This window comes from Emys orbicularis, chromosome 5 (genome assembly GCF_028017835.1).
Source record: "Emys orbicularis isolate rEmyOrb1 chromosome 5, rEmyOrb1.hap1, whole genome shotgun sequence".
Lineage (NCBI taxonomy): Eukaryota > Metazoa > Chordata > Testudines > Emydidae > Emys > Emys orbicularis.
In genome coordinates, this window is record NC_088687.1 from 10,998,633 (window position 1) to 11,142,170 (window position 143,538).

Consider the following 143,538-nt stretch of genomic DNA (forward strand, 5'->3'; position numbering starts at 1 on the left):
ATATGGCCTACGTCTATCTCATAGCAAATAATCTGACCACCAACCGGCACACTAACAATTTAACTTTCAGTTTGTTTGCCCACCACTAGATCCCAACACTGCTAGCGCAGAATAGGGACCAGTATGAGTTACAGGAGCACAAAAAATCATCTGCAACGACCAACCTCTGTGCGGCTTCAGTCTCATAACTTACGTGGCCTGATTTCATTTGCAGTTTTGTAAATGCAGTCACCTGTGGGGCTGAGCCCTTGAATGCGTATAAGGCCAGCAGGGACCATTGTGATCATCTGGTCAGACCCCCAGAATAGCACAAACCCTATGACCCCACCCGGGATTCCTGCATCCAGCCCAGTTAGCGTGTGGTTAAACTGGAGTGGCTCTGTTAGAAAGATACACCCAATGAATGGAGAATCCACCACATGCCAGTGGTTAATTTTCCTGCATTCACCAAACGATGCAGACTCCCATTTCTACCTGAACCACCCAATGCTCCCTCTCATAACAAGCCTGGACTCGCACCGGGGTTGGAAAACACTACCTGCCACCTCCGTGTGGCTCCCTGCCCCAGCCAGGCTCAGAGAAGGGAAGTGTGAGGCCAGGTCTCAGACCTGGCCAGCCACATGACTTTTATACCCACAGCGTAGCCATTGGGTGCCGTCCTGCCACATGTACTCCCAATGAGCAGTGCCTTACTCTGCCGGCATGTCCATAGAAATCAGTGGGGCCGAGCCCGGAGACGGGATTGCTCCGTGTGAGTACGGGTGGCAGAACTGGGTAACTAGAGCTGTGCAGCTGAGATTTCGCTCCAAGGTTTCAGAGAAGCTCTGATCTGGGTTCTGATTCAAGCCCAAGGGGACGATGTGGCCCAGTTGCAAGGCCTGTGTTTGCATCCCTGCTGGTTTGCTCTGGTTTTGGTGAGCCCCAGCAGACTGATCACCCACAGGAGCCACTGGCCAGCTAAGCACATACATCCAAGGGACACTCCCCACCAACCAAATCACATCTCACCACCATGGTCCTTCCCCTGCACTAGTCCTTGGCTCAGTCCTCCCCCGGTTGAATCAGACTCACTCTTCTCACCCCATGCCATGCTGCACAGTGGGGACAAGAGAGGCGGGGGGACAGGGAAGGTTGTTGCTTGGGCGAGGAGGTTGACAAGGAGGCATGGCCTGCCTGCCTTCTCTCTGCCCCCCGCCCTGGCATGGACAGCCTTCCTTGGGCCCATTTCTCCTAGCAACGGGGCTGCCTGTGAATGAGCCCCTCCCACCAGCGCTAACTGGGCATTGCTTTCAGGAACGCCCTCAAGCGGACTGAGATGTTCGAGAGGCTCCGGCCGCGCCGCGCCGTTTGGGTGCAGCCAGGCGTGCTCAGCCTGCTGGCAGGCCAAGTCCACAGTGAGTTCTCGTCATCCATATTTAATTATTGCTTTTGCTCGTTAATTTTTAACTCCAGTACTCCTGCTATCAAGGGCCATTAGGGGTCCCAACTTCAGGGTTCAACAAGCAGAAAAGTGCTTGTGACAGAGCGTACATTACTTGGTGTTTCTGCCTTCCACGTTGCTGGGCTGCGTTAGCCAGCAGACTGCTCCACCGCTGGTTGTGAATAAAACATGGCCCTCCGTTTGGAGTTCATTTTCCTTTTCATCCCTGTCACAGTCACTTTGCCTCACGCTGAAGTGCGTGCGCTCACTTGAGTTCCTGCGTTTCCATGAACTATCTTAATTTCTGTAGGGAAATTTAGCCAGGGCCTGCTAAATTACTGAGTCAGCAAGCGGCTGGATCTGTCCTATGCCCCTGGATCCTGCCTGTTGGTCCAGTCCAGGCCCCTCTCTTGAGAATCTAGAGGCTAAGTTTAAGCCAGCCTTTCCAAAAGCAAACACTGGGAGCTGCTGGGTGTTGGGGTCTTTTGAAAAACTGGCCCATAATCAACTCATGTATTTAGAGCCTCCCTCCCCAGCTGCTACACGTTAAGCACTGACCCCTGCCCTTCCTGGGCAGGGGAAACAAGGAAAGGCCTTGGGTTTTACACCGAGCCTTGCACTGCTGCCCTACATGATAGCCTGGCATGGCTATTTGTCCATCAGTCCGGCCCTTTAACGCACAGCAAGGGAAAAGAACCTTTACAGACCAGAACAGAAACGCATGATCCTATTGGTCCCTTCAGGCCCTAAAATCTCTGAATCTAGCAGTGAGTTTTGTTCTCACTGTCTGGTGGCTTTTCATCCTGGACTGACACGAAACCCCCACTCAACACTTTCAGATCCGCAGCAGCAGCGTGACTGGGAATTCTCCCACGTTTACCCTTGATCTAGGTCACCCTTTCTACATTTTTCAGCCTCCCTCGCTAGTCGGTAACCCTTGGGCTCAGCTCCCGTGGAAATGCATTCAGCATAAATATTGGAAGGAGGACAATTACCCACAGACGGGGGAGCAGCTACAGCCAGGGGTGGATTTACTAGGCATTGCAGAAAGTAGTTCGAGAAGCGCTCTTCCCTCACATGCGTGGCTGACAGGGTACAGGGAACGGCCCTTTCCCGGAAGGGGCTGTGATATCACAGTTGAGTGTGACAGCTCTAAAGGCGAGAGGCTGGCTCTAAAATGGCCTCTCTCATTGTGCTCGTGCACTTTCCAAAGGTGGCCTAGTCTATGTCTAACTCCGGTGTCACCTGCTGATGGAGACGGAGGAACAAAGAATCTGCAGTGACCAGAGCTAGCGATGAAATCTCAAAACTGAACTCACCGCGGGCCCAAACTGAGCGGCAGCAAAGTGAATCCTGGCCTAGCTCAGAGGATCAACTTGCAGGTTGGCTTTGTAGTAGGGCACCTCAGTGGCCACAGCTTGCAGGCATGTAACACCCAGCCCTTTGGTTTTGGTAGCAGCACCAGGAAATGCCTACACATCTCTGACGGTCATCTTGGGAGGTGCTGTTCATGGGATCATATGGATGAACAGCTCTTCTTTGGCTGCCTGGTGCTGCCTCACGTGCTCTGCTCTCTGTGTTGTGTTGGGACATAGGGTGGAGGAGAAGGGAGTCACAAACAGCAGTAAGACTTGCCTCTCTCCTGTTGCTTATCTCAGTGTGAACGCTCCTGGGCTGCTGTCCATTCTGCCCCTTAGGAACCTACACTGCTCCATAACATGTTGGAATAGGGTTTCTGTCTGTCCCTCTATGGAATTCACACTGCTTGACTCTCTCTTGGGCTGTAGATTGCTCAAAGTGTAATGTCATGGAAATCACTAGCATCTCCTCCAGCTTAGCTACTCAGATACTCCATGCATGACTACATGCATTTGTATGCAAGATCAGAAGAGCATCAACATATGGCAGGGAGGAGGGATAGCTCAGTGGTTTAAGCATTGGCCTGCTAAACCTAGGGTTGTGGGCTCAATCCTTGAGGGGGCCATTTAGGGATCTGGGGCAAAAATCTGTCTGGGTCCTGCTTTGAGCAGGGGGTTGGACTAGATGACCTCCTGAGGTCCCTTCCAACCCTGATATTCTATGTGGATTGTTAATGCAGGAAAAGTCCCTCCAGAAGCCAGGCTACTGAGACACGTGCAGTTGCTATCAAGGAGTGATAAAACACGTCTCTGATGGAAGGAGCTCCCCAGCTTTGGTAACATCGTGCTGCACACTTGGCCCCTCAGGGGGGTGGAAACTCGATGTGCTTGGTGGTGGTTGCCACTTACGTGTAGCTGTCGTCACATGTGGCCAGCTCACAGCAGGGAATCACCTGGCCCCTGGCCCGCAGGAGTCAGCGTCGGAAGGTTTCAAGGACTAAGACTGCAGTCACTAAGGTTTCTGGTAAGTAATTTTTCAGGGCATGATCAAAAGTGAGTTCTTCTGTTCTCTCTTCCATCATATCATTTAAGAAGCTGGAACCCAACTTATTCAACCCACAGTGCCTGGGAGCCTTATTCAACCCTTGCCTGCACCGTGCCTGGAGTCTCACCTTTCATTCGGCTGGGATCACCTGAACCAAGAATGTTTCTGGGGCTGTTGCAAATCCTCATCTCCTTGCTCACATTGCCCTCCTTAGAGCAGAGCTGGGTAGCAGCTGCAAAAATGTACCCCAAGCAGACCCTGGGCACCTCAGACCTAAGCTGGGGGAGAAGGACCCATCCCCCCACACTTTTGTCCACAGCCTAGCAGACCTGCCAGGGATGGGACAGGCAAAGGGCCTGAACTCCTCTCAGCAGCGGCGGTGGCTACTGACCTGGAAACACCGGTGGGTGAGGTGGAGGGAGCACTATTAATCAGGCATCGTTCACCAGCGAACACCATCCCAGTAACCAATTGCAGCTACAGCACATTGGTCTGTCCACGAAGTGACAGCTGTCCCTGCAGCTCAGGAGTAGATCACCTGCCTTGGAGTCGGGAGCCCTGACATCTAGGCTACAGCACCAAACTCCTGACCTCACAGATGGCCAACTCCAAACACACCCAGCCACACAAACACACACCACACCGATTGCCTTCCAGAGAATTAGCCGCAAGAGCCAGTTTGGGCTGCACAGTACGTATATCCAGAGGTACATATGTCCAGGGTTCTTCAATACCCGGTAGATTCTAGAACTGCCTCCCGTGGCCTTTGTGTGAAGGAAAGTGAAAGGATTAAGGAAGAGAGAGGTGTCTGGGATACATCAGGCAGTGTGTGCTATCACCTCGGGAAGCCTGTCCCCACCCGTCCCCTGAGGATGTGTCAGCTTGATTGGGGTGAGATCATTAATCGTCTGGAGGAGTGTCTGTTAGCCGGACAGGGGTTAGTTGGACAGGGTGCGCTGGGGGACCAGCTTCGAAAGGACCGGTGGTACAGTGAGTGAAGTTGTGGCTGGTTGGTATAAATTACCTGGGCATGCAGTGAAGCGGGATAGGTGAAAGCAGGAGGAGGTAGAGCAGGTGCTAACTCCGCTGGGTACAGAGGGTACGGCGCCCACACTTCAGGGCTACTGGGATAAAGTGCAGGCACTGTGAGCTCATCTGCAAGAAAAGAATAAGGAGAGTTCATGGTTACAAAACAGCAATGTTCAAAACAACCGAACAAGAGAGCTCGCTTCACATCAATCAACTCCTCCGGCAACTGTTACCTAAGCACAGAGGGAAAAGCCAAAAGACCAGGGGGGGAAACACTGCTCTGGAGGAGGGTCTCGGAGCCCCAGGGATCAGAGCAGGACTGTGTGCTAACGTGACAGGGCAGCAGTGGGAGAGTAGGTGACTGGGATGACGGTATGACAGCTGGCAGAAGAAACTCCCCCTCGGACGGACTTGTACTGTGCGGGGACCGGGGTTCCCGCAACGGGACCGTTTACCTGCCAGAACACTGAGCCCTTTCACAACTGACGGGAGGTGTTTCGCTGTCAGTGTCACTCCGAGGGGGAGCATTTCCCCTGCGTGGAGACTGTTACCCATAGTTACAGGCTGAGCCATCGACCTGGTTTGCAGGGCCAGGCGGGACCCTGCACCGTTTGGTGATGCAAGGCAGCAAGCAGTAAGAGAGACACACAAACAGACTGAGTGCTGACTCTGCCCGGGGCGTGTGTGACAAAGGTACTACAGTGATTGGGATGCACCGTAGGCCAGCCGGGGCAGGGAGATAGGGCCTGGGTCGTGCCCCCCTGCTCAGAATCTGGGGCCACTGCACCCTCTGCCACAGGCTGGGACACCACTTTGGCCTGCCCTAGGGTGCATCCACACTGGCCTTGCCCTTTCCTGCCCCAGGGCATCCCTCCACTCCACCTTGGGGCTCCTGCGGAGGTGGCACAGAACTGGTTCTGTGCATGGTGCGCAGGCCCCTTGAGCCAGCCTGATAGGGGGAAAGGGGTGACAGAGCAATGATGGGTCTAGAAGAACTCAAACCATTACAAACACGGGCATTTGCAGAGGGGCCAAGCATGAGTTCTGCTGGCTAGTGGGAAAGGGAAGCTGATGGTGTCGTCGCTTTGGGAGTTAGGACCATCAGCCTGGCTGTGGACACTGAGTGCCCAAACTATGTCCTGATTGTCTGGTCGGAGCCATTTACCAGCTGCCAAAGGTGCACAGCTGGGGCCCAACCACCAAGAGAAATCCTCTGCCTATTATGCCATATGGGAAACAAGGAGAGGCACAGAAGAAGGCAGATGGGGGACAAGGAGGAGGATGGCTGGGGGGAAATGGCAGCTAGTGGCCATCTGGCCATCTCCCTGTCTCTTTCTAGTATCCTCAATCAATGGGGTCTCTACAGGCAACACTCTCAGTGGGAAGTGTCTACGGGGCACATGGTAGTGCAGCCAGGGACAAAGGGCAGCAGAGCAGACCCAGATGGTTGGTAGTGCCGCCGTGGCAGAGTTACAAAGGGATCTCACTAAACTGGGTGACTGGGCAACAGAATGGCAGATGAAATTCAGTGTTGATAAAGGCAAAGTAATGTGCATTGGAAAACATAATCCCACTGAACATGCAAAATGATGGGGTCTAAATTAGCTGTTACCGCTCAAGAAAGAGATCTGGGCGTCATTGTGGATAGTTCTCTGAAAACATCTGTTCCATGTGCAGTGACAGTCAAATGTTAGGAGCCATTAGCAAAGGGATACATAATAAAACAGAAAGTATAATAATGCGGCTTTATAAACCTATGGTATGCCCACACCTCAAATACTATGTACAGTCCTGGTCACCCTGTCTCAAAAAAGATATATTAGAATAGGAACAGCTACAGAGAAGGGCAACAAAAATGATTAAGGCTATGGAACAGCTTCCACATGAGAGATTAAAAAGACTGGGAACTCTTTAGTTTAGAAAAGGGGCAACTAAGGGGAGATATGATAGAGGTTTATAAAATCATGACTGGTGTGAAGAAAGTGATAAGGAAGTGTTATTTACTCCTGCTCATAACAGAAAAACCAGGAGTCACCCGCTGAACTTAACAGGCAGCAGGTTTAAAACAAACATAAGGAATGCACAGTCACACAATGCACACTCAACCTGTGGCACTCATTGCCAGGGGATGTTGTGAAGCCCAAGACTATAACAGGGTTCAAAAAAGAACTAGATAAGTTCATGGACTATAGATCCATTAATGGCTATTAACCAGGATGGGCAGAGATGCAACCCCATTCTCTGGATGGCCCTAAACCTCTGACTGCCAGAAGCTGGGACTAGACAACAGGAGACGGATCACTTGATAAGTGCCTTGGTCAGTTCCATTCCCTCTGGGGCACCTGGCACTGGCCAGTCAGAAGACAGGATACTGGGCTAGATAGACCATTGGTCTGACCCAGTATGGCCGTTCTTATGTTCCCGTGAGAACCCCACGGGTCTGGGTAAGGCATTTCAGTGTTTGTGGTCCCAGATTGGATTGCATTTATTTGTAAAAACACATTCATTTTTTCCCATATTTTTCCTTGTGGTTCTTCAGGTGCCCTCACTGCATTTCTTATCTTAACAAGTTCGGATTTCTTTTAAGTGTACTCTTAACTGTGAATTTTCTGGGTTTAACACACTTGGTTTGGGGGTATTTATAGAATCTTTGTAATTTTTTTACCCTTAAATTACTGATACATAATCTCAACATAACTCCATTTTAAGTTTTTTTTTTAATTTCCTTAGTTTGGTAAAAATTATTTAAAATGTCATATGTGAATACTTACATGAGAGACCCAAAGAGCATGCTGCCATGTGATATTTCTAATTATCTGAAGCTACATAGACGCCCTTAAACCATAGTTTAAATGTTAACTTCTAAGGACAGCTTCACCAGTACACCAGACCAGCACAAAGAAGCTGGAATGCACCAGTCACTTAGGCTGAGTTTATAGCTACTTTGCATCACTGAAGCAGACACGGCACACTAGTGAAGCCAGCCCTGATTTGCCACTGACCTATTGTTTTGAGGGCTGTGTTAGTGAGACGGCACCATGGGAAGGGGGGCAGGGGCAATCCAGTGCCTGAGTCCAATTGTCTGTGCTTTAAAGGCTCCCGCTTTGCTTGTGTCTCAGTGCACAGGGGAGCCGAGGCAGCAGTGCTATGAGAAACCTTTCAGGCGCTGACATCTGGGCCAGCAGGTAGCCACAGAAAAGCAGTTGAGCCAAATAATCTACCAATGAAGATTCTGGACGTACGTCCAGTCTCCATCCTATCCCTGAGGCATTACAGACAACCCAATGCTGAATGCAGATTAGCTGCAGAGGAAGAATGGTGACTGGTTGAGTCACCTGTGATGTCAAAATGGCCTCACATAAAAGTTACCTGAGCTATAGGGCCTGTCTGTAGCCTGTATAATAATAGCAATTAGAGACAACTACCACTGATGACTTAGCTCCATTTCTTCCAATATAGCCTCTGTGCAAGATCATCATTAACTTTCCCTATAGAGAGAGTTTGAAGAGTATATGTGCGTGTCTGTTGTTAGGATCATTTGGGACAAAGAAAAGTCTGACAGATGCTACATTTCTTTAAGGGCCCAGTTTTTAATTAATTTTAACTCACATTTGATCCTCCTTAGCTGCGTGAGTGTCGCCAGCCCTAGACCCTCCCGGACATGGGGGCCTTGACTTTCCCCGGCCACAGGGACCTTGCCAGGCTAAGAACCTCCCCAGCCACGGGGGTCTTACCAACCCTAGGCCTTCCCCAGTCACAGGGGCCTTGCCAGCCTCAGACCTTCCCCAGACGCGTGAGCCTTGCCAGCCCTAAACCCTCCCCAGCCACAGGAGCATCACCAGCCTTAAACCCACCCCAGCCATGGGGGCCTCGCCCCCCCCCCGACCTTCCCCAGCCATGTGGGTCTCCCCCGCCCAAGACTCTCCCCCCAGCCACACGAACCTTGCCAGCCCTAGCCCCTCCTCAGCTGCAAGGGCCTCGCCAGCCCTAGGGAGGTGATAGCTTAGGGTTTTTCTCAGCACTCACAGGGTATTTCAGCTGAGATGTGGCGAGCCTGGGTCCCAAGCCCTCATTGTCCAGTGTGTGCTGGCCTGGCCTGGCAGCTTCCATCACATTTTATGCTCTGTAGGAAGCAGGATCTCTCCAAGGAGTCACAGGAGCTGGCCTTCCTCTCGGTCCCAGTCCCAGACCATTTCCAACAGAGGCTCTCTTCGGGGAGAAGTCCTAGGGAACTGCTGGCATGCGGTATTCAGACACAGCAGGTCCTGTCAGGGATGGGAGGGCCAGATCCTCAGCTGGTGTAAATCGGACAGATCATTTGACATCAGTGGAGCTATGCTGATTTACGCCCGCTGAGGAGCATGCCAGGAAGGCTCAGTACAAGCCCCTTTAAGGCTGTTCTGCCCTATTGCATATCTGACAAGAACACCAGCCTTGCAAAACTGCTGCAATTGCTAGATAATTCCCTTGTTTTAGAACCTGCCTGTTTTAATTTACTGTTTTCCTCGGGTTAGTTGTGAGCCTTCAGTTTACTGATCTGTGTAGACTCCACAGGAACGACACAGCTGTGAATGATTTAACAGCATCATAAATTATTTGTGGGGTAACAACCATGGAAAAAGGTGCTTACCCAAAAAGATAAATAACAGTAGGGAAGCTGATACCAAGTTTAAGCTTCTGATTAAACTGTGGGATTTATTACTCCCAGGGCTTGCATTACTTACGCATACTGAACTTTATTGGAGGTTTATTTACAGCTAATGCTTAGGACCTGATTCATTCATGAGTTTTTTTTTTCCATAAAAAGAAGCATATTCAATTTTTCTGCCAGCGGCAGCTGATCAGAAACAGCAAGGGAGCGTGGTCCCACTCAGAACATGGTGCTGTTCACTTACTAGTAAATGCTCCCTGGTCAGAAACCACAATATTCTTTCAACATTAAAAAAAAAAAAAGCTTGAAAAAATGACGTCACTGTTAGCTGCTTTTTTGTGGTACCAGAGCAGTGTAACCTGGAGGAACGGATGCGCTGCTGTCCCAGGAGTAACATGGGATGCTGCTCATACTTTGCCTATTTCCTGGATGGACAGAGCACTTTCCTCTTCAGAACTTTTCATGGACACTAAGGGCATAGGTTCAAGTGCTTAGCACCCACACTGGGACCAGGTTTTCCAAAGAGCTCAGTACCCAGAAGCTCCACTGTGATAGATACGGACAAATTCTCAGCAGACCTCTGCATGTTGGGAGCCAAGCTCTTCGGCCAATCTGGCCCTGACTGTGTGTGCTGAATATTTCTGAAAATCTGGTCCTAAGTGCATCTAAAGACTTGACTGTCTCATTGTTTGCGTGTGCTCCCCCGTCTGCCTGTATCCACCTGCTGTCTCTGGTCTTATACTTTGATTGTAAACTCCTTGGGGCAGGGTCTGCCTTTCTGTTTTGTGGGGGGGACGGATAGCTCAGTGGGTTGAGCATTAGGCCTGCTAAACCCAGGGTTGTGAGTTCAATCCTTGAGAGGGCCATTTAGGGATCAGGGGGCAAAAATTGGGGCTTGGTCCTGCTTTGAGCAGAGGGTTGGACTAGATGACCTCCTGAGGTCCCTTCCAACCCTGATACTCTATGATTCTATGTATAGCCTGGTCTGCACCTGAAGCTTCTAGGCACAACCACTAAATAAGAAGTGAGATGACTGTATCATAGTGCCTACCTACAAGGAGGCAGAGTGGACATTGTGCAGGCAGCTTTAATGCTGGCATTTCCAGATTCTCAAGTGTTTCTTTTGCTAGCCTTGTGTAGGCTGCTCTACCAAACGTTTTATACACGCACACATGTATACGCACACGTAGACTGAATTACATCTAACGATACTGCTGGAGAGGGTTCCGAGACAGAGGGAGATGAACATCTCGTGTACATGGGCTGAGTCAGAAACAACAAATCTGAACCATCAAAGGCAGAAAGCAATGAGAAATTCCAGGCTCATTTCTTTTAAATTAAAAAAAAAAAAACCCCATCAAAAAGGACAAACAAACAAGTGTCTGAGTTCAGGGAGATGCCCAGACTCTTTGCAGCGAGCTGCCCGCTTCCCTGCGTTTACCACCAGCACAGCCGCAATGGGATGATGTTACAAACCCATCGCTTTTGGAAGCTCTCCCATTCAGCCAATGGGTGACGATACTCCCCTTGGTAGCACCTTCCCCTCGCATACCCAAAGCAGCCCCCGCACTCAGCTCTCAGAAGAGAACGTGCACAGCTTTGTTTGCATGTTACCCGTGGCCCCCGTCCTTGGGTATCAGCCTGGCAGTGAGGTCAGTGCAGCCCTCCGAGGTGGTTGCTGCAGGCAAAGCTGCAGGTGCACCGTGTGGCTGGTAACGGCTTTGGTTGGGCTTCACTTCTGGGTGAACCAAACATCCCTTTGAAAGACAAATCCTGAAGGGTCGTTGTCAGACTGATTGGCTTGACAATGGCCTTTTAGCAACCAACAAGGTTTGCAAACGCTGTAGAGAGAGACCCCCTTTGTTCAAAGCCTTCTAGCTTTCCCCACACTGCCCCCCTGCTCTCCAACTCACCCCTCCCACCAGCTTGTGCTATCTGAACAGTGGTGCGAACAAGCAGCTGTTCCATCCTCATTCTTCCACTAGAAATCATTGATACCCTGTGACCTTCATCATCACAATTGCCAAGCCTTGCACAGCTCCCTGTCTGACACTGTATGCAAATTAGTTGATGAGTTAATTTGCAAATACTTTGCATATTACACTAAACTTCAGCTTCACATTGTTTTGAAGAGATGTGGATTTACTGTTGGTGAAAGGTATTGCTTTGCCAGCTTGGGTCACTGCAGGTCTCTGTTCAACTAGAGGGCTGTTCCCCCACATGCTGCTCTGCCAACCTGCCCAACTCTGATCTGCTGGGGTCATCCTCCATGGCCCAGGCAGTTCTTGGCCTCTCTCATGAGCCTTCCTATGTTGAGCGCTGAGTTTGTGATGTGAGAGCTGGAATTGGGGCCCACCAAACTCAGCTCATCTAGGGGCCACCAGCCACCCATCATATAGGCATGACTTTTAATTACTGCTGAGCTGGGCTGGTTTCAGACTGGTGAGCCACAGGTGGAAGGGTGTATTATTTGAGTAATTCAGTATGAAGGGTGGGCAGGAAATAAGGTAAGGGACCACTGACTGACTGGTGCAGATAAAAAGTGAGCGCCATCCATCCTGTGCACCGAATGAGGCAGGGGAAAAACAGTGTGTGCTAATGTAATTACAGACAGTATCATAATGCATAAGTACCCGGGAGCCAGGCTGAGGTTGCCTGGGCTGCCTTGATTCTGGCTTTTCCTAGCTCTGGAGTGTCAACTTTGCAACCTTAATGGATGCAACATATAGACACTGAACAAGCACACATCTCCTGCTGCTTGGGTTCCATCATACCACATGGTAACTGCTATGAAGATGACATTGACAAGTGGATAGCTACTGCCAGCAAAATGTTTGCATGCCTCAGTAAAAATGGTTTGAACCGTACATCAGAGTACATGACAGCTAACCCCAGATTATACACAATGCTCATTGTACCCCCATTACCTTACAGTTGTGAAACATTGATACTGACAAAGCATGTGGAGCAAAAGCTGCAGACATTTGAACAGCACCATGTCCTGATGTTGACAAGTCTAGATAGACTAAGAAAGGACAACACCCCTAGAAGACTGAAAGTGCCGTGTGTGACTACAGTCACCAAAAGATACCAACTGCAATTGTTTGCCCATGTTGCTAGAATGACCCGCTACCAACTGCCTAAATTACTCTCTATGGAAGAATGAATGGAGAGTGAGGCTGTAGGGTATCCACAGAGACAGTGGATAACAGTATATAAAACCATCCAGGCAAGTCCCCAAAAGGCGCAAAAGGTGGTTCGCAACAGACGTGGATGGAATCTGCTCATAACCTTAACCCTACCCAAACCTGGCCTGGAGGCTGTTATCTTCTACGTGTGGACTGCCCCTGGAGAAAGGCACAATGTGGTCTAAGAGTCAGAGAAATCCCCCTTCCCGAGAGACGGGAGCTACATTGGTGGGCGAAGCTCTGCCATTGACATAGCACTGTCTACATGGGGGGTTAGGTCGGTGTAGTATGTCGCTCAGGGCTGTGGATTTGTCACACCTCTGAGTGACGTAGTTATATCAATATAAAAGTCTGTAGTGTAGATCTGTCCTTAGTTAATTCAATGGCAAAAAACGATATTAATGCCGAGTTCAGGTTGCTTGGTGGTAGGTCGTTCCCCTGCAGAACGCTGAGGTTATATTTAGTGTTCTGTAAAAATTCCACACCCGGGAGCGACCTAACCCTGAGTGCGGACAGTGCTGTGTCATAGACTCATAGACTTTAAGGTGAGAAGGGACCATTATGATCATCTAGTCTGACCTCCCGCATGATGCAGGCTACAAAAGCTGACCCACCCACTCCTGGAATAATTCTCTCCCTTGACTCAGCTGTTGAAGTCCCCAAATCATGATTTAAAGACTTCAAGTCGCAGAGAATCCTCCAGCCAGCGACCCCTGCCCCATGCTGCGGAGGAAGGCGAAAAACCTCCAGGGCCTCTGCCAATCTACCCTGGAGGAAAATTCCTTCCCGACCCCAAATATGGCGATCAGCTGAACCCCGAGCATGCAGGCAAGATTCTCCAGCCAGACCCTCCGGAAAATGTTCTCTGTAGTAACTTTTAATATCCCATCATTGACCATTGTTACTAATTACCAGCGATGGCACGTTATTGACCTATTGACTAAAATCACGTTATCCCATCAAACCATCCTCTCCATAAACTTATCAAGCGTAATCTTAAAGCCAGAGAGGTCTTTCGCCCCCACTGTTTCCCTCGGAAGGCTGTTCCAAAACTTCACCCCTCTGATGGTTAGAAACCGTCGTCTAATTTCAAGCCTAAACTTCCCGACGGCCAGTTTATATCCATTTGTTCTCGTGTCCACATTAGTACTGAGTTGAAATAATTCCTCTCCCTCCCTGGTATTTATCCCTCTGATATATTTAAAGAGAGCAATCATATCCCCCCTCAGCCTTCTTTTGGTTAGGGTAAACAAACCGAGCTCCTCGAGTCTCCTTTCATACGACAGGTTTTCCATTCCTCGGATCATCCTAGTGGCCCTTCTCTGTACCCGTTCCAGTTTGAGTTCATCCTTTTTAAACTGCACACAGTACTCCAAATGAGGTCTCACCAGTGCCTTGTATAACGGAACCAGCACCTCCTTATCCCTACTAGAAATACCTCGCCTAATGCATCCCAAGACCGCATTAGCTTTTTTTCACGGCCACGTCACATTGCCGACTCATAGTCATCCTGCGATCAACCAGGACTCCGAGGTCCTTCTCCTCTTCCGTTACTTCCAACCGATGCGTCCCCAGCTTATAACTAAAATTCTTGTTAGTCATCCCTAAATGCATAACCTTACACTTCTCACTATTAAATTTCATCCTATTACTATTACTCCAGTTTACAAGGTCATCCAAATCTCCCTGCAGGATATCCCGATCCTTCTCCGAATTGGCAATACCTCCCAACTTTGTGTCATCCGCAAACTTTATCAGCCCACTCCTACATTTGGTTCCGAGGTCAGTAATAAATAGATTAAATAAAATTGGACCCAAAACCGAACCTTGAGGAACTCCACTGGTAACCTCCCTCCAACCTGACAGTTCACCTTTCAGTACGACCCGCTGCAGTCTCCCCTTTAACCAGTTCTTTATCCACCTCTGGATTTTCATATCGATCCTCATCTTTTCCAATTTAACCAATAATTCCTCATGCGGTACCGTATCAAATGCTTTACTGAAATCGAGATATATTAGATCCACCGCATTTCCTTTATCTAAAAAATCTGTTACTTTCTCAAAGAAGGAGATCAGGTTGGTTTGGCACGATCTACCTTTCGTAAAACCGTGTTGTAATTTGTCCCAATTGCCATTGACCTCAAGGTCCTTAACCACTTTCTCCTTCAAAATTTTTTCCAAGACCTTGCATGTTACAGATGTTAAACTAACAGGCCTGTAGTTACCCGGGTCACTTTTTTCCCCCTTCTTGAAAATAGGAACCACATTAGCTATTCTCCAGTCCAACGGTACCACCCCCGAGTTTACAGATTCATTAAAAATTAACGCTAACGGGCTTGCAATTTCTCACGCCAGTTCCTTTAATATTCTCGGATGAAGATCATCCGGTCCGCCCAATTTAGTCCCGTTAAGCTGTTCGAGTTTGGCTTCTACCTCGGATACGGTAATGTCAACCCCCCCTCCTTTATTCCCATCTGTCACGCTGCCACTATTCCTAAATCCTTCATTAGCCTCATTAAAGACCGATGCAAAATATTCGTTTAGATATTGTGCCATGCCTAGATTATCCTTAATCTCCACTCCATCTACAGTCTTAAGCGGTCCCACTTCTTCTTTCTTTGTTTTCTTCCTATTTATATGGCTATAAAACCTCTTACTATTGGTTTTAATTCCCCTCGCAAGGTCCAACTCTACACGGCTTTTGGCCTTTCTCACTCCATCTCTACATGCTCTGACCTCAATAAGGTACGTTTCTTTGCTGATCCCTCCCATCTTCCACTCCTTGTACGCTTTCTGTTTTTTCTTAATCACCCGTCTGAGACGCTCGCTCATCCAGCTCGGTCTAAATCTCCTGCCTACGAACCGTTTTCCCTTTCTCGGGATACAGGCCTCCGACAGCTCCTGCAACTTCAATTTGAAATAATCCCAGGTGCCTTCCGCTTTTAGATCCATAAATATGTTAGTCCAATCTACTTCCCTAACTAGTCGCCTTAATTTATTAAAGTTAGCCCTTTTGAAATCGTAAACCTTAGTCTCCGATTTAATTTTGTTAATCGTTCCATTTAGTTTAAACCGAATTAGCTCATGATCACTCGAGCCTAGGTTGTCCCCTACAACCATTTCCTCAACGAGGTCCTCACTACTCACCAAAACCAAATCTAAAATGGCATCTCCCCTCGTCGGTTCAGCAACTACTTGATGAAGGAATTCATCAGCTATCACGTCTAGGAAAATCTGAGCCCTATTATTGTTACTAGCATTTGTTCCCCAATCTATATCTGGGAAGTTAAAGTCTCCCATGATTACACAGTTCCTATTAGTATTTACTTCCCTAAAAACATTAAAGAGTTCTCTGTCCATATCCAGGCTAGATCCCGGCGGTCTATAGCACACCCCAAGCACTATCCCAGGGTAGGCTCTAGTAGTTCTTTTACCCAGTGTGAGTATTGCCCAGACAGACTCTGTCTTATCCATTCCATCACTTATTATTTCTTTACAGTTTACCTCATTGTTGACATACAATGCTACTCCCCCACCTTTACCTTTGTTCCGGTCTTTCCTAAACAGCACATACCCTTCCATACCTGTACTCCAGTCATGACTACCATTCCACCACGTTTCGGTTATTCCTACGATATCCGATTTCATTTCTCGGACCAGGAGCTCCAATTCCTCCATTTTGTTACCTAGGCTTCTCGCATTGGTGTATAAACATCTTAATTTATGCCGTTTGGCCTCTCTCACATTTGTTATCCAATTTGGTACGGACACCGTCCCGCCAGTATGACCTATTAGTCTAGTATCCATCCCCCCCCCTCTTCCTTATGTCCAATCTCTTCCCCCCGGCTGTATCTGTTCTTATCTCATCGACCTCCCTCTCAATGTTATAATCTGGTGTGGAGATTAAGTGGACATCTCCCAACCGTCTCCCCCAAATTCCTAGTTTCTCCCACCGACACAGCTACTGCCTCTCGGGGAGGCGGATTAACTCCGCTGACAGGAGAGCTCTCTCCTGTCGGCGTAGAGCGTCTTCATTAAAGCGCTACAGCAGTGCAGCCTTGCCCTGAGCTGAGCAAAACACAAACTTCTGGACACCAGGAAATGCAGAGTTAAGGTTGCCCATCCAACCTTAACTCTGCCCTCTTTCCGCACTGCCCCGCTACGCCCCGTTGACACAAACATCTTTACTCTGCCAGCCCCACAGTTCAATGGCCAGTTAGCAACTCTGGCAGTGCACATATCACTTTTCCCTCAGCAGTCAACGTACCTGCGCTGTGAGTTCCAAACCTGCACGCTCTGTGTCTTTGGAAACACCACATCTGCCCAAAGATCAGGGAGTAGCCACTCTCCCCACCCCCGCCCCAACTTCCCCAGGGGCTAATAAAATACAAAAGGTCCCAAACAACCAATCCAAGGCTTGCCTACCACCCATCTGCATTGCCCACCCCTTTACAGCCACAGCATCTCTCCCTGTCTGCCCCATCCGTGTCTGCCCCCCACAAAGTCCTCTGTCTCCAAGAATGTTGGTTGGACAGGCTGCTGACTATTCTGCCATGTCCAGGGTCAATACAGTATATTGTTACAAAGACAACTTGTAGCAAGCAAACATGAATTATTACATGTTTATTGCGCAGGTGAACAACTGACACCATTTTGACCTATATCACAGTGACAGTTTAAGCTCTAGATCTCAGCAAAAAATCACTTAGAAACTTTTCTGAAAAGCAGCTATGTTTTCAGGGCTTAGCTATCTGGAGCCCTGGCTCAAATGCTTTCAAACGTGGCTTGCTAACCCTACTCTGCACTCCCACGAGGCATAGCAAATTCCAAGACAATCAGTGCAAGCGTGCACATTTTAGAGCATTGTCCTTTGAACAGGAAGGAGGGAAAGGGCTTCTCTCCACACCCATCGCAGCAGCTGAATGAGAACACCCCAGGCAGGCGGATACACCCTGAAACATGTGAACTGCTCCATTCATCTCAGTGGGGGTTCCCATCCCCCTCCTGAGTGTCTTAGAGCCTCTGCTATGCATGGGACATGCCGGTTCCGCACCCAAAGGGGCAGGATTTCCCCAGATCCTGGCTCATGTGGAGAGACAGGGAGGGGATCCAACTCCTGGCATGTGAGAGGGGTCAGACCCGCCCCCGCCAGGGGCATATCCCAGCTCATACGAGGGGGCATGGACACCCCAAGAAGAGCAAAAGTGTCCCCCCCCCAGATCTGGGCATCCACATGGGAGGGGAGATTGAGGGGCTAACAGTTGTTCCTGCCCCTAATCTTCCCCAGACTACTCACCCTCATGTTTCCCTTCCCACTGCCCCGCCCCCTCCACTTCCCCTAACCCCATAGCCTTCCTCACGTGAGCCCCAACCCCTCCCTCCCCTCCCACCCAGCCCCCTCCCCAGCCCCCGCCTCTTGCCGCAGCCCTGAACCCCTCTCCCTCTATTCCCCCCACTCGTCTGCCACCTAATCATGCCTCCCCTCCCAGGAACCATTCACACGTCTAATCTTCCCCCCCCCCAGTTTCTGATTACATTCCCTCAAAACAAAACTGCCACTCATGGCCCAGGTCCACACTACAGACCTATATCGGTAGCACTTATGTCGCTCCGGGGGAGTGGATTCTTCACCCCCCTGCGTGACGGAGTTATACTGACCTAACCCCCGTGTAGACAGCGCTATGTGAGCAGGGGAAGCGCTCCTGCCCCTTCCGGGGAGGTGGATTAATAACGCCGATGGGTGAGCGCTCTCCTGTCCGTGTAGAGCAGCTCCATTAAATGCGGTGTTGTAAGTGTAGACCTGCCCTCACAGGGCTGCACACTTAACACGCTGCAGCAGTTTCTGCCCCTCCCCCCCCCCCCCCGCCCCGGTAGTGCTGCGGGGTACACACTACATACGCTGGCGAGGCGTTCGCCCATCGGCCCAGGTAATCAACTTCCCAGCAAGGCGGTAGCTAGGTCAATGGAGCTATTCTTCCGGCCACTCAGCGCTGGCTACACGGGGACGTTTTCATACACCTGACCAACGCGGTTAAACTGACCTAATTTTCCAGTGTAGACCAGGACACAAATTGTAGCAATCTCCAGCCACTTAATCCCAAACTCTTTTGGTCTAAGGTGGAGGCTTATGATTAACATGTCCTTAGTTATGTTAACTGAAGGGTGAGTTCGCTGCCACCAAGGGGGAGTTCGCAGTCATCAAACGCAATACGGGCTGTGATTCATCCAGTCATTAGCACTGCCCAGTTTAACAGTGCCAGGCGGCAGAAGGAAACCTTTGGGGGGCCCTATAACTCAGGAACCCCCTAGGTCAAATGACCCCAAATTTGGATCACTAACACTACAACCTGCCCCCACAAGGCATAGTAAATTTCAAAGCAATACGAGTAACCATTTGGATTTTAGAGCACTTACAAAAGTTGAGTTTTAAAGCCTGTAAAATGGCAGGAATGGAAGACGCTCGCTGTTTTTCCGTATTGGCGCATGCACAGTGTAAAAATGTCCATTTGCTGACATATTGTTCGCCATTTGGGTCCCACAAAAATGTAGTGGATACCAGGCACTATTGTGGGTAAAACTCAACAGACTGAGACCATGTTTACCTGCATCACAGCAATAGTTTGACCGCTAGCTCTGGACAAGAAAAATCCCCACCTAGAAATGGGTTTTTAAAATGGGTATTATTTCTGGGCTTACATCTCTGGAACCCCTGGCTCAAATAACTCCAAATTTGGGTCACTAGCGCACCCCCATACACGTCTGAGTCACACCACATTTCAAAGGAATCCAACTAAGCAGGTCGATTTTAGATGGTATAGAAAGACCGAGCTTTAAACGGATGTTTTGATGCAACCTTAATTATAGTGGTGCTGGTGCACCACTAGAACGTTGTACGGTAGTGTCTCTTTCGCACTGTGTATCTGTAGCGTCCACAGCAGAGATGTTCACACTTGGCAGGGCTGCATCATGTCTATAGCTTTAAGAGCAGCCTGTGTTTTAATTGCCTAGTTTCAGGAAAGTGGACGTGTGAGAGCACTTTGGTCTGGTTCCCTTACGCCAGGTAATATGAAAACACACCAGCATTTCTAGCAGACAGTGAATACTGTGATTATTGCAAGTAGCATTATGCCATAATAGCAGCCCTGTCTATCTGGAATCCGAACCTCCATGTACAACTTTCTCCAATGAACAGTTTTGTTTATGCTTCGGCTCCACGTGACCGGCACTGAGCTACAATGCCTGTGCACTTGGCCTGTGGTTACCCTTCCGTACACATGCAGTGTGATAATCAAAGAGTGCCTGACTGCAACCTTCAGCCACTCCTCTAACGAGTAAAAAGCATGTGTGTGCGGGGGTGGATTGACGGGGCCAGGGCCTGACTGGTAGTTGGAAAAGAGACATGGGTGAGGTCACTAAAGCAGGATCCAGGAAGCAGCAGCGGTGTGGAGGAAGCAGGTGGGCCAGTGAGCAGAAAGTCAGCAGCCAGCTGCCACGGGGAAGCGAGAGCATACAGGGGAGGGGACACCTCTGGGGGATGTGGATCAGGAGCCGCCATTTGGGAAACACTGCACTACAGAACAAATGTTCCCTGGATCCTTTAGAGCTGCAATGTGTGAGCTGCTCTTTGGGCTTGGCAGGAAAGTGACGTCGTTTCAATCAGAGTGACCGCCACCTTCTCTCTTCACCTCTCCACTTCTGCTGCCCTTTCCCTCCTGGGGGCTCTTAGGCGCAGCTGCTCACCTGCATAAATATCTCACTCTGCTCAAAAGGAAGCAGCTGACAATTTATGTCTCGCCCCAAGGTGACTAGGTCCTCCGCAGACAGAGTGTAGCTGGTTCATGGCTGGAGGAACAGCCCCCCTCAGTTGGTGTACCGGAGAGTGCCTGCTTTAATGCATGTTTTAGCTCCTCCACGCTCCCCACCGGCAGGGTGACCTGATTTCATTTCCCCTACCATTTACAAGGCTGGTGTGTGCACTCACGGCCATTGCACTGGCATTTCTAAAATGTCTCTTGCATTTTTCATGCACACCCCACTTATAAGAACGCTCCAGTTCTGTGAACAACTCCCCAGAGTAGCAGCCTCGGACTGGAGTTTTCAGGAGGCGTTGTTTTCATGTATTTAATTAGGGCTGGATTGTCCCATGCCTGGCCACCCTGCAGCTCAGGAGAGCAGTCTGCTGTGGGCTCCATAACCCCACTGCCTGTGAGCAAGTGGGCAGGGAAATGCACGAGTGGGCGGATGCATAGCTCTGCATCCCCCCTCACCACGTGCTAGCCGGCAGAGCTTGCTGGGTGTGCCGGGGAAATAAAGTATACCCATGAAAGAATGAGGAATCTTTCTCCCTGCCCTCTGACCAGAGGGGCTCAGGGATAGAATTGTTCTATGACCCAGCTGCGGCTTGGAGCCCCCCCAGGGCAGCACAGCTGCACTGAAAGCTCAGTCCAGCCCTTTAAGAACATAGGCTCATAAAGAAGTGATGAAAATTGATGCTGTCCAAGATTTTAGGAGCCGCTTCTGAGTGCCCACAAACATCTTCCTCCTCGAGCCATGCCAGGGAGGAAGATCATGGAAAAGCGTCTCACCGGCATGACCCTAGTGAGCTCTGGGCACCGGCCCTTTGTTAGAATGTGGTTGCAGGGCTGTCGTTATTGTTGAGGAGAGTTTCCCAGGCACGCAGGGCAGCTAGGTGCTCGGCCGCCTTTGGATGTCACTAGGTGTTGGGTCCCATTGGTGCCTTTGATTAGCACAAGGCCTGGGGGAGAGCGTGAGGAGAAGTGCTGAGTGGGCCATCGAGCTGCCACTAGTGGTGGCGTAAAGGGCAGAGTCCACCTTGGGAGCAGGTTGGGTAGAACAGGGGCCAGCTGCGGAGGGCTTTGTCAGGCAGGGCAGGAAGTGGGGTTTGAGGTGGTGAAGGAGGGGAGCCAATGGAGGGACTCAAAGGGTGTGATGTAGTCAGAAGGCAGGTTAGGAGAGGGTGAGTGAGACGCCAGAGAGGAGTTTGACAGCGAGATTATCAGAGCTTGGACCAGAGTGTTGGCCAGGAGGGCAGGGAGGAATGTCTAATCTCAGAGGGGCTGTGCCGGGAGAAGCAGCAGGACCTAGCATGGCCTGGCTGTGCTGGTCAAAGGAGAGGGCTGAGTCAGAGATAACGCTATGGTTGTGGGTTATGTCTGGGTGCGGTTGATGCTACTGACAGGATCAGACAGGAGGTGTGATGGGAGGCTTCAAGGGAAGGATCCGGAGCTTGGTTTGGCCATGTTAAGTTTTGGTGACGACTGGACACCCAAGAGGAGATGTCAGAGTCAGAGAGAGAGGCCCAGGGTTTGGTTGGGATGGAGGGTCCCACACAGAGAGGTAGATCTGTGAGCTGTCGGCATAGAGCTGGTTGTGAGAGCCATGGCCGAGGCTGAGAACCCACAGAAAGGCATAGAGAGAAGAGGTGAGGGCTGAGGATGGGGGTCAGAGGGACCCCCGACAAGAGAGGAGAGGAGGAGGGCCCATCAAACCAGCCCCTGAATGAGCAACATGAGAGGCAGGAAGAGAACCAGAAAATTGCTTATTTCCCTAAAACTATTGTATAACTGGAGGGTTTTACTGTATTTGAGCGGGTTATTAGAGATGGTGGTAGTGGGGGAGGGGGGGGAGAGGGGGAGCGCGAAATCGGACCTGCCAGGTCTCACACCCACCAATGTCCTGTTACTTCACTTTGTCACAGAACACAAAACATCATTCACAGACAATATTAATAGGTGCACTCACAATGTTATATTCCTACATACACAGCAATCACTACAAGATTCATACCAGGCTGCCAAAGAGCAAGGCCAGGTAGAGCATACTACAACAACATACACTACTCTGGCTCACTACTAAAATGGTCTTTCAAACCCTTCCTGAGCTGCATAGCTCCACACGGAGCTCTTCTAATAGCTTTTGTATCTGCCTGTGCAAATTCAGCAGACAGCTACTCCACCTCCTTCCTCTACCCTTTGTTTCACAGATACTATGCAGGACACAGCAGGCAGCTATAACCACTGGCTTATTTTTCTCACTGAGATCCAATCTTGTAAGTAAACAGCACCAGCGGCCCTTCAAATGACCAAATGCACATTCAATGTCATTCTACACCTGCTGAGTCTATAGTTGAAGCTCTCCTTGGTGCTGTCAAGATGGCTGATGTATGGCTTCATGAGCCAAGGGAGTAAGGGGTAGACTGGGTCTCCCAGGATCAGTATTGGCATTTCAACATTCCCAATGGTAATCTGCCAGTCAGGAAAGAAAGTCCCTGCTTGCAGCTTTCTGAACAGTTCTGTGTTCTTAAAGATATGAGTGTCATGCACCTTCCCTGACCAGCCCACATTGATGTTGGTAAAGTGTCTCTGGTGATCCACCAGCGCTTGCATTACCATAGAAGAGTAGCCATTTCTGTTGATATACTGTGTGGGAAGGTTGTCTGGTGCAAAAATAGGGATGTGTGTGCCATCCATTGCCTCGCTGCAATTTGGGAATCCCATTGTTGCAAAGCCACCCACTGTGTCCTGCACACTGCCAAGAGTCACACTCCTGCGTAGCAGAAGATAATTAACGGCCCTGCACACTTGCATGAGAATGGCTCCGGCAGTGGATTTCTTGACTCCAAATTGATTCCCAACTGACTGGTAGCAATCTGGCTTTGCAAGTTTCCATGGTGCAATCGCCATTCTCTTCTCAACTGTCAGTGTGGCTCTCATTCTGGGTCCCTGCACCCAAGGGCTTGGGGTGAGTTCGGCACACAGATCCAGGAATGTGGTCTTGCACATCCAAAAGTTCTGCTCATCATCCCAAACCTGCATGACAATGTGATCCCACCAGTCAGTGCTTGTTTCTCAGGCCCAGAACCTGCGCTCCACCATCTCCAGCTGCTCTGTGAACTCCACCAACAACCTTGAATTGCTTTTCTCTCTATGTCCCACAGCAGTGTAGCCTCTCTGCAAATACTGCAGGATCACATGCTTGCAACACTCATGACAATAGTGCAGAGCTGGGCAGTCTCCATGCTTCTGTCAGAGACGGTGGACAGCAAGGAGAGCCACGCAGGTTTGTGCAGATTTTGAAAAGAAGGCATGAAATATTATGGGATGCAGAGACAAATTATGGGATGGAGAACACTGCATTATGGGAAGTTATCCCTGGACAACTTGTTTTGCAATGCCTGATTTTTGCAATCAGGCATTGCAAAAACTTCCCCAAACACCCTGCACTGGATGGTGGCAAGCTGCGCAGCGGGATTCCTACCCATGGTGCAGCGCACTGCACTCCAGGGGAGGATGCGCACGGCTGATACGAGGAACAAAGCGTGCCCATGCACAAGTGATGGAATAACGACGGCGGCTCTAGTCCAACGTCGGCATAATTTTGTAGTGTAGGCATGGCCAGAAGGCGAACATTGTTTTGCATAAGTAGTTAACACCATAGATGCTGACTCCGTGGGTGCTCCGGGGCTGGAGCACCCACGGGGAAAAAAATGGTGGGTGCTGAGCACCCACTGGCCGCCCTCATCAGCTCCCCCCCAGTCCCCCAGTGCTTCCCGCCTGCTGGCAGGCCCCGCAGATCAGCGCCTCCCCCTCCCTCCCCGCGCTGCTTTTTCACGGCATTCACGAGGCTCTGAGGGGAGGTGGGAGGAGCGATGACAGAACTGGGTGGGAAGAGGCGGGGTGGGGTGGAGCAGGGGCAGGAAGAGGCGGGGCGGGGGCTGGAAGAGGCAGAGTGGGGGCAGGGCCTGGGGCAGAGCTGGGGGTCAGGCACCCCCCAGCACTTTGGAAAGTTGGCGCCTGTGGTTAACGCACATTTCAAGGGACCATTCAAGGTGAAGTGGGCCGCTAACCCCCCTCCAGTCATAGGGAGGAAAGTAAGGTAGGAGGTGGAGGAAGCAGCTGGAGAGAAGGTTGTTAGTGGGTTGTTGTAATAAGCCATAATTTCAGTATCTCTATTCAGTCCATGATTTTTAGTGTCTAGCAAAGTTCTGACTAGGAGTGTGATTTGTTATCGATGTTGTTATAGCAGTGCAACCCCTTGTGCGCTATCCTGGTACATCTCATTCCCTTCCCACACTGGAATAAGCTGTACTGGTGTCAGTGCCTTTAACCCAGGAGACGTGCACCCATGCTAGGGATTTTTGGTCACTTCAACTATACCCCTACCGTTAATGTTGCAAAACTTTCTAGGGTAGACAAGCTCTAAGAAACTTCTCCCCCACCTGAGTTCCAGACTGGCAGCCTGAGGCTAGGTAGCCTTAGCCACTCCCTGCAGTTCAGCCAATTTCCTCCTCCTGCTCCTCTTCCTCACTCCAGGCTGGGGTTGGGGGAAAACAAACTTTCTCCTCAGTTGACAGTTTGTGTTTCAGTCAGGGCCGAGAGGCCCAGCCCTCATGCACGGTGAGGAGAGGAAGGCTGGGACCGTGCCGGCCTGCAGCTTGAGAGACTTCGGTTCAGTTCTCTGCCCTGTCACAGATCTCTATGCGACCCTAGGCAAATCCCTATGTCTCTCTGTGCCTCAGTTCCCCATCCGTCCTGTGGGGATGACAGCACTGCCCTGCCTCACAGGAGGATGCATCCATTAAAGATTGTGAGGAACTCAGACACTCTGTTGATGGAGTGGATAAATACCAAAGATAGATAGTTGTGCTACAGGCAGTGGCAGTGCCAGCCTCTTCCCGATGGGGCTGAGGTGGGCCATACAGAAATTTGGCCGGCAGAGCCCTCAAGGAGCAGCGACTGCAGGGGGCAGGGTCCAGGAGCCTAGGCCAGAGAGGATCAGTCCAGGCTGCTGTGGGGAGCCCCAGACCATCCACTTGCCCTGGGCCACGCGCTCTGGCAAGTGGGGACACGGGCCAGGGGCTGCTCTCGGGCCCCCCGGCCCCCTGCCCAAGCTTACTTCTCCGATGCTGCTGGAGCTGGGCGCCCGGCCAGGAGCCGCCACTCTCTGCTCTGCCTTCAGAGCTGGGCAGCCGGAGAGCAGCAGCTGCTATGGGTGGGCTATGGGGTGTGTGCGGCTAATGCAAATTTTGGGATGGCTATAGCCCCCACACGCCCTCTTCCCCCACCCCCCCAGCGCTGCCCCTGGCTGCAGATCTCTGAGTGCTGCAGCAGCCTGCAAAACATGAGCCATTTGCCTTAACTATCCAGTAATCGGAACAACTGGATGTAGATTTGATTAGCTTCCCTTGCTTCCCCCTTCCTGCCAGACTCCTTCAGCTGCTCCTCCAGCCTGGTGGGGGCTGCCTGCTGCCCATCCCCCTCCCCTCTTTAGCAATGGCCCTGAAAGTTTCACTGCACCTTTGTCCCTTGTCTTGTTCCAAACCATTTTCCCTCTCCCACCCCAAGCCAAAACAGCAGAAAGAGTCAACAGCAATAACCTCCCCCCACAGAAACCAAAGCCTGCTCGGGAAGACTTTGAATGACACAGGAGATTAAGAGTTTACGCTGTTGACTTTAAAGTAAGATAAACAGTGAAAACTTGGCAAGTGCTAACATAAACAACTCCCTCTCCCGCCACTCATTCCTAAGGCCAGAGCTCATTGCAAGGGGAAAGCACACGCCAAATAGGGCACCCTAACCTTTCCCAAAGGGGCTTTAGCTTGACTCGGAGCCGAGGGACTCCGGCTATCCGGTGGGAGGGAATGGAATACAAAACGGGCTGAAAATACTTGCCAAGCGTTGTCTCTCCTGGTGAATGAGGCATGACTCGGCCCACCACGGTGCTTTCTTCCCTTTCCATCAAAATCATAGCATGGGGAGAAAACAAAGGGTTGGGTGGTTCCACCAGCATGAGGCCAAGGTGCCATCTAGGCCCCACTTATGTCCTCCCTGCAGGGCCTGTGCCGCTCTCTGCACAGAGGGAAGTTCACTATAAATGAGCTACAAAGGAACCTGTCTGTCCAGGTGAAAATGCCTTCCTGGCATCTGTGCTAGCAGTGACACTGTTCTCCACACTGATCCAGTAGCAGGTCATTTCCTACATCAGGGCTACATGAGAGGCGCAGGGCTGTGTCTAACATCGACACAGTTTGGACCCATTGAATTTGGGGATTTTTGACTGGAGCCAGGACATGGGCCCTACAAGATGCTCTGTTGTATTCTCTCGCTAGCTCACACGTGGCTGAGTTGATTATGACGCATTGCATCACTCTTGGAATTTGTTTACACGGTTTGAGGAAATGAAAATGAGTGATCCCAATTCTGCACATGCTCTTGATAAAACGTGGGTTAAAAACAACCATAAAACTGTCACTGAAACTTTTGTGGAAAAGGGCAGATGGTTCTATTCTGAAACCTGCCACGCAGGTTTGGAACACTGAAATTCTTCGCCGAACTGCATTTCCATTGACCAGCCAGCTCCACTCACTGCTGCTGACGTTTGCTTACACTCGGACCTGTGGATTTTACATGGTGAAACGGGGCCCTTTCACGGTTACGTGCTGTGGGGCAGAGGGCAGAAAAGGGAAAAGAATCTGCTTCAGCTAATTCCTGGATGCAGGAATCCCTGGGTGAGCTCCAGACTGTGCTACACGGGTGCTCACATTGATGGGCATAAAGGTCCCTCCTGGCCTTTACACCTACGGCTATTCCAGGATCACTGCACCAACCGCTGGCTGGGCAGAGCCGGAGCCCTGGATTGAAAACCTCACCCCTCCTGAATGTTTGTTCTTTACAAAAGGGTTGTCTGGGAGAGGAGAATGGGAAAATCTGAACGCTTCGGCTCCCTTTCTGCTCAATGCGCTGTATTCACCAGGGATTTGTAATCCCTTTGGAAAATTGGGTTTTATTCATGGATCTAGCAGCATAACTCATTTTCCGTCCCCGTCCCGAAAGCAATGTGTAGGTATTTTTGTTGCACACACAAACGTCCAATCAGCTGACAGCTCCTTTAAAAAAAGCTAACGTGTTACATAAAAATCATTCCTGGTCATCTTTTGTTTGTCACTCACTTCCTAATGTAGCCCCAACACTGGGAACTTCTTTGTTGTTTCAAGCAAACTCCATTTGTTTTCCATATAAGCTGCTCCTTAAAATATGATCTACTTGAGAGGAGGGGATGAAGCTTATACTTGGATTTCTTTTTACATAATTTAATATTCCTTTTAGTGAATTTTAATTCCTTTTTAAAAGATTTTGCTTCACTGCCCATGTAAAAGGTAACCAAAGTACTTCCAGACAGTAGGAATGTGCAGTCATAGTTGGTTTTAAAACATTGCTTGCTTGATTGCAAAAATATTGCAGAGCCGGCAGTTGTGTGTAGTAAACAAGTTGCTGTTTTTGCAGAAAAAGAAAGTTTGTGAAACTCCTTTTCCCACTCTGAGTACCAGCTGCATGGAACTCTGGGGAAAATGCCCCCCCCAAAGTCTCACGCACATGCTGTGAGGGTAAAATTCACCCCTGCGCAGAAGGCAAGCACAAGACCTTGGCGTGGTGGGCACGGTTAGATTGTTTATTATTTGCTCTGCACTAATAACAGCACCTCTGTCCCCAAAGAGTGGCAGCTCTCAGCCCAGAATCTATGTCACCTCTACGACTGTCCATGCAGTCTGAGGGACACACTTTCTTAGCCTGACTGTGTTTGCCCCTTGATCTTCCTTAACTGTTTTCCGCCTTCTCCTTTGTCTGTAACTGAGTTCAGTTGTCAGTGAAGAAGCCAGGAGACAGCACTCCCCATTCTCTAGTGTCAGAGATTTCTGCCTGAGTCTGCAGAGAGCCTGGAACAGTAGCTCTGAGCTGTGAACTGCCCCATTCAACCTGATGAGTGTTAATTCAGAGGCCAATGTGAGAAAGGAGACGGTCACGTTATGCAGCTGTGCACAATCTATTCGGAGCGAGCGCTCATTCTGGGGCCAGAATTGGTTGGCCTGGGAGAAACCCTCATTTATTTGTTTCCTCAATCAAGAAGAAGCCAGGCCCAAGGAGCCCAAGGGCCACCTGTGTCCCTACAGTGGAGTGGCCAGGCCCAAGGATGTCACAGGACATCTGAGCCCCAGGAGGGGTGGCCTGACCTGAGGAGCACAGTGGACGCCAGACAGCACACATGATCATAATTTGAACATCTGCACAATCTACTGACAGCAGCGTCTCATGTTGGCATCTAGAGAAGGTGGAACTTGGTTTGTGGGTGGACTTGGAAGAGTTCCACTTCCTGCTTCCCCCAATTTGACCCCTGCATTTACCTAATAGAAAGAAAGAAGCAAAAAATACAAACCCAACTGATTTCAGATATTGTTTGTGAAAAAAACCCAGAGGCCAAATCTTTCCACGATAAAGGGGCAAGGAGGGCATCAGCTGTGGGTGTTTGGTTTTTGCTTTGCACGTCATCATTAACCACTTGCAAAGTGCATGAAAAATAATGTCACGGGGTCTACATTCAGTTGACAATAGTTGTGTTTTGCTGAGGGGGTATGTGTGAATAACAGCCAGTGCAGAATCATGGAATCATAGAACTGTAGGGCTAGACGGAACCTCGAGAGGTTATCTAGTCCAGCCCCCTGCACGGAGCCAAAACCAAGTAAGTCTCAATAATCCCTGACAGGTGTTTGACCAACCTGTTCTTAAAAACCTCCAATGAGGGGAATTCCACAACCTCCCTTGGAAGCCTGTCCCAGCGTTTAACTAGCCTTATAGTCAGAAAGTTTTTCCTAATCTCTAACCTCAATCTCCCTTGCTGCAGATTAACCTCATTACTTCTTCTCCTACCTTCAGTGGACATGGAGACCAATTGATCACCATCCTCTTTATAACAGCCCTTAGCATATTTTGAGACTGTTATCAGGTTCCCCTTCGGTCTCCTTTTCTCAAGAACATGCCCAGTTTTTTTAACCTTTCCTCACAAGTCAGGTTTACTAAACCTTTTATCATTTTTGTTGCTCTCCTCTGGACTTTCTCCAGTTTCTCCACATCTTTCCTTAGGTCTGGCACCCAGAATTGGACACAGCACTGCAGTTGAGGCCTCACCAGTGTCAAGTAGAGTGTGACAATCACCTCCCGTGCATTACATACAGCATGCCTCTTAATATGCTCCAGAATGATATTAGCCTTTTTCACAACTGCATCACACTGTTCTCTCATATTCTATCTGTCATCCACTATAAACCCCAGATCCTTTTCAGCAGTACTACTGCCTCGCTAACGATTCCCCATTTTGTAGTTGTGCGTTTGATTTTTCCTTCCTACGTTTAATACTTTGCACTTGTCTGTATTGAATTTCATCTTGTTGAATTCAGACCAATTTCCCTGTCCTCCAAAGTGCTAGCAACCCAGCTTGGTGTCATCTGCAAATTTTATAAGCAGACTCTCCACTCCATTAATCAAGTCATTAATGAAAATGTTGAACCAGACCCCGGCAAGACCCTACTAGATATGCACACTCCAATTTGAGAGCGAACCATTGATAACTACTCGGTGAGTATGGTTTTTCAATCAGGTGTGCATCCGCCTTATAATAATTTCATCTGAACCACATTTCTCTATTATGAGAGTGTGAGGTGGGACTATCTCAAAGACTTACTAAAATAAAGATATAGCACATCTACTGCTTCCACCCATCCATAAGCCAGTAAACCCTGTCAAAGAAGGAAATTAGGTTGGTCTGAGATGATTTCCTCTTGACAAATCCATGCTGGCTATTTCTTATAACCCTATTATCCTCTAGGTGCTTGAAATGGATTGTTTAATCATTTGTTCCAGTAGCTTTCCAGGTATCAAAGTGAGGCTGACTGGTTTATAAATCACTGGGTCCTCTTTGTCCCCCTTTTTAAAGGCAGGTACAGTAAAAGCTGTTTTATCCAACATGTTGGGGCAATGGGGGGTGCCGGTAAGAGGGAGGGAGTTTGGATGCGGGAGGGGGTGCGGGGCTGGGGGTTGGGGTGCAGGGCGCAGACTCTGGGGAGTTTGGGTGCAGGAGAGGGTTCGGGGCAGTGGATTGGGGTGCAGGAGGGGGGTGCCGGATCCAGGGGCGTTCACCTTGGGCAGCTCCCTGCAAGCGGCGACCTGTCCCAGCTGCTCCTAGGCGGAGGTGCGGCAGGCAGCTCTGTGCGCTGCCTCTGCCCGCAGGTACCACCCCCCGCAGCTCCCATTGGCCGCTCTTCCTAGCCAATGGGAGCTGCGGAGCTAGTGCTCGGGGGGGTTGGGGGGGCAGGGGCAGTATGCAAAACCACCTGCCGCACCTTCATCTAGGAGCAGCCGGGACAGGTCACCACCCGCAGGGAGCCGCCCAAGGTGAGCGCCCCCCAGATCCGGCACCCTGCACCCCCTCCCATGCCACAACCTGCTGCCCCGAGCCCCCTTCCACACCCAAACTCCCTCCCAGAGCCTGTACCCCGCACCCCCTCCCATACCCCAAACCCCTGCCGGCCCTGCGCCAAGCAGACTATAAACCAGAATTTCAATGAAGATCAGAAATGCCAGTTTATAGAGCTTTCCGGTTGGTGAAGTGCCAGATAAAACAGCTTTTACTGTACTGGGTTTGCCCTTCTCCCGTCCTCTAGGACCTTACCCACCTTCCGTGAGTTCTTGAAGATAATCTCTAATGGTTCCGAGGTTGCTTCAGTAAGTAACGCAGGGTGAATTTCATCAGGCCCTGTAGACTTGAATACATCTAACTTATCTAAATATTCTTTAACCTGTTCTTTCTTTATTCTACCTTCTGTTCTTCCCCCTTGTTGTTAATATGAAGTGTGTTACGTATCTGGTCACAATTAACCTTTCTTTTAGTGAAGACTGAAGCAAAACTGACACTAAATACCTCAGCCTTTTTGGTGTTGTCTGTTATTAGCTCTCCTTCCCCACTAAGCAGAGGACCTAGGCTTTCCTTTGTCTTTCTCTTGCTCCTAAGCTATTGAAAGAACCTCTTCTCATTGCCTTTTTTGTCCTTTGCTAGCTATTACTCATTTTGCACTTTAGTCTTTCTGATTTTGTCCCTACATACTTGTGCTATTCTTTTGTACTCATCCTTACAATTTGGCCATGTTTCCACTTTTTGTAGGATTCCTTTTTGATTTTCAGGCCATAAAAGAGCTCCTGATGGAGCCATATTGGCCTTTTACTATTCTTTCTATCTTTCCTTTGCATCGGGAGTGTTTGCTGTTGTGCCTTTAATGCTGTCTCTTTGAGAAACTGCGAGCTCTCCTGAATTTCTTTTTCCCTTGGATTTTCTTCCCATGGGACCTCACCTACCAGTTCTCTGAGTTTGTTAAAGTCTGCTTTTCTGAACTCCATTGTCCTCATTCTGCTGCTCTCACTCCTTCCTTTCCTTAGAATCATAAAATCTTTCATTTCATGATCGCTTTCCCCCAAATTGCCTTCTGCCTTCAGCTTTGTTACCAATTCCTCCATTAGTCAGAATCCATTCTAAAATGGTCCCCCTGGTTACTTCCTCCATCTTCATAAACAAGAAGCTGTCCCTAAGACGTTCCAAGAACTTACTGGACATTTTGTGTTTTGCTGTACGCCTTTTCCAACAGACGTCTGGGAAGTTAAAGTTCCCCATCACTACCACATCTTGTGTTTTTGTTATTTCTGTTATTTGTTCTAGAAATGCCTCATCCACCTCCTCCTCCTGACTGGGTGGTCTGTATTGGACCCCCTACCATGATGTGGTAGGTATTTGTTTGTAGTGACTTGTATTGTCTGAGTTAGGATTTAATTTCACTATTAAGAATGAGATTTACTAATTAAAGAGAACTAACATTCACTGGCAACCTTGACTGAGACTATCCAAACAGGGTGTTTTTAGCTTTGCTGTTCTTTCACAGCTGTATTTGTAGAGGAGAAATGGTTTGTTGAGATGCAGAACTTAATACAATGTGAACTCTAGCCTATTTGTAGAAATTCAGACAAACTATATTTATGACGGTAATGTGTACAATTGTAAAAAGACATCCGTCATACAGAAACAATGCTATTTACATGATAGAGTTCGTCTCAGGGCAGCGCAGTGATTAAGAAATATGTTTATTTGACATCTCTAGCTCCCTAATGGCACTATCCTTCCACTAACAAAATGGTGTGATAAGAATGTGCCTGGCCACCAAATAATGCCACTAAACCCAAGTTATTTTTCATTCAGACTGTAACTGCAGAATAAACTGGTGTGTGGTCCAGGCCTCTATCACACAGGAGCCTCACTGCAGAATGACTACGGGGTAGTTCACATGCCTGTTTCAGGGTTGAGAATTTGAGCAAGTTCTGAGAGCTGTTTTGAACTCCCTCCAGCCCTCCAAATTAAAAAAAAAAAAAAACACAGCGTGGCCCTGCTCTAACTGCAAGGCACCAGGGCAACATTGGGACAGGGCACCCAAGCACAAGGAGCCCAGCTGAGCTCACGGGCATGTTCATCTTCCTCAATGTGACTCCCTGGTGTGCCCCATCCAGGTGGGGCAGAGGGCACATGCTGTCACCACATCAGAACGTGCGACACTCAATTTGCACAGGGCTAAGTGACTGCACAGGATGCTGGGGAAAGCCGCCCTTACATGTGAAAAGCCAGAGGGAGCGAGGAAGGGACTGCCCCCATGAAGGGGTAGGGATGGATTTACAATCCCCTGTGAAACATCCACCATTGGCTACTATCTCCTCTGAGGCTACTAACTCCTCTGAAACATCCACCATTGGCTACTATCTCCTCTGAAACATTCACCATTGGCTACTAACTCCTCTGAAACATCCACCGTTGGCTACTATCTCCTCTGAAACATCCACCGTTGGCTACTATCTCCTCTGAGGCTACTAACTCCTCTGAAACATCCACCATTGGCTACTAACTCCTCTGAAACATCCACCATTGGCTACTATCTCCTCTGAGGCTACTAACTCCTCTGAAACATCCACCGTTGGCTACTATCTCCTCTGAAACATTCACCGTTGGCTACTATCTCCTCTGAAACATCCACCGTTGGCTACTATCTCCTCTGAGGCTACTAACTCCTCTGAAACATCCACCATTGGCTACTAACTCCTCTGAAACATCCACCATTGGCTACTATCTCCTCTGAGGCTACTAACTCCTCTGAAACATCCACCGTTGGCTACTATCTCCTCTGAAACATTCACCATTGGCTACTAACTCCTCTGAAACATCCACCGTTGGCTACTATCTCCTCTGAAACATCCACCGTTGGCTACTCTTGGAGACATGCTACCGAACTGAATGGTCTGTTCCAATGCCCTACTACCAGAATCAGAGCAGACGTGGTTTTCAACACAGATTCATAGATTCCAAGGTCAGAAGGAACCACGGTGATCATCTAGTCTGACCTACCGTATAGCACAGGCCAGAGAACTTCCCCAAAATAATTCCCAGGTCAGATCTTTCAGAAAAACATCCCATCTTGATTTGAAAATTGTCAGTGACGGAGAATCCACTATGAACCTTGGTAAATTGTTCCAATGGTTAATTACTCTCACCGTTAAAAAATTATCTTATTTCCAGTCTGAATTTGTCTGGCTCCAACTTCGAGCCATTGGATCATGCTATGCCTTTCTCTGAGCTTATTATTAAATACTTGTCCCCCATATAGTTACTTATAGACTATGATCAAGTCACCCCTTAACCTTCACTTTGTAAACAGATTGAGCTCCCTGAATCTATTGCTATAAGGCAGGTTTTCTAATCCTTTGATCATTTGCGTGTCCTTTCTTTCTTTTCTCCAATTTATCAACATCCTTCTTGAATTGTGGACACCAGAGCTGGACACGGTATGCCAGCAACGGTCGCACCAGTGCCAAATACAGAGGTAAAATAATCTCTCTCTACTCCTACTTGAGATTCCGCTGTTTCTGCATCCAAGGACTGCACTAACCCTTTTGACCACAGTGTCACACTGGGAGCTCATGGTTCAGCTGATTATCCACTATGACCCCAGGTTATAGAGTCCCCAATCCTGTAAGTACGGCCTACTCTCTTTGTTCTTAGATGTATACATTGACATTGACATCATCCAGTGTTCACTGTCAGGTGTAAACATTCAGTCTCTGCTTCCAGAAGTGACTGTGCATCGGGGTATAGCTACGGGTGGCCCTGGGTGGGCCACAGCCCACCCACTTAGCATCCAGGCCCACCCCCCAGCCCCGGCTCTGCTCCAGCCCCACCCAGATGTGGAGGATGCCACACGAGAGGGTTGGGACCACAGCGGCACAGCAGTGGAGTGCCTGACAAGCCCGCCACGCATGCACACACGCCGCAGCAGGGGAGGGCAGCCGGCCTGCCCAGTGGCGGCGATCATTAAAAAACGTAGGCCTGCTGCCTCGGGGAGCCAGGCCTGGCGTTGGTCAGTGCAATGGGGATGGGAGCCATGCACGGCAGAGAGCGGCGTCTCCTCCTGGAGCTGGGTGCGCACGCGGGGCCCTGGGGGACTCCTGCCATTGCCCCCCACAAGGCTGGCTGGATTGGAGGGGGGCGGAGGCGGGCCCCCCAATGCCTCCTGTCCCCCCATGTCCTGCCCCTGTCATTGCCCACCCACCCAAAGCCGGGGCCCACCCAAATGTCCCATGCTAGCGACGCCACTGCTGTGCATGGACGATCCAGAGAGTACCAGTATCAACTATACTGCCAGAAAACAACAGCACCAACAACGAAAGAGGCCACTCGCTTGTACCTGCTGCCTAAGCAGCCTGCCAGAGGCAGAAGATCACCTCCAGATCCTGGTCTACAAACAAAGGACTTGGTCATAGACAAAACCACCTCATCTTCCAGCAAGCGCGAGGGAGGCGCACTTCATTCACGTCTAACATTGCTTTGCAGAGACACCAAACTAACGCAGTCGTTTCTCCTCTTTCGGGTTGTCTAAGTCACAGAGCGCCACAGGATCCAGCTCCTTGGCCGTCTCTACCCGCTGTTTAATTAAGAAGACCATAAAACCAAACACTTACATTGCTCCCTGGTAATGAACTGAGGTACAGTGCTGGGGAGAGGAGTGCTCGGGTTCGGGGTTCCCACTAGCTTGCTCTTGGCCATCTTGGTGTTTGCCTTGGCGAATTCTAGTCGTAGCGTTTGTGGAATTTCGGGGTCAAAGCGAATTCCCTTTGTCAAAGCAAGAAAACAGAGCGTGTCAGTTATCTGTACAGCCAACATGGAAAACTACTGAATGAAATCAGCACTATGGATGAGTGCCCCGAACACCAGACGGAGAGGCCGCTGTGGCTCAGGTCACCAGCACCTCAAGCGCATGGCTCGAAAAGCCAAACAAAGCAAACACAGACCACACTGGGATGGGCATGGTTCTCCACAATTCTGACTATGTGATCCCACAGCGAGATCCTTGCTGGAAGGCCCCAGCACTTGCATAGGGCTCCAGGGGTCACTAGGGTCTTGGTGCGTGGATCGGATTGCAGGATAAGGGCCTCCACCACTTTGTACATAGAAAAACGTACCAAAATTCCAGTTTTAAAGCTGAATCCGATGACTTGTTTTTAAAGCAAATTCTGATCTTTATTGAATCGGCTGATAAAACATGCAACAATAAGGGCTTTGTTTTCCTTAATTTATTCACAAATAACAGAACTTGCCTTCAGCTGGCTTATAGACCACTACGGAATTGGAACTGCAATCGCTGTGACCATAACATAGTTCACAAGGCAGACAACATCTCACACACACCAGCCTTTGAAGGCTGGCGCCCTCAGGCCATGGGCTGTCCAAACGCGGACAGCATTATTCAGTTACGTGCACAAGGTAGTGAGTTGATCTCTGGACTCCGGTTATCACTAACTCCACTGTAAAGTGATAGTGGAGCCTGCCGGAGGCTTGGGGAAGAAAGGGCAGGATGGCCATACATGAGCTAGAGGGCAGCAATCCTAAAATCAGGGGAAGGGAGAGCAGCTGAAAGGCTCAGAGTCTACACAGAGGGAGGGATTGTTTGGGAAGGCTGGGGCGGGGGATGAGGAACCTTCCAGGAATATTTTTAAAATTAAAAAGAGGGAGAAATGTTCACGTTTAACTCAGGCTGGGCTCCCAAGCTCCAGAATTAAACCCAATCAGGGTCCAAAAAGACAAGGAGGGGACAAATAAAGGAAAAGAGAAACACCTGCCTCACTAATGTCCTGGCTTTGAACTGTTACACTCCTTAGAGCCAGGGCAGATGGCTCGGGGAGCTGGGAATGACTTTCCCCTGAAGGCAGTGAAGAGCATAGCCCCAAACTGGAATTAGAACCACGCCGAACTAGCTAAGAACAAGCCAGGTCTGGACTTGGGGGCTCAGGGCACGTCTAGCTGAAATGTTCTTTAGCGACAGTGACGATGCACAGCTACAAAATGGCTCTGTTATATAGGGACCCAACGGACGAGCAGATTCTCTGAAACTCCAGCTAAACACAACTGAACATCTCGTTAGAAAAGGCTTGCTTGTGAGATCTCCAGAGCTTCCTGCTTTTATGCATGGGCCAAAAATACCCACCACAACAGCCTTTTTCCCCCCTGGAATTTTGGCACTTTCACTTCTAGGTCCACCCAGGAGACGAAGGAGGGGCTTGTGGTCAAGGCATGGGAGTGGGGCTCAGGAGATGTGTGTTCAGTTCGCAGATCCCAGCTCTGCCACAGACGCAGTGTGATCCCGGACAAGTCATGTCCAGCAAGCTTTTCCGAAGGAACGTACAGAGTGGACTTGTGATGAGACTTAGGCTCCTGAGTCACTCTTACAAGTCACTGAGGCGCTTTGGGACTTTTTGCCTATAGTGTCACCACACCTCAATTCCCATCTGTAAAATGGGGAGAATGAGCCTCCCTTTCTCACCCCCTTTGTCTGACTCGTCTGCCTAGATGGTAAGTTTTTTGCTCAGGGACATGATACAGCCCCTTGCACAATGGGGCCCTACCCTGGGTAGAGAGCGCTAAATATGACAACAAATAATGGAGGTGTAGAAGTATGTGGAACCAACCAACCACAATGGTAGCTTTGTTTAGCTCCCAGCTTGCGTGTGGGGGAGGGATGAGGGGTTCTAGCCCTGCCCATGCTGTCATGTCCTTAGCTTGCAGTGACCAAAAGCCATGACCTCCGACAGCTCTTTGATGTCCTGTGTCAGGAGAGCTGACCCTCTCTCCACTGCTCCACAGATGTGTCCACAACCCAGGCCTCCCGGACAACCGGCATTGACCGGCTCATCGGCTCTCATGTCATCACTGCAGAGAAACCAAGGACTGAGCAGGCACGGAGGTGGAACTGCCCTGAGAGGGGGAGAAAAGCCTCCATTGCTGGCCTGCTCCGGATAAGTAAAGCCCTGTAGTCTCCAGAACTACGATTCTGGCATTGACTACAAGCAATTCTTCAGCAAGAGGACAGCATGCGTCCGGGGGCCATTTCGGTTGATTGTGTATTTATTTTTACTTTTACTGCTATTAGAGGGTAATGACAGCTATGTCCAGCAGGAGAGAGGGCAGGCGAAAGCCGCTCCTTACACACTGTGACACGGGCACTGGGACGCTCACGACTCTCACAACGCTTGGTGCTTTTCTTACAGCCCCAGCCGCGGGGGTCAGGTTCTTAGCTGAGACTCTCATGACGAAAAGGGACTTTCTGGGGCAAGCTGGAGAGTGTGACAGCCCCTCCCCCAATGCTCCCACCTGAGAAAGCAAACGAAGAGAACGTCAACGTTAGTATTTTGTAAAATCTCGTGGTTTTTAAGCCAGTCTCAGGAACTTTTGGCCCCTCGCTTGTGAGTTCTGAACTCTCGGGGTTGGTAATGTTGCACAGTAGGAGCTAGCTGATAAGGGCCAAATCTGGTTTGAAAACATGGCGGCAGATCCTCCACTGGTGTGAATGATCAGGACTCCATTGAAGAAGGATCTGCCTGGGGGTGTGTACGGTCTCCATTCCTATGCGATCTCCAGTAGTAGGCCTGTGCTTATGTGGGATAGAAACAGGCCCTTGTTTTGATGACCCGACTCCACCCGGCTGGGGCGGGGGCACGGCCTCACCAGAGCGCTGCGGCCTCTCCAATCTGTAACGCGCAGGATCGGCGGGGACGTCTCAAAGCCCCTTCTCTTCTCAGACTGTCTGCCAGACTGAGGAAGAAGGGGCTGTTCCACACAAACCCACACTTTTTAAATTGCCTTTCAAAGAAATCCCCGAGTCCAGGCAGAGTGAGAAACGTTACATAAAACGCCGAGTCGCAGCCCCAAAGCAAAGCAAGGCTTTCTCTTCAGAGGAGAAAAGAACGAATGGGCAGGGCGGGGCGGAACAGTCAGCCGGGTGAGTGGCTAATGCTGCCACAGCTGGCTGGAAAGATGCTCCTAGGGGTACAGGAGGACTGACCCGACGGCTACCCAGCTGGGCCAGTACTGCATGCCAGCCCCAGGAAGGGCATGGGGAGAGCAAAAGGAGCAATACTGAGGCAGTGACGGCGCAGTGCAGATGACAGCCGCTTTGCTTTAACAAAACTCACATGAGTAGCCTCTAGGATTTGGCAGCCCTAAGGCGATGCTGACACTGGGGACCCTCCGCCAGAGAAGGTGTCTGCACTGTGCGTCACTGTTATCTTCCAAACCAACCCGATTCTTCCCCCTGTCGAACTCCTGAACGGCTCTGGAGTGGAAAGGCAGCACCTCGACTGCTGGGGACTCAGTACATCCATTACATTAGGAATGCGGGGAGAGACACACGTGGTACAGCTGGGGGCACACTACGCTGCCAGAAGCTCGAGGCCCTACCCAAGTTTGCATGAATGAAACAATTTACATGAGTGGCTGCTGAGAGGACTCCTACAAAACTCCATCCTGCTGCTCCGGGCAGGGCTGCTCTGAACAAGACAGAGAACTGGGACTTGTGTTTCTGTGGAGCACTTCTTTATTAAAGGGGAAGGTGGCTAGCGCTCACATGGCAGACTCGATGGGTCACATTGCCTGTAGGCTGCCGCTGGGTCACCTCCCGCTATTGTCAACCATCATTGTCATCTAAACGCTACATAGCAGGATATAATGGGCCGCACCTCCAAAAAGTTAGATATGAAATTGTGCATGCAAATCACCTTGTATGTGTAAATAGTCAGCTCTGCAGCTGGTTGGCCACATCCACACACAAACAAACGTGCCACGAGGGTGAGCAGCCACACGGATTACACGTAAAATCTTTGTGTGCACAATGGCGCATCTAAATTACGGCGGAAGTCAATCCAGCTCTTCCTAAAGCTGGGACTGAGGGTCACACAGAGAAAGTGCCAAACTAAATTCCCCAGGACCCTGAGCCGTTTAGCAAAAATAACACCAGATTTTTCGTTCCAAATTAAAGTTCCAACATCCTTTAAAGCCTGCGAAGTTTAAATGACCTAATTTGTTTGGCAGCAAATTCTGAGTCCATAGGCTTAGAGCAAGTCACATTCCTTTAACATCGTTAGCATCAGCACCATATTTGGCAGTCAGTATCCTGCTCCTCTGAGCCCTTATCCTCAGGGATTAGCAGAGCCAAAAATATTTTACATTTAAAGAGACGACAAGGAAAAACAGAGAAAGAAATTAGAGAACGGGCTGTTTGCTGTTATCCCTGCCTGATGAGATTACTCAGGGGGCTCCATGATTTCACCCAGAATGGCATCGTAATGAGATTAACTCTGTACAGACAGCGGGGAGTTGGGCTTGTCGAAATTAACTTTTTTTTTTTTCCATGGGAAAAAGCAGGTTGTAAATGAGTAATTCGCTAACTGTAAGGTTAGAAAATGGCTTCCTTCAGGGCAAGGCCACTGCTTCTTGTGTCCCGAGGGGACTAGGGACAGCAATCATCAGGTCCAGATTGCCATATTGAGATCTGTGCCAAACTTTTGTCGCCAAGCACAAAACCAAGCAAACCTCCCCTGTTCTAAAGTTTCACTACAAGGTTTGAGGGAAGAGTCACTTAAGTGCACAAACCTGGACCCATTTTGGTTTGGTTCTGCTGCAAATCCAGATGAAACTCAGCTGCTTCATCTGGGTTGGGTTTGAGTTTTTGGGCCTTGTTGTCAAACCTGGAATTTAAAGGGTTAGACTCTGGGTGCAAACCCAAATGAATCGAAGCAGAGGCAAAAGCTAACCCTGCATAGGGGAGCTGCTGGGTTTTCGATCAAGTTCAAATCACATGAAATCAAGGCGGGGGGTTCCCAACAATCAGTGACATACAGCCCAGGCCACCCCTAGCCTGGCTCTAGTTACCTCACCTGGAACTGGGCCGGAGCCATCCCAGAGTTGGAAACAAAGGCCCTACCTCAGCTGGCACAAGGAAGGAAGAAGCTCACAGAACTGCTAGTGTGTGAGGGACAACAGGGAACTGATCGCAGGGGCCCAGAGACCAAACTGAGCCTGGCTGTAAAAGGGCAGAGGTGCGCTGAGGCCAGTGGAATTGCACTTCCTTACACCCGGGACGAATCCCAGCCCACTTCTAGAGGGACTCTGTCCGCATGCCGGGGAGAACGGCCAGTCCAGTTTAGGCACACAGACCCAGCACTGCCAGCGGGACTGAGTTAGGGTTTTCCATTTGGGACGGCATTTCAATGGGTTTTTGACATAATTCAGAGAGCTATAATCTGTGGATGTGCAAGGTGAGCTATATAACCCATGGGACAGTGCCCGCTTTGCAAAAAGACAGCACTGGAACTCCGACCATTTACCTGAAATGTACGTGTAGTGTACCCAGCATATCAATTTTCTGGCCCATCCCATTCTATGAGAGAACAAAGGGCCTCATGACTGACTGGAACAATATCAAATTAACATGGGACACATTAAAGGGATTAAAAACTGGCTAACGGACAGGTCTCAAAATGTGATTGTAAACAGAGAATCGTTACCAAGCGGGTGTGTTTCCAGCGGGGTCCCACAGGGATCGGTTCTTGGCCCTACACTATTGAACATTTTTATCAGTGACCTGGAAGAAAACATAAAATCATCCCTGATAAAGATGACTCAAACGTTGGGGGAGGGGTAAATAATGAAGAGGACAGGTCACTGGATCGCTTGGTAAACTGGGCACATGCAAACCATGTGTGATTTAATATGGCTAAACTTCAATGTACACATCTAGGAACACAGAATGGAGGCCATGCTTACGTGATGGGGGACTCTATCCTGGGAAGCAGTGACTCTGACAAAGATTTGGGGGTAGTAGTGGATAATCAGCTGAACACTAACGGCTGAGGAGATGCTATGGCCAAAAGGGCGAATGTGATCCTGGGATGCATAAACAGGGGAATCTTGAGTAGGAGCAGAGAGGTTATTTTACCCCTGTATTTGGCATTGATGCGACTGCTGCTGGATACTGCTGGCTAGATTCAGTGCTGGGCATCTCAGAACCACTGGGCCCATAGGTCCTCATGTTGGATGTAAGCCGGTTTTACCGCTCCCCCATCTTCCCCCCCTGTTGCTTTGCTCCATTCATCCCGCTGTAAATACGTATTTCCCTTTCTATTTTCACTGTACTGTTCTGGTGGTGGTGGTGGTGGTGGTGAGATTACTCCAGGGGGGTTGGAAGAGGTGCCCCTGCTGGAGGAGAGGGGGAAGTTCCTTGCTTCGTTCCTGCACATGCCTTTTCTTGGCCAGAGCCACCCGCAGAGCAGACTCATCTTGGCCACAAGTGTGCTTTAGTTACAACCGAGTCCAGCTCTGGTGCCCACAATTCAAGAAGGATGTTGATAAATCGGAGAGGGGTCAGAGAGGAGCCACAAGAATGATTGAAGGATTAGAAAACAGCGAGAGATTCAAGGAGTTCAATCTACTTGGCTTCACAAAGAGAATCAGAGAAGATTAGGGTTGGAAGGGACCTCAGGAGGTCATCTAGTCGAAGCCCCTGCTCAAAGCAGGACCAACCCCAACTAAATCATCCCAGCCAGGGCTTTGTCAAGCTTGACCTTAAAAACCACTAAGGAAGGAGGTTCTACCACCTCCCTAGGTAACCCATTCCAGTGCTTCATCACCCTCCTAGTGAAAAAGTTTTTCCTAATATCCAACCTAAACCTCCCCCACTGCAACTTGAGACCATTTCTCCTTGTTCTGTCATCTGTCACCACTGAGAACAGCTGAGCTCCATCCTCTTTGGAACCCCCCTTCAGATAGTTGAAAGCAGCTATCAAATCCCCCGTCACTCTTCTCTTCTGCAGACTAAATAAGGCCAGTTCCCTCAGCCTCTCCTCGTAAGTCATGTGCCCCAGCCCCCTACTCATTTTCATTGCCCTCCGCTGGACTCTCTCCAATTTGTCCACATCCCTTCTGTAGTGGGGGCACCAAAACTGGATGCAATACTCCAGGTGGGACCTCATCAGTGCCAAATCGAGGGGAATGATCACTTCCCTCGATCGGCTGGCAAGTGTGATCCCGCATGGCAGTTCCCACGGCCCTATGTTTTCTTTCAGTGAAAGAGCCCCGGAGCGCTGGATGGGATGGGACACTTAGCGGAGAATAATCTCCCGTCCCCACTTTCTGCTGCAATGTTACAAACACCACAAAGCATGGAACGGCTGACCCTGCATTCCAAGGGGGTTTTTCTTACCTACGTGGACAAGCCTTGGCATCGTCTACTTTTACCTCATCTCATATGGCACAATGCCCGTGAAAGTCAGTGCTGCCGGCAGGAAGTGGAGAGCTCCGCTGACATGTTTCACACATTTTTTCATACCTCTAAAGCTCTCCCACAGCTTTAACCCCTGTCATGCCAGTAGAAGAAATGTGTGAAATGAGCCCCCTGCTCACTAATGCACAAGACTAAACCTAATTGAGATGAAGCTTTAAGTAGTTTAAGAGGCGAAAGGTCTATGAGATGGTTGGATAATTTTATGACCAATAATATTTGTACTTAAACATGCTAAGATGGGAGCTGTCTAATCTTATGTTTCAGGGCTCATGCATGAATCTCATGCTTCAGGGCATCAGCTGATCACTATAAGGGTCAGGAAGGAAACTCAACCCCAGCTCCCTTTATCCAGCACTGTAGGTATGTGCAAATATGGCTTTCGGAGGCTAGAATCCTTTCAGTGTTAGAGAGAAGACGGTTTCCTGAATATCTTCTCTTAGTACATACGGAAAGGGACCACGGTCACCAGAAACACTTTGAGAGAAAAGAAAAAAAGAGATAAAAAAAATAAGCCCCAGGGGTGAGTCTGTCGAGCTAACAGCACAGGCTGGAGTGAGGTTCCTCCTGGAGAATGGATGCAGAGCTGCCAAGTCTCATTCATCTCCAGGACTTTTAGGGCAGTTCTAAAAGCTTCTCTCTCTCCTGAAGAAGGACTTGATGTTTGCTTCAGGGAGATCGGCCTCCCTCAGCCTGCCCCAGCCTGCCAGACAGAGGTGGTTTATGAATCCTATTGCATTTTTTAAAAGGCAAGCCACCGCATTCAGAGACAAGCCACAGAAATACAGTCTGACTAACAGCAGCAGTGCACGCTCTCCTGGGGTGCAGAACACGGCTCCCATTTCCTGAGACCCGCTAGCCTCTCCCCGGCACACTGCTGTGTTCCAGGGGCCAGGCTGGGCTCAGCCTCCTCCAAGAGGTATGCAAACAGGCGTCCGGCTTCCCATGAGCCATTGCACCCATTCTGAATCTTTCTGTAGAAACTCAAGACCTTTTCTCCATAGCCCCAGATATCTGCCCCCACGAGAGAGTGGGTCTTACAGGGCTGGCTTTAGGAAGTGAGGGGCCCGATTTGAATACCCGGCAGCGGTCCGGGTCTTCGGCGGCACTTTGGGGGCGGGTCCTTCACTCGCTCCGGGTCTTCCGTGGCACTGAAGGACCCGCTGCCGAAATGCCCTCGAAGACCCGGAGCGGGTGAAGGACATGCCGCCAAAGACCCGGACCGCCACCGGGTGAGTAAAAATTAAAAAGGCGCCTAAGTTAGGCGCTCTTCTTTAGGGCGCGGGGCCCTCTTAGGCGCAGGGCCCGAATCGGGGGAATCGGCCTAAAGCCGGCCCTGGGGTATTACACTTTGCTGGGTAGAAGTTAATCTTTCAGCAGCTGGTGAAACAAAGCAGTGAAGCCTCTGTGAGAAAAAGAGCTGGGGAGGTGCGTGGAAGAGGGTTAAAAAGGAAACGCCCCATGCAAGGGCAGTGTCAATGTCTAGCTGAGGCGGGAGCTGGGATGATGGCAGGCTCGCTGTGTGATGCTCGGAGAGGGCAAAGGCGAGGGTGGAAGCCATGGGAGAATAACAGGGCGAGGCAGAAGACATCAGCCTCCACCGCGAGGGCTTCCTTGCCTTTTGTTATTCAAGCTTGCAACAGGGAGGGCGTCCTCCTGGCTCCTCAGCTGCTCCTGGATGGTGCGGATCTTGCCTGAGCTCTCCTGGCCTTTGCTGCACTCAGCTAATGCAGAGCAGGGCATGCTGAGTGTGTGGCTCACGGGCTGCGTGTGCTCCACCAAGTGCACTGGCCTGGCCTGAGCTTGTGTCAAGGCAATGGCTGATTTGAGCCTGTCAGGCTCTGGGGTTCTGGCTAACCAGCCACCTCTTCATCTCCGAGCAGGACACTGGACACATCTGTCCCGCGAGAGACATTCCCAGCGCTGCCAAATATCATAGTCCTCTTGTAAATCTCACGATACAGTACAACCCAGGGACAGCTAAGCCCTTTGGAGAACTGAGCACTCAGGTAACCGGAAGTGCTGGTTTGAGCTGCAGTTTTACTGGGATAGAAATTCAGGGAACGAAGGGAGTAATTCTTATGTTTGTTAAATACTTTCTACTTTATTAAAGAGTAAAAAAACCCAAATGACTGAGTTTATTAAAACACCAATGCTGTAGGGCATACTTTATTTAGGAAGTATTTATATTTTAAAATAAACGAATGAATGACAGTCTGTCATTTGTGAGCATTTCTTTAGGTCTCTGTAACTGCAGGTGACCTCTCAGAATCTCTGTACCAGTGGTTCTCAACCAGGGGTCCGGGGCCCCCTGGGGGGCCATGAGGTTTCAGGGGGGCCGCCAAGCAGGGCCAGTGCTAGGGCCCAGGGCAGAAAGCCAGTGCTGAAGCCCAGGGCCCTGAGCCCCGCCACCCAGGGCTGAAGTTGAAGCCTGAGCAACGTAGCTTCGTGGGGGCCCCAGGCAATTGACCTGCTTGCTACCCCTTAACGCCGGCCCTGGCTTTTAGATGCAGAAAACCAGTTGTTGTGGCCCAGGGGGGCCGTGGAGATTTTAGAGCAATTTGGGGTGGGCCTCAGCAAGAAAAAGGTTGAGAGCCCCTGTTCTAGACAACTACAAACCGTTGATTAGCATGCCAAGAGACGAACTGGGAAGTTGTTAGTGATGATTAACTTACAGAGGGCTACATGGGGGAACGCACTGTAGATACGGATAACTAGGATTTGAGGATAAAGGGAATTTGGGTAACTGAAATTATACCGTATTTGGTGTTATTTTTAAAGCCCCAGCTCCTGAAGTCAGGTGATTTGGTGAGAATCTCAGTTTCTATTTTTAAAAAGGGACGTTTCCAGCCCTCATAGTTGCAGAGAAAAACTGGAAAATGTGACCCCCTAAAGGCTCAAATGCCAGACGGTCAATAAATAGAACTTCCTATTGATTCTTTGTTTTAAATCTCATTTTTTTCACGTCAATCTCGTAATTTTGGGGAGGGTCTGACTCATGATGTTGTATCCAGATGCGTCCATACCACTGATTTCTAGCATGGCATTATAATATTATCCGTATTAGTCTCCTTCCCATACAAACATCTTGTTTGATCCTTTGATTGCAGCTGCCCGTTGAGCAGAGATCTCCATTGAGCGGTCTCCCCTTCCCGGAGTTGATGCAGTGAATTGAGACCCCTGTAAGGTCTATGAGCAGCTATCGGGGTTGGTCCTGGATGATTGGAAAAAGGCTAATGTAGTGCCCATCTTTAAAAAAGGGAAGAAGAGAATCTGGGGAACTACAGACCAGTCAGCCTCACCTCAGGCCCCGGAAAAATTATAGAGCAGGTCATCACGGAATCCATTTTGAAGCACTTGAAGGAGAGGAAGGTGATCAGGAACAGTCAAAATGGATTCACCAAGGGCAAGTCATACCTGATGAACCCCATTGCCTTCTATGACGAGATAACTGGCTCTGTAGATATGGGGAAAGCGGTGGATGTGATATACCTTGACTTTAGCAAAGCTTTTGGTCTCCCTTAGTATTCTTGCCAGCAAGTTAAGAAGTATGGATTAGATGAATGGATTATAAAGTGGATAGAAAGCTGACTAGATCGTTGGGCTCAATGGATACTGATCAATGGCTCCATGTCTAGTTGGCAGCCGGTATCAAGTGGAGTGCCCCAGGGGTTGGTCCTGGGGCCGATTTTGTTCAACATCTTCATTAATGAGCTGGATGATGAGATGGATTGCACCTTCAGCAAGTTCGTGGATGACAATAAGCTGGGAAGAGAGGTAGATAGCTCAGTGGTTTGAGTATTGGCCTGCTAAACCCAGGGTTGTGAGTTCAATCCTTGAGGGGGCCTTTTAGGGATCTGGGGCAAAAATGTGTCTGGGGATTGGTCCTGCTTTGAGCAGGGGGTTGGACTAGATGACCTCCTGAGGTCCCTTCCAACCCTGATATTCTATGATATGCTGGAGGGTAGGGATAGAGTCCAGAGTGACCTAGACAAATTGGGAGGATTGGGCCAAAAGAAACCTGATAAGATCCAACAAGGTCTTGCACTTAGGATGGAAGAATCCCATGCACTGCTACAGGCTGGGGACTGACTGGCTAAGCGGCAGTTCTGCAGAAAAGGACCTGGGGATTACAGTGGATGAGAAGCTGGATTGAGTCAGCAGTGTGTCCTTGTTGCCAAGAAGGCTAACGGCATATTGGTCTGCATTAGTAGGAGCATTGCCAGCAGATCGAGGGAAGTGATTATTCGCTTCTATTCAGCACTGGTGAGGCCTCATCTGGAGCATTGCGTCCAGTTTTGACCCCCCCACTACAGAAGGGATGTGGACACATTGGAGACTGTCCAGCGGAGGGCAATGAAAATGATTAGGAGGCTGGGGCACATGACTTATGAGGAGAGGCTGAGGGAACTGGGCTTATTTAGTCTGCAGAAGAGAAGAGTGACGGGGGATTTGATAGCAGCCTTCAACTACCTGAAGGGGGGTTCCAAAGAGGATGGAGCTCGGCTGTTCTCAGTGGTGGCAGGTGACAGAACAAGGAGTAATGGTCTCAAGTTGCAGTGGGGGAGGGTATTAGGAAACACTATTTCACTAGGAGGGTGGTGAAGCACTGGAATGGGTTACCTAGGGAGGTGATGGAATCTCCATTCTTAGAGGTTTTTAAGGTCAGGCTTGACAAAGCCCTGGCTGGGATGATTTAGTTGGTGTTGGTCCTGCTTTGAGCAGGGGATTGGACTAGATGACCTCATGAGGTCTCTTCCAACCCTGATCTTCTATGATTCTATGACCCCCCTAGGCAGTTCAGCTGCTCATCTCAGAGGGGCCTGGCAGTAAAATCCCACCATCCCTAGGCTATCCCTATGGGTGGAGATACAGATAATGTCCAAATTACAGCAGCGGCACCTTTGTGTAACCAGAAACCTGCTTACAGGCCTCTGCCTTCTCCCTCCCTCCTCCCCCCGCCATATTCTGGGGCTTGCCCTGTGCCCTCAGAACCGCACACACACAGTCATGGTAGCATCGCGCACTCTCGCAGGCTACCTGTCAAACGTCCACCGCATTGTCACCCAAACACGAGGCACCTGGAAAACTGCCGAGATCACGGTGTTTAGCCCTGGGCAGATCCCGAGAGAAGACTCAGAAAGCAGATGCTGCTTCCAGCTCGCTTTGCAGGATGGAGCAACAGCTTCTCTCCGCATGTCTAACATTTGGATGGCACCTTGTCTGTGCTATTCCTCCATGGTGTGTTCTTAGCACAGCTCCACAATTCGCTCTGCTACCCAACGTACCCTCATCTGACACCGGGTATTCCTCCTCCTCTCCTCCAGTTTTTGCTGGCATATTGAGCACGGAGCTCCAGATTAGCCCCACATCCTGAATGAACTTTGCAAGAGAGCAAGGTGGTAGCAAGTTGTAGGCAGGGAAACAGACCTGGCAGGGGAATAGCTGCATGATTGTTTTCCCCCTAGACACATGCATTGTGTTAGCTAGCATTTCCCTGAGGGCACAGCCATGATGTGAACGAATCAGGGCAGACAATGAAGCAAGAGCAGATGCTTTAAAGAAGCCATAAACCTGATCTTGGAGGTGTCACTAGAACCAGTTCGTCAGGATCTCTTTATTGTTTAAGAAACTTACAAGGCTTGATCCTTGAGCTTTGGCCCCATCTCCTGCCGAGGCGGTGACCTGGCTCTCCCCATCTAGGCGAGAATGGAGACATCCCAGCCCAAACTGGTGTCAGTTCTATGCTCCCACAGTGTTCCTCCACTGTGTGCGGAGACTGAGTGGGCAGAGCCCAGCATTGCTGCCTGTGCTGTCGGACATGTGACACAGCTGCCCAGATGTGCCAGCCAGCGACATGCTCCTCTGCTAAGCAGCAGGAATTGTCTGGTCACAGAGCTTTGCTTTATGGTATTCAGCGTATGGGGAATGCTCACCTACACCCTCGGGCCAGCTCCTTCCACTCATGCCAGCGCAGCGTATGCTGCATGTGCAGCCATGCACACCTTCCTCTGGCCTCCGGGAAAATCACAGTCCTGTGCCCTCTCCATGTTCCTCTTAATCTTGAGGGAGATGGAGGATCGGGATGTGGCAAACAAACATCCTCCCTCCTAATCCTCCTGACATGACCTGCTGGGGGCCAGATCCATCCCAGCTTAAGGTGGTTACAATTCCCATCCACCCCCACTACCTCTCCTCAGCCTCCGCTGTCGTCTCTCTCCCTTTCTGGTGTCACAGCCTACTGGATGACTAGCAACTTCCAGAGGTAAATAACAACCCCCTGCAATGCAGCAGGAATACCACAACGCACAACAAGCTGGCTTGTCCAGACAGACCCTGGGACAGGGCAAGTACTTGAGGGCAAGGTCACCACCCCGTGCAGAGACTCTCACCATTCTCCCAGGCTAAAAAGGGCTAGGCTGAGCTAGCAACAATGGAAGAGACCTCAAGGAACTCCTAGGCGGGTGGCACTCCCTCCTGAGTCTACACTGACCCAACCCCCCAACGGCAGGTCAAAGTACCTCTCGGCCTCCCTGCAGCCATACCAAAGTCACTGGGCGGACTGCAACCCTTCTGGTGACAGCCTTCAGGGAAGAAAATAAAGTCCCTGGTACCACACCTTCCAATTTCTCAGAGAGGGAAGAATAAATCCGTCCACTCCTGCAGGGTCCCGCAGATGTGAAACAACACTTCCTGGCCAGGCGTATCAAAGGCTGCTCCTAGAGATAACGGGTTTCTCTGGGCCTGTTGCTAGGGAGGGATTGTCCGCCATAGGTAATACATCACTGGTCCAAAATTAGGTCTAAAAGCTGCCTGGCAAAGGGGCTGGCTAACTGGGGTCAAGATGAAACGGCAGTTCCTCCAGCAGCACCTACTCAATAACCCCCACCCCCGAAGGGGAGGTCAGAGGCTGGAGAGCTGGCTCATGTCAAGCGAGGGGCCTGAGACAGGGCCTCCTGTTGTCTGTGGGTCGTGCATTCCTGAAGGGAAACTTTCACCACCCCCTAAATAATGTTCCCCCCAAATACTCTTCACAGTGATCTCTTCCCTAGCCAGGGAGAGCGGGATCCAGCTCGCAAGTGATGGGGAGCACACAAGATCTCACAGAGCAAAATTTGGCTGAAGAAGACTGTGCATTTATAGCTGCCTGCCTAGCACTTTGTGGGTTTGACAAAATTAGAATTTATCTTTTCAGCAAAGCTGGTGCATAGCTATTGTTTATATAGACTGATATACAGGCACACACAGTATCCTCGGCCAGTGGCGCTCAACCTTTAGTCTGAGTCGTCTTGGGTACCCCAAGTTCCCCCTCACTTCAAAACTACTTGCTTACAGAATCAGACATAAAAAGACAGACGTGTCACAGCGCACTGTTACTGACACATTGCCGACTTTCTCATTGTTACCATAGAATGATCAAATAAAACAATTGGAATGTAAATATTGTACTTACATGTCAGTGTATCATATAGAGGGCAGGATAAACAAGTCAGTGTCTGTATGAAATTTTAGTTTGTACTGATTTCCATAGTGCTTTGTACGTAGCCTGTGGTAAAACTAGGCAAATATCTAGATGAGTTGCTGTACCCCCTGGAAGACCCCTGTGTGCCCCCAGGGTTCACAGACCCCTGGCTGAGAACCACTGGCCTAGGCAGAGCTGGGAGTGATGCCGATAGCTAAGATTACCCAACATTTCTCATTATAACTCCCTGTTTCAAGCTTTTACAATTTTCAACAACACAGACAGACAGAGAGTTGGGAAGGAGCTGGGGTGTGTGTATCTCTGAGACAGGGTGTTGGATAGGAGCTGGGGTGTGTGTAACTCTGACACAAGGAGTTGGGAAAGAGCTGGGGTGTGTGTATTTCTGAGACAGGGTGTTGGATAGGGACTGGGGTGTGTGTATCTCTGAGACAGGGAGTTGGGAAAGAGCTGGGGTGTGTGTATCTCTGAGACAGGGTGTTGGATAGGGACTGGGGTGTGTGTATCTCTGAGACAGGGAGTTGGGAAAGAGCTGGGGTGTGTGTATTTCTGAGACGGGGTGGTGGATAGGAACTGGGGTGTGTGTATCTCTGAGACAGGGTGTTGGATAGGAGCTGGGGTGTGGAGCTGGGGTGTGTGTATTTCTGAGACAGGGTGTTGGATAGGAGCAATGGGGGGGGGGAGTAGGAGACAGGGTGTTGGATAGGAATGGGTGATATGGACTCATCTGGATATTGAGAGGGGGTTGGATAAGAGCAGAGAGGGTAGGGGGTAGGAGATGGGGGTGAGAGATAGGGGAAGGCAGGAGGGGGTGGGAGGCAGGAGCTGGCGGCTTGAGGGGGCAGGAAGAGGTGGGAGGCAGGAGCTGGCGGTTGAAGGGGGCAGAAAGGGGTGGGAGGTAGGAGCTGGTGGCTGGAGGGGGCAGGAGGCGGTGGGAGGTAGGAGCTGGTGGTTGGAGGGGGCAGGAGGGGGTGGGAGGCGGGAGCTGGCGCTGGTTGGATAGGAGGAGAGAGGGTAGGGGATAGGAGGTGGCGGTTGGAGGGGGTGGGAGGCGGGAGCTGACGCTGGTTGGATAGTAGCAGAGAGGGTAGGGGGTAGGAGGTGGGGGTTGGAGGGGGTGGGAGGAGGGAGCTGGCGCTGGTTGGATAGGAGGAGAGAGGGTAGGGGATAGGAGGTGGCGGTTGGAGGGGGTGGGAGGCGGGAGCTGGCGCTGGTTGGATAGGAGCAGAGGGGTAGGAGGTGGGGGTTGGAGGGGGTGGGAGGAGGGAGCTGGCGCTGGTTGGATAGGAGGAGAGAGGGTAGGGGATAGGAGGTGGCGGTTGGAGGGGGTGGGAGGAGGGAGCTGACGCTGGTTGGATAGTAGCAGAGAGGGTAGGGGATAGGAGGTGGAGGTTGGAAGGGGTGGGAGGGAGGAGCTGGCGCTGGTTCGATAGGAGCAGAGAAGGTAGGGGATAGGAGGTGGGGGTTGGAAGGGGGTGGGAGGGAGGAGCTGGCGCTGGTTGGATAGGAGCAGAGAGGGTAGGGGATAGGAGGTGGGGGTTGGAAGGGGGTGGGAGGGAGGAGCTGGCGCTGGTTGGATAGAAGCAGAGAGGGTAGGGGATAGGAGGTGGTGGTTGGAAGCGGGTGGGAGGCGGGAGCTGGCGCTGGTTGGATAGGAGCAGAGAGGGTAGGGGATAGGAGGTGGGGGTTGGAAGGGGGTGGGAGGGAGGAGCTGGCGCTGGTTGGATAGAAGCAGAGAGGGTAGGGGATAGGAGGTGGTGGTTGGAAGCGGGTGGGAGGCGGGAGCTGGCGCTGGTTGGATAGGAGCAGAGAGGGTAGGGGATAGGAGGTGGGGGTTGGAAGGGGGTGGGAGGGAGGAGCTGGCGCTGTTTGGATAGAAGCAGAGAGGGTAGGGGATAGGAGGTGGGGGTTGGAAGGGGGTGGGAGGGAGGAGCTGGCGCTGTTTGGATAGAAGCAGAGAGGGTAGGGGATAGGAGGTGGGGGTTGGAAGGGGGTGGGAGGGAGGAGCTGGCGCTGGTTGGATAGTAGCAGAGAGGGTAGGGGATAAGAGGTGGGGGTTGGAAGGGGGTGGGAGAGAGGAGCTGGCGCTGGTTGGATAGGAGCAGAGATGGTAGGGGATAGGAGGTGGGGGTTGGAAGGGGGTGGGAGGCGGGAGCTGGCGCTGGTTGGATAGGAGCAGAGATGGTAGGGGATAGGAGATGGGGGTTGGAAGGCGGTGGGAGGGAGGAGCTGGCGCTGGTTGGATAGGAGCAGAGAGGGTAGGGGATAAGAGGTGGCGGTTGGAGGGGGTGGGAGGCGGGAGCTGGCGCTGGTTGGATAGGAGCGGAGAGGGTAGGGGATAGGAGGTGGTGGTTGGAGGGGTTGGGAGGGAGGAGCTGGCGCTGGTTGGATAGGAGCAGAGATGGTAGGGGATAGGAGGTGGGGGTTGGAAGGGGGTGGGAGGGAGGAGCTGGCACTGGTTGGATAGTAGCAGAGAGGGTAGGGGATAAGAGGTGGGGGTTGGAAGGGGGTGGGAGAGAGGAGCTGGCGCTGGTTGGATAGGAGCAGAGATGGTAGGGGATAGGAGGTGGGGGTTGGAAGGGGGTGGGAGGCGGGAGCTGGCGCTTGTTGGATAGGAGCAGAGATGGTAGGGGATAGGAGATGGGGGTTGGAAGGCGGTGGGAGGGAGGAGCTGGCGCTGGTTGGATAGGAGCAGAGAGGGTAGGGGATAGGAGGTGGAGGTTGGAGGGGGGTGGGAGGGAGGAGCTGGCGCTGGTTGGATAGGAGCAGAGAGGGTAGGGGATAAGAGGTGGCGGTTGGAGGGGGTGGGAGGCGGGAGCTGGCGCTGGTTGGATAGGAGCGGAGAGGGTAGGGGATAGGAGGTGGTGGTTGGAGGGGTTGGGAGGGAGGAGCTGGCGCTGGTTGGATAGGAGCAGAGAGGGTAGGGGATAGGTGGTGGTTGGAGGGGGTGGGAGGGAGGAGCTGGCGCTGGTTGGATAGGAGCAGAGAGGGTAGGGGATAAGAGGTGGGGGTTGGAAGGGGGTGGGAGAGAGGAGCTGGCGCTGGTTGGATAGGAGCAGAGATGGTAGGGGATAGGAGGTGGGGGTTGGAAGGGGGTGGGAGGCGGGAGCTGGCGCTGGTTGGATAGGAGCAGAGATGGTAGGGGATAGGAGATGGGGGTTGGAAGGCGGTGGGAGGGAGGAGCTGGCGCTGGTTGGATAGGAGCAGAGAGGGTAGGGGATAAGAGGTGGCGGTTGGAGGGGGTGGGAGGCGGGAGCTGGCGCTGGTTGGATAGGAGCGGAGAGGGTAGGGGATAGGAGGTGGTGGTTGGAGGGGTTGGGAGGGAGGAGCTGGCGCTGGTTGGATAGGAGCAGAGAGGGTAGGGGATAGGTGGTGGTTGGAGGGGGTGGGAGGGAGGAGCTGGCGCTGGTTGGATAGGAGCAGAGAGGGTAGGGGATAGGAGGTGGCTGTTGGAGGGGGTGGGAGGGAGGAGCTGGCGCTGGTTGGATAGGAGCAGAGAGGGTAGGGGATAGGAGATGGGGGTTGGAGGGGTTGGGAGGGAGGAGCTGGCGCTGGTTGGATAGGAGCAGAGAGGGTAGGGGATAAGAGGTGGCGGTTGGAGGGGGTGGGAGGCGGGAGCTGGCGCTGGTTGGATAGGAGCGGAGAGGGTAGGGGATAGGAGGTGGCTGTTGGAGGGGGTGGGAGGGAGGAGCTGGCGCTGGTTGGATAGGAGCAGAGAGGGTAGGGGATAGGTGGCAGTTGGAGGGGGTGGGAGGGAGGAGCTGGCGCTGGTTGGATAGGAGCAGAGAGGGTAGGGGATAGGAGGTGGCGGTTGGAGGGGGTGGGAGGCGGGAGCTGGCGCTGGTTGGATAGGAGCAGAGGGGTAGGAGGTGGGGGTTGGAGGGGGTGGGAGGAGGGAGCTGGCGCTGGTTGGATAGGAGCAGAGAGGGTAGGGGATAGGAGGTGGCGGTTGGAAGGGTGTGGGAGGAGGGAGCTGGCGCTGGTTGGATAGGAGCAGAGAGGGTAGGGGATAGGTGGTGGCGGTTGGAGGGGTCAGGTGCTGGAGGGGAGGGGGTTGCATTGGCATTTGATAACTTGGGAATTCTTGATTTTGTACTTCCCTGTGGTGTCAGGGACGCACTCGTGGGTATGCTGTCTATAGACCATGTGCTCACAGGATGGGCCGGATCTTCACCCACAGCGAGTTTACAGTCAGTGAAGCTGGGGCCAATGTCAGCCTTCCTGCTGGCCTCACCCTGGCACAGCCCCTTCACGGGCAGGGGAGGAGCAGGTGCTTAGAGCTAGCTTGAAACCAGCTGGGGATTCCCCTCTATCCGGGCATTCCTCACTGCCCCAGAGCTGCCTTCCAGCTGTTGCTGGGGTCACACAAACACCTGGAGCAGGGCCGAGAGTCTGGCCTAGCTATGAAAAACTCCCTGACAGAATCACGTTGAGATGGAGTACACGGTAAGACAAGCAATGGGGTTAATCTGCAGCAAGGGAGAGTTAGAAAGATTTCCCTAATATCAAACCTACCTACAAGGCTAGTCAAGCTCTGGAACAGGCTTCCAAGGGAGGTTGTGGAAGCCCATCATTGGAGAACAGGCTGGACAAACACCTGTCAGGGATGGTCTGGGTTTACTTGGTCCCACCTCAGCGCAGGGGGCTGGACTAGAAGACTTGAGGTTCCTTCCAGCCCGACATTACTACGATTCTAATTAAAATAATTACATTACAGGGATGTTGTAATTATTCTAAAACCAAGTGCTCTGATCCCCGGAAATCTGCAGAGAAGGTTAAACTTAAAAGACATCCAAATATGTGGCGGTAAGAAGTGCATCCGAACAACTTTCACTTTGGCCTGTGGTGGTTTATGGTCATTTTTTGCCACTGTGCTGTTGGAGGTAGAGAGTTGCGCTAGGAGGTGAATGAATGCAAGCAGTGGCCATCTTTGCTAAGGCAGCCTCACTTTGATGCTAGCCATTTTGAAAGAGGGAAGATCTTTGTGGAATTCTCACCTTATCCGTGAGCCTTTGCTGAAGAAGAAACTTTCAGTTTTGAAGAATAATAGCAAGAGAGACCAAGAATCCTAAAAATAATACTATAAATATAGTCCATGCACAAGATTTCACTGAGTTTGAATAGTCTGTGTTATTCTGTTACTAAGACCATTAAGGACAAAAATAGGTTTGACAGACTTTCTTAATGGAGTCATTTAAAATTCATTTTTAACGGATTATCTAATTACAGCTTTCATAGCTTTGTAGATTCCAAGGCCAGAAGGGACCACTGTGATCATCTACTCTGACCGCCTGTATAGCGCAGCCCAGAGAACTTCCCAAAATAACTCCTAGAGCAGATCTGTTAGAAAAACATCCCATCTTGCTTTAAAACTTGCTAGTGATGGAGAATCCGCCATGACCCTTGGTAAATTGTTCTAATAGTTAATTACCCTCACTGTCAAAAATGTCCACCTTGTTTCCACTCTGAATTGGTCTAGCTTCAACTTCCAGCCTTTGGATCATGTTATCCCTTTCTCTGCTAGACTGAAGAGCCCATTAGTAAATATTTGGTCCTCAAGCAGAGTTGGACCTTGCAAGGGAATTAAAACCAATAATAAACAGCTCTAGTGCCATATAAGTAAGAAGGAAACAATAAGTGGGACCTTGGGATGAGGATGGGGTGGAGATTAAAGATTATCTAGGCATGGCCCAACACCTAAACATATACTTTGCCTGGGTTTTAAATAAGGGTAAAGAGGTGCTTAGGGATAGTGGCAGGGTGGCTAATGGAAATGAGGATATGGAGGTAGAAATGTCCATGATGGAATCTGTGGAGTGCCACAGCTCCACTCCTGGCCCCAGCCCTGCACCCAGGGCTCCAGGGGGAACGCAGACAAGGGTAAGGAGGGACACAAGGTAAAAAGTTTGGGGACCACTGTCTTCATGGGACTAAATCAGGGGGCCCAGATAATCTCCATCCAAGAATATTAAAGGAACTGGCACATGAAATTGCAAGACTAATAGCAAGGATTTTTAATGAATCTGTAAACTTGGGTGTCTTACCCTATGACTAGAGAATTGCTGATATAGTTCCTATTTTTAAGAAAGGAAAAAAAGTGATTCGGGAAACTACAGGCCTGTTCGTTTGACCTCAATCGTATGCAAGCTCTTGGAACAAATTTTGAAAGAGAAAGTAGTTAAGGACAGAGGTGAACGGTAATTGGGATAAAATACAACATGGGTTTACAAAAGGTAGATCATGCCAGACCGACCTGATCTTCTTTGAGGAGAAACTGATTTTTTAGACAAAGGAAATGCAGTAGATCTAGTCTACCTGGATGTCAGTAAGACATTTGATATAGTTCCATATGGAGAAGATGGGGATTCATGAGAGAATTGAATGGTAGATAAGGAACTGGTTAAAGGGGAGACTACAACCTGTCATACTGAAAGGTGAACTGTCAGGCTAGAGGGAGGTTACTAGCAGAGTTCATTGGGGATCAGTCTTGGGACCAATCTTATTTAACACTTTTATTACTGACCTTAGCACAAAAAGTGGGAGTGTACTAATAAAATTTGTGGATGACGCAAAGTTGGGAGGTATTGCCAATATGGAGGAGAACCAGAATATCATACAAGGAGGTCTGGACAACCTTGTAAACAGGAGTAATAGAAATGGGCTGAAATTTAATAGTGCAAAGTGCAAGGTCATGCACTTAGGGACTAACAACAAGAGTTTTTGCTATAAGCTGGGGCTGTATCAGCTGGAAGGCACAGAGCAGGAGAAAGACCTGGGTATATTGGTTGTTCACAGGATGACTATGAGCTGCCAATGTGAAGCAGCCATGAAAAAGGCTAATGGGATCCTAGGATGCATCAAGTGAGGTATTTCCAGTAGAGAAGGGAAACTTAACAAAAAAGCATTCATCAGGGTCAGAGAGCAAACGAAAATAATTTCAAACCGAACAGTTAAAGTTTGGCAAAAGAATTAGCAACTAAAAATAAAGTATTATGATGGAAAATGTTAGGCAACATTAAGTTCAGACATCCCAACTAGCCCCACCCATAAGAACTTGTATGTGGGGTCAAACCTCAGCTGGTGGAAATTGGCTTCAATGGAGCTGTTCTGATTTATAGCAGCTGAGGATCTGATTGGGTATGTCTCTGTAGTAGCATTGCTGGGTGTCTCAGGTGAGCTCAGCTGACAAAGTGTACTCCTGAGAACTCTACGAGTACAAATAAAACTCACTGGGCTTAGTTTTGGTTGTAGCCATTGTTTGAAAGAGCTGGACCTTGATCAAACTGTGAGATTCAAAGAGTAAATCTGATTTGTATCTCTGATGTAGCGTGCTCAGACTTTGAGCTCCTGGTATCAAGGGTCTCTCCTTGCAAGATGCCCCCTGATTTTCAGAAAACTGAGAAGATTGCAGAAGCCCTTGTCTTTCTGAAAAGAGACTGATTTGAGTATATGCCAATAAAGTGAGGAATGTGGACAGCAAAGTATCAAAATGGGGAAGAGAGATGGACACTTAGGAAGTAGTGAGGAATGTTCAATTAGCAGTTGATAAACAGCAGAGCAGGAAACACTTGGGAAAATGGGATATTTACAAATCAGCAGGTGCAGATGATATACATCCCCATGTTGAAGGAATTTAAAGAACTACTGGCAATCATTTGGGGAAAGTCCTGGAGAACTGGGGGAAATAGAAAAGGACAGGAGAAAAAATGTTGATCTTCCCCAGCACCCAAAAACCATGTGAATCAGTAAATCTAACTAAAATCCCTGGGAAAAGAATATAAATCTGTAAACCTTCACACCAGAGGAAAATGAAAACATGGGCAATAAGCAGCATGTTTATGAAGGGCAACCTGTGTACAATCAATCTCTTTGCTCTGTTGGATACAGATATAAAATGGAAGAAGAGAACGCAATTAATATCTGCACTTTGCTAAATGTTGGATACAGCATCTCAGTGCCTCGTACAGGAGGAATTCCATGTTTTGTATGCACAACTCAGGAGCAACTTTCAGAGGGCTTAGCCGTTAGTCTGCTATCAAGGTGATATCTCACCCCCTGTATGTATGGAAGGAATGCACATCTGCAGTTCCTTCCCTTGCCCAGGCTGCCCCCCAGCCCTCCTCCACACACAGCGTGAACGCATCAGCCAAAGGGAACTGTTGCTTATAGCATCAGGTACTTACATTCAGCGCATTCTTAGCAGCTTCTGCTTCTGAGCGACTGTCAAAGCTGACAAACCCTACAGGCTGAGGAGAAAAGAGAAGAGGAGAGGGTCAGGGGATGACTCAGGGAAGGAGCAGCGTCCTCCCCTCACAGATACAGGGGCCCTGCTCACTAGCACCCACCAAGGATACTTGGGACCTGTAGTCCCCAACAGTCATCTCCCTGTTTCAGAGCGGAGCTGAGAACCACCCTGCAGATCTCCAAGGGCCATATCTGCCCAATGGGCTTCACTTTGGCAACCTCTGCTATAAAATCACAACCTCTGCTGCCTTCCTCGCCTTCCTCTGGAAGGTCTAAGTGTGCAGTGCCTGGGATGAGTGTTGGGAGACATGTGTACCCAAAGGCCTAGTCCAGTGTAACTGAAACAGCATTGGCTTCCCCAGTTGGCTTCAACTATGTTCTTAAAGTGGAGCCTTCAGGGACCCTCCATCCTTCATCTAGGTCTAGCTCCACTGTGGACAGCCACAAACCGGACGGGGGCTCCTACCTCTTTGGCAAGGACTAGAAGGGCTGTGCTGTGACCGAGCAGGAAAGCTGTGTTCGGGGGCGACCACAGGACTCCTGCTCTCTTCCAGGTGCTTGGGGGAGAAGATGCGTCTGGAGTCTCCAGGTTACTCCTGCATCCTTGCTTCCCTCCATTTTCCCTGCTGGGTAATCCCAGAGGAGCCGTGGCACAGAACTATGAGCTCTGCCCAGAGGAGGCTGCTGCTGGGGCTGGTGCTACGTGTAGGGGGAAAGAGCTGAAGACCAGGCTGAGCGCAAGGCGGCTCTCCCTGCACCAGGCCGGATGCCAGGCTAAGCGATGCACCCCGCACTGGGCAGCTCTCCCCGCAGGCCAGGGAAAAAAGCCCGTTATCTGTGAGGCTCAACTTGAGCTCTTCTCCAGAAGGCTTGATTCCCCCTAGGAATGGTACTGCCCTGAGCCGCTCGCCCCAGCTGGCCTGCACGCCTTCCATGACAGGGTAAAGACGCGGCAATGAAACACTGCGGCGTGCTGGAGGACGGGGTTGCTGGTCATGCCGCTCCCGAGCGTTTTAGATTTGATTCACGGTTCTGCTTGTCCACGGAAAGCGCAGACTCAACAGCATCTTCACGGAGAGCTCACAGGTCTGGGGCCATCAGTGTGCTGCCTTCGCAGTACATACCCCATTGGGGGCACTTCATTACCTTGCTGCTCATTCCTAAATCACCTGCTCCCCTCCCCCCCAAAGAAATACAGGCTTCTGCTCCTTGCATTGAGCACAGCCAGCGGCTAGGCCGCAGGGAGGGTGGGGGCAAGGGAACATCCTGAACCTGGGTGTGCGGCGAGGCCGTTAGCTGTGCTCATTTGCTGTTTCTAATCAGTTTACAGCTAATGTCGGATACTGAGGTTCTGAGCACTGGTTAGGCCTTTACCTGTTTAGAGGTGAGTTTTATAAGAGAGCCTTCATAACCCTGCAAGAAAAGAGAAAAAGCGTTGTTTAGTCAAGGCACTCACCAGGTCGTGGCGAACAGTCAGTGCTTAAAGCTAAGAGGGCAAAAAGCGTAGGATTCGGCGTTGTTTTTCACTGTTTTACAGGGCATGCTGGCCCTTTAAGGCAGGCTACAGGCCACTAGCCGTGCCAACCTAGACCAGAGCCATATGGAACCACAGGCCACAGCAAGGCCTGCTGGGAAGGGAGCCTTCTGTACCCTCAGCCAGGGAGGGGCCAAGGGAATGGGCAGAGAAAGCCAGAGGCTGGGAGAGGCACTCTGGATCTCACCATAGGTGGCTGGCAGGAGGCCAGTTTCTGGTGCGGTTTCTGCAGAACCCCGAGGAAGGGGCATGCTTTGGGGATGGATCAGACAGCTAATAATCCTTCCCAGGGTCAGAGCTCTCAGGATGGGGAGGGTGTGAGCTCCCCAACAGCTATAAGGGACACGGCACAGAGAACACCCCTTTGCTGGGCATAGAAACAGGGGTCAGGCACTAGCCCATGCTACAGCCCTTGGTGTTGCCAAAGCTGTGCAAAGGGTCTGTACAGCTCCCCAAAGAGAGGATTCCCCTGGCTCTGCTTCACTCCCCCACTGCCTAGGGGATGTGTTGGGGGCTGCCCAAAGGAGTGGGTTGTGACAGAACCTACCCCTGTGTTCACACCCGACACACGATTGTAATCATCTTTGTACAAAGTAGGCCTTGTGAGGTATCATCTGAAAACTCATCATTTCCTTGTCAATATTGTCCTGGTAAAATGTGTAGCAACATTATATGTGAAGTTATAAGATTCCACTGTACGGTGTAAACGCATGTTCCAAACTGAGGCTGGAAAATAGGTCTGTCTCAAATAAAGGGATGAGTGCTGTGCTTAATTTGCATTTAAGCAGTAAACAGGGTCATCAAGCAGGAAAGGGAGACAAAGGAAGCTTAAACCAGTGAGAAAAAAGCAGCAGGGAACATCCTTCCATATAGACCTTTTGTCTCCTGGTACCCAGCTGGAAATGTTTTCCAAAAGGGGGACTGAAAATATAAAAAGAAGGGGCAAAGCCCCCGCCCTCCCCCCGCCTAGCCCATCACATTCAAGGCACTTGAAGCAACAAGACTAAGCAAGCATTCGTTGGATTTTGGGGAGAGGGTTTCCTGGCCTAAGAAGTTTGGTCAGTAAGACTGCCGAAAGCATGTAGTGAGAAAACGTTGTTTTGAATTGAACACAGTTTGTTAAGTTAGGCCAGGTCCACACTACAGACCTGCTGACGTAGCCACTGCCTCTCGGAGAGGGGGATTAACTACGCTGACAGCAGAAGCTCTCCCATTGGGGCAGTGGCGTCTTCCCTAAAGTGCTACAGTGGCGAGCTGCACCAGTGCAGCGGTAGCATTGTGTGTGAAGACAATGCCTAAGGGCTTATCTTGATTTTTCTTGTAACCATTTCTGACTTTTATGCCTCATTACTTGCACTCAGTTAAAATCTCTCTTTGTAATTAATAAACTAATTTTACTGTTTTATCTAATCCAATGTGTTTAAATTCAAGTGTTTGGGAAACTCCATTTAGGGTGACAAGTTGTATGCAAATTATTTCTACCAAAGAGATAACGGACTTGATATAAACTTGTACTGTCCAGGAGAGGGCTGGGCAGTACAGGACATACACTTCTGGGGGAAATCTAAGACTGGGAGTGCGTTGGGGTCACCCTGCAGTATAATCAAGGCTGGTAAGAGCCAAGGCATGGCTGGCTGGGCCCCAGCACACACACAGACATAGCTGGGAGTGACTGACATGCTGGAAGCTGTTTGTGAGCAGGCCAGGACGGAGGCTACAGCAGCAAATTGTAAAGGACACACCAGGTCACAGAGCAGAGGTGACACAGCCAGTGGCAGATTAGCCACTGGGCCAACGGGGTCCGTGCCCAGGATCCCTGGCCAATTGGGGGAGCCCGGAAAAATGGGCACCTCTATGCCCCGACCCGCTCCATCCACTCGGCACTCCTGTCGGGGAGCAGGGTCGGGGCACAGGGGCTTGTCCCACTCCACGTGGCGCTCCTTCCAGGGAGCGGGGTCGGGGCGCAGGTGCTTGCCCAGCTCACCCGTGGCAGAAGCACCAGGCGGGTGGAGCAGGGCAAGTCCCCACACTCCAACCCCATTCCCCGGCACAAGCACTGGGCAGGCGGAGCAGGGAAAGCCCCCACGTCCCGACCCCATTTCCCTAGCAGGAGCGTGAGAAGGGGGAGGGACTGCAGACAGAAGGAGTGGGGAGCGGCCCCCCACTTGCTGTGGCCCGGGGCCCCACAAAAGCATAATCCACCTCTGGACACAGCTACGCATTAGTCTGGATTGTCCCCTTGTATGTCACAGGGGTGTTGCTTTAAATTATTGCAGGGGCTGAAGTGGTGTATAGCCACCTTTGTCCGCCACCTCAGGGCCTGTGCCAAGCCGTAAGAGCCTAAGCTATGGGATTCAGTGCTTACAACTGTTCTAGTTGCAAAAGCTGGAGCTGCCTTCCTGTCCCCAATTATTCCTTATAACTGGAAATGCGCATTTTGTGTGGTTCTAATTTAAGACCGAAGTGACGTAAGAAACGATAGAAAGCTTGTTAGGATTATCCCAGCATCTGGAATTCCACAGTAGTCCATAGTATTGCTGTGTGGACATTTGAAGTGTGAGCCTCATGTGAATAATAGGGTCCCGTATTTTAAAAGAGACAATATCCCAGATTCAGTTCTTGCGGGGTTAAGAGACTCTGTGGGTCTGGAGAGGGTTAAAGGTTAAAGGTGACATGGTCATGCGGCTAAATGTAAATCAATGCAGCATTTGGACCTCCCATGTAATCAGGCAGACTGAAATAGCTTCTCAGTCTTCTGCCAGGAAAAAATATTGCGACATCTTCTGTCATCATGTCTATGGGCAATGAATGAAATGATCAATGAAGTAGCCTTTCTTGGGGAAACTGATGATGCAACAGGCAAAACATGACCTGATCAATTCTGCAGCACTGCTGAGCGACTGCTAGCTTTCACTGTGCCCCCTATACAGAACTCAGCTCTTCAGGGAGTGACTCATACTTCATCATTTATTTACATTTCACCACTTTCTTTTCCCAAGTGATTTGATTGTAAGCACTCATTATATGCAATGGTTCACCAGATAAGATTCTGATGAGAGTCTCAAAAGCCCCTAAATGAGTTAGGAGCACAAGTTCCATTGCAAGTCAATGGGTCTTGCGCTTGCAGCACTCTTAGGGTGCTTTTGAAAATCCAACTCAGTGTGAATAAGTTTTAGCCTGTCACCTCCCCTACAGTGTGTCTGTTCCCTGAGCAGAGGAGTGCAGCTGTTAGAGTCAGGGACCCAGTGAAAGTACTCAGGATTACAAAGCCAAAAGAGGCTTTCTGCAAATAGTGTGCAATATTCACAGACAATTTGCTATTCCTGCGAACATTCCTGCCAATAAACGTGGTTGCTGGCATGGCTGTGAAAGGGGAGCACAAAAGGAGGACAAACACAGGGTACGTCTATACTATCCGCTGGATCGGCGGGTAGCGTTCGATGTATCGGGGATCGATTTATCGCGTCTCGTCTAGACGCGATAAATCGATCCCCGAATCGACGCCCGTACTCCACCTCGGCAGGAGGAGTAAGCGGAGTCGACGGGGGAGCCATGGTGGTCGACTCGCCGCCGTGAGGACGGCCAGGTAAGTCAAACTAAGATACTTCGACTTCAGCTACGCAAATAGCGTAGCTGAAGTTGCATATCTTAGTTCGAACACACACACACACACACCCCCGTGTAGCCCAGGCCACAGCTGAAGCTCATTTGTTTAAAAATTCAGTCCAACGTTTGCAACCATTGTTTTGCAGTATTCCCCCAGCTCAGCAAAGCATATGGGTTCTGATGGGGCTACTGGGTTCCACAGTCTGGCAAAGTATTTTAAATTATTAACATTGTTATTAATTAGGGGCATTACAATAGCATCTAGGAGCCCTACTCCTGGACCAGGACCCCATTGTGCTAGGTGCTGCACAAATACATTCATGGACTTTCCTCAGCTTCGCAGTGACGCTTCAGCCGTTTTGTCTAAAACCAGACGCAAATCTGAATATTGAGTTTAAAATGTCAATAAACCACGATGAGAGAGGGGTGTTTTTAACACTGTATTGGCTATATCCTAGTTTAATAAATTGCAAACAGGAAACACTCTAACTCAGAATTTGGGATTCAAGAGAAACTCTCTGGGTCCATGGGCTCCACTATACAATGTGTGTCCTCCGCATTACTTCGAGGAATTTAAGACTCCAGGAGTCTCCCACTTAACAAAATTCCCTCAGGCAGTGGAAAGTGGATGAAAGGCAATTTAAACAGGGATTCATTGGTTATACCATCAGTACAGGAAATGCTGTAGGTAACACACAATTAGAGTGCATAAAAAGATAGAGGGTCTGTCACAAATCTTTGCAGAGAGCCCCCTTTAGGAGCTGAGTGGTAACCTTCATCCACATTCGTGGGGGTAATATTGTACCCCACAAACATACATTTTGTGATAACTCATGAACTAGTGACCCTCCACCTATGCTGTTTTAGGACGTTGTCACCTAGGCACATGTACACAATTCAGCAATTTTTAAAAAATTTAACATGAAAAACATTTTTTCTGTATCAAAAAAATGTATGTGGGGTACAAAGGTATCCCAAATGTGTTGCACTGTTATTCTCTATTTTTAATAGTTCTATGTACACATTTGCGTCTAGTGAGAGTATCTTAAATTGTAATGGCAGTGACAATGGTTGCTGTATGCAGTCATCCTAATATGGAAGGTACTCCAGGGAGGTTGGTCCCTTCAAATCTCGGCTTGTCAGGTATCCTCAACACAGAGCAGACTGATGCTGGCTCTCTTTTCATAATATTCTTCAGGGGATTTTCTGTCTAGGTATTGTGCTCCAAACACTGCAAATTCAGGAGACTCTTGAGTTGCACGATTCAAGACTGCAAACACATGGGCACAGTATTCTGCTTCTGACCTTATCAAAATGATTTGCAACTCTGAAAGCAAGTTATTGTGTTATGACAACGTATTATGTGATAGTGACTTTGTGCCAGATCATGTTGAGAGTTGCTCTAAAAAAGGAAGACCTTGTTTCCATTGATTGAAGACAAATTTGATAAACAGACAATGAGGAGATTATGGTTCAGCCCTGGTGTAAGACTGGAAGAAATATAGGTGGGGATAATTTCTTCAGCTAGCTGAATACCGGTGGGGATCTACTCAACAAACATTTGACCTATGTTAGAACAATCTGATGAAACAATCTGGACTATACCCAATAAGATGCATCCACATGACAGCAGAGAATAACTATCATTCAGGTTTGGGTTTGCTGGGCCACTCAGCCTGGTTTCCGAGGTTCCAAAGAAGGGCAAGTTGATAATAATGCTGTCGACGATGCATCATGACTTGGTTTCAGTGGTAGCCGTGTTAGTCTGTATCAGCAAAAAAACCGAGGAGTCCTTGTGGCACCTTAGAGACTCAGGCCTGGTCTACACTACGAGTTTAGGTCGACTTTAGCCACGTTAAATCGAAATAAGCCTGGACACGTTCACACGACGAAGACCTTTCTTTCGACTTAGGGTATGTCTACACTACGAAATTAGATCGAATTAATAGAAGCCGGTTTTATAGAAATCGGTTCTATACAGCCGATTGTGTGTGTCCCCACATAAAATGCTCTAAGTGCTCTAGTCGGCGGACCGCGTCCACAGTACCGAGGCTAGCGTCGACTTCCGGAGCATTGCACTATGGGTAGCTATCCCACAGTTCCCGCAGTCTCCGCCGCCCATTGGAATTCTGGGTTGAGATCCCAATGCCCGAATGATGCAAAACAGTGTCACGGGGGGTTCTGGGTACATGTCGTCAGGCCCCTCCCCCTCCGTCAGAGCAACGGCAGACAATAGATTCGCGCCTTGTTACCTGGGTTACCTGTGCAGACAACATACCATGGCAAGCATGGAGCCCGCTCAGCTCAGCTCACCGTCACCATATGTTATCTGGGTGCCGGCAGACGTGGAAATGCATTGCTACACAGCAGCAGCAGCTAACTGCCTTTTGGCGGTAGACAGTGCAGCATGACTGGTAGCCTTCATTGGCGATCTGGGTGCCGGCAGCCGTGGGGCTGCATTGCACCAGCCCTTGCCTTTTGCCTTTTGGCAGTAGATGGTTTATTACGACTGGTAACCGTCCTCGTCGTACAGCAGTGGCTGTCGATCATGGGCACCTGGGCAGACATGCTCAGTCCTATGGAACTGTCTTGATGATGATAGTTATCAGTCGTAGTATGCCATTTTCTGCCAAGCGCCCTGTTGGCTCATCGCACGTTAGCAGAGTCTTCCCTGAGCAGCAGATCGTGCAATAGGCCTGAAGGCTACTGCCAAGCGCCCAGTATTTGCTGCCAAGCACCCAGAAAATGCCGAGGGCTATCAGTCATGCTGCACCGTCGTCTTAAGATGTAAAAAATAGATTTGTTCTGTATTCATTTCCTTCCCCCCTCCCTCCGTCAAATCAACGGCCTGCTAAACCCAGGCTTTTGAGTTCAATCTTTGGGGGGGGCCATTCTGTGTGACAGTTGTTTGTGTTTCTCCCTGATGCACAGCCACCTTTCTTGATTTTAATTCCCTGTACCCGTACGCCATGTGGTCACTCGCCCCTCCCTCTCTCCCTCCCTCCCTCCCTCCTTCCCCTGGTCCGTCAGATACTAGTTTCGCGCCTTTTTTCAGACCAGACGCCATAGCTAGCACTGGGATCATGGAGCCCGCTCAGATCACCGCGGCAATTATGAGCACTATGAACACCACGCGCATTGTCCTGGAGTATATGCAGAGCCAGGACATGCCAAAGCAAAACCGGGAACAGCCGAGGATGCGATTGCAGCGTGGCCACAAGAGTGATGAGGAAATGGACATGGACATAGACCTCTCACAAGGCACAGGCCCCAGCAATGTGGAAATCATGGTGTTCCTGGGACAGGTTGATGCCGTGGAACGCCGATTCTGGGCCCGGGAAACAAGCACAGACTGGTGGGACCGCATCGTGCTGCAGGTGTGGGACGATTCCCAGTGGCTGCGAAACTTTCGCATGCGTAAGGGCACTTTCATGGAACTTTGTGACTTGCTTTCCCCTGCCCTGAAGCGCCAGAATACTAGGATGAGAGCAGCCCTCACAGTTGAGAAGCGAGTGGCGATAGCCCTGTGGAAGCTTGCAACGCCAGACAGCTACCGGTCAGTCGGGAATCAATTTGGAGTGGGCAAATCTACTGTGGGGGCTGCTGTGATCCAAGTTGCCAGGGCAATGAGAGACCTGGTGATATCAAGGGTAGTGACTCTGGGAAACGTGCAGGCCATAGTGGATGGCTTTGCTGCAATGGGATTCCCAAACTGTGGTGGGGCGATAGACGGAACCCATATCCCTATCTTGGCACCGGAGCACCAAGCCACCGAGTACATAAACCGCAAGGGGTACTTTTCAATGCTGCTGCAAGCCCTGGTGGATCACAAGGGACGTTTCACCAACATCAACGTGGGCTGGCCGGGAAGGGTACATGATGCTCGCGTCTTCAGGCACTCTGTTCTGTTTCGAAAGGGAGGAAGGGACTTTCTTCCCGGACCAGAAAATAACCGTTGGGGATGTTGAAATGCCTATCGTGATCCTTGGGGACCCAGCCTATCCCTTAATGCCATGGCTCATGAAGCCGTACACAGGCAGCCTGGACAGGAGTCAGGACCTGTTCAACTACAGGCTGAGCAAGTGCCGAATGGTGGTAGAATGTGCATTTGGACGTTTAAAAGCGCGCTGGTGCAGCTTACTGACTCGCTCAGACCTTAGCGAAAAGAATATCCCCATTGTTATTGCTGCTTGCTGTGCGCTCCACAATATCTGTGAGAGTAAGGGGGAGACATTTATGGCGGGGTGGGAGGTTGAGGCAAATCGCCTGGCCGCTGATTACGCGCAGCCAGACACCAGGGCGGTTAGAGGAGCACAGCATGGCGCGGTGCGCATCAGAGAAGCTTTGAAAACGAGTTTTGTGACTGGCCAGGCTACGGTGTGAAACTTCTGTTTGTTTCTCCTTGATGAAATCTCCGCCCCCCCACCCACCCGGTTAACTCTACTTCCCTGTAAACCAACCACCCCACCCTCCCCTCCCCCCTTCAAGCACCACTTGCAGAGGCAATAAAGTCATTGTTACTTCACATTCATGCATTCTTTATTAATTCATCACACAACTAGGGGGATAATTGCAAAGGTAGCCCGGGATGGGTGGGGGAGGAGGGAAGGAAAAGGACACACTGCAGTTTAAAACTTTAAAACTTTAACACTTATTGCTCGGGAAATCATCTGGGGTGGAGTGACTGGGTGGCCGGAGGCCCCCCCACCGTGTTCTGGGGCGTCTGGGTGAGGAGGCAATGGGACTTGGGGAGGAGGGCTGTTGGTTACACAGGGGCTGTAGCGGCGGTCTCTGCTCCTGCTGCCTTTCCTGCAGCTCAACCATACACTGGAGCATATCAGTTTGATGCTCCAGCAGCCGGAGCATCGACTCTTGCCTTCTGTGTACAAGCTGACGCCACCTCTCATCTTCAGCCCGCGATTCAGCATGCCACCTCTCCTCTCGCTCATATTGGGCTTTTCTATAATCAGTCATTGACTGCCTCCACGCATTCTGCTGTGCTCTGTCAGCGTGGGAGGCAGTCTGTAGTTCTGTAAACATTTCATCACGCGTCCTTCGCTTTCGCTTTCGAATCTTCACTAGCCTCTGTGAAGGAGAAAGATTTGCAGCTGGTGGAGAAGGGAGAGGTGGTTAAAAAAGACACATTTTAGAGAACAATGGGTACACTCTTTCACGTTAAATTTTGCTGTTCACATTACACAGCACATGTGCTTTCGTTACAAGGTCGCATTTTTCCTCTTATATTGAGGGCCTGCCGGTTTGGTGTGAGAGATAACTCACGCAGTGCCAGGCCACAGATTTCAGCTTGCAGGCAGCCATGGTAAGACACAGTCTTTTGGCTTTTTTAACCTTCTTAACATGTGGGGATGCTTTCAAACAGTACTGCTCTCATTTCCCATACCAAGCACCCGTTGGGTTGGCCATTTAAAATGGGTTTGCAATGTAAAAGGAGGGGCTGCGGTTTCAGGGTTAACATGCAGCACAAACCCAACTAATTCCCCTCCCCCACACACCCAATTCTCTGGGATGATCACTTCACCCCTCCCCCCACCGCGTGGCTAACAGCGGGGAATATTTCTGTTCAGCAGAGCAGGAAGGGGCACCTCTGAATGTCCCCTTAATAAAATTGCCCCGTTTCAACCAGGTGACCGTGAATGATATCACTCTCCTGAGGATAACAAAGAGCGATAAGGAATGGATGTTGTCTGCATGCCAGCAAACACCGGGACCATACGCTGCCATGCTTTGTTATGCAATGATTCCAGACTACGTGCTACTGGCCTGGCGTGGTAAAGTGTCCTACCATGGCGGACGGGATAAGGCAGCCCTCCCCAGAAACCTTTTGCAAAGGCTTTGGGAGTACATGAAGGAGAGCTTTCTGGAGATGTCCCTGGAGGATTTCCGCTCCATCCCCATACGTTAACAGACTTTTCCAGTAGCTGTACTGGCCGCGATTGCCAGGGCAAATTAATCATTAATCATTAAACACGCTTGCTTTTAAACCATGTGTAATATTTACAAAGGTACACTCACCAGAGGTCCCCTGTGTGCCCCCAGGGTCTTGGGTGAGTTCGGGGGTTACTGGTTCCAGGTCCAGGGTGATAAACATATCCTGGCTGTTGGGGAAACCGGTTTCTCCACTTCCTTGCTGCTGTGAGCTATTTACATTATCTTCATCCTCATCTTCCTCGTACCCCAAACCCGCTTCCCTGTGTGTTTCTCCAGTGAGGGACTCATAGCACACGGTTGGGGTAGTGGTGGCTGCACCCCCTAGAATGGCATGCAGCTCCGCGTAGAAGCGGCATGTTTGCGGCTCAGCCCCGGACCTTCCGTTTGCTTCTCTGGCTTTGTGGTAGGCTTGCCTTAGCTCCTTAATTTTCACGCAGCACTGCTGTGCGTCCCTGTTATGGCCTCTGTCCTTCATGGCCTTGGAGACCTTTTCTAATATTTTGCCATTTCGTTTACTGCTTCGGAGTTCAGCCAGCACTGATTCATCTCCCCATATGGCGTTCTGTCCATGCTGGAGCTCTTTTGCGATCCTGGGACTCCATCACGGTTACCTGTGCTGATGAGCTCTGCGTGGTCACCTGTGCTCTCCACGCTGGGCAAACAGGAAATGAAATTCAAACGTTCGCGGGGCTTTTCCTGTCTACCTGGCCAGTGCATCTGAGTTGAGAGTGCTGTCCAGAGCGGTCACAATGAAGCACTGTGGGATAGCTCCCGGAGGCCAATAACGTCGAATTCCGTCCACACTAACCCAATTCCGACCCCCTAAGGCCGATTTTATCACTAATCCCCTCCTCGGAGGTGGAGTAAAGAAACCGGTTTAAAGGGCCCTTTAAGGCCTGGTCTACACTACGAGTTTAGGTCGACTTTAGCCACGTTAAATCGAATTAAGCCTGGACACGTTCACACGACGAAGCCCTTTCTTTCGACTTAAAGGGCCCTTTGAACCGATTTCTATAAAACCGGCTTCTATTAATTCGATCTAATTTCGTAGTGTAGACATACCCTCACACATTTATTTGGGCATAAGCTTTCGTGGGCCAGAACCCACTTCATCAGATGCACAAAACAAAAAACACAGGAGCAGGTACAAACACATGAAAGGATGGGGGTGCTCCACCAAGTGCTAGGTCAGTCCAATGAGACAAATCAATTAACAGCAGGACACCAAGGGAGGAAAAACAACTCCTGAAGTGGCAAGAGAGTGGCCCATCACAGACAGCCGACAAGAAGGTGTGAGCAACAGCAGGGAGAAATCAGCACTGCGGAAATCAAGTTCAGGTCCTGCAATGACCCAATCACTCCCAGTCTTTATTCAGGCCTAATCTGATGGCATCCAGTCCACAAATCAATTCCAGTTCTGCAGCTTCACGGCGGAGTCTGTCTTTGAAGTTCCTTCGTTGAAGAACTGCCACTTTGAGGTCCATCACTGAGTGACCAGAGAGACCGAAGTGCTCTCCCACCGGTCTCTGAATGCCACGATTGCTGATGTCAGACCCATGTCCATCCATTCCTCTGCGCAGAGACTGTCCGGCCTGGCCAATGCACACGGCAGAGGGGCATCGCTGGCACACACCACACCGGTAGACGCTCAGGTGAACGAGCCCCGGACGGCGCGGCCGATGTGGCCAGGTCCTACGATGGTGACTCCCAAATAGACACATGGACAGAGTCGGCACCGGGATCTTGCCTCAGGTTGTGGGGGGCTGTCTGCAAGCAAGGACTGGCCTGTCCCCCAAGGTCTGTGAGAATGAGGGATTGCCCCCACAGGACAGGCCGCAAATCCCCGATGACGACAAAAAGAGAAATAGTTTTCCCACCTAATTCTCCACTACACTGATACTAAAAGTGGTGCTGATAACATGGACCATCTTGCAAGAATGCACTCCTGCAGGTGCAAGATAAATAAGTGGCCAATGGTTCTTTTCGTCAACATGTTTGACGTTGCTAGCTTTGCAAATTTCATTGTTTGGATCAGCAACAATCCTGTTTGGCACCGCACTTGACCAAACCAAAGAAAACGCCTTGTTCCTTATCAGTCTAGGAGAACAACTTGTAGGTGCACATATAAAGAGAAGAACCTTCTACAACCATCATCTCACCATGCCCATCAAAGCAGCAGTCTTCTCCCCTGGCTACCACTGAAAACCAGCCACCACTGGATATCCCCATTTTACAGATGGGGAAATGAGGCACACATTAATGAAGGGCTGATTGTCAGATGTGCTGAGCATCCCCAACTCAAGTCAATGGGATCTGCAGCTCCACAGAACATCAGGCCCCAACGACTGGTCCAATGGCACACAGTGAGTGCATGGCAAGACCTCAAACTGAACCCAGATCTCCTGAGCCCCATCCCACAAGCCCACCTTTGGCCAATTGGTAGTTGTCTAATGAGTATGTTAACTAAGACCAAATCTGTTCCTGAGCCCTGGCTCACACCTTGAGACACCTCTCCCCATTCTATACTCAGCCATTCATCATCACTCTGTGTTACTCACATCGCTCGCACCTCCTTTTGACACTAGCTATATAACGACGTGGCCACGTTAGTGGAGAAGTGTGTCAGATACAACAATACGCTCCTCTGAGGAGTACAAGTGTTTTCAGATCCCAGCGCTCCTGCAGAGCAGATAAACAGTACCTTGAAGGGTCTGAAGAGCAGGTAGAGCTCCCGCGGTTTGATGTCCAGGGGAAGGCCGCTCACAAAGAGAGTCCGGACCTAGAAATCAACAAAGACAAACATGCAATTGAGATACGCATCCAAAATCTACTGCAGGCTTTGAAATTATCCAGACAATCCATATGAGGAACCTAATTAAAGCTCGCTTCAGGTGTAAACACAGATGCCTCCTACAGCCTGGTGGGAAAGGAGAGAGATGCACTAGTAAAGATTCTTTTGATCTTTTCCTGAAGAGTTTTAACACTAACACAGTTTGGAGGAGCTCTGAAATTTGGCAGGGGACTGTTCCTTGGGTCATGAAGGTGCCTTTTGCTGGCCTCGGGTGGCTGACAATGGCCATTGTCGGTCTGAGGTTCACACGGTATAGCTTGTTTTTGGCAGCACATGAAAATCCCTCAGCATTATGAAGACTCCTGGCTGGCGACTCCATACTTAGGGCTGAGTTCTAAATTGGGCTTGAAATGGGTCATGAATTCCTGGTTTCCCCTAAAAGTAGATGGCCAATTGGCATTAAATTCCGCACCGGATTCGTTTTTATGGTCCTTTGATTTTCTATACAGTTTGTTTGGTTCTTCTATCTAGATTTTAACGGGAAATCGTTGAGCAGCACAGCTACTGCCTTAAACACATTGTTTCTCCACACAGCACTTTGAAGAGAGGTGGGTCCCGAGTAGAGCTTGTGCAACAGCTATTTAAAAAAACAGAATTTGGACTGATGGTCACTTTTAACTATTATTCATGCTAGGACTGAAAATGTATGTACTGTGCACCTAATCCTGATTGAGCACAGCTGGGCACACAGAAACTTGATTGACTGACTGGGGCCAGGCGCATGCAAAACCTTCTCCAACAGGAGCTACACTTTTCTTTCAGACTTTATCCTACAATGGAGAGGTTTTCATCTGCAGCTGCTGGTGGATAAAATCTTCTCCACCAGCAGCTGCACTTCTCTCCCACTCCCCTAGAGGTGTAGCCCCCTCCTATCCAACCCCTCTCCAATTCAAGCATTAAAAAAACCTAGAAAGTTAACACACAAAAATCTGCACCCTTAACTCTGCCCATAGAGATGCCAGCCTTCGATCAGACCTCTTCACTGCCATTCTCTAACACCCTTTTGCCAGGCTACCATCTCCAAGCAGAACCAGCAACTACACCAACCACCCACAACTCTGTAATGTAATCTGGGAAAGGGGTGTGCATGATGAATGGACAACGGGAGACAGAGTCATGGCTACAGGGCGTCTGTGGTGGAGGGTATTTGTGGTCATGGTAAGATGTGTGCTTGTATTATTATGTTTATTATCTGTATTACAGTAGAGAGTCTGTACTGTTGGATGGCTTAAATTTCCATTTCCTTGCTTTTGTGTATTTCACAATTTGTGTATTTTGTGTATTTGCTGGGTGTGTAATCTCTCTAACTGGCTCACGATGGCATTTCCTGTGTATTCATCGCATCAGCACAGCCCAGGCATGGCCCCGTTTAGCATTCCACACACAGCGGGCAGCTGTTAGCCAGGACACAAACCTGGATCCTCCTCTTCCAAGGCAGCTGCTTTCCCCATTGCAGCGCTCACTGGCCACGGGGATGTACACTGTGCTGGGGACCAACGGCCATATTCCTAAAGGAATTGAGGCCCCTCAGAATGCAGACAGCTGCCGAGTGGGACTTTCAATGGCACCTAAGCAGATTAAGGCCCCAACTCACGTGCTTTTGGAAACCCTACTACACTCACTGCTGCTGCTGCTGCTACTGATCCTGTTCCCTGCACAACTCTCAGTGCTGGGCAAGACCTCCTGGGCTACCCAAGCTGGGACTAGAAACCCACTCGCTCATATGGCAGACCCAAGTCTCAACCTTTTAACCATCCTGCACTCAGCAAGAGTAGAAAGTGTTCTCGCAGGGAACGTGGAAGGGGGCTTGCCAAGCCCTAAGACTACACATGGGGTGTCTTCAAAGGCCCCGGTTCTCTTCGTCTGCTCCAGCGGCTTTTCCCTAAGGTGCGCAGCCACACAGGGGTGAGGGCGGTATAAGAATCTCTATGGAATGGAATAAAACAGGGGTACACCCTGACTGGGATCTGGCTCCACCTGGCCAGCTAAGAATGCCCCAGTATCTGGGAATTCTCAGTGGATGCAATGCTGGCATAGCTGGCTCTTGTGCCAACTTCCCCTGCCGGTACCCAGCATAGGAGTGGAGCGTCCCTTTGTAACTCCAGTACAGTCCCTTGGGGGCCACAGCTGGCTGCCACAAGTGAAAACAGCCTTTAGGCTGCTATAACTTATGCCAGGACCCTGCACCAAGCAACTCTTGGCATAGAAGAGAGTCTGGGCTATAGAATAATTCCTGAATGTGAACTGGAGCACACGGACAACAGCAAGATGCCCCTTCTGAAACGCTGTCATTCATAAGTAGGGCCCTACCTAATTCATGGTCTAGTTTGGTCGATTTCACGGTCATAGGATTTTAAAAATTGTTAATTTCATGATTTCAGCTATTTAAATCTGAAATGTCAGGGTGTTGTAACTGTAGGGGTCCTGACCCAAAAAGCAGTTGTGGGGAGGTTGTGGTACTGCCACCCTTACTTCTGTGCTGCTGCTGGCGGCGGCGCTGCCTTCAGAGCTGGGCAGCTGGAGAGCGGCGGCTGCTGGCCGGGAGTCCAGCTCTGAAGGCAGAGCCACTGCCAGCAGCAGCACAGAAGGAAGTATAGCATGGTATGGTATTGCCACCCTTACTTCTGCACCTCTACCTGCAGACCTGGGCCCTCAGTCAGTAGCTGCCACTCTCCGGCCGCCCAGCTCTGAAGGCAGCAGCGCAGAAATAAGGGATGGCATGGTATGGTATTGCCAGTCTTACTTCTGTGCCGCTGCTGGCAGGGCACTGCCTTCAGAGCTGGGCATCTGGCCAACAGCCACCGCTCTTGGGCCACCCAGCTGTGAAGGCAGCGCAGAAGTAGCGGTGGCAATACCGTGACCCCCCCCTGCAACTCCCTTTTGGGTCAGGACCCCCAATTTGAGAAACACTGGTCTCCCCCGTGAAATCTGTATACTATACAATGAAAGCATACAAAAAACCAGATTTCACAGGGGGAGACCAGATTTCACGGTCTGTGATGCGTTTTTCATGGCCGTGAATTTGGTAGGACCCTATTCATAAGCTAGTTGCACCATAGCTACTGTGATTCATTCGTTGAAAACTCTGTACTGCTAAAAATCATCTTCTGCAGAGGTGCTACTCTACAGAGTGCAGACTTCCATTTCAGGATAGATTCTTCCCACACCGCCTGCAAAACAAGATGTACCGGAGAATCTACAAGAAGAACCACTGTTCTGAAAACAATGTCCGCTGGCTCTTTGAAGATTAGCCCCCGAACAAGTTAATTTTAGTTCGCGTCCACACAGGGGAGATACAGCGCAGCACTTTGGTGCGCGCTGCTATTCACATCTCCAGAGTCCAAACTGCGGGGCAGTGTAGACATGCCCTGAGAAAGGCAAACCAAAACCACTTTGTGCTCCAAGAATGTGGAAGGGATCACGGTCAGTTTCAATGTTTTGAATGTGACTGGTTTTAAAACCCCACTTCTCTGATAGAGCAGGACCCTTTAAATTGCACGTCCTGATTTACTACAGTTTCCTTTTAAAAACATTGCCAGGATTTTTCTGCACCGCTGTTTATGTTTAGAAGGGTCTTTGGGGTGGGCCTGAGAGCAGGGACACAGCCTTAGCCAGGGTGCCCCATCGTAAAGATGAGGACAGCTCGAATGAATCTTGCTTCCAGAGTTCAGTATTCATTAGGAAATTAGAACCTACCCAATGAACCCATCGGAAGTCTTCAGCTCCCATCGACACAGCAAGTCGGACTGTGTTGGTAGATCATATTACTCTGAAATAATGCCCTGACAGTGTTCTGCTAGATCACTTCTGTAGACAGGATCACACCATGTTAAAACCTCATAACCATCCTGTAGAGATTAGGTGCCCGTGGTCTCCCTGGCAGTGAAATTGAGTAAATAAACCCTGAAAGCCCACTTTTTGTTCACACAATGGTATGTGATAATAGCCAAATCCTCTTCTTAGCCTGACTGACAGTTAGGGTATGTCTACACTTAAACCGCTGCAGCTGCACGCTATAGCACTTCAGTCTAGGTTCTCCCATCGGCAGAGGTAATGCACCGCCCCGAAAGGATGGAAGAATTCCTCCATCGCCCTAGCACTGTCTACACCGGGAGTCGGGTTGGCGTAGCTACATCTCTCAGGGGTGTAGTACTTATGCAGATGCAAGTTCCCAGTGTAGACCAGCCATTGGCAAACGTGGTACAGTCCTTGTCCTTAATTCAAGGTACACCCTGACATTTAATCATGGAAAGATGCATTTTCAGCCACGCGTTTCTTTCCTCTCTGGGTGGGGAATCTCATTATAAGCTGCTCCCTTGCTTAGGAGTCACTCGCATCTTCCTTGAAATCATATTTCATATGTCTGCGTGAAACACTCCTCTCTGAGGCTAGTTTGAAAGACATGAATCCTTGTTCAGAACACCCACGCTTCCCCAACCCTGAATTCGCTCACTCCCCCTGCAGCGCTCCACAGAGATTTGCTATCAGTGCCTTTCCTTCAGGCCAGGGACACTCGAACACACACTCAAAGGATCGAAAAGCCAAGAGGGACAGTCAGAAGAGGGGGAATTGCACTTGAGATGCCCACCTTTTAAAGGGGAACCTTTGGTCCTTACATTCTGCTGGTCAAGCAGGACAGGGCTATACTACAGCAGACTTCCCCGCCTGTCAGGGAGCACGTAGGCCACTGGCTCGGGGACAGATTGGGGCTTCTATTCTTAGGTCTCCCAGCTCAGCTCTATTGTAGTCAATGGGCCAGATCCCCAGCTGATGTAAATCAGTTGTAGCTCCACTGGAGTCAATAGGTCAAATCCACAAACTATGTCAATCAGCCGGAGCTCCACTAGGCTGATTTACTCCAGCGGAAGATCTGGCCCACGAGTCACAAGTCCATATACCAATCTGTGGGCTGTTACAATGTTGCTCCCAAGAGATCTTTCAGCCCTTACTCCTCCTTGCCCATAGACCATGGCCCAAGCATCTGCCTAGAGACACACGTCTGCATTACCACTCAGCCCCGGCATGTCAAGGTGGAAGCTGGAACAGGAATGTGACAAACTCACCCAGATGTTTGCCAGCACTTAAAATAGCCCAGTGTTTACATTTCCACAGGGAGGCTGGCAGCCTTACAGAGAATAGCTTGAAGAGAGAGCCGGTGAGACTGGGTGGGGAGACTCCCCCAGAGGCCATGCTGCTGGGACTGGGGAGGAGTGTCAGAGGGTGACCGGCCTGGTGTAGGCTGGTCCTTGAAATGCACACGCACGCCACCGGCTGCCCTGGGCAGAGGCTCCTTCATGCAGCAAGTCTGTAGGGGTCACAGACACAGGGGACCAAATGCACGTAACCAACAAGGATCCCTGGACATGCCCTGGAACAGGGAAGTTTCCAGTTTTCAGGGACACATGGCTGGTCTGCACAAGAGGACGATTGGCGCTCATCTCAGCTGGGTGACCCAGGGCAGCTTGCCAAAGAAAGGTCTATCCAGCCTGAAATGTACTGCAAAAGTTTTTAGATCACTGTGTTATTGCTCGATGAAGGGGAGTTTCAGCACTGAGCCAAGCTGACCTCAACACAAGGAAACCGCGGCTCTCTCTGCAAGCGTATTCTGTGTGGAAACAAGATTCAGGCTTCTCCATTCATGTGCAGGCCAAATATCAGCAATCTCAGCCCCAAGTAAAAATCTTACTCCACCCCACATGTGAATGTGAGGTGGACTGTCTGAGCAGTATCAGATCTATAAATTGAAGAGGGAACAGGAAATGATGAAGGAACACACAAGTTATCTAACCAAGACATGTGGCTTTTTAATCAATTTCCAACCAGGGGAATAGGTAAGCATGTTCTGTTCTCTGCTACTGCCAGATATGAAAGGGCACAGCGGTGCCCATTCCTCATCGGCTTATCCAGCAATTTAGCTCCAGACCACTGTGAAATTGATTGGCCTCTCCCGGGCTTGTCCACCCAGTAAACACCCAATCCCGGTTAGTATTTCCTTGATGACTGAAACTCAGGGGTAAGGAACTGAAACCATCCCAGCCTCTCAAGCCTGTGTGTCTGGCACAAATGTCAGTGTGCCCTGACAGACAACGTGAAAGCCAGACAGGTAGAGAGGCTAGGGAGGGATCTCTTTCTCTCTGAGCACTATGCCGTATTTAATGTGTTTATCCTCACACCCCCGTCAGGCAGGGCAGACTGTTATCCCTATGGCACAGATGGGATCTGAGGCACAGAGAGACGAAGGCCCGGATCCACAAAGGCGCCTAACTGTCACGGATTTCAGCGGAAGTCAGGCGCCTACAGACCTTAGCAGAGGTGGGCCAAGGAGACACAGGGAGTCAGCAGGGAGTGAAGGCTGCCTAGGGTGGAGGAGGAGAATGTCTGCTTTTAGCAAAACGCTCAGTCAGTCCAGCCCCCGGCCAAGCTCGTGTGCTCAGATGCCCATAAAACTGCCAAGTCAGGAAAATTTCTCTTCTTTACATTTGCTTCTTCCCATGCAGATAACCGATATCTATCAAAATCTCTGGCTAGTTCTGGAGTGTGAGCATTCCTGGTTTGTGTGACAAATAACCGCTGGCTGACCTACAGGCAGACAGCTATTAAACGGTGACGGGTATCCTAGTCTGGCTACACAACACCATACAACTCTTGTGTCAACGGTGGGGAAAGCTGGGGGTGGCTCATTTGCTATCTGTCGGCTATGACACAGTGAGACATGACAGTGCACAATCCAGCTCTATTAGCCCATTGAGGAAAGACCTGAGAGCCCAGAGCAAGTCCACTGGCTGTGGGGAAACCTGGAAGGGACAAGCCAGGCACCGGCCAGACGAGCGTGGCTGCTGCCCTCTGTGCCAACATAACAGACAGACCCAGGGAATCTTTCTGCCTCTGCTTTACGGCATTCTCCACTTTATAGTCCGTTAATGGGCTTTTATCGGAGTCATAAAACTGCTTTAATCGGGAAGCTTCATAAAAGCGCACACACAAGGTGCCAGCAGCAAACTGAGGTCTTTTCTTCTCTCTCTCTCTCTATATATATATATATTGCTTTTGGGGATGATTCGCAAAACCAGTTGCCGACGTTTCTGTTTAGATACCTAAATAATGTGGCCTCACTTTTCAAAGCACTGAGCTCCCAGCAGCTCCAATGGGGTAAAATACAGGTTTCTGGCCCACGAATTGTTCTTGTGGCTCTTGTCGGAACCCTCTCCAAGTTTTCACCATCTGTGTCAGAGGACAGACACCAGAGCTGGACCCGGACTCCAGTAATGGTCTAACCAATCGCTGTATGCTATGTAATGCCACCTCATTTCTTCTGCTTTTCTGTCAGTCATCTCCCTTCCAGCCATGCTGAGCTCCCACTGAAGCCAATGGGAACTGCTGGTTGCTCAGTTCTTTTCACAATCGGGCCACTGACTTCCAAGTTAGGCTCTTATTTTTGAACCTCTCGGCCTCCAGTTGCACAGTTTGAGCCAGAAAATGCCCAAGTTAAGGTTGCCCACGCTGCTTCACACCCAAGACACTGACTTTGGGCTTGTCCACACGGAGACTTGGTGCACGGCAAGCCCAGGTGTGCATCTTCAGCACCTCCAGCCTGCCACGCACGCCCTGTCCGCGTGCAGCCTGCTGCCACGTACTCACAGTTCCCTGGCGTGCACAGACCTACTGCTGCTTGGAATGCGAGTACCGCCATGTGCACCACCGCACTGTTAGCACGCGCTAGCAGGGTCCACCCGGACGCTTAGTGCGTAGCAGGCAGTTTACCACACCCCAAGTCTCCATGCAGACTCTCCCAGACAGTGCGCCAGCAGCGGGAAAGAGCAGGGCATGGCCACGGGTGACCAGCAGCAGTCACGAGGAAGGGGGACGCCCTACCTTATTCATGACAGAAACTAGCGGGCATGACGGAGTGAGCAGTAAGCATTAAAGTGCATGGGGAATGAGCAGGGCGGGGAGAAGCAAGGGGGGAAGGGCAGGGTTAAGCTGATCTTGGCTTTTACGGTATCCAACTGATTGCTTTATGAGTCCAAGCTGTCACCCTGAAATACCCCTAGGAGCAACCACAGGTTCTGAAGCCTTGGCTGTGTGCAGAATGGAAACATCACATCTAGTGTGGACAAGCCATGGGGGGAATCCTGCCCCCTTGGAAGCCAATGGGAGCTTTGCCAGTGATATCACTGGGATCCAAATCCCATTCAGGATGCCCAGGGCCAATGTTGGATTTTGGAGGGACGTCTTCAGGTGACAAGGTGGAGCCACCTACTGCACTTCACCTATGATCTCAGCCAGGTCCGGGGTGAACACCCAGGTCCCCACTCACCCACTGCAGCACTTCCTGCGGGGCCTTGAGCAGATTTGTTGTCTTGTGAAATTATCTCTAGTGCGGTGGGGAAGCATCCATACCCTGGAACCTATCACTGAGGGAAACTCATTCCTTGCACAGACAGGCCTCGCCGGATTCCTTGTTTAATCACTCCTACCTCGGCGACCCCAAAATGAAGTCATCAGGAACTAAGACTGAGTCCTTTGTCCCCTGACATTACTGCTGCTCAGGAATGCTGGCTTCACCTCACGCCCTATGAGTCCTCATTGGCAAGGCTGGACCCGCATGCTCCTCCATCCTTTGATGTACAATGGTTTCAACTTGCAGCACACAAACAAGAGAGACTCCAGTTAATATTAGACCCAGATCTTCCCCGCAATCAACAGCCAGAGTTACTGACCCCCGACGATCCCTTCCCCTTTTAATTACAATTGTACTGCCAGCCAGAGCCCACAGCACTTCCCCCTGTCCTTCGGCTCTGTAATAAGTAAGCTAGCTCTGTCATTAATAACCTAACTCGGGGACGTCGGCTCCGCTCAGAGATTTCTCCTGATGCTTTATAACAAGGTCATTTAGGCCTAAACCCCCCAGCCCAAGGTACTGATGCTACAATTTGTCTCACGCTGTGCATTGCATGGGTTACAGAATAACCGATACAGAGCCTAGCAATGGGATAAGAACGGCCATACTGGGTCAGACCAAAGGTCCGTCTAGCCCAGTGTCCTGTCTTCCAACAGCGGCCAATGCCAGGTGCCTCAGAGGGAATGAACAGAACAGGTAAATCATCAAGTGATACATCCCCCGTCGCCCATTCCCAGTTTCTGGCAAACAGAGACTAGAGACACCATCCCTGCCCATCCTAGCTAATAGCCATTGATGGACCTATCCTCCAAGAACTTATCTAGTTCCTTTTTGAACCCTGTTATAGTCTTGGCCTTCACAACATCCTCTGGCAAAGAATTCCACAAGTTGACGGTGCGTTGTGTGAAAAAAATACTTCCTTTTGTTTGTTTTAAACCTGCTGCCTATTAATTTCATTTGGTGGCCACTAGTTCTTGTGTTACGAGAAGGAGTAAATAACACTTCCTTATTTACTATCTCCACACGAGTCATGATTTTATAGACCTCCATCATATCCCCCCTCAGTCGTCTCCTTTCCAAGCTGAACAGTCTATGCTCCCAATACTTCTGTTAGTCTTAAAGGTGCCACAGGACCCTCTGTTGCTTTTTACAGATTCAGACTAACACGGCTACCCCTCTGATACTTGAGTCCCACTCTTATTAATCTCCCTCATAGATGCCACAAACACGGGACACCCAGCCTCTTCGGGAAACATCACTGGGCCAGAGGTGTGTAGCCACTCGGCACCTCCCCTATCTCTGGCCTTTCGTACCTGAAGCAGGCTAGGGCAGCCTTTGCCAGGGAAGCCCCTAATACCGAGGGAATTCCTTGGCAGACAGATTCAGCTGGTTTAGAGCCCCTTTCTGCCAGTGTAAAGGGGCCTTATGGGGAGCGTGAGCTGGGCCATTCTCAGTGTGGGAGTGACGGCGATGGAGCCATGGCTTGGAGCCCCAGCACCGCAGCAGGACAGAGAATCGAGGCTTTCCTGACTGGTGTGGGCTACGCTCCTGCCTCAGACATTAAGGCCAGATTCTGCCACCCTCCCTCACTGTGAGCAGCACCTTTCTCTGATGCGGGGAAGAACTGGGCCCTTCCTAGGCCTTTCCTCTGGATCCAGCCCCAGCACCATGGGTACGCGCACTGGGGTCGAGAGCAGCCCGACCAGCATGCCCAGGGCTGGATGACAGCAGCAGGTGCAGCCTGGGAGGCGGATGTTAGTCTGATAACTGGCAGCTCCCAAGAGGGGAGAAGCGTGGTTCTGGACACCAGGCCGCTGGCTTTTTCACTACAGCTACCAACTCCGCTGGCTATTGATACAAGCATCCACGTAACCTCATCACCTAACTCTGCTACTTCCCTTCCAAAGAGACCCCTGCTTTGTGTCCTCTTTGCAGCGGGAGCCGGAGAGCGGGGATGCCATCCCGGGGCAGGGCTGGGCTGGCCCATGCCCGCACAGAAAGGATTTGGGCAAGGAATGCAGCAGCTTTGGGCAGCCGTACAGGAACCGTTCGAGTGAGCGTTGGCAGCTCCTTTAAGAAGGAAGAGTTCCAAAGTAGAGTGTGTGGGTTGAGAGTCGGCAATAAAATTCATTTGAATTTTATCTTTGTTGCAAGCTTATTTTCATTTCTTATTCCTTCCTTTCCGGATAACTACCCAGCGTATTGGGACAGAAGATTAATGGCTTCAATAAAATGCAACAAGACGTTCAGTTTGTTCCAGGAAATCAAGAAAAACAAAACTAACCGGTACAGAAAACATTTCTGGCCCTCTACCCTGACATCACTTACACAAGCGTTCAGTTGTTCCAGAATAATTGGGGAGGCCTCATTAGACAGCGTCATCATTATTGGGCTGTTGAGATTTTCAGTTAAAGCAGAGTTTAAAACCCTTTATTGTTATTCCCCTGTTTATCAAACGAATTTGCACCACTTAGACTCAGGGTACAGATTTCGTTCCCTTTGAAGTTGCAAGCAAGTGCAGTCTGTGTTTAGGAGTCTGAAGGAGTTGAAATGACTCCTTTCGGGAATATTACACCTTGTGTCGCATGTCCCTTTCTATCCTGCTATCTACAAATGGTTTTAACACTTGAAACTTGACGTGGCTGTAGCCGTAAATAAAGTGCACACAGAGGCTGCGTAAAAACACCGAATGCAGCACAGCAAGGCCCAAACATTTAAAATCAGGCATCAGGCCCTAAAATCATGAGATAGTTAAGCCAATCATGAGATTTTTAAAAATAACAAATGTTTCTTTGTAGCTGTTTTCTGGCTTCTGAGTGTTTAGGAAGCAGCACCTGAGTTGTGTTTTCAAGCTTTTCTCACAGGGCCTGGCAGAAATTTTTCTCTGAAATGAAAGTTGAGATTCTCTGGGGTTTGAGAGATGCACCCAAAATCACAAGACTTGCAATAAAATCACACAGCAAGGCTATTCGCCTTCTTGTCAATACCAGTCTATTCATGCCAAGGAAGCAAGTAGATACAAAATTGTCTAGCAACTGTTGACGTCTCCAATTAAACAAATTGTCCCATGACCTCCAGGAGCCAATGAGGGCTTTTCTCCCCTGCTGCTGGGCCCTGCCTGGGAGCTGAGTGGCAGTGGGGAGGAGAGGGCAGTTGTGCCAGCAGGGAGATAGCAGGCAGGGCGAAAGACCCCTGGGAAGCTCCTTTTCCTTGTCCGTGGGGATGGTGGCCAGATGCCCCAGCTTCTGTGTTCACAACTTATCCCCAGCAACACCAACCCCATGTGCGCAAAGTCAGGCCTCCCAGCGCCAGGGGATTTTAGGAAACAGTCAGGGAAGTTCCGGGGTTTTTGCCATCTGGTGCTGGAGCCTCAGTTTTCCTGCTTTGATCCATCACCAGGAGGGCCAGAAACTTACTATTTTTAAATGGAAGCTAAGAAGCTAATGTACTCACATGACTCCAGGAGCTGGGGCTTTATGAATATGCCCCCTGGCACAAGACTAGTGAGAAGATGCCAAGTTGCCAGCACTTCTTCCCTCAGGCTCTGCAGCGTGAAGAGCGGGCCGGGGAAGCAGCAGTGTCTGCTTGGGGCAATGGAAAACTGCACCCCAAAGCCACATGTTCAGGTTCCCCAGAGTGCCCTCTGGTGACTGTCAGACAGTACGGCACCAGCAACTGCTGCTTGGCCTGAAAGCTGGAGCTGAGAGCTGCGAGATCACGAGCAGCATTTTAAAACACTGCAAAATCCATGAGATGTGAGAAACGGGCAGCAACTGGGCACCCCAGGCCCAAATTCCTCTGTGCTCTGTAAACGAGGGATCCAGGCTATCTTGGCCTGTCACGGATCAGGGCCTGTAGCAGAGCCAGTCCCTGGACAGCCCAACAAGCTCGGCTGGCCTTAGCAGGTGGCCTGATTAGCTGCAACGCCTGACCGGTGGGAAGAGTCAGCAAACTGGCTCTTAAACCCAGCAACGGCAGCAGCAGCAGTTCGGTGGCTGCTCAAAGCATTTGCCCATGGCTGCGATTGCTCCTACTCCTTCCTTGGACGCAGCCTGCCTCACTCTGACCCTCGGCTCTGGCAGCTGGCCTCTGCCCCAATGCCTGGCTACTGACTCCTGCTCCGACCACTGGGCACGGCTGCCCACGTCCCGCTCTCTGACACACGCAAAGGGCAATGCCAAAGCCTGCCGGCTCTCGGGCAGCACGGCACGGCCTCTGTTACCGCAGAAGGATGTCCGTATGGGAACGTGGTCCTGGCATCTGGCTGCTAAACAGGGAGTTCCTGGGCCAGATTTTCAGAAGGGCCCGGCCCCCACATTCTGCCACCAACTGCCCCAAAAGCTCAGCCGGCACCTACCTAGAGCGGCTGGTTGTCAGAAGTGTGGGCACCCGGGGTCTCTGACTGAGCACAAAGGGAGATTCCCCCTCCCACACCGCTGAGTGCCCTAGTTGCTGCTAAGCTCTGTCGACACTCTGGCCTGGCCTGCCTGCAGCAAGTCCAGACAAGCAAGACATAGATGGCTGAGGAGATCTTTACAGAAGTTCATCAGGGGACATCTGGATAGAGCCGCAGGAAAGATGGCTAGCTCGCAGAGAGGCTGGCCTGCTGCGATCTCATCTAGAATCTCACTGGCCTGGGGCCAGAAATGGAGTGCGAGATGTCAAAATCGCCATAAAAGGAGAAAGAGCCAATCCCAGTGCGTCTCTGTCAGCATTTATGTGGGATGTTCGTCTGCAAGGGTCAGATACGTGGCTCCGGAGCAGTTTAACCTGGCTTTCATTCCCTTCCCACGAGAGGCAATGCTCTGCCATGGCTTCATCTGCATTGATACACGTCCGACCCCCAGTGCTGAACGTACGCTCACGTTTGTGTCCCAAGCAGGAGCTTTAATGACCCGTATATAGGTCGGAATGAGCAGTCGGCATGCAGGCTCTGGGACTGAGAAGCAGACGGTCTGGTTCAGGGCAAAGCTATCTCAGCCATAGCAAACTGGTGTCTGTCGCGGAGGGAATTCGGATTCAGTGCGCCCGGGGAAGCTGCTCACCCAGGACTAACGGGCAGCAGCCCTCTCCAGATGTTCCTCCTGAAGGAGGAAGGATAATCTGCACAAAGGGGCATGTGGGAGGGCTGCTTCCGTTTCTGAGCATACCCATCTGGCTCCATGCCCTGCCCACCGTGTTTCGCCAGGGGCTGGAGGAGAGAGATCTTTACCGAGTGTGCTGAGAGGCCAGGGATACATGCTAGGGCTGTACAGTGAGCGAGCCAGCAGCCTGGAGTTTGCATGCCAGGACCCCAGTGCCACCCCTTAACCAGGGTCCTCCTGAACCCCAGCCCTCTTTCTCCACGTCCACTCCTCACACAACGCACTGGGTGAAGGGTCACAGCACCTGGGCAACATTCGGACCCGCCAGCTGAATGGAATCAAACAATCCAGCAGGCATTTGAAATGCCGGGTGCATTCCAGTGACCTGGCCAAGGCTGGGCTGCCTGGGAGAATTCCTGGAGCCCCAGTCGTGGCCCATCCTAGGAGCCGCAGTGTCGGGAAGCGGATGGGGGTTGAGAACATTCCGCTCCCTTTGGCCGCTATTAGAAACCGGAGTTGGACAGTTGTTAAAAGGTAAATTTACAAAAGAAAAACCAATTTTTTTCACCCAAAATATTTAAAAAGCAGCATATCATGTACAAGAACTGTGACACACACCCACACCCCCCCGCTTCCTAATTGGCCCTGAATTCTTTCATTCCTCATCTACCCAGGAGATAGGCCAGCTGCTTCCTGTTTGATAGATCACTATTTCTCATTTATTTATTTTTTAAATCAATTAATAGTACAAACCAGCACTTATTCACTCATCCTGGGTGCTTTGTTTTAGTGATTTCGACTTCTTTGCAATGTTGTAAAGTGACTAAAATGTCTTCGATCACGCCAGAGTTTTCTTTTAAAATCACATTTACCCATGAGCCCCTTGCTGTAAAGCCGGGACTGCCAACCCCAGACACTCAAAAATCCCGAGTCTGCCCTCAAAAAATTAGGGGATTGGCTAAAATATCAAAGATGTTTTAAAAAAAATAATACATTTGGGTTCTTTTTCTTTTCTCTCTGGTGCCTGTATGTTTAGGTCAGGCTCGGGTCAGATTTTCAAGCTTTTCTCTGCATCCACAAGGGCTAGAAACTTACTTTCACATAATCCCAGAACTCCGGGAGCCACGACTTCAGGAAAATCACCACATATCGTGAGACGTACAAATGGGCAACACTGAAAACAATATGAGAAAATACAGCTGGGACCTGACACCCCAAAATGACATTCTGCTCACTCTTTCTCCTCTCCAGTCTTACACCCTTCAGCTCCTGCTACTTAAAAACACAATGGACGGCTAGCGCTCTAGGGCCAGACTCTACCAGCCCTACTCATGCGGAGTAGAACCTCACTCTGTTATTCATGGAGTACCTGTAGCAGAATCAGGCCCATAGCCGAGGGAGTGGCATACAAAAATAACCAAAATTTCCCCAGACAATCCAACTGCTCTCCAACACTCATTGGTTAAAATCTGATGCTTGGTTCTCTCCCGCAGTTGTGGCACTGGAGAAAACAGAATGGGTTTTCACCGAAAAACGATCAAGATCAAATATTAAGACTCTATCATCCTAAGAAAGAATCCCAAAGAAATCCTGAAATTCAGATCCTCTGCAGCTCAACATAGATTTTATAATTTTGACCTACAATTTGTTAGAGAGAAAAGTTCTGAGAAGTCCTCTAAAATTAGACCTCAGAAAGCCATGGCATCTCTTTAATAATGCCTTGTTTTCTTTGAGAGTTCAAATTCAGGTCAGCCAAGCTTTAAACTATAAAATTATATTGCAGTGTTAGTCAAGGAGGGGAGATGGGGGAGTGCCGGTTAAGAGTGATCTTTAAAGGATCTCTTATCTTGGTGTCTATACCAAAAAGAACCTCTCTTCTGAGCCCATCAGATCATCAGCATTTGGGGCAGGAGGGGACAGGTATTTCTATGACCTAATTTAATCAAAGCTTGACATTTCCCTTCTGCAGACGCCCCCACAGCCTGTGCACACAGACATGAAGGTTAGATTTTGGGCTTGTCTGGCTTTGCTCAGGCTTCCATGGTGCAGAAGATTAGGAGAGTTTAACAGAACCTGCAGACACTGCCACCCCCATCTAATCCTCTCTATCAAGAAGCTACAAGAGGAAGAGCTCCTAGGGTGACCAGATGTCCCAATTTTATAGGGACAGCCCTGATATTTGGGGCTTTTTTTTATAGGGGCTCCTATTACCTCCCACCCCCGTCCCGATTTTTCACACTTGGTATCTGGTCACCCTAAGAGCCCCAGAGGAGCAGCGCTGGAAGTGAGACAACAACTGTCAGTGAACTGTATCTCACTCACGCCGCTGCATGTGTCTGGGCCATTCATAGGGTTACCATACTTAAGGTTTTAAAAAAGAGGACACTCCACGGGGTCCTGGCCCCTCCCCTCCCCCGCCCCCGGCCCCGCCCCTTCCCCAAAGTCCCCGCCCCAACTCCGCCCCTTCCCCAAAGTCCCCCGCCCCAACTCCGCCCCCTCCCCTGAGCGCCCCGCATTCCCCCTCCTCCCTCCCAGCCACACGAAACAGCTGCCCGAGCGCTACTGGCTTCACGGTTTGCCGGGCAGCCCCCAGACCTCCAGACCCTGCGTCCCCGCCCGGCCGGGCGCTTCCCCTCCCGGGCTCCGGCTGCGCTGGGGAAGCGCCCGGCCGGGGGCGCAGCGAGTCTGGAGGTCTGGGGGCTGCCCGGCAAACCGTGAAGCCGGTGGCGCTCGGGCAGCTCGGCTCTTACAGAGTTGAGGAGTCAGGGAGCAGCAGCAGTCGCCGGAGCCCACTCTAAGGTAAGCCAGGGATGCTGGCAAAGCTGGGAGTATTTTTCCCGGACATGTTCGGCTTTTTGGAAATTCCCCCCGGACGGGGGTTTGATTACCAAAAAGCCGGACATGTCCGGGAAAAACCGGACGTATGGTAACCCTAGCCATTCAAACTCTGGGGCAAGCCTGAGAAACTCTTCTGGAATGTGCCCATGTTCCCTAGATCCAGCAGGAGGGAACTGTAAAAGGTACGTGACCATGTGCAGCGAATCACCTGTTAATGCCACTAAAATGAACTACCTTTCCACGACTGTCACAAGTAGTAACAACATCCCGACGGGGTACAAACATTTTCTCAGAAATGGCTGCAACTTTATGGGCCTGCTTCTCCACTTCCTTCCCCTGGAGTAGAGGCTTAAGCTGTGCGGCGTGGCTGCGAAACGCGACCAGATTGGAGCGGCGGCGACCTATCCCCGCTTTGTACTGCAGCGAGGGAGCGACGGCACTCGGGGCCTGGCGTGGCAGATGGGGCCTGTGTTTGAAGGGTCTTCAATCAGTTGAAATCAGACCTAACTGGCGATGTTAGTGAAATGTGAAAATGAGACCTGGCGTTTATATATTTGTTTTGATTTCAGTAATAAAAAGACACCTGGTCAAGGCAGTAGATGCCCGGACGTGTATCAACAATACAACAAACCCCTGCAGCGTAGCATTACATTACGTTAGTGGAGAAGTCAGGAGAACATTATTTCTAATCTAAAAGGGAAACACTCAGATCATCTAGCCCACAAACTGTATGGAAGATTTACATACAGACCACAGGAAATGTGTGCTTTATTCTATTGTTATATTACACAGAACCCCCCTGCACAGATTAAAACTGCAAGTAGCGTAGGTTCTACATAAACAATACTCTGTAAACCTGCCATGTTCAGGGTGGGGAGTTGGCACCTATAAAAATGAGGTGGAGACGATACACAAATGTAGTTTCTCCACAATAATTCTTGACAAGCTGTGCAGATGTTTTCGTTAAACATTGAAAAAGGCAAAGATTTTACATGGAAATTAGGATGGTTTTGCCTTATCTGCAGAGAACATCCCGGGGCCTCCCAATCCATAGGAAAGGAGTGAAAAAAGCTCCGGAGATAAAACTTCTTTAAAAGCCTGATAAAATCAGTGACTCAAGTCTGACAGCCCCTGTCCTCAGCGTGGTGTTAATTTACCCTGGGAATGACTCGCAGGCCAGAACCGCTCCCTCCCCAGACAGCGGCTGAGCCCCAGAAACAAAGCAGGACCACAGAAACCACAGCTGACAGAACACAGGTTTGCAATGGCATAAACTGGGGGGCAATTCTGCCGTTCATGCTACTTTTCAGGATCCTGAAGAAGGGATTGCTAGGGAGCCTAATGTAGGGTTACCATACGTCCGGGTTTCCCCGGACATGTCCGGCTTTTCGCTCTTTAAATAGCCGTCCGGGGGGGGAGGGGGGATTTCTAAAAATCTAAAAATGTCCGGGATTTGCCCCCGGTTGGCTATTTAAAGAGCGAAAAGCGGCTGACAGGGCGGCCGAGCGCCGCTCGCATTGGGGCCCCTTCCCGGCTCCCCCCATCCCCTGCAGCCTTAGCACGCCGCCCGGCAACGCTGGGGGGCGGGGCTGTGCGCCTGTGAGGGAACACGGCGGCGGGGCTGGCAGCGGCGGCCAGAGCCCCTCCCCCGCTTCCCCCCTTCTCCACACGGAGCCAGACACCTGCTCTAAGCCGAGCGGCACGGTAAGGGGGCCGGGGAGTTGGAGAAGAGGGGCAGTCAGGGGACAGGGAGTGGGGGGGGGGGTTGGATGGGTCGGAGGTTCTGGGGGGGCTGTCAGGGGGGCAGGGGTGTGGAGAGGGGTTAGAACAGTCAGGGACAGGGAGCAGGGGGGGTTAGATGGGTCGGGGGTTCTGGGGGGGCTGTCAGGGGGGCAGGGGTGTGGAGAGGGGTCGAGGCAGGCAGGGAGCAGAGGGGGTTGGATGGGTCGGGAGTTCTAGGGGTCCTGTCAGGGGGCGGGGAGCAGTCCCGGGGGTCTGTCTGGGGGCAGGGGTGTGAATATGGGGTGGGGGTGTGGATAAGGGTCGGGGCAGTCAGGGGACATGTAGGGTCCTAGGGGGGCAGTTAGGGTGGGGGGTTCTCAGGAGGGGGCAGTCAGGGGACAAGAAGCAGGGAGGCTTAGATAGGGGGTGGGGTCCTAGGGGGCAGTTAGGGGCAGGGGTCCCAGGAGGGGGCAGTCAGGGGACAAGGAGCGGGGGGGGGTTGGGGGTTCTGAGGGGGGCAGTTAGGGGGTGGGAAGTGGGAGGGAGTGGATGGGGGCGGGGCTAGAGCGGGGCTCCCCCCCCCTCCAGTGTCCTCTTTTTTGATTGTGGAAATATGGTAACCCTAGCCTAATGCAAGGAAACCAGAGGGATGGATCATCCTGTCGCAGCATTTCAAACCGACAGCAGATGCTGCGTTGTTACTGTGACAGTGGAGGAGCAGAAAATTGTCAGAATCAAAAACCAGGCAACACCAGCTCTGCTCCAAGCTGGCTTTTCACAGATTCATCGATTCCAAGCAGGGACCTTTATGCCCATCTAGGCTGACCTCCTGCAGAACAACCTTCCCCCGTGATTCCTGCACCCAGCCCATAACTTGTGGTGGAGGTAGAGCCACCTGCATGGACCCTTCTGCAAGCTAAGCGCTTTAGCAGGGTTGGAGTGATGACCACAAACAGGACCGGCTCCAGGGTTTTTGCCGCCCCAAGCGGCAGGGGAAAAAAAAAAAAGCCGCGATCGCAATTGCGATCGGCGGCACTCCGGCAGCAGCTCCACCATGCTGCTTTCTTCTTCGGCGGGAATTCGGCGGCAGGTGCTTCCCTCCGAGAGGGACCCGCTGCCAAACAGCCCGATGTGCCGCCCCTTCCCCTTGGCCGCCCCAAGCACCTGCTTGCTGGGCTGGTGCCTGGAGCTGGCCCTGACCACAAATACCAGCTCCCATTGCAAATGTACGAGAAGGCACAGGGCGTTGGTGTCTTAAGCTTATCACAAGGTGGAGGAAAAGTACAGAAACCCAACTGCCTGATGATGCCTCTGGGCTTGTATGCTTGGTTATGATGATGCCGTGTAGCTGACTAAACATACCATGGCAGCTGCAGGCCTTGGACCCCAGGCATCAGCAAAATGAGTGTGCCGCTGTTATACCTGCCGTACGTAAAATGTACTAGTTGGAGCCCCTGGGAAAGCATCACGCAGCCGTGTGTGTTTTGGCTACATGCTCAGTGAACATCTGCATGTAGCCTGCATGCAGTGGGGTGCAGTTAATACTGGAGGTGGCCTAGTTGCCAACTTGAATAAAAATTCTTCACTCCTTATACGACTGAAAATGAAACAACCTCTGAGTGTGTCTGGACAGCAATGAAAGACCAGGAACTGTAACTGGCAGGGAGAGGGGGGTGAATGAAGACTTTGGATTATTCACCCCAGCAAAGTATGGCCAACGGCGTTGTTTCCATTTGTGAATCCCTGGCCTCGCTGTGAGGCCCTCACACACACACCGCTGTCTCTGCAACAACCTCTAGCTACAAACTAGTGGCAGGAGTTGGTGCAGTGGCTAAGAGGTGACACATTGTTTTTCTAGAGACACAAAAAGGCAATTTGAGATTTTGAAATATGGAAAATTCTTAAGCTTCCTAAAACTCAATTGATTTTACTGATTCAATTCAAAATCAGCCAGATTTTGGCCTTAGGTCAAATTGTATGGAGCCCGGGGGCAAACTTGGGACAGTGGGTTGAAATGGGGCCTGGAAGAGAACTGCAATCTCAACTCCTGCGCTGCCCTGTCCTTGTCCGACTCACAAGGAGGCTCCAAACCGGATCAGGCTACTGCGTTTTAACCCGAGCTTGGCCAGCCCGAACGGTGGAGGGCAAAACGTTTTAAGCTGAGTTTGCAAACTACGGTCACTCCAATAGAATATTGCTTTCAAACGCTGCCTACACCTGGCTTGGTCACTCCCATGCTCCCCAGTTGTGCCATGCAATCGGCTAGTGCCACCCCCTTGCTAGTAGATTGCGGCGCAGGACTGGGGCCCCGACCCAGATCCTCCAGACTTCTCCCCACATCTCACTCCTCCCCTGGCTACCCCAGTCTGTTGTGCCTACGGGTCATCACACTGCCTCTCTGGCTGAGACAAAGCCATCATGGACCCGACTGCAGACTACATTACACCTGGGACGTTCTAGCTGTTCAAACAGCGGCAACAAAATATTTGCATTCATATTCTCTACCTCCTTCTTAGCCTAGCCCAGCACCTTATTAGCTCTTCAGAAAGCTGCTGTGCACGTGGTCCCTTCTCCATGAGGCCTCGCTCTCTTGCTGCTCATTCAGCAGCTGTCAGTGTAAAATGTTTCCGTCCCATATGCGGGACAGACCTTGTATTTTTCTGCACAGAATTTCATCTACAACGTGTCACCCAGTTCCTGAATTCAGCCAGGTCCTCCTGGCCCTCTCCACAATCCCCATCCCACCAGTTCTTCTGCTGCTCTGACTGCTCTGGGCAAGTCCCACAAGTCTCTGGCCTCCCCCTTCGCACTGTTTCTCTGTGTGTTCTTGGCCTTCCAATACCCTCTGAACACTGGTGCCTTTCCAGACCTGCCCATCTCCCTCGACCCATTCCCTGGCCTCAGCTGTCTCTCTGACGTCTCCTCCCAGATGCCTCACTGCAGGGGCGCTGGAATAATTTCTATAGTGGGGGTGCTGAGAGTCATTGAACCAAACTGGCAATCCTATATATAATGGAAACCACTTCAAGCCAGGGGGTGCGGCAGCACCCCCCCAGCACCTCTAGTGCCAGCACTTATGCCTCACTGTCCACTTAACTTCAACAGCCATAACAGAATGGATCACCCCTGCCAGCCGTCTCCACTCTCCTGTCTCTTCTACCCTTCATATCTGTGAACCTATGAAGAATGCCACTTTCTCACTCAGGTGTGCTCGGAAACAGGGCTGCTGACCTTGGTCACCAAAGCCAAGGTTTTATTGCTGTTTTACTCCTATAACCACTGCAGAGTCCACCCAGCTCAGAGAATCATAGACTTTAAGGTCAGAAGGGACCATTATGATCATCTAGTCTGACCTCCTGCACAACGCAGGCCACAGAATCTCCCCCACCCACTCCTGTAACAAATCCCTAACCTATGTCTGAGTTACTGAAGTCCTCAAATTGTCGTTTAAAGACCTCAAGGTGCAGAGAATCCTCCAGCAAGTGACCGGTGCCCCACGCTGCAGAGGAAGGCGAAAACCCCCCAGGGCCTCTGCCAATCTGCCCTGGAGGAGAGAGGGAGGCGGATTCTGTTCTCACACAGCCGCAGGATTGCTGACTACGTCACTGCTGGGCTAGACTCTGCTCTGATTGCACCTAGGCACGTGGAGGGTGCAATGCGCCCAAGGGATCCTGACTGCTGGGGTGATGTGAGAGCCAGAAAGAACCCAGCCTGGCTCTCCGAGCACAGAGACTGCCTCCCTGGGAGGTAGAACACCCACATTTTGCCTTGTAAACTGAGCACCTTTGATCTAGTGTCACTGAGTCTACAGGCTGAAATTCCACAGTGCCACTTTACAGAACTGCACTTTGGGGGCCACTTGAGAGGGACCCCTCAGCTAAACACCTTCTGAAAGTCACCCCTTGCAGCCACCAGGCCATTAACCCCTTCAGCCGGCTCTCAGTGAGGTCGAGGGGCAGGATTTCCTCTCCTGTTTATCCCTCACATTATACTCCTCTAGGAGCTGCATACGCTCTTCATGGCTGTTCTCAGTGATTTCCTGGGCACCCCTTCTCTGGCCCTGATGTGGGCTCTGGAGCAAGTGAAAGAGAGACAGCCAGGAGTGAAGGATGGGAGCAGAGGCACTGGCAGACTGGATCAGACCCGGGGGCTGGACATTTACTGACACAAGTTCAAACCCCTATAACTGACCGCACAGGGTTTGGCACAAATACAACTCCATTTTTTCAATGAATTTCAGGTAAACGGGAGCAACTTCAGTACAGGCGAGTCCTCATGAAACAACCCTCCCCTGGTTCCACTCTGGTCAGAGTCACAGTTGTGGGGGATTGTGATTTAACAGTGAAAGCTCAGCTGGGGAGTTCTGTCTGTATCAAGGGATGGATCCCAGGACAGATTCCCTGGCTGCAGAGTGGGGGAATCTTCAATGTTCTGTTTGGAAATGACTTCTTGTTTTACTGTAATAAATTAGAATGCAATATAAAATAAGAAAAACACTCAAAACTGGAACAAAACATTTTGATTTTTTTCATGTTTCCGTTGACCTAAAATAATATTTCCCCCCCAGAATTTTCATTCCACGGGAAATTTCACAATGTTTTGTTTTCATTCCAATTTGGAACAAACACCAATTTCAAAATGTTGGACTGTCCCATGGAACAGAATTTCTGCGTGTCGCTAGCTCTCGTCATTACACCGCGCTGTGCGTTTCCATGTGTTTGACACTACAGGACCTGACATGAGTGAGATTCTAAGTGTTAGTGTCTTTGTTTCTATCCCTGTCCCCAGCTTTGCCTCATTCCTCTGTATTGCTCTCAGCCCGGTGGGGAAGGCTGGCTGCTCCCAGGTGACCCCAGAGAGCAGTTTGCACGCATGGACCTCAGATATGAGACTCCTCCCTATTTCTTTCACATGCTGAGGCTGGTTCTCTCCTGTTCTGCACCTTGTTTGGTCACTTACACCCTTGTGTGAGTGCAAAGGCAGTGAAAAATGCTACCACATCAGAACGGCAGCATTTGCCAGCCCTGTGCATAGGCATCTGTGGGACACAAGAGAGACAGGCAGTGGGGAAATCAGGCCCCCTATGCACACCCTCATCAGGGTTCCCACAGCACATGCTATATAGCTAGATGGTGATGACAACGGACCATGGCAAATGGAGCCAGAAGACCCTTGTGATCAGTGGTTTCCATAGCAATTGACACCTGATTGACCCCATCACTTGGAAAGCCTCTCCTCCCATCTCCCCTGCACTTCCTGACACTGGGAACAATCTGTCACCTGCAGACAGCTCCAGAGACATTGGGATGCAATAAACTTGTTTGCCCAGCCCGGCTCAGGTCACATTATGCAACCCCGCCACCTCAAGAGGACTCCAAACACCCGGGATTTACAGATAAAATACAACCAAGGCTGCCTGGAGGGTACAACACACTCCCAAGCAAACTTTAACTTGAAAGGGTGAAAGGTGACTGGCAAGGCAGTGAGTATGAGTCACTCGCAAGGCACTTAATTAACTACGCCAAACTAATACTTGAACCAAGCCTTCGCATCACCACACTTCAGCAGAGCTAACTTTAATTTTCTACTCGTGGTTTAACAGGTTGGCTGCCCACTGCCCAAGAATAATCACTTACAAGTCAGAAGACTGGAATCCTGGGTACAGAATAAAATGACGGCAGTGGAATATTTTACCAGAATTGCTCTACAGTCATATGGCCTGACATTCGTATTTGTCAACATCAAACCGATTTTGCAACGGGACTTTGCTTCCAGTTACTCTACAGCTCCTGCCGACGGTGAATAAACTGAAGCGTCCTTGGAGAAACGATTTGGTAATATTGTCAAAGGGTGACCATAGAGGTCGCTTCATTAAAAGTTTCTGCAATTCTAAGGGCTGCATAATCACACATACAATGCATCTCTCCTCCCACCGCATCATCTAGCTCCCTACGGAAAGGCCATTTCTGAGTGATTGATGATATGAAGCTGCCCAGTCTCAGGTTAATTTATTAGCCCTGACTGGCCACCCTTCCTCACATTGAGTAGCTCTCTACTGCATGAGTGGTCCCTTGGAAATCAATGCGGCACAAGGGAGGGGAAATCTGGCCTGTATGTCCGATAAGGAGGGAGGCGCATTGCACTCAGTGGATTTCTATAGGTCACAAGAGGCTGGGATGAATATAAGAAAAGGAAAATGTAAGTGAAAATCAAGAAGCAGTTCCTGATAGTGAGATCTGGGCCCTACGTCCTGCCCGTGGGATTCTCTGTCTTTGCTAGTAGCCGGCAACACAAGTGAAACTGACAGCTGGTCTCAATGAGCACTGGATAATTCTGAAGTGCCTCTAGTGCTGGCTGCCGTTACAAGCCCCAGTGCTAGCAGAAGAACGGTATTCCTCGAGGAAAGGATTTTAAAGGGGTGAATGTGTGCGGCGGCAGCGAAGGGAACGAAGGCGGGAGAGGAGCTGGGGCAACGGAGCAAGAGCCAAAAGGAAGAGACAGAAGAACATCATTTAAGACCTCAAAAGCTGCTGGATCCAAAATGTGCCGGCAGGCTTCTCTCCTGTTGGCACAGAACGATGTTCCTGAAATTGACCTGTAAAACGCGCCTGTCCTTTAGGGAAGTGGAATTTCACCACAACAGCGAAACACCGCACAACACGCGTAACATCCCCAGCGCAGGACACGGCAGCCGAGCTGCTTGGTACGCCCAGCGCTCTCCGCCAGCAGGGGACATTCCATGCCCGGGGATTAGTCCTGACATAAATACTCGCTCCATTAACGGAGTTGCTCTCTGTTTGGTTTAGATTACCAGGGGCTGTTTAAGGATGTTGCAAACCCACTGACATAAACAAGACCGTCTTCGCTGGGGCCCAACTGGGATTTGCAGCTTAGTGTTGCCTGGTTGCCGGCCCCAGGACTCATCCCCGCCACGCAGGGCCTGGTGCTCTCCTGCGTTTAGAACAAGTTCAAAGCCATGTGGCCCAGAGGGGGGCTGCAAAAAGGGAGGAGGAAGGTTTCTGCCCTGGCATGAGGCAGTGCGGGAGAGCGGGAGCAGTGGTGCTGTAGGCAGCAGGGCTTGGGGCTTTGCCACATTGCTCCCCCTGTTCCCACCCAACACAGCTGCGTGACCCGATGCAGGATGCAGCCCTGCTCCCAAGGCACCTGCGCGCTGGCGTCATGCAGCCATTTGAGGGGGATGTTTGCTGACTGCCCGGACGGGAGGGGCTGACTGTTCTAGCAGCCCTGCCTGGGGGAAGGGACGTGGCCACATGAACAGCAGCCGTCCGCAAGCAGAGGGCAAGAGAGATTTCATCCTGGGCTGGGCTGAGTGCTCTGCTGATGCCATCCACTCAGGCCACACGGGCGCACCAGGCCCACCATGATAAAGGCCCAGCTGGGGGGAGCATGACAGGGTGCCCCCCTCCTCCCAGAGAGGCAGGCCCAGCAGCACAGGGCCCTTCCTCCCCGCCAGGAGGGACAGTAGGGGCTTCCCCTCCCCTTCTGAGAGGCAGGGGTGACAGCTGGTGTGCCCCCAGCATTTACGCCAACAGGGTGTCTCTGCTTGGGAGGGGCATCTGGGCCCACTGCGCTGTTGCTCCTCCAACAGCACAGAGCCCCCTGCTTGGCTGGCAGGTCCCCCAGAGCAGAGGTGCTTGGAATTAACACCCCAGTGAGACACATGGGGCAGCTCCCCCGCTCCCCAGAGCGATGGGCTCAGGGTCTCTGCAGACTCAGGCAGCGTCACTATATCAGTTACACTCCAGGCAGCTCCTCCCTCCTCAGAGCAATGGGCTCAGGCTCTCTGCAGACTCAAGCACATTTTAAAGCTTTTCTTCACGGCTGTGAGCTAGACACACATTTCTTTTATAACACGAGCTGAGATTCTCATGCAATCCTGTGACTCCAGGGGGTGGAGCCCTAGGCGTGGGTCTATATTGTCTGGGCCTTCATCCGGCCCTGCCTACAACAGCTCAGCATGAAGCCTATCGGCACTGCAGAATAAAGCAAACAGAAGACCTGTCATGAAATCCCAGAGACCCTGGCAAACAGCAGCAGGGGAGAGGAGGAGGGGAGAGAAGCAAGAGGCCGAGCACTCAGGCAGGAGATCACTATGGAGGTGAAGTGGAAGCCCAGGGCCAGGATAAGGGCAGACAACTGCATTACCACCGGGTTATTTCAGGTCTCTGAGTATTCTCTAGGGCACTTAAGCAGTAATGGAAACTGGCTATTTGGAAAACAGCCTAAAAGCCAGACAGTTTCTAAGGGGGGAAGGATAGCCCAGTGGTTGGGGCGCTAGCCGGGGACTCATAGACCTGCGTTCAGTTCCAGCTCCGCCACAGACTCCCTGCATGACCTTGGCCAAGTCACTCAGCCTCAGTTCCCATGTGTACAGTGGCAGGACCAGCCCTGTCCTACCTCCCAGAGTGCGAGGGCAGAGCTGGGGAGGGGCTCAGCTGGCCCAGGGATGGGCTCCGTGGACGTACGTTATTAGATTGACACTAGGAATTATTGCCAGAAAATCCTGGAATATTTTCAGCTGCCTCCCGACTCAGGATTCCTGAACAGCGATCGCTGGCCTCCCCCATGGCCAGACTCAACCACACCTCCACATGCATTCAAGGGCCAGCACACTCTCTCTACTCCTGGGGTGACTGTGGGGGTCCCCCACTCCTGTCTGGAACCCCCGCAGGCCTGAGGCTGTGCGGGGAGCAGCCAGGCCTGACAAACCCCTTGGCCAGACTTGGGGAAAGTGAACTTCAGCCACCTTAGAGTAGGCAGGTGTCTGGTTTTCGACTGGAACACCCGGTCGAAAAGGGGCCCTGGAGGCTCCGGTCAGCCCCGCCGACTGGGCCTTTAAAAGTCCGGTCAGCGGTGCTGCGGGTCTAAGGCAGGCTAGTCCCTACCTGTCTTGTTACCGCGCTGCGGCCCGGAAGTGGCCAGCAAGTCCGGCTCCTAGGCTGGGGGGAAGGCACAGGGCTCCGCATGCTGCCCCCACCCCGAGCACCGGCTCCGCACTCCCATTGGCCGGGAACCTGGGATTCTGCCTTAGCCCCACTGCACTGCTGACCAGGAACTGCCCGAGAGCGCCCCAACCCCCTACCCCAGCCCTGAGCCCCCCCCAACCCAGAGCCCCCTCCTGCACCCCAAGCCCCTCCTCCTCAGCCCCACTCCAGAGCTTGCACCCCCAGCCAGAGCCCTCACCCCCCCTGCACCAGCCCTGATCCCCCTCCCACCCTCCGAACCCCTTGATCCCAGCCCGGAGCACCCTCCTGAACCCCAAATCCCTCATCCTCAGACCCACCCCCGAGCCCGCACCCCCCACCCTGCACTCCAACCCCCTGCCCCAGCCCAGAGCCCCCTCCTGCACCCCAAGCCCCTCATCCCCAGACCCATCCCAGAGCCCACACCCCCCACTCCAACCTCCTGCCCCAGCGCAGAGCCCCCTCCCACACTCCAAACCCCTCATTTCTGGCCCACGCCAGAACCTGCACCCCCAGCCTGTACCTTCTCCAACACCCCAATCCCCTGCCTCTGCCCAAAGCCACCTCCCATACTCTGAACCCCTCGACTCCACCCCCCAGCCCGGAGCCCCCTCTTGCACCCCAAGCCCCTCATCCCTGGCCCCACCCCAGAGCCCGCACCCCCAGCTGGAGCCCTCACCCCCTCCAGCATCCCAACCCCCTGCCTCAGCCTGGAGCCCCCTCCTGCACCCTGAACCCCTCATTTCTGGTCAGACCCCCGAGCCCGCACCCCCTCCCGCACCCCAACCCCCTGAGCCAGCCCGGTGAAAATGAGCAAGTGAGTGAGGGTAAGGAGAGCGAGCAATGGGGAGGGGGGGATGGACTGAGCAGAGGCGGGGCCTCGGAGAAGGGGCAGGGCATGGGCGGGGCCTCACATGAGGGGCGGGACAGGGGTGTTCGGTTTTGTGGGAGTAGAAAGTTGGCAACCCTAAGCCACCCGCCAGCCCAGCAACTCCCCTGCAGAGGGGCACGCGCTCCTGGCAGCAGAGCGCATGGGAAGGCACCTGGGGAAATCAGTGCACGCAGCAGGCACTGAGAGGGACGGCGGAGAAATGGCACCTTCCCCCTCAGCAGGGCTGCCTCCTGCTGGGAATTCCCCCCCGAGAGCTGCCGGTCCCGCTCTTTACTTCTGGGAACTCTAGGGCTGCATCCTGGGAAAGCGCTGCGTCCTCGCCCCTCTCACCCCCCAGCCACAGCCTTGTTAATCAAGAGCCATGTGCCGCCCAGTACTGCGCCCACCGTTAGTACAAAGCCAGTTAGTGGGGCAGCAGGGGATGGAGAGCGAGAATGTCTCTCCTTCGAGCTCTCGCCCGCCTGCTCTGCACGCTGCACCCTGAACGTCGAATGCAGAGAAGAGATTCCAGCGGGAGTCTTCCCAGCTCCTGCCCACGAAGGATCAGGGATTTGGGGCTGAGGATCTGGCTGGGGGAGGCAGGTGCTGGGGTTTCCAAAGGCACCCCTCTTCCAAATAAGGCATCTGCCAAGATCCAGGCCGTTCTCAGGCTACAGTTCGACATTCTTCTTTACAAAAGCCAGAAGATCTGAGTGCCCCATTCCCTCCCACCCGCGCCGCGATCCCCACCAATGCGCCATCTCAGCCTCAGACACATGGGCCTCCGGAAGAGCCAGTGTCCCGAAGTGCTAGTCAGGCGTAGGAAACAGAGCCAGCACCTCCCATCAGCGAACACGGTCCCTTGCTATTAGCACAGACTTGTCAGGTGAGGCCTCTCGCCACGCTCCCCATGCACCTACCGTGTGACAGCGCCTGCCAGGAGAGGCTTGCCAAGCTCCTGCTGACCCCGCCAGCCCGAGAAGGCTGCTGGAGAATCGTACAAGATTTCGTGTGCCAGTCCTGCAGCTGATCACTCAGGCCCACCCTGGCCCTCACGCACACCAAAGGCCATGCAGCTGAGCACGGGAGGGCGGGCTGAGGCCTGGGCAGATCCGGTTGCAGGGACAGGGCTGACGGTGTGCCGGGTTCCATGACACCGGCGGTGGAGATGGGGATTTAGGCATTGTCTGGGACATGCTGCCTGGATGTAACCCCACAGGATGGTAACAGCGACGAACACAGCCCTTTTACTAACAGTTGTGAGCAGCTTGCCATACGCAGCATCCAGTCCCCCTAGCCCGAGCGCGAGGCTCCGTGGGGCTCAGCGGGAGGGGGCTCAGGCCCATGCGGTATTAGCAGGCTAGTTCCGTGGGATACAAAGCCAAAGAAAGGGGTCTGGGTTCCTATCTGTGTGGTGCTCAGAGCCTGCCCTTGGGGGTCTGGCGAGGTGAAGGGGTTTGCTTCTAGCCCTTAGTCTAGCTGTGGTGGCACCCACTAATTATCTGCCTGGTTTGCATGGTATGAAAACAGCTGAGGGAAGAACGAGGCCGGTGCTGGAAGCCAGCACACAGATGCAGATGGCTCCCAAAAGGGGAGATGTGTATGTTGCGGGGTGATACCAGCAAGGCTGAAATACGGTGCAAAGGCCACTCAGTGCCTGGCCCTCAAAGGTAAGACAGCCAATTTCCAAGCCTGGAGCCTAGAGTAAACGAGAGAAACCCAGCGTGCTCACCACCATCCTCCACACACCCAGCAGAACCACCGCCCTTCTGACTGTCCCCAAATGGGCCCGGGCTGGAAGGAAGTTCCCTGCCGTGTCAGAGGGACCCACTTCTGTCTCTTCCCTACAAAGAGTTATAGAGATTCATCGGGAGCATTCCACTCTTGGTAACGTGCACTAAGGAACAATGCAGCCAAATGGTCATGCGCTCTTTACACAACATGGTCTGCACTCTGCATAGCACACTGGCACCATTCCAAACACAATGATTTCCCCCTCCGTCTTCTGCTGGACATGACGCCAAAGTTTTGGGCCTGCTCCGCCTCCTACTCAATGTTTTGCTTGTTGACTTTACTGGAAGCAGGGTTAAGCTCTCAGTGAGTAAAAAACAATCTATATCCCATTTAAATACAATGAAAGCCAGGTATAGCTACAACCTGCCGTCTATGCTGAGAAGATACACAATGGAGTGATGCAATCCAGAGAAAAGTACTTTGTCACAGCCTTACAACGTTCCACTTGCCCGCTCACCTGGGAAGAGTACTGGTTTGATGGACAAAAATAAATAATTATTTGTTATCATTATTATCCATGCAAAGAGCGGGCAAGTAGTTTAGTACCGGGTACATTTTTCAAGCCAGTTTTACAATCCGTGTCAGAAATAATGCAATTTGTCCATTTAACCGATGTTTGTATTCTGTGGTGACGTTCAGCTGAAGAAGGAACAACATGAGCCAATGGCTGGAAGTTGAACCTAGACAAATTCAGACTGAAAACTAAGCATACATTTTTAAGGGTAAGGGTTTTAACCTTTGGGACAATTTACCATGGTGGATTCTCCATCATGGACAATTTTCAAATCAAGCTGGGATGTTTTTCTAAAAGCTCTGCTCTGGGCAGGTCTCTGGCCTGTGGTATGCAGGTCAGACTAGATCATCACAGTGGTCCCTTCTGGCCTTGGAATCTACGAATCTGTGCAATGAGATATGATACGTCCTCCCTCTGCTAACAGGCTGGGAGGAGCTCATATTTGGCTGTTATTATATTCAGAATACCTAGATCAGCGGTTCTCAAACTGTGGGTCGGAACCCCAAAGTGGGTCGCGACCCCATTTTAATGGGGTCACCAGGGCTGGCGTTAGACTTGCTGGGGCCCGGGGCCAAAGCCCGAGCCCAAGCCCAAGCCCAAAACCCTCAGGTTTCAGCCCTGGGTGGCAGGGCTCAAGTTACAGGCCCCCACACCTGGTGCTGAGCCCTTGGGCTTGAGCTTCTCCTCACCCCCCCCCCCCCCGGGGGGGCAGCCAGGCTGGAGTGGGCTCAGGCTTCGGTCCCCACTCTTGGGGTCGTGTAGTAATTTTTGTTGTCAGGAGGGGGGCGCGGTGCCATGAAGTTTGAGAACCCCTGACCTAGATTATCCTGACTTCCAGTCGCAGGTAAAACCCAAAAGCTGATTGGACATCTAGAAAATATTCTCTTTCCAGTAACATACAAACGGTCTGAATTTCACCTTCCATCAGTCTAGGAGCAGTTTGAGAATCTCCCCATTATACGATGAAGTTTAACATGTAAGTATTTTGTTAAGATTGTATCTGAACCAGACACACACAAACAGTGTGTGGGGGGTGCGCACATGCATGCTTACACACATGTATGCCATTAACTCAGTGAGCCAGTCCCAAAAGAAACCTAGGTATTTTCCTTTAAGTGGGTGAGCCCAACCCAGGGATGGGAGGCCCCGTCCCAAGCAGGGCCGCACAGAGGGGCGGGCAAGTGGGGCAATTTGCCCCAGGTCCCGGACCCTACAGGGGCCCCCACGAGAATATAGTATTCTATATTATTGCAACTTTTTTTTATATAAGGGGCCCCCGAAATTGCTTTGCCCCAGGCCCCCTGAATCCTCTGGGCAGCCCTGGTCCCAAGCACAATGACAAAGTAAGTATTTCAATACTTTGCAGAAAGCCGCAGCCCTCCAGACTGGCAAACCTTCTCTATGATCCCCCCCCCTGCAGAGCTGGGGGAAGTACCACTCACTGCAGGCAGCCCACAGCTGCCCGCCCCGCACAGCTGCTACCTGAAGGACAGGTCCTGAGATTTAAACCACTCCAAATAGTTATACTCCAGGGGTAGGCAACCTATGGCACGTGTGCTGAAGGCGGCACATGAGCTGATTTTCAGTGGCACTCACACTGCCCGGGTCCTGGCCACCGGTCCAGGGGGCTCTGCATTTTAATTTAATTTTAAATGAAGCTTCTTAAACATTTTAAAAACCTTATTTACTTTACATACAACAATAGTTTCATTATATACTATAGACTTATAGAAAGAGACTTTCTAAAAATGTTAAAATGTATTGCTGGCACGTGAAACCTTAAATTAGAGTTATTAAATGAAGACTCGGCACCCCACTTCTGAAAGGTTGCCAACCCCTGGTATACTCCTATTAGGGTGACCAGATAGCAAGTGTGAAAAATCGGGACAGAGGCAGGGTAATAGGCACCTGTATAAGACAAAGCCCCGAATATCAGGACTATCCCTATAAAATCAGGACATCTGGTCACCCTAACTCCTATATGCTATAAAATATCATGCGCCATGTGGGTGGACGTGCGGAATACATTAATGGGCACTTGTTCAGGAAAACCTAGCAGTTCGCCGGACAGGAGAGTTACTTCATTATCTGAAACTCCTATAAACACACCATTCCACTCCTTTCACTGTATTTGTAGACGAACTGTACGTAGACAGAATATTTACCGAATGGTGGCGAGAAAAGAGACAGGAGAGATTTGACTGGCCACCAGGAATCCCACCCTACACAGATCTCTCTGGGTCACTGCACTACACCATCCCCAAGGTAAGAAGTCACAGAAGTTTGTTCTATTGACTGGGAGCTACTGATTGCCTGCTCACATCTCCCTCTGTGGGTCTGTGGTAGGCAAGCCGCAAAGATGAAATTTCTTTCTTAACTGGACAGAAAGGTAGGTAGATGCCACAAGAGCCTACCCCGGAGAAGTGTCTTTCACACCAGCAGAACAGTATGATCCCCAGGGGAACAGTTATCAAGGACAATGTTTAGAGAGCAGGAGGAAAGCGTAACAATGGAGCAGTACCAGCAGATGAGATGGTTTGCTGGGCTTAAAAATGAGCTGGGGCCCATGAGTCTGACCTGGCTGGCTCTTAGAACACAGACTAAAACAAATGAAGCTGAGAGTTACTAAAAGTCATGAAAAGTGTCCAAGCACTAGGAGCCAGGTGTTCTTTGCGAGACGCCTCTCATCTCCTCTCCGGAGTGCAAGCCACCCCCCTGGCCTTGTGTCTCAGCACTCGAGACTTGCATGCAGACCTGTGCAACCGCACTGCCCTGGCAACGCTCAACAGCACCGCGACTCTGCCCCGGCTCACCCCTGCCATATGGTACTTGATGGAATGTGCATATTAACCCTCCCCCCCGCCCCCCGCTCTCCGGGCTGCCCTGGTATCCCCCAGCCAGGCAGGGTCTGGGGAGCGCCAGCCGGGCACTCAGCCCCCAGCAGTGCCCGGGGCCGGTGGCGGGGGGCTCAGGTGGGCACTCAGCCCCCAGAAGTGCCCGGGCCGGTGGCAGGGGGCTCAGCCGGGACCCCGGCAGTGCCCGGGCCTGTGGCGGGGGGCTCAGCCGGGCACGCAGCCCCCAGCAGTGCCCGGGGCCGGTGGCGGGGCGGGGGGCTCCATGGCCCCGCGAGTGCGGGCGGCTGCCCCGGGCCGGGCGGCGGGGGCTGCGGTGAAGGCCCGGCCCGGCCTCCGAAGGAGTCTCTGGGCCCGGGCTCTGTCCCCCCAGCGGCGAGGGGCGGTTCCCGGCCGGCGCGGAGCGAACACCTGAGCGACCCCCGCCGGCCCGCTGCAGTGCCCGGGCTGGGCGGCCATGGGGCCCGGGGCAGACCGGTCAGGGGGAGAGCGAGATCGGGCTCCAGGGTCCTGGGACCCGGCCGCTCCCTTCGGGAACTTCCCACCCCATGTCCCGCTCCCCCCCGGACCGCCCCGCTCCCCCTTCCCCTCCGGGCACCGCTCCCCTGCCCCGCTCCCCCTGTCCCCTCTGCCCTGCTCCCCTCCGGGCACCGCTCCCCTGCCCCGCTCCCCCGTCCCCTCTGCCCCGCGCCCCTCCGGGCACCGCTCCCCCTGTCCCCTCTGCCCCGCGCCCCTCCGGGCACCGCTCCCCCTGTCCCCATTCCTCCCTGCCTCTCTTACCCTCCTGCCTGTTCCCCCCGGCACCTCTGCCCCGCTCCCCTCCGGGCCACCCCGCTCCCCCTTCCCATCGGGGCTCCGCTTCCCTGCCCCGCTCCCCTCCGGGTCCCCCTACCCCGCTCCCCCCGGCCCCTTATTACCCTCCTGCCCGCGCCCCTTCGGCTCCTCCTACCCCGCTTCCCCTCCGCCCCCCAACCTCCCTGTCCTGCTCCCCCCGGGGTCCCACTACCCCGTTTGCCCCGCTCCCCGGCACCGCGCCGCCCCGAGCCCGGCAGGTACCTCCTCCTCGGGCAGGCTGGGCTCGGCCGGGCTGCTCTCCTTGTCGGCGGGGAGGCTGTTCATGGTGCCGTCCCGGGGCGCACGGAGCCGGCTGCGGAGAGGCTGGTCCCTGCCGCTGGCAGCAGCATGAGGAGCTGGCGGCGCTGCACTGAGCCCCCGGCAGCCCGGCCCGGCAGGGAGCTGCGGCGCGGGGGGAGGGACGGGGGGCGGGGGAGCCTGTGCTGCCGCCGCTGGGCGAGGGGTGCCCGGTCCGTGCGCCCTACGCGCTCCGGGCAGCTCCCTCCCGGGCACCCCGGGGGTGGGGGCAGGGCAGACAGGGGAAGTTGGGCGGCATGAGGGTCAGAGAGGGCTGGATGTGGGGAAATCCCTAAACTCCCTGTCCCCAAGACACGGTCTCAGCACGAGCTCCCTCCCACGAGCAACTTGTGATGTTTAGGAGCCATCACTGACAATGGCTCAGCCCTAGCTGGGGGTTCACCGTTTCCAGGCTTCCCAGAAAGCCAAGGCCTAGAAACTTGGCTTTTACCATGAACGCTGAGCTTGTCCTTTACCTGATGGGTTCTGGCAGGAAGGGGTTCCCATGGCTGTGGGCTTGCCAGAGTCTCAGACCAGCCAGCTGGACTTCCGCTGGGACACTTTGTACCTCCTTTTTGTTAGCACCTGCTTCTCCCGCTCCCCCTCGCATGGGACTCGGAGGGCCGCACAGAGCACTGGGTTGGAATTCAGACCCTAATCCTGCTCCTTTTTTGGCATCAACAGCCAAACTGGCATCACCCCCTGGGGCCCTGGCAGTCAGGGCCGGCTCCAGGCAGCAGCCCAGCAAGCAGCTGCTTGGGGCGGCCAACGGTGAGAGGCGGCACGTCGGGCTCTTCGGGGGCAATTCGGCGGCAGGTCCCTCACTCCCTCTCGGAGCGAAGGACCCGCCGCTGAATTGCCGCCGAAGACTGAAGCGGGGGCGGTAGAGCTGCAGATCGTGGCTTTTTTCTTTTTGCTGCTTGGGGCTGCAAAAATCCTGGAGCCGGCCCTGCTGGCAGTGCAAACTCCCAGGGCTAGCATCACCCATTTATATTTCTAAGGCACCACGCACCCACCCCATGGCACTGCACAAAGGGACTCTACAATGGCTGGAGTGCCACTCAGCTGGGGTGGGTTGGGGGATCCCTTGCCAAGCGCGAATCACTGCAATCAAACAGGCAGGATGAGACCCATTCAGGCTAGGAAAAGGGTGCAGATTTTTTTAACAGTGAGATTAATTAACCATTGGAACAATTTAGCTAGGGTCATGGTGGATTCTCCATCACGTGGGGTCTTTAAATCCAGTCTGGGGAGGGATGGGGAGGGGGTGTCTCATTCTAACAGACACAGTCTAGTCAACCACTGGTTGCTGGCCAGGATGCAGGAATCCCTGAGTGAGATTCTGTGGCCTCCAAAATGCAGGTCAGACTAGATGATCACGGTGGTTCCTTTTGGCCTTACCCCCTGGGAATCTCTGAAATCGGAGTGGGAAAAGGCAACAGCCCACGAGGGCTCCCTCCAGTAGCGGGTACCCAGAGAACTTGTGGATTACATTAAGGAGGAACATAACATTGAACATACATCGCGAGTGGGAGATGAGTAAACGAGCATCCTCTGGAATCAGCCTCCCTCACCAAGGGCGCTTTCAAATTGGCATCTCTTCGCATTTCCTGGTGCCGGCTTGGGCTCGGATCCATCCGCACTGAGCCCCACTGAAGCAGTGCACTCCCACGGCAACTGGCTCTGCCTGCACAGGTCCCTACTCCCCCCATACGATTTACACCCCCAGACCTTGCCCACTGCCAGCCCTCTGCCCTCATCTCGCCCCACTGAGCGCAGTCTGAGCCCAGAGAGGAGTGGCCGTGCTGCAGGCAGGGCAGGGGAGAGACCGGACTGTCCCTCCGCACACCAAATCCCCGGCCGAGTGCAAGCAAGAGATCCCCTCAGGTGTCAGGGGCCAGAAGAAGCACCTTATTGAAACGCAGCCTGCCCCTGTGAGGGAGAGAGATGTCACACTGCACAATCCCCTGTCACTGGGACAGGAACAGACAGGAATAACAAAGGGACCCACGGGCTCCTCCCCTACATGCCGTATGTGCACCCTTCCCTGGACGGTTCCTACCCACTCTGACAGACCCCCCCTCCCGCCCCAGGGCCCAGCTTCCCCAGCACCCTGGCAGCACTTGCATAGCTCGCCAGGCCCCCACAGCCCCATTGCGCTGAGCAGAGCATATACAGGGAAGCACACGCTGTGCGTGTCCAGGGGCCAGAGCCCCTTGCAGGAGATGCTTGGAGGAGGGTCCTTCCCCGACCTGTGGGAGTTGCTTCATTCCCTTGGAGGTAACTGTTGGGTGCGGCCTGCACTGGGCCCCAATAACACGCTGCTCCATGTTATCCCTGGGTTTGTGTGTAACCACTTCTGGGGCCACCTCTATGATTGCTACCCTGGACAAATGGATGAATGAAGAATTTGCATCCCATCCAAAATATTTCCCCAGGCCTAGTTCAACTTCAGGCCAAAGCACGTGGCAGGGTGCTGCTGTACTGCAGTGGGAAGTTTTTGTAATATTGTTAAGTATCAGAGGGGTAGCCGGGTTAGTCTGGATCCGTAAAAAGCGACAAAGAGTCCTGTGGCACCTTACAGACTAACAGACGTATTGGAGCATGAGCTTTCGTGGGTGAATACCCACTTCGTCAGACACCATATTGTTATGAATGATACGCTTGGCCATGACTTACTTGACCAGGAGTAGCTACCCAGTGGGTACCGAAGGGTTAAGCAGCTGCAGTGGGGTAGAGCGGGAGACATGAGGTGTGCGTCTCCCCTCCCAGTATGGTCAGAGATGGGATGAATGGGTGGATTGTTAGAGCACTGGCTGAAACGACCCCTATCAATGAAGGATCTGCAAAGACAATGGGAATACCATGGCTGGGACATTCGCACCTAGCAACCAACCAAGCTGAAGGAGGTTTTCCCCCCACCTGGCTGCAGGGAAGCAGAGCAAAGGCCCTGAGCTGGAGAACAAAGGGGGCAGCTGGCTGGATAAAGAGCTGGCCTTTGGACAGACACAGCAGCTCTCACCTGGGACAGAGCCAGTATGGACTATGCTGTACCTTGTTTCTCTGTGCTAACCAGGACATCCCGATGCTGTGTTCCAACTGGCTAATCCATCCAGGCTGCCTGGGGTTACTGCAAATGCTTTGTAGAGTCCAAGGCCAGAAGGGATCAGTGTGATCATCTAGATTGGTGGTTTTCAAACTTTTTTTCTGGTGACCCAGTTGAAGAAAATTTTTGATGCCTGCAACCCAATGGAGCGGAGGATGAGGGGTTTGGGAGGGGCTCAGGGTTGGGGCAGAGGGTTGGGGTGCGGGGGTGAGGGCTGGGAATGAGGGGTTCAGGGTGTGAGAGGGGGTTCTGGGATGGCGGTGCAGGCTCTGGGGTGGGGCCAGGGATGCAGGGTGCAGGAAGAGGCTCCAGATTTGTGGGGGCTCAGGGCTGGGGCAGGGGATTGGGGTGCAGGGTTGGGTGGCACACTTACCTCCGGCAGCTCCATGTCAGCGGTGCAGCGGGGGTGCTAAGGCAGGCTTCCCGCCTGTCCTGGCACCGTGGACCGCGCTGCACCCTGGAAGCAGCCAGCAGCAGGTCCAGCTCCTAGGTGGAAGTGCGCAAACAGCTCCGTGCAGCTCTCTCCCACAGGCACCGCCTCTTCCCCCCAGCTCCCATTGGCCGAGAACCAGCCAATGGGAGTGCAGAGCTGGTGCTCGGGACGGGGGCAGCGCGTGGAGCCCCATGCCCCCCCGCCCTGCCTAGAAGTCAGACCTGCTGCTGGCCGCATCCGGGGCGCAGCGCGGTGTCAGAACAGGTAGGGACTAGCCTGCCTTAGCTGGGCAGCACCGCCGCTAGGACTTTTAACGGCCCAGTCCTGACCGGAGCCAGCGCGACCCAGTCCCTTCCATTCTGTGACCCGGTTCTGAGTCGTGACCCATGGTTTGAAAACCACTAATCTAGTCTGACCTCTTGTCTGCATCGGACCAGAGACCTTCCCCACTTGCTGAGATGCAATGATCCCTGAAGCAGGGAAAGGCGTCTCTCTCAGTTGGACTCACTGAGCAGATCTCATGGTGAGCAACAGGAAAGATGGAGCCCAGAAGCTGTCTAAGAAGTTTTGAGCCACGTGGCCTACCCTAAAGAAAGCGTGGGACTCCTAGGGGTCTGGCACAACAAGGGGCTGTTGTCTGTTTAAAAGCTGGAGCGTAGCTCCAGGGCCGGCTTTAAGCCGATTCGGCCGATTCCCCGGAATGGGGCCCCGCGCCTAAGAGGGCCCCGCAACGTCCGGGGCTGCCGGCGGAGCGGGGAAAAAAAAAAAAAAAAGCCGCGTCCTGCTTCTCCCCCCTCCCTCCAGTGCTTGCGCCGCCATACAGCTGATCAGCGCAAGCCTGGGAGGGAGGGGTGAGGAGGAGGAATGCGGCGTGCTTGGGGAAGACGCAGGGCCAAGGCGGGGATTTGGGGAGGGATCCAATGGGGCAGTGAGGGGGCGGGGCTGGGGGCAGGGCCAGGGCGGTGATTTGGGGAGGGATCCAATGGGGCAGGGAGGGGGCGGAGTCAGGGAGGGGGGGGGGATGCGAGACAATTCGCGTCCTGGTGTGGGGCCCTGCACCTGCTAAAGCTGGCCCTGCGTGGCTCTGTGACAGAGGCATGCCCTTCTGAGTGAGACAGAAGCCTGTGAATGATGTCATAATGGGCTTCCTCTCCAAGGATCTCCCTATCTTAAAGTATGGGTCACTGACAGGCCAGCCCCCAGGACGCAGGCACAATCTGCTGGCTCTGTGCATGCCCAGGAAGGCTGCTGCTTGATTTTTGGTTTTTGCCATTTTTGATAATAGGTAGTACTCAGTTCCCAAATTAAGCCACTTGGATGTTTCCATGTTAACTTTAAACACAACACAAGCAACTTGCCCCTTTATGGACCTGCCAGCTGCAAACATGCTTGGGGGGGATTTTGCTCCTCAGAACTAGTGCAGTGCCGTGCGGCCCTGCGTCGCGCTCTCTGACATGCCGCATTTGGGAATTTACACGGGAAAAGCATCTTCCAGAAGTAGCGGGTGAAGCAGAGGTGACCTAATAAAAAGCAGAGAGGAGTGAGCTTGGTAGCAGGGTGGGTTGGTTACAGAAGATAACTCACAAGTCACTTGCAAAATAGGTGCCCTGGGCCATGCCCTGCCCTGCTCGAAACAGGGTTTGAACCACACACGTCCGTTTGTAGCTCTCTGCACGTCACAAGGGGCAAAAGCAAGACCAATTGGCCTTGCAGCTGATGATGCCTGAGTCGGGGCAGCACCTAGCTTCCCTCCCTGGGCTGGCTCGGCAGCATGGACAGGAGCTCAAAGCAAGAAAACCTCATTTTCTGCACTGAAGTGAGCACAAGGGACCCTTCGGGAGCAGGTCGTGGAGGAAGAGCCGTTGTTTTCACCCAGGGATGTTTCAGAGGACACTGTGGTGAAGATCCCAGCATTGCGTGGTACATGCAGGTTGGTGAAACAACACCCATCACACGTGCACTGGCAGTGGTGAGATGTAGGACGCTTCATGCTCTTAGCCCACAATCTCACCGTGGGGCCATCGGTTGGGATTCAGGGAAGACTGAAGACATCCGCCGTTGTTTTGCGGTGAGCTGCTCTGTACGTTAAACATGTCCTGCCATCACACGGCTTAACACAACCCATAGCTGGATCAGTCCCACACGGCTTCTCCTGCATTGTTCGCTGGCTAAGCAGTACTCCCTTCCCTGGGAACTTAGTCTGCAGACTGGTCTTGAGTGACCACCTGAGCCAGCCGCAGTGACAGACACCGAGTGCAGCACTGTACAGTGCTCTTGGGGCAGCAGGGACTGCCTTCTCTTGGTCAGGGGCTAATACAGTCAGACAAGCCTCTCCCTGTACGTATCACAAGGTGAAGGTGCAGAGCCAGCACAGGCAGTGAACTGCACCATTGTCTGCATCAATACTACACATTCAGTGAAAGGGCCGGGCCTCTTGTTTGTCAGACACCACTCCCTGGCTCCAGGCTCTTTCACAAACTTTCCAGCCTTAGCGTCCTATGGTGCAGCCCTGCCCTGGCTGCCCTCCTTGCCAGGGAACCAAGCCTGTACTCGGTGCTGCCCGTGACACTTAGAACAGCCCCTCTGTGCCTAATGGAATCCCTCCCTGCCTGTTAAAATCTGCTCTCCAGCCTCGGGGCTATACTAACCCAGTCACTCTCCACCGCAGCCCTCTTGCTCCCTCCCACCCCCGTCCCTAGGTTCTGCCGGATGTGCTAACCCCCCGAGATGGCCTGAATTGCACTTTGAACTCAGCCTCTAGTGCCATCTCTGTGCCTGTGGAGACAGAACACAGAGTGCAGCTGAGCCCTTCTCTGTACACGACGTTCATCCCCTGGCAGGGGGCCCAGCCCGAGAGTGAGGGCCAGGCTAGCGCTCAGACGACAGCTGGTGAGCAGGGCACTGCCCTATGACTTCCAAGATGTGGGTTCAAGTCTCCGCTGTGTCACAGGCTTCCCGCACAGCCATGGGCAGGGGTGTGTGGGTCTCAGTGGGGGTAAGATCACCTTCCCCCCAGCACAGAGGTGCACCTACACTGTGGTGATGGGGCTGTGTCTACACCATTAGAAACCCTCAGCTCGCCTGTTGTGCCAGCTGACTCAGGCACATGGGGTTAAGGGGCTGCAGCCCAAACTCTGGGACTCTCCCACCTTGCAGGGTCCTAGAACCCGGCCTCCAGCCCAAGCATCTACCCCCGCAATAAAACAGCCCTACGTGCCCCAGTCAGCTGGCAGGGGCCAGCTGTGGGTTTTTAATTGCAGTGTAGACATGCCCTAAGAGAGCGGATGGCTCCTTATATGGGTGTCATGCATATGGAAGCAGCTTTAGCCAATCCAGCGTTTTACCAGTGTGTTTAGCTAATGCTGTTTTCTTGAGAGGGGCTTATAATCTCTCCCTTCCCCCTCCCCACCTCCTCCTCTGCCATTTTCAGTGACCCAGATCATGGCCTGTAGCAGCCGGCTGAGATGGGCTTGGTTTAAATGCAGCTCGCAGTCCAATGCTTGCAATACACCCTGGGCGGCTGCTGTCTGAGCCCTGGGAGCAGGTGATGATAGGTGCGTTGTATGAGCAATCAAGGCCAGAATGCCTGGAATCTGGGCTGGCCCGGCAGGGGCGGGGGAAGGGAGAACTCTCTCTGCATTGATTTTGGACTATGTTTGAGAAATAGAGCCCGGTCCTGGTTTGTAAGGCTGAACCCTGCCCGCCCACCGTGCCCAGGGGTGTCAGATCCATGGGAAAAGGGCTGAGGGGTGATGCAGATGCAAAAGGGGCTGCACAAACCATGCCCCACCCTGAAGCCACCTTGGTGCCCCCTGCAGTGATGCGGAGTGAACAGCTCACCCATGGCAGTGCAGGACTGGCTTGTGGGTCAAGCACTAACACAGGCCAGGGGTAAGGACTCTGCTCCCATCTCTGCCCCAGACTCAGGGTCGTTGAGGGAATCCCCCAGGGCTGGATTTTCAAAGGCGTTTAGGTGCCTAAAGCTGCAGCTGGGGGGGATTTCCAGGAGCACCCAAGCAGGTTAGATGCCTACCCCCAGGAATCCTAGGATAAGGAGGAATGGGTGTAAACACCTGGGCTGTTTGCCTTAACTAAGAAACATGGCTCATGCCCAGTTTGCTCCTGTCCACTGAGCCCAACCAAACCGCAGTTTCTTGCCCAGTCAAGACCAGGCCGAAGAGCCCCCTTGCAATGCCCCATGCACTTCCTGCAGGTCTCCATCCACCCTATGATCTCTCCCTGGGGCTCATCGGGGCGCTGCTCAAAGCGGGCAAAGTAGGAATGCCCTGAGCTGCCCTTACTTGAAGTCTTTCCTGCTGTTAGGAGAGGGAGGGAGGAAAGGCTCTTTTACTCTTACCAAATGCCAAGAGGCTTCCTAGCAGCCACGGCACAGCGTGAGAGAACAGCTCCCTTCAGTGGGTGGCCACACTGGGAACAGCCTGAGGACAATTGGTGGGAAAATGGGAGGCAGAGGGATTTCCATGGGAAATCCCAACTTTCTGGCAAAACATCAACCCCCAAAATATTTGGATTCAAAATGGAGCCACTGGGAGGGGAGGGGTGTGTCAGAGGAGCCCCTGGCCATGGTGCATCATGGGAGAGGCAGTCTGGCCAGACAGCCTGGCCCATAGAGAATGGGAGTAAGGTTCCTGACCTGCAACACCCTTTAGACACCGTGGCACCATTTTGAATGGACATAGGCCAGTGTTCAGCCATGAAGTATTGGAAAGCAGATCTTCCCCAGCAAACAGGTCATTGTGTTGAAAACCCAATTTCATGGTTAATGTTGAAGACAAGCTTTGACGGAAAATTTTGTGGCCAAACTTAACAGAGAGGTCAATAGCCGTGATGTGGGTGGGGTAGCTCTCCGCCCAAGGAAGGCAGATGTGGGACTAGGCCAGGAAATTGGGTAGACATCTCCACTGAAGTGATACCAGCACAGGCAGGAGGTCTGCTGGAGAGAAGACGCCTGGGTCAGCGGAGGTCGCTTAGTGCTTATATTGGGGCCCCAGGGGGAGTGCTGGGAACAGCTGTGCAATCGTCCCTTGTGCCACACTCACAGGAGCTCGCTACCCTGTCTTCATTTCACAACCTGGGGTGCCAGCACGCCATGGGCAGGGCCTTCTCACAGCAGGGAAGTTCAGATTCACAAGTGAAGTGCTCAACTGTTGTGGGTCCCCCCCCTTCATAAGAATGGTGCCCCCAAGGCAGCCAGCAGGAATAGCCAGACCCAGGCAAACCCCTGCGATCGATCGAGCAGTGTAGCCAGCACCGTGCCTGCTTATAAAACTTCTCTGGGCTCAGCGCAACCCAGCACCAGTGCTTACCTGCTGCTCGCTCCATTCTGTGCCCCAACGGGGCATACGTGAGGGTGCTGTCATTGGGACCTCTCACACGGGGAAGTTACTCCAGTATAAGGGAGGGGGTGAATTTGAACTGCGATAGCTAGACTGGTGTAACGCCCTGGGTGGGCGCTCTGCCCCAGTCAACACTAGAAAGCTTTGCAGGTGGCATTCCCCCTCCTAGTGGGATGCCGTGAATACAGGCAACACTGCATCTGCTGGTATAGCTTATACTGGTTCCCCAAACATGATAAGGAATATTGGGGGGAAAGTGCTTTTGCCGGGATACTGTGTCTACATTAGGGTTATTGCTGGCATAAGATGTTAAAAAGCAACATTGCTACACTGACAAGATACTAGTGTAGCCCTGGCCTATAGGGGATTGCTTCCATGATCCATACCCCACACTCCTCTCCAGTAAATTCCTTAATTAATAAACAATAGGACTGTCGATTAATCGCAGTTAACTCACAAACTAAAAAAATTAATCACGATTAATCATACTGTTAAATATTTTGCATGTTTTTCTACATTTTCAAAAATATTGATTTCTATTACACAGAATACAAAGTGTACGGTGCTCACTTTATATTATTTTTGATCATCATTTTTACAGCGCAAATATTGGTAAACAAAAGAAACAGTATTTTCAATTCATCTCATACAAGTATTGTAGAAAGCAACAGAGAGTCCTGTGGCACCTTTAAGACTAACAGATAGTCTGTTAGTCTTAAAGGTGCCACAGGACTCTCTTGCTTTTTACAGATCCAGAACAACACGGCTACCCCTCTAAGTATTGTAGGGTGACCAGATGTCCTGATTTTATAGGGACAGTCCTGATTTTTGGAGCTTTTTCTTACATAGGCACCTATTACTCCCCACCCCCTGTCCCAATTTTTCACACTTGCTATCTGGTCACCCTAACCTAAAGTACTCTAGTGCAGTCTCTTTATTGTGAAAGTGTAACTTACAAATGTAGATTTTTTTTGTTACATAACTGCACTCAAAACAATATAAAACTTTAGACCCTACAACTCCACTTAGTCCTACTTCTTGTTCAGCCGATCGCTATGACAAACAAGTTTGTTTACATTTACGGGAGATACTGCTGCCTGCTTATTTACAATGTCACGCCATTTATTGCGATTAATTTTTTTAATCGCTTGACAGACCTAACAAACAATAATGACAACAAAAACAAGTTCACAAGTCTGAGTTTGGTACAGCTGGTAGGGCTGACCAGGAAGAGAAAGTGACAGTGACCTTTGTCCTCCTTCATGAGGCTGGTTGGCTTACCTCCAGCAGGAATGCTTTCACTCTCCCTCTCTTGGCCACCTCCTCCAGTCACCAAAAACCTACACCCAGCTTTACCAGTTTCCAACTTTACTGTAAAAAGTAACAGAATGTTAGGAACCATTAGGAAAGGGATAGATAATAAGACAAAAATATCATAATGCCACTCTATAAATCTAAGGTATGCCCACACCTAGAATACTGAGTGCAGTTCTGGATGCCCCATCTAAAAAAAAAATAAAATTATATTATATTTATTAGAATTGGAAAAGATACAGAGAAGGGCAACAAAAAAAGATTAGGGGTACAGAACAGCTTCCCTAGGAGGAGAGTTTAACAAGACTGGGACTGTTCAGCTCGGCAAAGAGACTAAGGGGGATGGGGATATGATAGAGGTCTATACAATAATGAATGACATGGAGAAAGTAAATATACCCCTTCACATAACACAAGAACCAGGGGTCACCCAGTGAAATTAATAGACAGCAGGTTTAAAACAAACAAAAGGAAGTACTTCTTCACACAATGCACAGTCAACCTGTGGAACTCATTGCCAGGGGATGTTGTGAAGGCCAAGACTATAACAGGCTTCAAAAAAGAATTAGATAAGTTCATGGAGGGTAGGTCCCTCCATGGCTATTAGCCAGGGGATGGGCAGGGATGCAACCCCTATTCTCTGGGTCTCCCTAGCCTCGGACTGCCAGAAGCTGGGAGTGGACAACAGGGGATGGATCATGTGATAATTGCTCTGTTCATTCCCTTTGAAGCACCTGGCATTGGCCACTGTCAGAAGACCGGATACTGGGCTAGAGGGACCATTGGCCATACTGGGTCAGACCATTCTTGTGTTCCCTGAGCTTTTATCTGGTAACAGCTGATCAAGAGGCCTCTTCATTAACTCTCCTACCTCTACCAAATATGCCACTGGTTCCAGTATCTGCTTTGCCACACCTTTTCCCCCACTTCATCCCTCCCCTGTGATTTCACAGCAACACTGGCTGCCCTAGGAAGAAAAAATCTTGGAGGGTTATGGTGTGGGGATTTTCTCTGTCTGCTGTCTTTCATTGAGTGCTCTCAGTAAGTTTGGTCTATGTAAATCAGCTCTAGTCAGGGCCAGCTCCAGGCACCAGCCCACCAAGCATGTGCTTGGGGTGGCGCCTGGAGGGGGGCGGCGCGGCCGGGCTCGCCGCCCTCCCCGCGGGGCCCCGGCCGGGCTCGCCGCCCTCCCCGCGGGGCCCCGGCCGGGCTCGCCGCCCTCCCCGCGGGGCCCCGGCCGGGCTCGCCGCCCTCCCCGCGGGGCCCCGGCCGGTCGGGGATTGCGGGCCCGCGGCCGGGTTCGGCGCCCTCCCCTGCCGCAATGGGGGGGGCGGGGGGGGGGGGGCGGCTGGTGGCTTTTTTGCCTAGGGAGGCAAAAAAGCCAGAGCCGGCCCTGGCTCTAGTACATAATGGACATCTTGAAAACGGCTTCGTTGGACTGGTCTGCATTGTAGACTGTGGAGTAGACCTAGTTTTGTATTTTTCTTTCAGTTCCCCCACTCTGTGTGGCATATGGTGCATCCCACTCCAGTCCAGGTTCAGCTAGTAAAGGGGAGTTGCATCTCACCGGGGGGGGGGAGGGGGGGTTAGGTTCTGAAGTCAGCACGTAAGGCGAAAATCGCGTATAGTCAAACGCTCATTGAGTGGAGTGGCGGGCGGAATCACCCGCACTACAGGTACAGTATTTAAATTGTTATTTTTCTCTTTTTTTTGTTTTGCCGAGCACGTATAGTTAAAATCACGTACGTTAAATGTGCTTATGATGCGACTCTACTGTATAGCCATTTTCTGCCCATCAATGGGCATCTATTTCCTTCCCTTCCAATTAGCTCTAACCAATAAGTTACACTGCCAACCACGCCTATCTGCCCCCTAGGGTAATTCTGTAAAAGCACATGAGTGTCTCGATCTCACCCCAGGCAAAGCTCTTGTAACCCCCTCAGAAATCACCGACACGGCCACTCCTCCGTCCATTCCCATTGTCACTATCACAGCATTACCTTAACAGAACAAGGGGGGGGGGGGTGAGAGTCCGTTCATTGCCGCCACGTGCAGTTCTGGGCCATCTCCAGCATCTTTTCATCCAGGGACAACCGGCCTCGGAGCCCGACTCCTCCAGTCACAGCACTAGTTCAGCGGCTCCTGCTTGTAGGGATCGATGGCTTCCTCTTGGCGACTCCTTCGCTGTGCTGCGGGGCACTGTGGCAAGCCCGGGCGGCGTGTCCCCTCTTACCGCACTTGATGCACTGCAGCTTATTAAAGACATGCTGCTCCTGCCAGGGCGATGTCCCCAAACTGCATAAATAGGGGTCCCTCCATTTTGTTTGGATGACCATCAGCTTCTTCAACCCCCCGCTGAGGGGGTTCACAATGGGGCCAGGTGTCAGGGATCCACAGGATCTGTGCTACATCCCAGCTTTTAAACAGGCCCTTCAGTGTGCCAGACCCCCACGGGGCCCCACCTCTTCCTTAAGGGTTGGCCATGCAGCCTCAGAGCCTTCAAGTCTGAGCCTCTGGGCTCCAGCCCTCCTGCCTTACATCGAGAGCTCTGCCCAGCAAGGCCAGCTGAGATAGATGCCTGGGCTGAGACTTGTACACTCCTCAGGGACCAGTGAACCTCAGCAAGTATTTTCAGTGACCCCCGGCAGCCTTTTCAAAACAGAGCCGGGTGTATTAGCCAGTAGGAACACAGCATCGGAAGTCCCCAGGCTAGCACAGAGACATAAAGGGTTAGTCATAGTCCATTCTGGTTAAGCCAGTGCTTCCCCCCCCAGCCAAGGAGCCGTAGTCTCCATTTTTAGCTCTCTCCTGGTCTCTCTTTTTCAGGCCCAAGTGAAGGCCCTCTGTCCAAAGGCCAGTTCTTACCCTAGCCCCTGACACGTCTCAGGCCATTGTCTTCCTGCAGAGCCATGCTGAGTTCACATGCTCCACCTGCTGAAGGTTCCCATTGTCCGATGTTAATTGTTCAGTCCCTGGGACTCCCCTTGTCTTGATCCTCCATGGAGATGGTCTGGTTTCCACCAGTCCTTTAATGACCCATTCATCCCACCCCAGACAGTTACATGGCACCTCCTCACGTCTCCTGTTCTGCCTCAGGAGCAAATTTAACCCTTCTTCACCCACTGGGTAACAATGCAAAATACAGAAGGAAACTGAGACGCACACACAAGAATCACAAAAATATTACTGAAAATTTCCACTTGGTAAACGTTGGCACCGTTTTCTTTATAGATCCAAACGGAGCAGATCCTCTAGTGGCAGCTCCTTTTTATACACAGCCTTCAAAGTGTCCAAAAACAAATGGAGCTCCAAGAGCCTATTTCAGAAAGTTACCAAAACAAGAAGCAGCCATTTTTTTTTTCTGGCTTGCCAAAAATGCAGAGGTACTTTTCTCCTTCCATTTGGTTTCTTAGATTGAACATTTGGTGTTTTTTTTAAAAAATGGTGGTGGACACAATGTTTCTTTAGAATCTCTGTTTAGCCTTTATACTCCAGCTCACCAGCTTATTGTGGAAGACATACGGTTACGCATGGTAAGTGTGGTTTCTCTCACCCATGAGAAACAAAGGGCTGTTTTCCTACCAACACTTGCATAAAAACACTGCTCAAGTCTGTGTACATGTTGCAAAAATCTTCTTTTCATTAAATTGGAAACTGCCCTTATTGCCACTGGCAGCCATTTTATCTTCACTCTCGCCTTTATTTTTTTAATCACGTTCTTGTTGCCAGCTTTTCTCTGGTACGTTCATGGCAGACAGAGAAATTAGATAAAAACAAATACCCTGCTGAAAGGTTGAATTACAAGTCCAAACAACACTAGCACCCAAGAACCCAAAAACACACACAGAAAGAAAACAGGCTGCTTCCTAAGACAGCTAGGCACTACTCATCTCACCTGGCTTTAAGGGCTTGTTCCAGATTGATTGCTGCTAGCACACCTTGCAAGCAGGCCCAGGAAACACCCCCTATTCTCCCTACAGCCATAGCTTCCAATTCCAACAGTCCTCAACGCACCACAGCGAGCAGCTGGCACTCTGCCCCTGTGCTGAGCTCTCTGGCCTGTCCCCTGCCTGATCCATGAACAGATGGATAGAAGAACCCTGAAAGAGTGGAGTAAAAACCGAGTTCTTTAAATATAGCATGTCAGAACCCATTGCTGCCTCCCTGTAGACCTGTTAATAAATAAATAATAATAATAATATTATTATTATTAACCTGTTCTGGGGAACCAAGAGCTCATAATGGAATTAACAGCACGTGGACCCAGAACATATCTGCCCTAGAGCAGGGACTTTGGGACCTCATGGAAACAAAGCAGAACATTCTTCTCTGCCAGTCGCTGCTCAGAAAAAAGACGACGTCTTTTCTGCCGTATGCTTGTTGGCCCGACGTGTGCAAGCCAGTCATGCCGACCCCTTGGTAGGCTGCTGCTAGTCCAGAAAAGGGTTCAGCCCTTAACCTCACTCTGCTCACTGCCCTCCACAGCCTTGGGATTCTCCCAGAAGCCTTTGCTTGGCTGGTGGCTCTCATCGGAACTCACATGGTCTGGGCCTTCACTGGGTTTAGAGCCACGTGGGGAGTTCCAGGAGGTCTCTGGCCCAGGTCCTGCTGGGTTTGAGGCTGGCAGGCAGCTACGCAGGGGTTGTGCCGATGCCAGAGTGGGTTAATGGGAGAGCGCTAGCAGCAAAAGGGGCAAGAGATGTGGGGAAGGGGCTGGAGGGGTGGGAGAACACACCTTGGCTACACTACCCCCAAATATCGACTCCCTCACTGGATTCTGGGCCTTACGAGAACAGCAGCCAGGCAATGGCAGGGCAGTTCCGGTGGAGATGAATGTGACTCTCCTGTGAGCACACCCCTCCCTCCTGCCCTGGAAGGATCCTGGCTCTCTGCTTCCTTTACAGAGGGAGTTCAGAGATGTATGCTCATCCTCAGCAGGATCAGAACAGGGGCAGGTTGCTGTTCACACCAGGACACCAGCCTCAAGAAGGCCCCAGAGCCAGAGAAATGCAGATTGTGTGAGGCTGCCAGAGATAAGGGAGATGAAAGGCAGCTGTTGCCCTGAAGGGGCTTTCCCCAGTGTGAACACTGTGGGCATGTGTTAGGCTCAGAATAAGCACATTCCACAGAGGCCATTCTGCGGCTCCCCGTAGCTTTGGGCAGGACCCCTGGCCTGGCCTTTCACCACCCTCGCTTGGAGCAGTTTGGGGAGGATCAGATCCAGGGTGGCGGGAAAGAAGAGACGCAAACATCAGGATTTGCCGTCCTTCTGCAGGGAAAATCCAGCTTCTGAAATGAGCCCACTCCCAGCCCTGTTTGGGTACACCGAGCCCACGCCCCCTTGCCTTGATAACTGACCCCTACAAGCAAAGCCAACCACTGCAGCTGGAATTGTGCCCTGAGATCTTCCCCACACAGCCTCTGAGCGAAATGCGGCAAACCCAAAGGCCTCATTGGGACCACTGCGCTGCTGAGATCATTGGAAACAATGGCCTAAGAAACCAAACGCTCCAACAGCCTATTCCTAGCGCTCCTGCCCCCTGCCTGACAGAATAGACACTCGCACCAACATTATCAAAACTAGCAGCTTTCAGCAGCATTGCCAACCAGGGCAGTAAAACCAGGAGTCAGACCCACAAAACCTCAGGAGATGGGCTTAAAAATCATGTGGGGGTTGTTGTTTTTTTTAATTGATACATTTGGAGATCCTTTACTTCCCCTTCTAGTTTCTGAGCCTGAAGATTGCACTCAGGTCACATTTTTAAGATTTTTCTCTGCAACCAGGAGGGCGGCTGGAAACATACACTTTTTAAAAAAAACAAAACAAAACAATGAAAGCTGAGATTCCCTCAAACACCAGACTCCAGGAGCTGGGACTTTAAATAAAAGCACCAAATATTGTGAGAGTTGCTTCAAGATTGCAAGAGTCAGCAGCCTGTTAAAATTAAGCTTTTAAATCCATTACAGACTCCTTCATAAAGATTGAAGGGCCAGATTTTTAACAAGATTTAAGCATCTAAAGATGCAGATAGGCACCTCATGGGGTTTTCAAAAGCTCCCAAGGCACCTAGGGACTTTTAACTCCCACCCCCAGGTGCCTATCTGCATCTTTAGACACCTAAACACTTTTCAAAATCTGGCCCTAAGGGTCTAACTTATAGGGTCCTGATTTTGAGGGTTTGGGGAGCCCCTTCTGGCCTAAAAACATGAATTGGGAAATGTTGCTGCAATTCCTTAAAGGGGAGTATTCTATTGTGTTATGTCTCCATTCCCCTATGGTCTGGGCTCCCCAGCCAGCCAACATCTCCCATGATGCACCATATCCCAACTCCAAGAGGTGAGACTGTAGTGCATCATGACAGACTGATAGCATGAAGAGCCAGAAGAATTCCCATGAGGCACTAGAGCAGCATTTCACAATTGAAATTTTTCCAGTTTTGACTGAAATATTTTAGTTTCCAGTCACTTTTTTTGGTATTCACATTTCTGCTGAAAAAATCAAAACTTTATGAAGAACAAAAAAATAAATAAATCTTTTTTTGACCACATAAAAGTGTTCACTCACCACAGCAGCGCCTCCTCCTGGCCAGGCAGGGCACAGCAGCTGTCTCCCCCTATGGCACCCCTGCCGACGGTCACTCCCTCACTGCAGTGGTCTCTCTTCCCACAACTTGGCCCTCTGTCCAGGTCCCAGTTTAGTCCACCCCTTCCACAGTAACAGAGAGTCTAACCCAGCTATAGTCCAATGACCTTACAGCAAGTTTTCCATTAATCTCTGGGCTCCATGGGCCGTGCACCCCTCACCTCAGCCCTTCCTCAGTGGATGGTAGGGGAACCCAGGGCCACCCTCTACTCTGGGTTCCAGTCCAGGCACCTGTAGCTGGCAGCCAAGGTCCACTCCCTCAGACTCCCTACTGCCTCCATAAACCATTTCCTACCTCCTCTATTCCTCAGAGAGCGACTGCAGACTCCCTTCCTTCAACCTCTGTCTACTCCAAACTTCCTGGCTGGCTGCATAATCACCACCCAGTCCCTCCCCAGCTGGGCTTCATCCTCAATTAAGCCAGGCTGTCTCTACCTGGGTCTCCTTCACAGGTGCTGCCAGGTATGTTAATTGGCCGCCCAGAACCACATTAACCCCTTCAGGGGCTGCGTGGGGGTGCAGTGGCAAACCAGTTCTTGTTTAAAACAGTGCACAGACATTTTGTGTAGCGCTACCGCTACGCAGCTGAGCCCAAATGACTTCACACCTCCATCCAATTGGCCAAACTTTTCTCCTGCCTTACAGAGTGAGTGCAAAATGCTCCCAGATTCTAACCTTTTTGCAGACCTTTCTGCGCAGCCATAATTCTCACCCTGGCTCAACCAGCTGGATTGGCAGTGACCAGGGCCGGGTCTAGGTTTTTTGCCGCCCCAAGCTCCGAGAGCGCAACTGCCCAAGCAAGAACAAACAAAAATGGAATGCCGCCCCTGGAATTGTCCCGCCCCAATGCCCTGCAATCTCCTGGAAAAACCCTGTTGAATTAAATTTCATATCTTTGGAGTCCATTGTATTAAATGACTGCCCTATGTACCCTTGTGGGCCAGGAATTGTATGTATTTCCATGGGGGAGGGCAACTACATTTCCACCAGGAACTGAGAACAGTGTTCAGGCAAATTCACCCAGGCTGTGACACCTGCAGACAAGCCCCACCCCCTGGAGAGGTTGGCATGGACTGGTTCAGACTGGATTTTTCAGGGACCAACAGACAAAGAAAGGATTTTTGGATATACAGCCTGGTTTCATGGGCGGCAGGTGAAGCTTCCCCAGAGAGAGGCTAGCTCCCTGTCCCACCTCTTCCGGCCCAAGCCCCGTCCACACTCCGCCCAGGCCCTGCCCCCTCCCTGCTTGGCCCCTCCCACAGCCGCTCAATGCGTCCCTCCCCACTCGCCGCGAGATCCGCCCCACCCGCCCGCCGCGAGACCCAGCCTGCCTGCCCTCTTCACACCCCCACTTGCCCACTGCTCGCCATGTCCCTCCCCATCCCTTCGCCCCTTGCGGGTTGCAGGGGGGTGAGGAGGAGAGACGTGGTGAGAGGTGGGGACCTCGGGGGCGGGAGGGGAGGGGAGGAGAAAGATTCACCAGGCAGCAGCAGCAGGCGGTGGGGACCTCGGGGAAGGGGCGGAGCAGGGAGGGGAAGAGGCAGGGTCACTATGGCCCAGGTATCTGTCTTTTGCTGTGGAATTCACAGTATAGTCAGGGAGTTGTGCAGCCTGGAAATACCCCAGTCAGCATGGGCAGCGGGTATCATAGGCCAGGGTGGGGCTGTGCCTCCCCAAACAGCCTGGCATGGCCCCGCCCCCGCCCCGCCCCCAGGAGTGAGTTCCCATCGTGGCTGGGGCCGGACGGCCTGCCACCTGGGACTTGGGGAGGCTGGGGCTGGCTGGGGCCCGCCCTGCGCTCCAGGGCTGAGGTCGGAGGCACTGCAGTCGCGCCACCTGCTCCATGCTCTGGGGCTGGGGTCGGGGGGGTCAGCAGCCATGATGGGGGTGTTCTGGCAGGGGAGGGGGTGAAAGGGGAAAGGGAGGGACGCGGTCTCAGGCAGAAGGGGAGGGGCTGGGGACTAGCCTCCCCCAACGGCCAGTTCACCTGCCCCCCATGCCAGACAGGAGGGAGAAAGCCATGGTCTGCCCCCAAGAGGTGACAGCTGAGGAGCCTGGAGCCTAGAGTGGACCACGGAGGAGGAATACAGGGTGTGACAGGACCTGTGACAGGAATCTTGTGTGGGATGAAATGCCATGATTCAGTGAGAGAGTCTCCAAGAGCTGAAATCACACATGCTGAATACATAAACCTGACATTGTACTTCCCTAGATTTTCACTGTCTGTCTAGGTATTAATGATGGACCCATAACCCGGGTACCTAGCACTTAGGGAAAGAAGAGCTTTGTTTATACTCAAACTCCTGAAATAATTGCTGCTGCTGCTGCAATGTGGCACAGATCTCTTATAGGAATCAAAGGGACTCCATCAGCTTGAAAAACGAGGTTAAAAGGAGCATGCAGTAAAAGTTAAAAACCCACAGAAAACAGTAAGATGCAGAAATGGGATGGGGGGAAATTATAATGCAATGGTGTACCTTCACCTGGATCCTGTATTCTGTGCTGGCCACTCCATTTCCAGAGGGTTAGAGCTTGAATGCGGTGGGGGGAGGGGGCGGGACGTGAATGAAAATAAACAGGGAACAGGACAGCTGGCTCCAAAGAGGATGAAAATGCTCACAGATTGACACGGCATGGGCGGTAGAGGCAAAGAACCAAGAAACAGTGAAAATGTGACAAGAAAAAGAGGGGGAAAAAACAAAAAAACATGGTGTTCCCTCCAACTCCCAGCCCAACTATATGCATGTGCAGGACAACAAGGAGCCACAAAGGCCATGCCAGAAGCCTCCTATTAGAAAGAAGTGCTGTCCACAACTCAGCTCAAACTGCACCTCTCTCCTGGGTTCATAATAAACCCAAACCGATGTGTTTCCCATGGATGAACAAAGTCATAAATCAACTGAGACTCACTCATAAGCCTTATGATTCCAGCGACCCCACAGACAAACCTGGACTGGGTGCCACATTTGAAACCCAAACTCCTCAGTAGGAGAGGTTCCCATGTATTCATACGGTCATCTCTTTTAAGCCCGAGCAGTTAGCCAATATCCAGGGCCTTGCTGAGTTGTTTTCATTGGGGAAGAAATGGATGATACGAGTCAGTGGTTTCTTTGGTGCAATCTTGTTTATTTATGGAGAATGTCCACACGGTCTTTTTTCCCCTGAACAGAATAGAGCCAAACAACAACAGGTGGCACAGTGCTTTACAGAAATTATAGCAACAGGAAGGAGCCAAATCCCCAAATGTGGTAAATCACTCCCTGTCCACTGGAGTCAATGGGCCACATCCCGTTCTTCTTCTTATGTGGCATCTCCATCACTGGAGGTTTGCAACCATGGTAGCCCATTCTACATGATTCCCTGCTCTCTTTGTGGATGAATAGCCCTTTTGATCCAGCCAGGATACCACATCATCCCGCTAAGATCTTTTGTTTCTGCCTCGTGTTCTTCTGTCATCAACTTTCCCTTCCATTGCCCATAAATAGGCATTGCCCGCTGACCCTCTTAAAATGTGCCCTATGAATTGACTCTTACTTTTCATGAGAGATGACTAGTGTTTGCTGAGTTCCAATCATCTCCAGCACTTTTTTGGTTGTTAGGCAATCTATCCATGATATAGAAAAATTCTTCTATAACACCATAATTCAAAGGACTGTAATTTCTTTATTATCGATTGTTTGAATGTCCATGTTTCACAGCTGTAATTTGACACAGACCAAAAGCTTCTAAGAGTTAGAATTTAGTCTTCAGATTTATGTTCCTTCTCATCAGATGTTTATTCTTCCGGAATGTCTCCTTCACTTTTGCTATCCTGGTGATGACTTTACTATCCGATCTTCAATCTTCTGTAATGATGCTTCCCAAGTAGCAATAATTTCTCACTTGCTGTACAGCTGTGTCATTCACTGGAATCTCACGTATTTTCCCAGGATCCTTGCATACCACCATATTTTTTTTCTTGTCCACATTCCATGCTAACCCGTATTCACATATCATCTCCACTAACTTGATCAGACCTTCTGAAATCAGCTACCAGCACTGTGTCATCTGCATTGCAAATGTTGATTCACCCATTTTCCATTCATCTTAATATCGTCTTCTGTTTCTTCAATTCATTTAATCAAACATTCACTGTAAATGTTGTTTATATTTTCATTTTCTTATCTCCCATTATAATCACCTTGTGATTCCAGTGTATTTGTTTTCTTACTCAGTGTTTGTATCCATCAGGCCACGTCTACACTACCCGCCGGATTGGCGGGTAGTAATCGATCTATCGGGGATCGATTTATTCTGTCTCGTCTAGACGCGATAAATCGATCCCCGAATCGACACCCGTACTCTACCTCGGCAGGAGGAGTAAGCGGAGTCGACGGGGGAGCCGCGGCGGTCGACTTGCTGCCATGAGGACGGCCAGGTAAGTCGAACTAAGATACTTCGACTTCAGCTACGCAAATAGCGTAGCTGAAGTTGCGTATCTTAGATCAATCCCCCCCCAGTGTAGACCAGCCCTTATTAGTCTCTACAGATCTCAATATGTCGAGCAATTTGTAGTGGTAGATTCTGTCAAATGCTTTTCTGGAAGTCAATGAAACACAAGTACATTGTTTTCCCAATTTCAATTGATCTTTCTAATATGAGCTTCAAATTCATAATGGCGTTCACCGTGCCCTTTCTACTTTTGAAGCCATAGTGTTGTTTACGTATTTTCTTATCAATCTTTCCTTGTCTGTAGTCATTACAATCCGCAGCATTGTTCTTTTCTGGGATTTGGATGTACAGTGAGACTGTAAGGTCTTCTGGCAATTCTACGGTGTCTGGCCACATCCCAGGTGGTGTAAAACAGCTGTCGCTGCAGTGGAATCATTAGATCCCCAACTGGTGTAAATCAGCCATCGTTTCACTGGAGTCTGTGGACCAGATCCCCAGCACGGTAAGTTGGCATCAATGGAGCTATGATGATTTTCAGTGGAGGATCTGGCCCAGAGTCTCTACCAGAGGGTGGTTAGGTTTTATCACATAGTTTTAGGTTTTGTTGCAAATATTTTCAGTCTCCTACTCTGGAAATTATTTCCTGGTAAGATCAGAGATGGTCCTCTGTTTAAAGTCATGAGGAATGCTTGCATATGGTCATGCCTAGAAAGGCAGAGAGCCATGAATCTCTTGCTCTCCTAATTAACTAGCAATATCCTTGTGGTTACCAGTGCAGTTCTCTTCTTCCCTTCATTCAGGCTCTGAAGAGGGTTGCTCTTCCTACCTGTAGAACTGGAGAGCTCCTCTTTAGACCACCAGGCTGTTATTAGCAGTGAACAATTTTTGTGAGGTGCCTTGGAACAACTAGTTTTGAAGGATAATACTTCTAGTGAAGGAGGGGGTGCGGCCGTCTCTATTTACCACCACTCCACACTCTCTACCCTAGATGAGTCTAGCATTGTGTGCTGAGAAACCTCGGCTGTTGAATTACCAATTTGAGTAAGTTGCTCCAGAGGAGAAGCTCATTGTGGAGGTTTTCCATGTAACTTATATGAAATATGAGCTCACAGCTAGAAGGCGTAAATCACTTCTGACTGGGGCCCCTGATCTAGGTAATTTATTAATCAGTTTCATTTTTGAAATCATGCTGCTAAGTATATAGGACAGGGGTCGGCAACCTTTCAGAAGTGGTGTGCTGAGTCTTCATTTATTCACTCTAACTTAAGGTTCCACATGCCAGTAATACATTTTAATGTTTTTAGAAGGTCTCTTTCTATAAGTCTATAATATATAACTAAACTATGGTTGTATGTAAAGTAAATAAGGTTTTTAAAATGTTTAAGAAGCTTCATTTAAAATTAAATTAAAATGCAGAGCCCCCCGGACCGATAGCCAGGACCAGGGCAGTGTGAGTGCCACTGAAAATCAGCTCACGTGCCGCCTTTGGCACACGTGCCACAGGTTGCCTACCCCTGATATAGGAGATAGTATTTGAGGAGAGTGGAATCTATGAGGATTTGCATTGTTCACTCAGCTTGTCATAGTTTTTAACCTTATTTTCAACTGTAATGCCTTTCTGACTGTCTGTAAGGCACGTTCGGGTACAGTCCAGTTAGATGATGGCTCTATTGTATCTTTAACACTATCCAGTGTTTTTGTTCTATGTACCGACTTTATTCAGTGGACTATCTACATGGTTTGAGGGCCTCCAGGCTGACCTGGAGGGGCTGTGGTTTGTAATTTTGCTGCCAAAGTTCAACTTCTGATTTCTATGCAATTGTATTTGAGATGAAAAAGCCTGATTGTTTTTACTGCATCTGCTACTGCTTTGGTGTGTAACAATATGTTCCATTTTAAACATTTTGGTTCCACAATGCCTCTAATTTAATACTCCAAATAGACAACACCAAGACACCAAGGCAAACTCCTTATCTGCATCTAAACTCAGTCTAGCCATAATCTTGGGTTTGCGTTACCGTAGTCTTACTTTCTGTCCCACAGGAAATTGTGATAGCTCAAAATGTGTTGTTGTTCCAAATTGGGATGGGATGAAAAGTCAAAATATCAAATCTTTTGGGGGAATGAAAAGTTCAGAAAAAAGTTGATTTGGAAATGTTGAAATCTTGAGTTTCGGGTCAGTTCGTCGTTAATCTGCACATTGTGATCAGGGGCCTTTCATTGCTTTAACAATTCCCTAACAGCGTCTTTGAAGCATGTCCTAGCTCCTCGGGCGGGGTCGTTGCCAAGACTAACTGGAAAGTGCACCCAGAGAAAAAGAGCTCTAGGGGCAATTCTTTAGAGAAAAGAATAGGAAGAATGGAAAATTGGAAGAGCTGGCCCTACTTGGCACGGGCCTTGATCCCTCACGGTAAAGCCCCCTTTTCTAGGCTGAAATCCTGTGCAGCTGTCAGCCTGACCCTACTGCTCAACTGCTCGGGCTGGGATGCCCACAGCTCAGGTCTTCAACCCAGCGCCCACCCCTATGACGGGTAAGGCCCCAGAGGGGCAGAGCAGGTGGGTCCTCCTATGGGAGGGTCCCCAGCAATTGCTTGCAGGGAGGCTGCCGGCTCTGAGGTGGCTGCTGTTAGAAGCACTGGTGCATTGGGAGTGCTCTCAGGAGCTGTGTTGTTAAGCCTTGTTAGGGGTGGAGTTAAAAGCTCCTTGAAATTGATGTGTGATCACTGTGAGGCAGCTAAGGGGCCATACCCAAAAGAAGGCCTAATAGAGTCAGCCCAGGAATTTTGGCTTGTGTGGGCAGAGGGGCTTTTGCTGAGCATTGGAGAGGTGGGGTGTGTGTGAGTGAGAGAGAACATCACTCAGTGTGACACAGCCAGCCAGCAGGACTCAACAGCAGCTGACAGCATGGTGGCTGACCCTGGGAGAAACCTGGGGAGAGGTTCTTGGGCTAGGAGTGCAGGCTGCAAAGAGCTCGCTTGGTGCTGTGAGTAAATGAAGCTGTTTCCTGCTAGTTCATTCCTTCTGCATTCGGAGACACAGGGATTTGTGCATTCTTTAAGTCAACAAACAGTGTCAAAGAAATACCTGGCTGTCACCACGATCTACTGCCAGCTGGAACATCCCCAGGGCCCCACTCATTGACTAGCATGGGTCTAAAGGGGGCTAGACTATAGAATAGCCACAAGGCAAGTGCTTGCTCTGATCTTTTGGAGTAACTCTCCATTCTCAGCCCCGCTTCCAACACACAGGAATAGAATTGCAGAATCAGCAGGTAGAGCTGGAAGAGGCGGCGAGCATGTGATTAAACACTCGCGCCTGGCCCGGGCCGGTTGACTGGTGCTCTGGGGCTGTGAAATGCAGCTGTGTAGCTGTTTGGGCCGAGGCTGGAGCCCAAGCTCCGGGACCCCACAAGGGCAGAGGGTCCTAGAGCCCGGGCTCCAGTCTGAACATCTACCCAGCATTTTCAGCCCTGCAGCACGAGCCCCATGAGCCAAAGTCAGCCGAGCCAGGCCATGCTGCAGGCCTTGTATTCCAGGGTTGATGCAGTCCAGGCAGGATCTGTCCTTACAAGACATTTCCTAGTGCTTCTCCTTTCAAAGTCCTGCCAAGGGGGCTCCCACTGCTACCCCCCCCCCCTGCCTAATACAGCCATGCTGCCAGGGCAAACCTTTATAATAATTATAATTAATAAATAATTAATAATTAATGGAGATATCCCATCTCCTAGAACTGGAAGGGACCTTGAAAGGTCATCGAGTCCAGCCCCCTGCCTTCACTAGCAGGACCAAGTACTGATTTTTGCCCCAGATCCCTAAGTGGCCCCCTCAAGGATTGAACTCACAACCCTGGGTTTAGCAGGCCAATGCTCAAACCACTGAGCTATCCCTCCCCCGCCTTTGCTTTGTCCTTGTTCATGGGCAGGGCTTGGCCCCTGGTATATTTAATGCCAGTAAATGCCTGATCATGTGAGGAGCTGAGCACCCTCCACCCCCCACTGATTCCTCTTCACAGGTTCGAGCCCCAGGTGAGTGATTAAAACCAAGCATGAAGCCAGATCCACGCATCCCAGCTCCCAAGTCACTGACCCCATTTGCCGTGACAGCGCATGTGCACCCTCCGGCATGTAAGCAGCCCCAGGTCAGCAGGCGCGTTTCTGCCCCCCTCCCCTCGCCCCATGCCAGGGCTCGCTGACAGAAACCAGGCAGGGCTGCTTTTAATAAGCACTGGCTCCGAAGTGACACTGTTATTGTTACCCTGGCCTCAGAATCGGCCACTAAATAAACAAGGTGGGAAGATGCCTGAGTTGCTGTAGCAGCGTGATTCAAAGAAGCGTCTTGGCCTAGAAATCCCCGTCTCTCTTGTTCTTCTTCCTGGTTATTAACCAAACACACGAAGACAAAAATCGGGAAAGCGGGTCCCCAAAGCCCATTGAACTGGCTGCCTAACTGGTGCCCTTAGATGCCGTTAGAAATCCCAGCAAATTGTATCCGTCTGTAAGCATTGCCAGGCCGCCTGGGTCTCTAGACATCACCTGCATTTGTCACTCATTCCATGGGCCTGAGCACCCTGGGGCTCACCCCCCCCCCCCCAACACCGTTACACAGGTGCTCAGTTAGGGAGTGACGGACTCACTGGGGAGGCCTCGCCTGTACCCAGAGCTGTATATCAAAGCACTAACCAACAATGGCCAAATGTCATGGTACATCTGGGGAAACTGAGGCAAACATAAAAAGGGACTTGCCCCAAACCACAGAGTGAGTTTCATATGCAGCAGTGCTGACTTCTCTTCTGTTTAAAACACCATGTCCCCCTCGCTCTCTGGCTAGCATGGGTTTTGCTAGCAGGATTGTTTGGGGGAAAATCCCTTACCATGCTGACATTTGAACGCTACTCCCAGCATGCTAGTTATACTAGTCATGCCTAGTGCTGCTAGAATCAGCCCTGGATCGCAGAGAACAGTCATTTCTTGTTGTGTGCAGTGTAGTTGTAGCTGTAGAGAGACAAGGTGGGTGAGGTATATCTTCTATTGCAGCAATTCTCAACCAGGGACCTGGGGGGCTGCAAGCAGGATTCAGGGGGTCCGCCAAGCAGGACCAGTGTTGGACTCGCTGTGGCCCAGGGCAGAAAGCCCAAGCCCTGCCGAGCAGGGCTGAAGCCAGGGCCCTGAGCCCCAGCACCTGGGTCTGAAGCAGAAGCCTGAGCAACTTAGCTTCACGGGGCCCCTGTGGCATGGGGCCCCGGGCAGTTGCCCTGCTTGCTACCTACTAACGCTGGCCCTGGCTTTTAGATGCAGAAAAACAGTTGTTGTGGCACAGGTGGGCTGTGGAGTTTTTATAGCATGTTGGGAGGCGGGGGAGAGGGGGCTCAGAAAGGAAAAGATTGAGAACCCTTGTTCTATTGGACCAACTTCTGTTGGTGAGAGAGACAAGCTTTCAAGCCACCCAGAGCTCTCCTGCAGGTGTGGGAAAGGTACTCTGAGCATCACAGCTAAATGCAAGGTGGAACAGATTGTTTAGCATAAGCAGTTAGCGCGTATTGTAAGGGACCATTCAAGGTAGAGTGGCCCATTAACACCTCTGGAGTCATCAGACAAAAGGAGGGGGTTAGCAGGTTACAGATTGTTGTAATCGGCCATAAAGCCAGTGTGGACTGGGCCACTGCCAGGGGTGAATGGTTGTACGATAAATAGCTGAGAAATTAAACACTTCACCAACGCTGTTCTGAGGCACAGACGCAGAGACCTTGGTTTTGGAGTTTGAGCCTTACAATTTAGCCTTATTTTGAAGCTCTGCAGAAGAGAAGAATGAGGGGGGATTTGATAGCAGCCTTCAACTACCTGAAGGGGTGTTCCAAAGAGGATGGAACTCGGCTGTTCTCAGTGGTGGCAGATGACAGAACAAGGAGCAATGGTCTCAAGTTGCAGTGGGGGAGGTCTAGGTTGGATATAAGGAAGCACTATTTCACTAGGAGGGTGGTGAAGCACTGGAATGGGTTACCTAGGGAGGTGGTGGAATCTCCTTCCTTAGAGGTTTTTAAGGCCCGGCTTGACAAAGCCCTGGCTGGGATGATTTAGTTGGGAATTGGTCCTGCTTTGAGCAGGGGGTTGGACTAGATGACCTCCTGAGGTCCCTTCCAACCCTGATATTCTATGATTCTATAAACCAATGAGCAAGGAAAGAAATGCAACCCAGGGAAGTGCGCGCCAATCAGTCCTCACCTGGTAATTTTATTTACAGGTTCCAAATAGCTCCATTTACTGGAAGTCACTGAGAAGAGTGATCTCCCTGCAGTACATTTGCCATGAGACCCTGGTACAGTTCCTAGACCAGCCTTAGTGCTTGCAGGAAACTGACCCCCCCCCCCCCCCAGTGCAGCTCCCCGGTGCGGTACGCCCCCACGCAATCCTGTCTGGTTCCTTACCGCATTTAGCAGGTCAGACGGTAATTCCTTTGTAACCCACGGTGGTTGAAAAGATGGACACAAACATGCTGTAGATACTAGTTACATAAATAGCAGGGGGTCAAAGAGCCAAGCACTCCTCCATCACCAGTGCTCTCAGGGCTGGGTACTCCGGTTGCAGAGGATGAAAGGATGAGCAATGCCCCCAGGTACAAGTACTTGCTTTCTAACTCAGCCAACAAAGACAGAGCAGACAGCACAGGAAAGGCAAGATTGACTCGAAAAATCTGGGTCCCCCGAGGAAGCAGGAAAGCAGCCGCTCCCCAAGCAGAGAGACAGCTTTGCCAGGGAGCCTATTAGCCCCAGAGCCCCAGATTGTTTCACTGTCATATGTCTACACTGTGAAGTTGTCAACAAAACTTTTGTCTTTCACAGATACTTAAAAAAGCCTCCCCCGCTGCGAAAGACAAAAGTTTTGCCGATGCAAGTGGCAGTGTGAACGCGGCTGCTGCCAACAAAGCTAACGCCGCTCGCGGGGCTGGAAGTGTTTTGTTGGCAAAAGTGCTGACAAAGAGCGTTTACGCACGCTGACTTTTAGCGACAAAGCTGCGTGGTGTAGACAAGCCCATAGTCACAAAGGGCAGCTGTGCCTAAAAAGGGACTAGAACGGCGGCTCCAGGCTCATTGTTCCTCAGGGAATTTCAGGTCCAATATGCTCAGAAACTGCGTCACTTCCTGCAGAGAACTTTTCCCTCTGCAACCCCCCAGGATCTGGAACAGTCTGCATGTCCCCCTCTGCCTCATTGCAAACCTCACCTAGAAGCCTCTGCTCTTACTCCCTTCTGCTTGGCAGCCTCTGTAACTCTGTTATGTGTTTTCTAGAACATACCATTCTTTAAGTATTTATTTCTATTTACTTCTGTAATTTATTAAACCTGTACAGCCCTCTGGGACGTGTTACTATCCAACTGCTATAAAACGTTATTATTACAAGCACAGCAGTGACAGCTGGTAACTGGTCTGTCCTCAGAAAATGATTTATAATTTAATTAAATAACTCCACTTATAAATAAGCCTTTCCTATAGTACTGTACGCTAATACAGTAATAAGGGGAGCGGCACCAAACTCATTCTAATGATTTCCTTGGCAGTTTTTTTAAAGAATTCAAAAACCTCCCATGTTTGCAGCAGGACTTTGAAATTTAGCAGGGGACTGGTCCTGGGGTCAGGGAGGTGCCTTTTGCTGGTCCTGGAAAATATGTTCAGATGTGACCAAGTTATAAAATGTCAAAAATGACCATTTCCCAGCTGTGTTTTGCTCAGCAGAGTTTGCTAGAGGCAGGCTGTTAAATCCCTGACCATTCTATCTGGACTGAAGCCTCTAGCTTCAGCATGACACACACACAACTGAGAGTGCAGCCTCTTATTAATGTTCTTTGGGGAAGGGGTTGGAATGGGGGCGAGGCAGGGGTGGGGCAGGGCCTCATGGAAGGGGTGGAGTGGGGGCGGGGCTGGGGGCTGAGTGGGGGTCAGGCACCCACAGGAAAGAGGGGAAGTCAGCACCTATGATTGCCTGTGCAACCTGAATTCAGCTCCTTGGTGCATTAGGAAACTGTCTTTAATCACATGAGCACGAGCTATTCCTTCCACAGCCCCTGCCTCGTTCAGTGCACGGGCTGGCCCTGGCGCTAGGGCTGCAGCGGGTTATGTACTGAAGGCGGCTGCTGTCTGGGGGCCCCTGCCTTGTTTGTTGCAGAACTTGGTGTGTACTATTAGCACTGGGGTTGGGCGGGTGGAGGCCGGCCCCAAATTAAAGGCCTGTCCCCTCAGCTAAGGAGACAGAACCACTGAGCCCAGGCTACTACTGATTTCTGGGGATATCAAAAGGGAGAGGCTCAGGAGTGGGGTCAAAGGTTAATAACAAGGAATCCAGAGAGGTGGCACCGGGCAGCGAGCCCCAGACAGCGCCCGCTGCTCAAAGGCATCTAGGGAGTCAGTGGAGGCTGCCCAGAGTCACGTTGCTCAGAGGCGTGACTGTACAAGGGACCGGAAATAGGCCCCCGCCCCAGTGGCAGAGCATGCCTGGTCCAGCTTCCTCCTCCGGCAGTGATGGAGGGCTGTCTTGGCCAGTGCCAGGATAGGTTGACCAGATGTCCTAATAAAATCGGGACTGTCCCGAAATTTAACGCTTTGTCCGATGTACGATCGGGACACCATTTGTCCCGATATTGTAGGGTTGCCACGCGTCCGGTTGGCACAGAACTGGCAGGCTCCCTACCTGGCTCCGTGCAGCTCCCCGGCAGTGGCGACATCTCCCTCTGGCTCCTAGGCGCAGAGATGGCCTGGGGGCTCTGCGTGCTGCCCCCGCCATGAGCACCAGCTCCACAGCTCCCATTGGCCGGGAACTGTGGCCAATGGGAGCTGCGGGGGCGGCACCTGCGGGCGAGGCAGAGTGCAGAGCCGCCTAGCCGTGCCTCCGCCTAGGAGCCAGAGGGAGATGTCGCCACTGCCGGGGAGCCGCCTGAGGTAACCACCGCCCAGAGCCTCGAACCGGGGCCGTGTGCCTCCCTCCCCCATGGCTCCAGTGGGGGCTGTGAGCCTGTGGCTGCCCCCCGCCCCCCGCATGTGTCCCCATATTTTACTCTTGCGATCTGGTCACCCTACGTCAGGAGGAGGTTGACAAGGAGGTCCTGCAGCTTTGTGGGGCTACGGATGTGGTGCACGAGGATCAGGGGGTGCGTGGGACGTGCAGCCAGAACCTCAGTAAGAAGTTCTGAAGGAGCCGGAAGAGGGGCTGCAGCCTGTGCGCCAGGGTCTCCCTCTCGCTGCAAAAGGGGCAGGTGTTGGGAGTCGCTGCCAATGAATATCCCTGGTGGGCCGTGGGACCAGAGCGGAGTACAGACTGGCCCCCGGGGTTCTTTGCCCTCCTCAGGTAGCAGCAGGTCCCGCCGCCTGGTATCGGGGCAGGACAGAAGGGCGAGGAAGTGGATGATGTGAAACTCGAACGTGTAAACACGTTTCCTGGGCACGCTCCGTAGGCAGACCGGCTGGATATCATACAGATGGCTCGGGCGGCGCATCAGGGCGGCCGGTGATGCTCATGGGGCAGGGGCCAGACAACAAGGGCTGGAAGGTGTGTAGTGAATGAGGCAGGGAGTTGCGGGAAGAGAAAGGACAGTCTCATGGCTAAGGCAGCTGAATGCTGCCCTGGAGAGCTGGTTTCTGTCCCTGCCTCTGCCACAGCGTTCCTGCGTGATGCTGGGCAAGTCACTCGCACCAAACACTTCTCAGATGGTCACTCACCGGGCGTTCCTCATTTTCTGGGTGCCTGATGTGAGACATGCCAGGGGTACGATTTACAGAAGTGCTGAGCACTCACAGCTGTAACTGAGGTCGGGGGAGCTCTGGATGCTCACAGCCCCCCCTTCCTTCCCCCACAGTCCCCACCCAGTCAGACTGACCCCACAGCCCTTCCACCCCAGAGCCTGACCCCACAGATCCCTGAAGCCAGCCTAAGCCTGCAGCTCCTCCTCGTCTCCCCAGCCTGACCCCATAGCAGCCTGGCTACACAGCAACTCCCCTCCCCCACCGCCTGACTCCCTTCGTCACAGCCCCCCCTGCAGCCAGCGGGCTCGCCCCAGCCCCTCCTGACCCCATCCCCACTGCCCACAGGCTCTCCCCACTTGGTATTTATTTCCAACAGGCAGAGGCTGCTCATTGCCAGGATTGCCTTGTTTGGCTTCACCTTCCCGGCCTGGCGGCCCATCATACTCCCTCCTTCCCTCCCCCCCGCCCCGCCTGTCTTTTCATTCTTCAGTGTCAGCCCAGCTCCCCCCACCCCTTTGTTCCCCCCACTCATCTCACAGCCCTTTTGCGACAGACAACTTTGAAGACCCCGCCAGCAGCAAGACACGTGCTGGGATGTCCAAGCAAACCCCAGCCCCACGGTGACCTGTCCCATCCCCGTCCTTCCCCGTTATCCCTCCAGCAGGGTCTGGAGAGAGCGGGGAGGTGAAATGCCCCTTTGGGTGTATGTTTGTATAGGGTTACGATAGCTGGGGTTTGGGGAACCGATGAGGAAAACACACCAGATCCATGACATATCTACTTGTCCCAGAGAGAACGAATTTAGACAAAAAGCACCTCAGATGTTTGAGGGGGGGGGGAAATCTCTTCCTGGCTTGCAGACAACTGTCAGGGTGATATGAAACACACCAGGGTTCTGGCAGGGGGCTGGGGAAAGTCAAGATTATTAATGGTAGGACAGAAAGTAACAGCAAAAAATAGCTGGCTGGCAGGAAAGACGGGCTAATGAGAACACTCTAGATACATTCCATTGAAGGGGAACCAAAAAATGTAATCAACGTCAGCACTCCGATTAGTTATAGCCAAATAAGTCAGGCGGTGTCCTGTGCGTATGTGCTGCTGTAGGGATAGGAGACAGCCCAAGGTTTTCACAGCCCTCTCGCTTCTCCTCGGTGGGAAAAACCGGGACGTTTCTTGGAAAGAGCCTGAAGTTCTCCTTGCAGGAGGAATCGCAGGGCCATCTTCAAACTGCCCTGCCTAAGGATTGCAGGACTAAGGAGACACTGACTTGCTCTTCAAAGGGCTGGGACCGAACAGCAGTTAAACCTCCACAATACTTTGACTCTCCAGCTGTGCTAATGGTTAGTTCCTGGTTACACCCCAGCCCTTGGGCAGGGCCGGGAAGTTTAGGACAAGTGCATTGCGATGAACATGGGTCACGCCGTCTTGCTCACCCACACCACAAATGCAGCATAACTCCCCAGTTGACGGGGATAAAAGAGGTCCCATTGTCCTGTGTAAGCCTCGCTGTTTCAGCATGAATCTTAAACACGCCAGGGTCCCGTCTTCACCATGCCCGCGGGCTGTGCTCTGACCGGAGATACAAAGGCAAAACCAAATGATTCCCATGCCAACGTTATTTGCCCCTTCTGGGAGGTAGTTAATCCCCTAGAACATGAGGCCAGATTCTGCTGCCCCATCCTTCTCCTGCAATGTAAAGGGGCCAGAACAGCTCCTTGGGGAATTTCCCCAGCACTGGGACAGTGTCAGACCAGCCCACAGCACCCTACCCAGCTACCCCAGCTGTTGGGTCGCTCTGGGTGTGTGCCGGGATACGAGGACAGATGGATCTGGGGTTCCAGGAGCATGGCCAGTGCACTCTGTGCTCCAGCTGCACAGAAGCCGCTAGGCAGCGCTGGAGAGCTGCGGTAAAGGAGAGCTGGACGGTGCATGCTCTGGGCTGGGCCAACCCCTGAAGCAGCCATGATTCTGGGAAGTGCAAAGCTGGCCTAAAGCCGCCTTAGCTCACCTGTGCCGGGCTGAGCCTTCTGGCCAGGGCTCCTGAGAGCTCAGCAGAGAACCGACAATAAGGGTACAAGGAATATCGGTGCATGCCGAGAACGCCTCATGTGTGTGCCCCTCCACAGAGCCATAGCGATGGGAAAGGCCTGGGGTTCCTCCCTCGAGCCTGTCTCCTTGCCAGTGCAGGGGCTAGTGCAGTCTAGCTGGCATGGTTTCCAGTGCCGGGTTAACCCGCTGGGCCTGTCGGATGTCAGAGCACGCCAGCGCTCACAGCACCGTGGTCTCTGCTTACTCCCCATGGTCGAGCACTCCTTACTGTTGGGAGGTGGGGCCAGAGGTCACCCTGACCATTCACTGACCATCTTCACTGCAGACCTGGGCAGGTCTTGGCAGCATCAGCAGGGCCGATGGGTGATGTGTGCCGCCTTGGAGAGCGAAACTAACCCCACGCCAAGGGGGGCTGAGCATTGGTGGTTTTGAGGGGACAGATTTGGACACATCTCTCTAGGGGGAATGTCCCTGAGGTGGTTTTGTGGGTAGAACTCAGAGAGAGCAGGGCTGGACAAGCCCAGAGCTCAGCGTGTGACCAGGCCAACACGGGCACAGGGTCTCTAACTCACCAGCAGAGCGTGCTGGGCGAGAGACGCACAGCACTGCTCCCACTCCAGTGGTGAGGGCTTGGGAGACTAGAGGCCAGGTTTGCAGGGCGACTGATGCTTCCACCCAGCAGCCACGGCAGATCTGTGATCAATGTGCTCTAAAGCCTGGGAGAGGAAGCACTGCCGACTGAAGACCAGATTGGCAGCATCCCCCCATGACTTCTAGTTGGCCCAGGAGCACTATCTAACCATGGAAGCAGTCCCAGGACACTGTCTGTGCAAATCGGCAGTACCTGGCCTGCTGCTACACCACACCCCGCTCTGGCACCCTTCTCTGGCTCTGACCCCTGGCTCGACCCCCAACTCCAGGCTCTGGCTCTGACCCTGGGCCTGATCCCTGGCTTTCTGCTCCAAACGGATACCAGTCAGCTCTGTGTTCTTGGGGAACCAGGGCGCAGTATCCAGCCTGTCTGACTCATGAAGGACACACACCCCCAGCCTCTGCTTGAACCAAAACCCATCAGAAGAAAGACTTACAAAAAGCAATAAAAGGCCGTGGGAGACACACCTAACCCCCCCCCCCGGACAAGGGTGACAGGATTAAGGCAATTCCCCTCGCCTCATCTGCATCGGAGATGGGACAGGGAGGCATCTCCATTAGCAGACAGAATGGAGAACAGAGATTCCACAACTGCATGGAACTCTGGGACCAGAAAAGCGGGGAAGCACTGCATCCTGGGGGATCTCTGCTCCAGATGTTAATGACCCCACGCCTGCCCACACCCAGCTCAGCAGTGATCAGACCAATTCTAGTAATGAATCCTTGATTGATATCCAAAATACTGAAGCTGCCTAATTGCATTGTGAGCTCCCTGGAAGGAACACCGCCCATAGCCAGGAGTGATCAGTTCCTATTGTCTAGCCTAAAGAAAACCCTTGAGTCATCAGTTTACCCATAAACAAATCTAGTGTTCTCCCTTGAACCATTATTGTTTCCCTACAAAAACCCCTACCCACGCTCAATAAGTGTGCTGATGCCTGGGTCCAAACTCTGCATCAGTTCCACTGGGACTTCATCTTCTCCTGACTGATCGTGCTGGGGGCTCTGCCAGTCTCCAGCACTCAGGACCCTGAGCTACCACCATCATCTGGGATCCCTGACCAGTTCAAGCTTCATGGAGTGGTGAGACACCCCCCCCCCCCCGTTTTCTTTTCTACCTCAGGTATAACTTTTTGAACTTGACTTGTTTGATCAGGTATAGTTTTCTATATCTGAGTGTTGTAATCTTTAATAATGGAACTTATGTTTGTTTAGGCTCCTTGTGTGGTTATCACTATTATTCAATAAATAACTTTTATGATTAAGCTGGTTGCTTCCCTCCCTCTCTCTCTGAACTCTACTCTTTTGTGGTTTTGGCTTCCCCCATTTACTCTGCAGCAACGCTCCTCTTACCTAAGCTAAAGATCCCTGCAGTGCCCAAAAATCCTGTGGGGTTTGCTTATCAAGTGGGTTACGACCAGAACAATTGTAACGTGACAGTGGGGATAGGGACGTGCTGAACCTGGGACATACGAGGGTGGCAGATTGGAAGTGCTGCTTGATCCCGTCCGCTGAGTCCAGGAGCATATAAGGGGTCAGCCTGAGAGTGTTGATTGACCCGGTCCACTCAGACTTGCTCTGTTAATGTGTGTGTGTGTGTGTGTTCATCTGATTCTGGGGCTGGAGGAACCCAGCCCTGGGGAACCTAGGTCCTGCAGGATAGCTCCATTGGGAGGGGACTTGCAGAAGGGAGAAGTAGAGCTCCATATGAACACACAAGTGACACAAGCAGTACATTGATAGAATTACAGAACATCCACACCCCCCGCCCCCAGAAGAGTCACCCTAATAAATGAGCATACCCCAAAGTAACGGGCAAATCTGGTAACAAAACACTAGGACTAACACCTGGTCCCACCCACGTCCCAGTCGTGACCTGTTGCACAGACTACTTCAGACCTCTCTCTGGACGATGCCCCAATAATAGAGTGGAGGGGGCGGGCCTCCTGCTGCCTAGCACACCCCAGGGGTGCCAGGTTGTGTATTAACTGACCGAGCTGGCTCACTTCCTCCCTCGTGACCACACGCCTTCAGCTCAGATGACTGCTCAGCTCCTAATGGTGCACGTCATTCACCTCCATGGACTTCCTGGCCACATCACTTCAGACTGAGGACGACTGTTCATCCTGAGCTTATGGTGCAAGACCCTCTGGTTACTAGATGTCCATGCCTATGCCTCCTCGGCATATCAACCCCAGGTGGATGGCCGGAGAAGGTGAATCAAGTATCAGAGCACACTATCTGTGATGTTTCATTGACTATCACCAAGATGACTGGTCCACCCTCCTGCCCTACTTTGAATTTGTGTAGAATAACACCAACCATGCCTCTACTGGGCAGAGCCCCTTTTTTGCCAAGTACAGGTTCCACCCTCAGTTTCACCCCTAATAATGTCCATGCCCCAAACTGGTAGAGAGTTTTCACAGGAACCATCTGACCAACACTGGTCCAGTGATGCTCAAGGGGTGTGTGTGGGTGAAATGAGGCTCATGGGGGCTAGACCCAGGCCTGCAGAGTCCAAGCAACCACCACTTCCACACCATCATCCGGCAGCCGTGGCAGAGCAGCCATCAACACACTATAAACCCTGGGAGACTAAACACCACAGGAAGCGCTGCCCACCCAGAAGACGTAAATGGCAGCATCCTTATGACCTCTGATTGGTCCAGGAGCACTATTTAAAGGTGGAGGGAGCTCCCGGAAGCTGTCTGTTTACTGCTTAAATGCAAATTAAAGCAAAC

The 143,538-nt window shown here is 51.5% G+C and overlaps 1 protein-coding gene across 1 annotated transcript; it reads right to left on the reverse strand.

The window, feature by feature from the left end:
* Window positions 1-4,700: 4,700 nt before the first annotated feature.
* On the reverse strand, window positions 4,701-107,075 carry RBPMS (RNA binding protein, mRNA processing factor). Its single transcript, XM_065405404.1, has 6 exons — window positions 107,013-107,075; window positions 72,747-72,824; window positions 60,331-60,369; window positions 58,896-58,958; window positions 35,584-35,734; window positions 4,701-4,978 (listed from the first exon to the last, which is right to left on the reverse strand). Exons 1-6 carry the CDS (start codon window positions 107,073-107,075, stop codon window positions 4,701-4,703), a joined length of 672 nt encoding a protein of 223 aa, XP_065261476.1.
* Window positions 107,076-143,538: the final 36,463 nt, after the last annotated feature.

Bases quoted from the DNA above. Each gene is read 5' to 3' on its own strand.
- RBPMS (XM_065405404.1), bottom strand. From the start codon at position 107,075: ATGAACAGCCTCCCCGCCGACAAGGAGAGCAGCCCGGCCGAGCCCAGC. The intron at 72,825-107,012 runs GTACCTGCCGGG...GTTGATTTCTAG, and splicing joins CCAGCCTGCCCGAGGAGGAG to GTCCGGACTCTCTTTGTGAG. The intron at 4,979-35,583 runs GTAAGTGTTTGG...CTTTTCTTGCAG, and splicing joins GTTCATTACCAGGGAGCAAT to ATGAGCTCACAGTGCCTGCA.